This window comes from Lactuca virosa, chromosome 6 (genome assembly GCF_052849685.1).
Source record: "Lactuca virosa cultivar CGN04683 chromosome 6, Lactuca_virosa_CGN04683_v6, whole genome shotgun sequence".
Lineage (NCBI taxonomy): Eukaryota > Viridiplantae > Streptophyta > Magnoliopsida > Asterales > Asteraceae > Lactuca > Lactuca virosa.
This window is the reverse complement of record NC_136431.1, coordinates 184899893-185044071: the sequence shown is the minus strand read 5'-3', so window position 1 is coordinate 185044071 and position 144179 is coordinate 184899893. Positions and strand designations below refer to the sequence as shown.

Here is a 144179-nt window from a genome sequence, read left to right as displayed (position 1 = left end):
AGTAATTGTGACTGCTCAACCAGTGACCTCAACAATCGTAACAACATTACCAATTACAAGAACAATTTCGAAAGGAATTGTAATTGGTAAACCTTTGGAATCTGATGGAAGTGGTTCGAAGCTAAAAGACGTAACTGAAAAATCTGCTTCGAAAGACAAAGGAAAGTCAATTATGGTTGAAAAATCTAAAGAAGAAAAGAAGGCTGAAGCTGAAGCTGAACTCGAGAAAATAAGGCTTATTCAAAGCATCATGACTCAGAGGGCTGATGATCCGAAGGGCATGAATAAAGGTGATCCAGCAAAACATTATAACTATGAAACAATCGAAGCCTTGGTTGCCTTTAATCACATGTACTCATTTGATAAGAAGCCAAAACAGAGTTATGTGGTTACAAACACTGATGCATGCCAGTTGGATTTCCCTATAAATGAGATGATGTTCATCATGCATCAGTTCAAAGCTGAAGGGAATTTCAAAGAAAAAGATGAAGGGACTCATATGAAAATTCGTTTTCATGCAGTTCTTGGCAAAGCCCCTGAGGATGTATGGTCACTGATCAAGATCAAGAAGGTAATAAGCATGAAAAAGGATGTGGTCTTTGAAAACATTGTTCAAAATGTTAAATATGTTGTGGTCAGGGCAAATGGAAAAACATGCGAATTCACTATTGCAGATTTTCCTCTGATGAACTTGTATGATCTTATACAAGTGGCATTGCTTCTGAAAGACAAATCCTTTTCTTTTCTGCAAAACACAGATCCAGAAGAATTCAAACTTAGAGTTGCTCACATCAAAATCTTCATTGAGAATTATTATGAGTGCCTAGCACTGACTGATGTGGAGTTGGCTACTGCAAAAGGAATGGAAGTAAAAGTTACAATGGCTCCTTCGTTGACTCAGTCTGAGTTAAAGAAATACGCTGATGGAGAATTATGTTTAAAGCCATTTGGAATAGTTTTTGCTGGAAAGGATAAAGCTGGAAAAGCGAAGCGGTTTTTGTTCCAAGCTAGCGAAGTGGAGAGATATTCTACATCTCAATATACGAACTTGATTGTTCGTATGAACCACTGCAAAAAGAATAATGAAGGAGACAAGAAGGAATTGAAGAAAATTATTTCTTGGTATACTGAGGTTCGAAGAGTTTTGCTGTACTCCATTACTCTACTTACAAACTGAAGACTTCGACTTTGATTACAAAGGGGGAGATTGTAAGGGTCGAAATGTTGTAATAGTCGAAGTTTGTATTTAGGGTCTTCGAATATTTTTATAATGTATTTTACTAGGGCATAATATTCGAAGCTTCATGTTTAGTCCTTAGTATATTTTTTGTACGCTTTTCTCTTCTATAAATAGGAGTGGTTACTAGTGTCTTAGTAACAAAGTCTTTACAGAATATTCATTGTACTCTGTAAAATTTGCAAAAGCGTAATAGAGCCAAACAGATCATATTTACATCGTTGTTCAAATCTTTTGATTTTACTTTGAATTTACTCTCTAATTCATTCAATACTTGATTCATTGTCTCATCATTGGTGCTCCAACAAAACTTTTTGGACCAAAACCATATACTTTTGTTAACCCTAGGGACCATTTTTGCAATTTTGTTATTACACTATAATGTTTAGAAAAACTTGCAAAAATGGTCCCTGTGGTTGTCAAAAATATGTGGTTTTGGTCCAAAAACGTTTGGTGGTGCATCCCTGGTCTAATTTAGGATACTTTGCACAGTTTTGGTCCTTATTCCGTTAACTTTAACAACTTGGTTATTAACTTTTTTCAAATGACAGTTTTACCCTTCATTACCATTTTTGCAGCTGTCTTTTTACAAAACTACAAGGACCATTTCTACATCTCTCCTTTTTGATTTTATTTAATTATTATACATTAATTCATTTAATTAATTCTTGTTTCTTTAATTTTTTTGACTGGATTAATTTTTTATTGGATTATTATAAATTAACAAATATTATTTTACTAGATAACATTTATATAGGGTTGTAAACGAACCTAACAAACACAAACAATGGCTTTGATGTGTTTTATTTGCACTAGCTTTTATTCATAAAGTTCTATCAGATCTAAGCTAGTCTTAAACACAAATAAGCAGTGTACCTAGTCATGAAAGAATATACTTGTAGTAAGAAGGGTGTCGAACTCAGGGAATTGGATGGCTTAGATCAATAATTCAAGAGTTAATTCAATTTATAATAGTAAAGTAAAACAGAAGGTTCTTATTTAAACTACATTAAACTAATTTTAACGCTCAATTAATCACACAGAACTAAAGAACTAAATGAAAACAATAGATAAGAAGTACTCCAACTAGAATACGAATCCCCAAGTTTATATGTTTGATTTATTTAAAGTGCAATGGATTAATGAGTTGATTACCGAATTGTCATATGACTAGTTATCTTGGTCGGATTTCCTAGTACTAATAATTGATGAACAACTAACTCAATAGAAATGCAATTAGTGAACACAATTAATTAAACATATTCGAATTACGAATGATATGATCTAGTGATTTCTTGTCAATGGTCATGACAATCAATCGAAGCATAGAATGGATATCTAATACTCTCTAACACACTCAAAGTCACCGATTAATATTATACGACTATTGTTTAGACTGTGTCAACTAATTTTCAATTTATTTTTCGTTTTACGGTCCGAGAAGGCTTAGACTGTAAATAACGCTGTGAAATTCATAACTTTTTCATACGAGCGTTGTTTTCAATGTTCTTTATATTGTTGACTTCATAATGAAGAGTACTACAAATTTCCTTTAGTCTGTTTCGGCTAACAATCTACCAATTTTGATTTCGATTTCTATGTCGCACACTGATGTATTGTGTCACACTCGAAACTTTGAAAAATTATAACTTCCTCATACGAAGTTAGATTTTGGTGTTCTTTATATTGTCGTGCTCCTATTTATGAGCACTTCAACTTTCATTTAAATCACTTTGGCTAAAAGGCAACCTATCTTTTGTTCACTTTTTATGACACATCTTGCCGTATCGGTTTGAACGCGAAACTTAAATAAATCATAACGTCCTCATACGAAGTTAGATTTGAGCGTTCTTTATATCCATGGGATCATGATCATGACTACTACAACTTTCGTTAAGATTATTTATCTTAATTTTTATATTAAGATTTTTTGAAAAAATATTTGTCCACTAAATGTGTATACGATAATTTTTTATTATCTTGAAACACATGAAGAATGGTTACTCTAATCAACGATTTTTAATTGTTTGATAAAATGTATAATTATTATGATTATACTGTAAACGTCTAGCCTAAATTCCGGGCATTACAACATTGGCTAATGAAAATCAAACACAGTCTTGGATACTACATGTTGTATTTTATAGGCATAATCAAGATGAGTTTACAAGAATCAATGATACTTACATGGAAATGTTAGTTTTGAAGAAAATGATGTCATACTCTTGATTCCTTATCTTCTCGTAATAGTTCCTTGTTGATTTTATAATGGAGATGATGTTAATTATATACATGATCATGATGTTTATAAGGAGTTAGAGCACAACTAAAGAGCTCTTTAATTTCTTGTTCATATACCTAAGCATTACGTTAATCAATTCCACCTTATGAAAAAAAAATAAGAACCACACAAATATAGTTTTGCAAGTTATAGATAATTGTTATATCCATCATATTATAAATATTTGAGTCTAGGGGATTTGATATGTCATAGAAAAGAAACATAATATATACATGTAATGGGCATTACAAAATAAAACAAGTGCTAAAAACACTAATGATATAAATCATAAAATACACAATAAAAAATCATCACAATCAATAAACCACTAAAGCGATGACCATATAAATGAAAATGATAAAAAGTAAAGACTCAAATGCCTTGATCATTGAGGTGCTTTCTTGTTCAATGTTGAATAGGTAATGATCGAGCAAGAAATGTCACAAAAAACTGGAATAATATTCATTAAAAACGATTATTGTTCCTTGTTTTAGCTTGCTTGCGAGTGATTGTTTTATTTAATATATTTTCCGTTTAAAAAAACGATTATTGTTTATTAGCATAAAATCTACGAGAAAAATAATCATATCTCAACAACTGAGAGAGTTCGACTACCATATTTTGAAACATGAAGCATGGGGATGGTGAGGAAAATAAGGATATGGTGTTGACAACTTGTAGATTGTGTGATTTTCGATATCCATTGTCATTATGAAGTCTACTCCTCCTTTTTTATGTATGACTTTTCCTCTCACCTGTTTTTTGTTTTCCATCTTTAGACTCTCAGGTATACAGCCCATACAACTCTCGGGTATACACCCCATAGAGTAGAATAAATATAAATATAAGCTTTAATTAACACATTAACTAGTATTATCATTTTAACTAACTTATAAATAGGAAACGAAAAAGAAAAATAAAAACATACCTTTAATCTTTAAATGACTATTCAAGACTTATAAACAAAAAAAAATAATAATAAACTTACCTTCACTCTTTAGCATTTAAATCACAAGCTTCTCATTTTCTAGATGTTTCGTATGTCTATATTTTCCCTTTCATTTCATTACAAGAAATCAAGCTAATACGGACGATATATGTTGCCGCTAATTAAACAGGTTAAATGTTATCTCTATTGACTTTAGAGGCAACATGCCATCGGTAATACATCGCCTCTAATGTCCCGTTGCTAATATTGTTACCGCTATTACATTTATCATTGTCAATATTGTCGCGGCTATTACCACCACCATCGCTATTGATGAGTAGTGACAACAAACACACATTTGGCGGCTTATCTAATTAACTCATTACAATCATCCAATGAAATAATAACAATCCCTTGATACATCATAACATAATATCAAATAACAACCCAAACAAATCATGTCATTGAACATCATAACACAAATAAAAAAAATCAGCATCACATTGACCGACAGTTGGAAAACAAGTATAAATAAAAAAACAATATTTCAAATAATACACGTCAGCTTTGCAATTATACCCCACATCATTGCAAGGCCAACACTCTTTCAAAAGTGTTCCTCAAAGCCTTTGCAAGCCTTTCAAATATTGAAAGAGCTTCACCTATGTGGCATACAATTTGGACAAGGTGGCATTGCAAATAACTTTGAAAGACCTTGATGTGGATGTTCTAAGAAAACGAACATAATGTCAGAAAATCCCTAAAAACCGGTGGTGACGGCCGACATCTGACAGTAAGAGAAAAGAGAAGAGGGTTATTCTGATTCAGAGCATTAGTGGTGACATTTTAAGTCACTTTAGTGTCAACATTGGAAAAACCAACCAATGTCGTTGGAGGATCATTTCTGTCTTAAATCGTTTGAATGAGATTTCGACTTAAGGGACTCGACGGGTCGGTGAGCCGACTCGACGAGTCGGTTAGGGTTTGTCCCGATGAGTCTGAGCATGCTGTAACTCGGCGAGTTGGCGGGTCAACTCGACGAGTTAAGTTGGTTTTCATGAGGCTGCTGAGGAAAAGAGGGGAGTCGACGAGTTGCTTCGATGCACTCGATGAGTTGGGTCAACATGGACTGTTGACTCGAGTTTGACATCTGTTGACTTTTAGGGTTTTGACCACATGTGAGTAATAAAGACCATGGAGGGGTAGAATGGTCTTTTACCCTTCCCAAGAGTTACAGAGGGGCTAGTATGAGTTTATTTAGAGTTGTGATTTTAATTAGAGATAATTATCATATGTGTTAGGCGGAGGCTAGATCGGTGATTTGTGTACGAGGTGTATTTGCTTGCTTGCTTAAAGGTGAGTCTTCTCACGATACTTACCTAGAGTGGTAATTTTTGTGTGACTGTAGGGTCTCATGTGCTTATATTGAGTATTGTGATATACTGCTTTATGTCTTTTTGATTTATGCCGTGTATTATTCTGAGCTTACTGAGTTAGGACCGGAGGGTCCACCCGAGTTGTGGGACCGGAGGGTTCCACTGAGACACATTGACCGGAGGGTCTTATTCGAGTATAGCCATGAGAGGCTAATGAGATGTGTGTGGTATTTTGGGGAACTCACTAAGCTTCGTGTTTACCGTGTTGTGTGATATGTGTTTCAGGTACTTTTGAGGATCGCGGGAAGGTGTCGGCTTGATTGTACACACGAGAGAAAGAGTTATGTTTTAGGGATCCTGGATTTTTAATCAAACATTTATGGAGTTGTGTTTTGATAATTAGGTACTTGGGATTTTTGTGAAATGTGTTATGAGAATTATGTGATCTTAAAATGAAAAATTTATTTGAAAATTTACGGTGTTACACTTTCACATACCCTAACCCCCATATTTCCCCCAATCATTGCTATCATACCCTCCTACTCCGTCGCCTCTGTTTGTTCATCACCACGCCGACCATGCTTTTTCATCAACACCACTGCTGCTTGTTTATCATTATCATCTCCTTCGCATTCTTCAAGTAAACAAATCTTAGATTCATTGTAAATCCTAGAGGATATCAATTTAAACAAATGAAGATAAAAAGAACATACACCCAAATTCAAGAAACCAAATCCTAATTAATTTACAGGCTAAGCCATCCAAAGCTTTAATGGCCAAAATTTAAACAGAGGCAATTAGTTCTATGAAAACAAAGGAGGTGATGGGTTTTCTGAAAACCACTTTGAAAACCCCACTTGCCATGACAACCTTACTTCCACCATCACTTTCAAATCCAATATAAACCTAGCCTCACCTTCAATGTAAACCCACCTTCACGTTTGGCATGAAGGCTCCTAGCTTAAGGCTTCGATATAAGTTGTGAAGACGAAGCCACCTTTGGAGGAAGAGAAGTCTAATCATATGCAATCCCTAATTTTAAAAATTGGAGTTCATGAGGACTTGGAATATGATAACAATGTACCGCCTGATGTATGTGAGCATAACCCCAAAACATAAGTTCAATCAAACACCATCGAACACCAGAAATTAACTTGAGATGGAGGAGGAAACGTAGCCGCCCATGGCAGAAGAGAAGATCATACACAAGCCCTAGTTTTCAAAAAAACGAGCCCATGCAGACTTTAGAAGAAGCTACGATGCTGGATGACGTTGATGGTGGCTGTAAGTAGGGGGATTTTGGAGAAGCTTCACCATTTTCGGGCATCGGAAGCCATGTTTCGAGTAATGGTGATAAGATGTTAATGGAGAAGATCAAGCAGTTGAGGACGAAGGTGGAGGTGATGATGAAAGTATAGAACCAACAAGTAGGTGGGAGTGGATTGACCATTCTTTATTTTATGTTAAAAAATATAAATTAAATTAGTTTATGTATTTCAGCTATTAAAGAAAATAGAAAATATAAATCATAAGGGCATAATTGTCCTTTTAAGTGTATAGGGACCAAAACCAATAAAAAGATCCAATTTTGGACCATTGGTGCTCCAACAAAACTTTTTGGACCAAAACCATATACTTTTGTCAACCCTAGGGACCATTTTTGCAATTTTGTCATTACACTATAATGCTTAGAAAAACTTGCAAAAATGGTCCCTGTGGTTGTCAAAAATATGTGGTTGTCAAAAATATGTGGTTTTGGTCCAAAAACGTTTGGTGGTGCATCCATGGTCTAATTTAGGATACTTTGCACAGTTTTGGTCCTTATTCCGTTAACTTTAACAACTTGGTTATTAACTTTTTTCAAATGACAGTTTTACCCTTCATTACCATTTTTGCAGCTGTCTTTTTACAAAACTACAAGGACCATTTCTACATCTCTCCTTTTTGATTTTATTTAATTATTATACATTAATTCATTTAATTAATTCTTGTTTCTTTAATTTTTTTGATTGGATTAATTTTTTATTGGATTATTATAAATTAACAAATATTATTTTACTATATAACATCTATATAGGGTTGTAAACGAACCTAACAAACACGAACAATGGCTTTGATGTGTTTTATTTGCACTAGCTTTTGATTTATAAAGTTCTATCAGATCTAAGCTAGTCTTAAACACAAATAAGCAGTGTACCTAGTCATGAAAGAATATACTTGTAGTAAGAAGGGTGTCAAACTCAGGGAATTGGATGGCTTAGATCAAATAATTCAAGAGTTAATTCAATTTATAATAGTAAAGTAAAACAGAAGGTTCTTATTTAAACTACATTAAACTAGTTTTAACGCTCAATTAATCACATAGAACTAAAGAACTAAATGAAAACAATAGATAAGAAGTACTCCAACTAGAATACGAATCCCCAAGTTTATATGTTTGATTTATTTGAAGTGCAATGGATTTAATGAGTTGATTACCGAATTGTAATATGACTAGTTATCTTGGTCGGATTTCCTAGTACAAATAATTGATGAACAACTAACTCAATAGAAATGCAATTAGTGAACACAATTAATTAAACATATTCGAATTACGAATGATATGATCTAGTGATTTCTTGTCAATGGTCATGACAATCAATCGAAGCATAGAATGGATATCTAATACTCTCTAACACACTCAAAGTCACCGATTAATATTATACGACTATTGTTTAGACTGTGTCAACTAATTTTCAATTTATTTTTCGTTTTACGGTCCGAGAAGGCTTAGACTGTAAATAACGCTGTGAAATTCATAACTTTTTCATACGAGCGTTGTTTTCAATGTTCTTTATATTGTTGACTTCATAATGAAGAGTACTACAAATTTCCTTTAGTCTGTTTCGGCTAACAATCTACCAATTTTGATTTCGATTTCTATGTCGCACACTGATGTATTGTGTCACACTCGAAACTTTGAAAAATTATAACTTCCTCATACGAAGTCAGATTTTGGTGTTCTTTATATTGTCGTGTTCCTATTGATGAGCACTTCGACTTTCATTTAAATCACTTTGGCTAAAAGGCAACCTATCTTTTGTTCACTTTTTATGACACATCTTGCCGTATCGGTTTGAACGCGAAACTTAAATAAATCATAACGTCCTCATACGAAGTTAGATTTGAGCGTTCTTTATATCCATGGGATCATGATCATGACTACTACAACTTTCGTTAAGATTATTTATCTTAATTTTTATATTAAGATTTTTTGAAAAAATATTTGTCCACTAAATGTGTATACGATAATTTTTTATTATCTTGAAACACATGAAGAATGGTTACTCTAATCAACGATTTTTAATTGTTTGATAAAATGTATAATTATTATGATTATACTGTAAATGTCTAGCCTAAATTACGGGCATTACAACATTGGCTAATGAAAATCAAACACATTCTTGGATACTACATGTTATATTTTATAGGCATAATCAAGATGAGTTTACAAGAATCAATGATACTTACATGGAAATGTTAGTTTTGAAGAAAATGATGTCATGCTCTTGATTCCTTATCTTCTCGTAATAGTTCCTTGTTGATTTTATAATGGAGATGATGTTAATTATATACATGATCATGATGTTTATAAGGAGTTAGAGCACAACTAAAGAGCTCTTTAATTTCTTGTTCATATACCTAAGCATTACGTTAATCAATTCCACCTTATGAAAAAAAAAATAAGAACCACACAAATATAGTTTTGCAAGTTATAGATAATTGTTATATCCATCATATTATAAATATTTGAGTCTAGGGGATTTGATATGTCATAGAAAAGAAACATAATATATACATGTAATGGGCATTACAAAATAAAACAAGTGCTAAAAACACTAATGATATAAATCATAAAATACACAATAAAAAATCATCACAATCAATAAACCACTAAAGCGATGACCATATAAATGAAAATGATAAAAAGTAAAGACTCAAATGCCTTGATCATTGAGGTGCTTTCTTGTTCAATGTTGAATAGGTAATGATCGAGCAATAAATGTCACTAAAAACTGGAATAATATTCATTAAAAACGATTATTGTTCCTTGTTTTAGCTTGCTTGCGAGTGATTGTTTTATTTAATATATTTTCCGTTTAAAAAAACGATTATTGTTCATTAGCATAAAATCTACGAGAAACATAATCATATCTCAACAAGTGAGAGAGTTCGACTACCATATTGTGAAACATGAAGCATGGGGATGGTGAGGAAAATAAGGATATGGTGTTGACAACTTGTAGATAGTGTGATTTTCGATATCCATTGTCATTATGAAGTCTACTCCTCCTTTTTTATGTATGACTTTTCCTCTCACCTGTTTTTTGTTTTCCATCTTTAGACTCTCAGGTATACAGCCCATACAACTCTCGGGTATACACCCCATAGAGTAGAATAAATATAAATATAAGCTTTAATTAACACATTAACTAGTATTATCATTTTAACTAACTTATAAATACGAAACGAAAAAGAAAAATAAAAACATACCTTTAATCTTTAAATGACTGTTCAAGACTTATAAACAAAAAAAAATAAATAAATAAACTTACCTTCACTCTTTAGCATTTAAATCACAAGCTTCTCATTTTCTAGATGTTTCGTATGTCTATATTTTCCCTTTCATTTCATTACAAGAAATCAAGGTAATACGGACGATATAAGTTGCCGCTAATTAAACAGGTTAAATGTTATCTCTATTGACTTTAGAGGCAACATGCCATCGGTAATACATCGCCTCTAATGTCCCGTTGCTAATATTGTTACCGCTATTACATTTATCATTGTCAATATTGTCGCGGCTATTACCACCACCATCACTATTGATGAGTAGTGACAACAAACACACATTTGGCGGCTTATCTAATTAACTCATTACAATCATCCAATGAAATAATAACAATCCCTTGATACATCATAACATAATATTAAATAACAACCCAAACAAATCATGTCATTGAATATCATAACACAAATAAAAAAAATCAGCATCACATTGACCGACAGTTGGAAAACAAGTATAAATAAAAAAACAATATTTCAAATAATACACGTCAGCTTTGCAATTATACCCCACATCATTGCAAGGCCAACACTCTTTCAAAAGTGTTCCTCAAAGCCTTTGCAAGCCTTTCAAATATTGAAAGAGCTTCACCTATGTGGCATACAATTTGGACAAGGTGGCATTGCAAATAACTTTGAAAGACCTTGATGTGGATGTTCTAAGAAAACGAACATAATGTCAGAAAATCCCTAAAAACCGGTGGTGGCGGCCGACATCTGACAGTAAGAGAAAAGAGAAGAGGGTTATTCTGATTCAGAGCATTAGTGGTGACATTTTAAGTCACTTTAGTGTCAACATTGGAAAAACCAACCAATGTCGTTGGAGGATCATTTATGTCTTAAATCGTTTGAATGAGATTTCGACTTAAGGGACTCGACGGGTCGGTGAGCCGACTCGACGAGTCGGTTAGGGTTTGTCCCGATGAGTCTGAGCATGCTGTAACTCGGCGAGTTGGCAGGTCAACTCGACGAGTTAAGTTGGTTTTCATGAGGCTTCTGAGGAAAAGAGGGGAGTCGACGAGTTGCTTCGATGCACTCGATGAGTTGGGTCAACATGGACTGTTGACTCGAGTTTGACATCTGTTGACTTTTAGGGTTTTGACCACATGTGAGTAATAAAGACCATGGAGGGGTAGAATGGTCTTTTACCCTTCCCAAGAGTTACAGAGGGGCTAGTATGAGTTTATTTAGAGTTGTGATTTTCATTAGAGATAATTATCATATGTGTTAGGCGGAGGCTAGATCGGTGATTTGTGTACGAGGTGTATTTGCTTGCTTGCTTAAAGGTGAGTCTTCTCACGATACTTACCTAGAGTGGTAATTTTTGTGTGACCGTACGGTCTCATGTGCTTATATTGAGTATTGTGATATACTGGATTATGTCTTTTTGATTTATGCCGTGTATTATTCTGAGCTTACTGAGTTAGGACCGGAGGGTCCACCCGAGTTGTGGGACCGGAGGGTTCCACTGAGACACATTAACCGGAGGGTCTTATTCGAGTATAGCCATGAGAGGCTAATGAGATGTGTGTGGTATTTTGGGGAACTCACTAAGCTTCGTGCTTACCGTGTTGTGTGATATGTGTTTCAGGTACTTTTGAGGATCGCGGGAAGGTGTCGGCTTGATTGTACACACGAGAGAAAGAGTTATGTTTTAGAGATCCTGGATTTTTAATCAAACATTTATGGAGTTGTGTTTTGATAATTAGGTACTTGGGATTTTTGTGAAATATGTTATGAGAATTATGTGATCTTAAAATGAAAAATTTATTTGAAAATTTACGGTGTTACACTTTCACATACCCTAACCCCCATATTTCCCCCAATCATTGCTATCATACCCTCCTACTCCGTCGCCTCTGTTTGTTCATCACCATGCCGACCATGCTTTTTCATCAACACCACTGCTGCTTGTTTATCATTATCATCTCCTTCGCATTCTTCAAGTAAACAAATCTTAGATTCATTGTAAATCCTAGAGGATATCAATTTAAACAAATGAAGATAAAAAGAACATACACCCAAATTCAAGAAACCAAATCCTAATTATTTTACAGGCTAAGCCATCCAAAGCTTTAATGGCCAAAATTTAAACAGAGGCAATTAGTTCTATGAAAACAAAGGAGGTGATGAGTTTTCTGAAAACCATTTTGAAAACCCCACTTGCCATGACAACCTTACTTCCACCATCACTTTCAAATCCAATATAAACCTAGCCTCACCTTCAATGTAAACCCACCTTCACGTTTGGCATGAAGGCTCCTAGCTTAAGGCTCCGATATAAGTTGTGAAGACGAAGCCACCTTTGGAGGAAGAGAAGTCTAATCATAAGGAATCCCTAATTTTAAAAATTGGAGTTCATGAGGACTTGGAATATGATAACAATGTACCGCCTGATGTATGTGAGCATAACCCCAAAACATAAGTTCAATCAAACACCATCGAACACCAGAAATTAACTTGAGATGGAGGAGGAAACGTAGCCGCCCATGGCAGAAGAGAAGTTCGATCATACACAAGCCCTAGTTTTCAAAAAAACGAGCCCATGCAGACTTTAGAAGAAGCTACGATGCTGGATGATGTTGATGGTGGCTGTAAGTAGGGGGATTTTGGAGAAGCTTCACCATTTTCGGCCATCAGAAGCCATGTTTCGAGTAATGGTGATAAGATGTTAATGGAGGAGATCAAGCAGTTGAGGACGAAGGTGGAGGTGATGATGAAAGTATAGAACCAACAAGTAGGTGGGAGTGGATTGACCATTCTTTATTTTATGTTAAAAAATATAAATTAAATTAGTTTATGTATTTCAGCTATTAAAGAAAATGGAAAATATAAATCATAAGGGCATAATTGTCCTTTTAAGTGTATAGGGACCAAAACCAATAAAAAGATCCAATTTTGGACCATTGGTGCTCCAACAAAACTTTTTGGACCAAAACCATATACTTTTGTCAACCCTAGGGACCATTTTTGCAATTTTTTCATTACACTATAATGCTTAGAAAAACTTGCAAAAATGGTCCCTGTGGTTGTCAAAATATGTGGTTTTGGTCCAAAAACGTTTGGTGGTGCATCCATGGTCTAATTTAGGATACTTTGCACAGTTTTGGTCCTTATTCCGTTAACTTTAACAACTTGGTTATTAACTTTTTTCAAATGACAGTTTTACCCTTCATTACCATTTTTGCAGCTGTCTTTTTACAAAACTACAAGGACCATTTCTACATCTCTCCTTTTTGATTTTATTTAATTATTATACATTAATTCATTTAATTAATTCTTGTTTCTTTAATTTTTTTGATTGGATTAATTTTTTATTGGATTATTATAAATTAACAAATATTATTTTACTATATAACATCTATATAGGGTTGTAAACGAACCTAACAAACACGAACAATGGCTTTGATGTGTTTTATTTGCACTAGCTTTTGATTTATAAAGTTCTATCAGATCTAAGCTAGTCTTAAACACAAATAAGCAGTGTACCTAGTCATGAAAGAATATACTTGTAGTAAGAAGGGTGTCAAACTCAGGGAATTGGATGGCTTAGATCAAATAATTCAAGAGTTAATTCAATTTATAATAGTAAAGTAAAACAGAAGGTTCTTATTTAAACTACATTAAACTAGTTTTAACGCTCAATTAATCACACAGAACTAAAGAACTAAATGAAAACAATAGATAAGAAGTACTCCAACTAGAATACGAATCCCCAAGTTTATATGTTTGATTTATTTGAAGTGCAATGGATGTAATGAGTTGATTACCGAATTGTAATATGACTAGTTATCTTGGTCGGATTTCCTAGTACTAATAATTGATGAACAACTAACTCAATAGAAATGCAATTAGTGAACACAATTAATTAAACATATTCGAATTACGAATGATATGATCTAGTGATTTCTTGTCAATGGTCATGACAATCAATCGAAGCATAGAATGGATATCTAATACTCTCTAACACACTCAAAGTCACCGATTAATATTATACGACTATTGTTTAGACTGTGTCAACTAATTTTCAATTTATTTTTCGTTTTACGGTCCGAGAAGGCTTAGACTGTAAATAACGCTGTGAAATTCATAACTTTTTCATACGAGCGTTGTTTTCAATGTTCTTTATATTGTTGACTTCATAATGAAGAGTACTACAAATTTCCTTTAGTCTGTTTCGGCTAACAATCTACCAATTTTGATTTCGATTTCTATGTCGCACACTGATGTATTGTGTCACACTCGAAACTTTGAAAAATTATAACTTCCTCATACGAAGTCAGATTTTGGTGTTCTTTATATTGTCGTGTTCCTATTGATGAGCACTTCGACTTTCATTTAAATCACTTTGGCTAAAAGGCAACCTATCTTTTGTTCACTTTTTATGACACATCCTGCCGTATCGGTTTGAACGCGAAACTTAAATAAATCATAACGTCCTCATACGAAGTTAGATTTGAGCGTTCTTTATATCCATGGGATCATGATCATGACTACTACAACTTTCGTTAAGATTATTTATCTTAATTTTTATATTAAGATTTTTTGAAAAAATATTTGTCCACTAAATGTGTATACGATAATTTTTTATTATCTTGAAACACATGAAGAATGGTTACTCTAATCAACGATTTTTAATTGTTTGATAAAATATATAATTATTATGATTATACTGTAAACGTCAGCCTAAATTACGGACATTACAACATTGGCTAATGAAAATCAAACACAGTCTTGGATACTACATGTTATATTTTATAGGCATAATCAAGATGAGTTTACAAGAATCAATGATACTTACATGGAAATGTTAGTTTTGAAGAAAATGATGTCATGCTCTTGATTCCTTATCTTCTCGTAATAGTTCCTTGTTGATTTTATAATGGAGATGATGTTAATTATATACATGATCATGATGTTTATAAGGAGTTAGAGCACAAGTAAAGAGCTCTTTAATTTCTTGTTCATATACCTAAGCATTACGTTAATCAATTCCACCTTATGGAAAAAAAATAAGAACCACACAAATATAGTTTTGCAAGTTATAGATAATTGTTATATCCATCATATTATAAATATTTGAGTCTAGGGGATTTGATATGTCATAGAAAAGAAACATAATATATACATGTAATGGGCATTACAAAATAAAACAAGTGCTAAAAACACTAATGATATAAATCATAAAATACACAATAAAAAATCATCACAATCAATAAACCACTAAAGCGATGACCATATAAATGAAAATGATAATAAGTAAAGACTCAAATGCCTTGATCATTGAGGTGCTTTCTTGTTCAATGTTGAATAGGTAATGATCGAGCAAGAAATGTCATAAAAAACTGGAATAATATTCATTAAAAACGATTATTGTTCCTTGTTTTAGCTTGCTTGCGAGTGATTGTTTTATTTAATATATTTTCCGTTTAAAAAAACGATTATTGTTGATTAGCATAAAATCTACGAGAAACATAATCATATCTCAACAACTGAGAGAGTTCGACTACCATATTGTGAAACATGAAGCATGGGGATGGTGAGGAAAATAAGGATATGGTGTTGACAACTTGTAGATTGTGTGATTTTCGATATCCATTGTCATTATGAAGTCTACTCCTCCTTTTTTATGTATGACTTTTCCTCTCACCTGTTTTTTGTTTTCCATCTTTAGACTCTCAGGTATACAGCCCATACAACTCTCGGGTATACACCCCATAGAGTAGAATAAATATAAATATAAGCTTTAATTAACACATTAATTAGTATTATCATTTTAACTAACTTATAAATAGGAAACGAAAAAGAAAAATAAAAACATACCTTTAATCTTTAAATGACTATTCAAGACTTATAAACAAAAAATAAATAAATAAATAAATAAACTTACCTTCACTCTTTAGCATTTAAATCACAAGCTTCTCATTTTCTAGATGTTTCGTATGTCTATATTTTCCCTTTCATTTCATTACAAGAAATCAAGGTAATACGGACGATATATGTTGCCGCTAATTAAACAGGTTAAATGTTATCTCTATTGACTTTAGAGGCAACATGCCATCGGTAATACATCGCCTCTAATGTACCGTTGCTAATATTGTTACCGCTATTACATTTATCATTGTCAATATTGTCGCGGCTATTACCACCACCATCGCTATTGATGAGTAGTGACAACAAACACACATTTGGCGGCTTATCTAATTAACTCATTACAATCATCCAATGAAATAATAACAATCCCTTGATACATCATAACATAATATCAAATAACAACCCAAACAAATCATGTCCTTGAACATCATAACACAAATAAAAAAAATCAGCATCACATTGACCGACAGTTGGAAAACAAGTATAAATAAAAAAACAATATTTCAAATAATACACGTCAGCTTTGCAATTATACCCCACATCATTGCAAGGCCAACACTCTTTCAAAAGTGTTCCTCAAAGCCTTTGCAAGCCTTTCAAATATTGAAAGAGCTTCACCTATGTGGCATACAATTTGGACAAGGTGGCATTGCAAATAACTTTGAAAGACCTTGATGTGGATGTTCTAAGAAAACGAACATAATGTCAGAAAATCCCTAAAAACCGGTGGTGGCGGCCGACATCTGACAGTAAGAGAAAAGAGAAGAGGGTTATTCTGATTCAGAGCATTAGTGGTGACATTTTAAGTCACTTTAGTGTCAACATTGGAAAAACCAACCAATGTCGTTGGAGGATCATTTATGTCTTAAATCGTTTGAATGAGATTTCGACTTAAGGGACTCGACGGGTCGGTGAGCCGACTCGACGAGTCGGTTAGGGTTTGTCCCGATGAGTCTGAGCATGCTGTAACTCGGCGAGTTGGCGGGTCAACTCGACGAGTTAAGTTGGTTTTCATGAGGCTTCTGAGGAAAAGAGGGGAGTCGACGAGTTGCTTCGATGCACTCGATGAGTTGGGTCAACATGGACTGTTGACTCGAGTTTGACATCCGTTGACTTTTAGGGTTTTGACCACATGTGAGTAATAAAGACCATGGAGGGGTAGAATGGTCTTTTACACTTCCCAAGAGTTACAGAGGGGCTAGTATGAGTTTATTTAGAGTTGTGATTTTAATTAGAGATAATTATCATATGTGTTAGGCGGAGGCTAGATCGGTGATTTGTGTACGAGGTGTATTTGCTTGCTTGCTTAAAGGTGAGTCTTCTCACGATACTTACCTAGAGTGGTAATTTTTGTGTGACCGTAGGGTCTCATGTGCTTATATTGAGTATTGTGATATACTGCATTATGTCTTTTTGATTTATGCCGTGTATTATTCTGAGCTTACTGAGTTAGGACCGGAGGGTCCACCCGAGTTGTGGGACCGGAGGGTTCTACTGAGACACATTGACCGGAGGGTCTTATTCGAGTATAGCCATGAGAGGCTAATGAGATGTGTGTGGTATTTTAGGGAACTCACTAAGCTTCGTGCTTACCGTGTTGTGTGATATGTGTTTCAGGTACTTTTGAGGATCGCGGGAAGGTGTCGGCTTGATTGTACACACGAGAGAAAGAGTTATGTTTTAGGGATCCTGGATTTTTAATCAAACATTTATGGAGTTGTGTTTTGATAATTAGGTACTTGGGATTTTTGTGAAATATGTTATGAGAATTATGTGATCTTAAAATGAAAAATTTATTTGAAAATTTACGGTGTTACACTTTCACATACCCTAACCCCCATATTTCCCCCAATCATTGCTATCATACCCTCCTACTCCGTCGCCTCTGTTTGTTCATCACCACGCCGACCATGCTTTTTCATCAACACCACTGCTGCTTGTTTATCATTATCATCTCCTTCGCATTCTTCAAGTAAACAAATCTTAGATTCATTGTAAATCCTAGAGGATATCAATTTAAACAAATGAAGATAAAAAGAACATACACCCGAATTCAAGAAACCAAATCCTAATTAATTTACAGGCTAAGCCATCCAAAGCTTTAATGGCCAAAATTTAAACAGAGGCAATTAGTTCTATGAAAACAAAGGAGGTGATGGGTTTTCTGAAAACCACTTTGAAAACCCCACTTACCATGACAACCTTACTTCCACCATCACTTTCAAATCCAATATAAACCTAGCCTCACCTTCAATGTAAACCCACCTTCACGTTTGGCATGAAGGCTCCTAGCTTAAGGCTCCGATATAAGTTGTGAAGACGAAGCCACCTTTGGAGGAAGAGAAGTCTAATCATATGCAATCCCTAATTTTAAAAATTGGAGTTCATGAGGACTTGGAATATGATAACAATGTACCGCCTGATGTATGTGAGCATAACCCCAAAACATAAGTTCAATCAAACACCATCGAACACCATAAATTAACTTGAGATGGAGGAGGAAACGTAGCCGCCCATGGCAGAAGAGAAGTTCGATCATACACAAGCCCTAGTTTTCAAAAAAACGAGCCCATGCAGACTTTAGAAGAAGCTACAATGCTGGATGATGTTGATGGTGGCTGTAAGTAGGGGGATTTTGGAGATGCTTCACCATTTTCGGCCATCGGAAGCCATGTTTCGAGTAATGGTGATAAGATGTTAATGGAGAAGATCAAGCAGTTGAGGACGAAGGTGGAGGTGATGATGAAAGTATAGTTACAACAAGTAGGTGGGAGTGGATTGACCATTCTTTATTTTATGTTAAAAAATATAAATTAAATTAGTTTATGTATTTCAGCTATTAAAGAAAATGGAAAATATAAATCATAAGGGCATAATTGTCCTTTTAAGTGTATAGGGACCAAAACCAATAAAAAGATCAAATTTTGGACCATTGGTGCTCCAACAAAACTTTTTGGACCAAAACCATATACTTTTGTCAACCCTAGGGACCATTTTTGCAATTTTGTCATTACACTATAATGCTTAGAAAAACTTGCAAAAATGGTCCCTATGGTTGTCAAAAATATGTGGTTTTGGTCCAAAAACGTTTGGTGGTGCATCCATGGTCTAATTTAGGATACTTTGCACAGTTTTGGTCCTTATTCCGTTAACTTTAACAACTTGGTTATTAACTTTTTTCAAATGACAGTTTTACCCTTCATTACCATTTTTGCAGCTGTCTTTTTACAAAACTAAAAGGACCATTTCTACATCTCTCCTTTTTGATTTTATTTAATTATTATACATTAATTCATTTAATTAATTCTTGTTTCTTTAATTTTTTTGATTGGATTAATTTTTTATTGGATTATTATAAATTAACAAATATTATTTTACTATATAACATTTATATAGGGTTGTAAACGAACCTAACAAACACGGACAATGGCTTTGATGTGTTTTATTTGCACTAGCTTTTGATTTATAAAGTTCTATCAGATCTAAGCTAGTCTTAAACACAAATAAGCAGTGTACCTAGTCATGAAAGAATATACTTGTAGTAAGAAAGGTGTCGAACTCAGGGAATTGGATGGCTTAGATCAAATAATTCAAGAGTTAATTCAATTTATAATAGTAAAGTAAAACAGAAGGTTCTTATTTAAACTACATTAAACTAGTTTTAACGCTCAATTAATCACACAGAACTAAAGAACTAAATGAAAACAATAGATAAGAAGTACTCCAACTAGAATACGAATCCCCAAGTTTATATGTTTGATTTATTTGAAGTGCAATGGATTTAATGAGTTGATTACCGAATTGTAATATGACTAGTTATCTTGGTCGGATTTCCTAGTACTAATAATTGATGAACAACTAACTCAATAGAAATGCAATTAGTGAACACAATTAATTAAGCATATTCGAATTACGAATGATATGATCTAGTGATTTCTTGTCAATGGTCATGACAATCAATCGAAGCATAGAATGGATATCTAATACTCTCTAACACACTCAAAGTCATCGATTAATATTATACGACTATTGTTTAGACTGTGTCAACTAATTTTCAATTTATTTTTCGTTTTACGGTCCGAGAAGGCTTAGACTGTAAATAACGCTGTGAAATTCATAACTTTTTCATACGAGCGTTGTTTTCAATGTTCTTTATATTGTTGACTTCATAATGAAGAGTACTACAAATTTCCTTTAGTCTGTTTCGGCTAACAATCTACCAATTTTGATTTCGATTTCTATGTCGCACACTGATGTATTGTGTCACACTCGAAACTTTGAAAAATTATAACTTCCTCATACGAAGTCAGATTTTGGTGTTCTTTATATTGTCGTGTTCCTATTGATGAGCACTTCGACTTTCATTTAAATCACTTTGGCTAAAAGGCAACCTATCTTTTGTTCACTTTTTATGACACATCCTGCCGTATCGGTTTGAACGCGAAACTTAAATAAATCATAACGTCCTCATACGAAGTTAGATTTGAGCGTTCTTTATATCCATGGGATCATGATCATGACTACTACAACTTTCGTTAAGATTATTTATCTTAATTTTTATATTAAGATTTTTTGAAAAAATATTTGTCCACTAAATGTGTATACGATAATTTTTTATTATCTTGAAACACATGAAGAATGGTTACTCTAATCAACGATTTTTAATTGTTTGATAAAATATATAATTATTATGATTATACTGTAAACGTCAGCCTAAATTACGGACATTACAACATTGGCTAATGAAAATCAAACACAGTCTTGGATACTACATGTTATATTTTATAGGCATAATCAAGATGAGTTTACAAGAATCAATGATACTTACATGGAAATGTTAGTTTTGAAGAAAATGATGTCATGCTCTTGATTCCTTATCTTCTCGTAATAGTTCCTTGTTGATTTTATAATGGAGATGATGTTAATTATATACATGATCATGATGTTTATAAGGAGTTAGAGCACAACTAAAGAGCTCTTTAATTTCTTGTTCATATACCTAAGCATTACGTTAATCAATTCCACCTTATGAAAAAAAAAATAAGAACCACACAAATATAGTTTTGCAAGTTATAGATAATTGTTATATCCATCATATTATAAATATTTAAGTCTAGGGGATTTGATATGTCATAGAAAAGAAACATAATATATACATGTAATGGGCATTACAAAATAAAACAAGTGCTAAAAACACTAATGATATAAATCATAAAATACACAATAAAAAATCATCACAATCAATAAACCACTAAAGCGATGACCATATAAATGAAAATGATAAAAAGTAAAGACTCAAATGCCTTGATCATTGAGGTGCTTTCTTGTTCAATGTTGAATAGGTAATGATCGAGCAAGAAATGTCACAAAAAACTGGAATAATATTCATTAAAAACGATTATTGTTCCTTGTTTTAGCTTGCTTGCGAGTGATTGTTTTATTTAATATATTTTCCGTTTAAAAAAACGATTATTGTTTATTAGCATAAAATCTACGAGAAAAATAATCATATCTCAACAACTGAGAGAGTTCAACTACCATATTGTGAAACATGAAGCATGGGGATGGTGAGGAAAATAAGGATATGGTGTTGACAACTTGTAGATAGTGTGATTTTCGATATCCATTGTCATTATGAAGTCTACTCCTCCTTTTTTATGTATGACTTTTCCTCTCACCTGTTTTTTGTTTTCCATCTTTAGACTCTCAGGTATACAGCCCATACAACTCTCGGGTATACACCCCATAGAGTAGAATAAATATAAATATAAGCTTTAATTAACACATTAACTAGTATTATCATTTTAACTAATTATAAATAGGAAACGAAAAAGAAAAATAAAAACATACCTTTAATCTTTAAATGACTATTCAAGACTTATAAACAAAAAATAAATAAATAAATAAATAAACTTACCTTCACTCTTTAGCATTTAAATCACAAGCTTCTCATTTTTTAGATGTTTCGTATGTCTATATTTTCCCTTTCATTTCATTACAAGAAATCAAGGTAATACGGACGATATATGTTCCCCCTAATTAAACAGGTTAAATGTTATCTCTATTGACTTTAGAGGCAACATGCCATCGGTAATACATCGCCTCTAATGTCCCGTTGCTAATATTGTTACCGCTATTACATTTATCATTGTCAATATTGTCGCGGCTATTACCACCACCATCGCTATTGATGAGTAGTGACAACAAACACACATTTGGCGGCTTATCTAATTAACTCATTACAATCATCTAATGATATAATAACAATCCCTTGATACATCATAACATAATATCAAATAACAACCCAAACAAATCATGTCCTTGAACATCATAACACAAATAAAAAAAATCAGCATCACATTGACCGACAGTTGGAAAACAAGTATAAATAACAAAACAATATTTCAAATAATACACGTCAGCTTTGCAATTATACCCCACATCATTGCAAGGCCAACACTCTTTCAAAAGTGTTCCTCAAAGCCTTTGCAAGCCTTTCAAATATTGAAAGAGCTTCACCTATGTGGCATACAATTTGGACAAGGTGGCATTGCAAATAACTTTGAAAGACCTTGATGTGGATGTTCTAAGAAAACGAACATAATTTCAGAAAATCCCTAAAAACCAGTGGTGGCGGCCGACATCTGACAGTAAGAGAAAAGAGAAGAGGGTTATTTTGATTCAGAGCATTAGTGGTGACATTTTAAGTCACTTTAGTGTCAACATTGGAAAAACCAACCAATGTCGTTGGAGGATCATTTCTGTCTTAAATCGTTTGAATGAGATTTCGACTTAAGGGACTCGACGGGTCGGTGAGCCGACTCGACGAGTCGGTTAGGGTTTGTCCCGATGAGTCTGAGCATGCTGTAACTTGGCGAGTTGGCGGGTCAACTCGACGAGTTAAGTTGGTTTTCATGAGGCTTCTGAGGAAAAGAGGGGAGTCGACGAGTTGCTTCGATGCACTCGATGAGTTGGGTCAACATGGACTGTTGACTCGAGTTTGACATCTGTTGACTTTTAGGGTTTTGACCACATGTGAGTAATAAAGACCATGGAGGGGTAGAATGGTCTTTCACCCTTCCCAAGAGTTATAGAAGGGCTAGTATGAGTTTATTTAGAGTTGTGATTTTAGTTAGAGATAATTATCATATGTGTTAGGCGGAGGCTAGATCGGTGATTTGTGTACGAGGTGTATTTGCTTGCTTGTTTAAAGGTGAGTCTTCTCACGATACTTACCTAGAGTGGTAGTTTTTGTGTGACCGTAGAGTCTCATGTGCTTATATTGAGTATTGTGATATACTGCATTATGTCTTTTTGATTTATGCCGTGTATTATTCTGAGCTTACTGAGTTAGGACCGGAGGGTCCACCCGAGTTGTGGGACCGGAGGGTTCCACTGAGACACATTGACCGGAGGGTCTTATTCGAGTATAGCCATGAGAGGCTAATGAGATGTGTATGGTATTTTGGGGAACTCACTAAGCTTTGTGCTTACCGTGTTGTATGATATGTGTTTCAGGTACTTTTCAGGATCGCGGGAAGGTGTCGGCTTGATTGTACACACGAGAGAAAGAGTTATGTTTTAGGGATCCTGGATTTTTAATCAAACATTTATGGAGTTGTGTTTTGATAATTAGGTACTTGGGATTTTTGTGAAATGTGTTATGAGAATTATGTGATCTTAAAATGAAAATTTTATTTGAAAATTTACGGTGTTACACTTTCACATACCCTAACCCCCATATTTCCCCCAATCATTGCTATCATACCCTCCTACTCCGTCGCCTCTGTTTGTTCATCACCACGCCGACCATGCTTTTTCATCAACACCACTGCTGCTTGTTTATCATTATCATCTCCTTCGCATTCTTCAAGTAAACAAATCTTAGATTCATTGTAAATCCTAGAGGATATCAATTTAAACAAATGAAGATAAAAAGAACATACACCCGAATTCAAGAAACCAAATCCTAATTAATTTACAGGCTAAGCCATCCAAAGCTTTAATGGCCAAAATTTCAACAGAGGCAATTAGTTCTATGAAAACAAAGGAGGTGATGGGTTTTCTGAAAACCACTTTGAAAACCCCACTTACCATGACAACCTTACTTCCACCATCACTTTCAAATCCAATATAAACCTAGCCTCACCTTCAATGTAAACCCACCTTCACGTTTGGCATGAAGGCTCCTAGCTTAAGGCTCCGATATAAGTTGTGAAGACGAAGCCACCTTTGGAGGAAGAGAAGTCTAATCATATGCAATCCCTAATTTTAAAAATTGGAGTTCATGAGGACTTGGAATATGATAACAATGTACCGCCTGATGTATGTGAGCATAACCCCAAAACATAAGTTCAATCAAACACCATCGAACACCATAAATTAACTTGAGATGGAGGAGGAAACGTAGCCGCCCATGGCAGAAGAGAAGTTCGATCATACACAAGCCCTAGTTTTCAAAAAAACGAGCCCATGCAGACTTTAGAAGAAGCTACGATGTTGGATGATGTTGATGGTGGCTGTAAGTAGGGGGATTTTGGAGAAGCTTCACCATTTTCGGCCATCGGAAGCCATGTTTCGAGTAATGGTGATAAGATGTTAATGGAGGAGATCAAGCAGTTGAGGACGAAGGTGGAGGTGATGATGAAAGTATAGAACCAACAAGTAGGTGGGAGTGGATTGACCATTCTTTATTTTATGTTAAAAAATATAAATTAAATTAGTTTATGTATTTCAGCTATTAAAGAAAATGGAAAATATAAATCATAAGGGCATAATTGTCCTTTTAAGTGTATAGGGACCAAAACCAATAAAAAGATCCAATTTTGGACCATTGGTGCTCCAACAAAACTTTTTGGACCAAAACCATATACTTTTGTCTACCGTAGGGACCATTTTTGCAATTTTGTCATTACACTATAATGCTTAGAAAAACTTGCAAAAATGGTCCCTGTGGTTGTCAAAAATATGTGGTTTTGGTCCAAAAACGTTTGGTGGTGCATCCCTGGTCTAATTTAGGATACTTTGCATAGTTTTGGTCCTTATTCCGTTAACTTTAACAACTTGGTTATTAACTTTTTTCAAATGACAGTTTTACCCTTCATTACCATTTTTGCAGCTGTCTTTTTACAAAACTACAAGGACCATTTCTACATCTCTCCTTTTTGATTTTATTTAATTATTATACATTAATTCATTTAATTAATTCTTGTTTCTTTAATTTTTTTGATTGGATTAATTTTTTATTGGATTATTATAAATTAACAAATATTATTTTACTATATAACATTTATATAGGGTTGTAAACGAACCTAACAAACACGAACAATGGCTTTGATGTGTTTTATTTGCACTAGCTTTTGATTTATAAAGTTCTATCAGATCTAAGCTAGTCTTAAACACAAATAAGCAGTGTACCTAGTCATGAAAGAATATACTTGTAGTAAGAAGGGTGTCGAACTCAGGGAATTGGATGGCTTAGATCAAATAATTCAAGAGTTAATTCAATTTATAATAGTAAAGTAAAACAGAAGGTTCTTATTTAAACTACATTAAACTAGTTTTAACGCTCAATTAATCACACAGAACTAAAGAACTAAATGAAAACAATAGATAAGAAGTACTCCAACTAGAATACGAATCCCCAAGTTTATATGTTTGATTTATTTGAAGTGCAATGGATTAATGAGTTGATTACCGAATTGTAATATGACTAGTTATCTTGGTCGGATTTCCTAGTACTAATAATTGATGAACAACTAACTCAATAGAAATGCAATTAGTGAACACAATTAATTAAACATATTCGAATTACGAATGATATGATCTAGTGATTTCTTGTCAATGGTCATGACAATCAATCGAAGCATAGAATGGATATCTAATACTCTCTAACACACTGAAAGTCACCGATTAATATTATACGCCTATTGTTTAGACTCTGTCAACTAATTTTCAATTTATTTTTCGTTCTACGGTCCGAGAAGGCTTAGACTGTAAATAACGCTGTGAAATTCATAACTTTTTCATACGAGCGTTGTTTTCAATGTTCTTTATATTGTTGACTTCATAATGAAGAGTACTACAAATTTCCTTTAGTCTGTTTCGGCTAACAATCTACCAATTTTGATTTCGATTTCTATGTCGCACACTGATGTATTGTGTCACACTCGAAACTTTGAAAAATTATAACTTCCTCATACGAAGTCAGATTTTGGTGTTCTTTATATTGTCGTGTTCCTATTGATGAGCACTTCGACTTTCATTTAAATCACTTTGGCTAAAAGGCAACCTATCTTTTGTTCACTTTTTATGACACATCTTGCCGTATCGTTTTGAACGCGAAACTTAAATAAATCATAACGTCCTCATACGAAGTTAGATTTGAGCGTTCTTTATATCCATGGGATCATGATCATGACTACTACAACTTTCGTTAAGATTATTTATCTTAATTTTTATATTAAGATTTTTTGAAAAAATATTTGTCCACTAAATGTGTATACGATAATTTTTTATTATCTTGAAACACATGAAGAATGGTTACTCTAATCAACGATTTTTAATTGTATGATAAAATGTATAATTATTATGATTATACTGTAAACGTCTAGCCTAAATTACGGGCATTACAACATTGGCTAATGAAAATCAAACACAGTCTTGGATACTACATGTTATATTTTATAGGCATAATCAAGACGGGTTTACAAGAATCAATGCTACTTACATGGAAATGTTAGTTTTGAAGAAAATGATGTCATGCTCTTGATTCCTTATCTTCTCGTAATAGTTCCTTGTTGATTTTATAATGGAGATGATGTTAATTATATACATGATCATGATGTTTATAAGGAGTTAGAGCACAACTAAAGAGCTCTTTAATTTCTTGTTCATATACCTAAGCATTACGTTAATCAATTCCACCTTATGGAAAAAAAATAAGAACCACACAAATATAGTTTTGCAAGTTATAGATAATTGTTATATCCATCATATTATAAATATTTGAGTCTAGGGGATTTGATATGTCATAGAAAAGAAACATAATATATACATGTAATGGGCATTACAAAATAAAACAAGTGCTAAAAACACTAATGATATAAATCATAAAATACACAATAAAAAATCATCACAATCAATAAATCACTAAAGCGATGACCATATAAATGAAAATGATAAAAAGTAAAGACTCAAATGCCTTGATCATTGAGGTGCTTTCTTGTTCAATGTTGAATAGGTAATGATCGAGCAAGAAATGTCACAAAAAACTGGAATAATATTCATTAAAAACGATTATTGTTCCTTGTTTTAGCTTGCTTGCGAGTGATTGTTTTATTTAATATATTTTCCGTTTAAAAAAACGATTATTGATGATTAGCATAAAATCTACGAGAAACATAATCATATCTCAACAACTGAGAGAGTTCGACTACCATATTGTGAAACATGAAGCATGGGGATGGTGAGGAAAATAAGGATATGGTGTTGACAACTTGTAGATAGTGTGATTTTCGATATCCATTGTCATTATGAAGTCTACTCCTCCTTTTTTATGTATGACTTTTCCTCTCACCTGTTTTTTGTTTTCCATCTTTAGACTCTCAGGTATACAACCCATACAACTCTCGGGTATACACCCCATAGAGTAGAATAAATATAAATATAAGCTTTAATTAACACATTAACTAGTATTATCATTTTAACTAACTTATAAATAGGAAACGAAAAAGAAAAATAAAAACATACCTTTAATCTTTAAATGACTATTCAAGACTTATAAACAAAAAAAAAATAAAAAAAAAATAATAAACTTACCTTCACTCTTTAGCATTTAAATCACAAGCTTCTCATTTTCTAGACGTTTCGTATGTCTATATTTTCCCTTTCATTTCATTACAAGAAATCAAGTTAATACGGACGATATATGTTGCCGCTAATTAAACAGGTTAAATGTTATCTCTATTGACTTTAGAGGCAACATGCCATCGGTAATACATCGCCTCTAATGTCCCGTTGCTAATATTGTTACCGCTATTACATTTATCATTGTCAATATTGTCACGGCTATTACCACCACCATCGCTATTGATGAGTAGTGACAACAAACACACATTTGGCGGCTTATCTAATTAACTCATTACAATCATCCAATGAAATAATAACAATCCCTTGATACATCATAACATAATATCAAATAACAACCCAAACAAATCATGTCATTGAACATCATAACACAAATAAAAAAAATCAGCATCACATTGACCAACAGTTGGAAAACAAGTATAAATAAAAAAGCAATATTTCAAATAATACACGTCAGCTTTGCAATTATACCCCACATCATTGCAAGGCCAACACTCTTTCAAAAGTGTTCCTCAAAGCCTTTGCAAGCCTTTCAAATATTGAAAGAGCTTCACCTATGTGGCATACAATTTGGACAAGGTGGCATTGCAAATAACTTTGAAAGACCTTGATGTGGATGTTCTAAGAAAACGAACATAATGTCAGAAAATCCCTAAAAACCGGTGGTGGCGGCCGACATCTGACAGTAAGAGAAAAGAGAAGAGGGTTATTCTGATTCAGAGCATTAGTGGTGACATTTTAAGTCACTTTAGTGTCAACATTGGAAAAACCAACCAATGTCGTTGGAGGATCATTTATGTCTTAAATCGTTTGAATGAGATTTCGACTTAAGGGACTCGACGGGTCGGTGAGCCGACTCGACGCGTCGGTTAGGGTTTGTCCCGATGAGTCTGAGCATGCTGTAACTCGGCGAGTTGGCGGGTCAACTCGACGAGTTAAGTTGGTTTTCATGAGGCTTCTGAGGAAAAGAGGGGAGTCGACGAGTTGCTTCGATGCACTCGATGAGTTGGGTCAACATGGACTGTTGACTCGAGTTTGACATCCGTTGACTTTTAGGGTTTTGACCACATGTGAGTAATAAAGACCATGGAGGGGTAGAATGGTCTTTTACCCTTCCCAAGAGTTACAGAGGGGCTAGTATGAGTTTATTTAGAGTTGTGATTTTAATTAGAGATAATTATCATATGTGTTAGGCGGAGGCTAGATCGGTGATTTGTGTACGAGGTGTATTTGCTTGCTTGCTTAAAGGTGAGTCTTCTCACGATACTTACCTAGAGTGGTAATTTTTGTGTGACCGTAGGGTCTCATGTGCTTATATTGAGTATTGTGATATACTACATTATGTCTTTTTGATTTATGCTGTGTATTATTCTGAGCTTACTGAGTTAGGACCGGAGGGTCCACCCGAGTTGTGGGACCGGAGGGTTCTACTGAGACACATTGACCGGAGGGTCTTATTCGAGTATAGCCATGAGAGGCTAATGAGATGTGTGTGGTATTTTGGGGAACTCACTAAGCTTCGTGCTTACCGTGTTGTGTGATATGTGTTTCAGGTACTTTTGAGGATCGCGGGAAGGTGTCGGCTTGATTGTACACACGAGAGAAAGAGTTATGTTTTAGGGATCCTGGATTTTTAATCAAACATTTATGGAGTTGTGTTTTGATAATTAGGTACTTGGGATTTTTGTGAAATATGTTATGAGAATTATGTGATCTTAAAATGAAAAATTTATTTGAAAATTTACGGTGTTACACTTTCACATACCCTAACCCCCATATTTCCCCCAATCATTGCTATCATACCCTCCTACTCCGTCGCCTCTGTTTGTTCATCACCACGCCGACCATGCTTTTTCATCAACACCACTGCTGCTTGTTTATCATTATCATCTCCTTCGCATTCTTCAAGTAAACAAATCTTAGATTCATTGTAAATCCTAGAGGATATCAATTTAAACAAATGAAGATAAAAAGAACATACACCCGAATTCAAGAAACCAAATCCTAATTAATTTACAGGCTAAGCCATCCAAAGCTTTAATGGCCAAAATTTAAAGAGAGGCAATTAGTTCTATGAAAACAAAGGAGGTGATGGGTTTTCTGAAAACCACTTTGAAAACCCCACTTACCATGACAACCTTACTTCCACCATCACTTTCAAATCCAATATAAACCTAGCCTCACCTTCAATGTAAACCCACCTTCACGTTTGGCATGAAGGCTCCTAGCTTAAGGCTCCGATATAAGTTGTGAAGACGAAGCCACCTTTGGAGGAAGAGAAGTCTAATCATATGCAATCCCTAATTTTAAAAATTGGAGTTCATGAGGACTTGGAATATGATAACAATGTACCGCCTGATGTATGTGAGCATAACCCCAAAACATAAGTTCAATCAAACACCATCGAACACCATAAATTAACTTGAGATGGAGGAGGAAACGTAGCCGCCCATGGCAGAAGAGAAGTTCGATCATACACAAGCCCTAGTTTTCAAAAAAACGAGCCCATGCAGACTTTAGAAGAAGCTACAATGCTGGATGATGTTGATGGTGGCTGTAAGTAGGGGGATTTTGGAGATGCTTCACCATTTTCGGCCATCGGAAGCCATGTTTCGAGTAATGGTGATAAGATGTTAATGGAGAAGATCAAGCAGTTGAGGACGAAGGTGGAGGTGATGATGAAAGTATAGTTACAACAAGTAGGTGGGAGTGGATTGACCATTCTTTATTTTATGTTAAAAAATATAAATTAAATTAGTTTATGTATTTCAGCTATTAAAGAAAATGGAAAATATAAATCATAAGGGCATAATTGTCCTTTTAAGTGTATAGGGACCAAAACCAATAAAAAGATCCAATTTTGGACCATTGGTGCTCCAACAAAACTTTTTGGACCAAAACCATATACTTTTGTCAACCCTAGGGACCATTTTTGCAATTTTGTCATTACACTATAATGCTTAGAAAAACTTGCAAAAATGGTCCCTGTGGTTGTCAAAAATATGTGGTTTTGGTCCAAAAACGTTTGGTGGTGCATCCATGGTCTAATTTAGGATACTTTGCACAGTTTTGGTCCTTATTCCGTTAACTTTAACAACTTGGTTATTAACTTTTTTCAAATGACAGTTTTACCCTTCATTACCATTTTTGCAGCTGTCTTTTTACAAAACTAAAAGGACCATTTCTACATCTCTCCTTTTTGATTTTATTTAATTATTATACATTAATTCATTTAATTAATTCTTGTTTCTTTAATTTTTTTGATTGGATTAATTTTTTATTGGATTATTATAAATTAACAAATATTATTTTACTATATAACATTTATATAGGGTTGTAAACGAACCTAACAAACACGGACAATGGCTTTGATGTGTTTTATTTGCACTAGCTTTTGATTTATAAAGTTCTATCAGATCTAAGCTAGTCTTAAACACAAATAAGCAGTGTACCTAGTCATGAAAGAATATACTTGTAGTAAGAAGGGTGTCGAACTCAGGGAATTGGATGGCTTAGATCAAATAATTCAAGAGTTAATTCAATTTATAATAGTAAAGTAAAACAGAAGGTTCTTATTTAAACTACATTAAACTAGTTTTAACGCTCAATTAATCACACAGAACTAAAGAACTAAATGAAAACAATAGATAAGAAGTACTCCAACTAGAATACGAATCCCCAAGTTTATATGTTTGATTTATTTGAAGTGCAATGGATTTAATGAGTTGATTACCGAATTGTAATATGACTAGTTATCTTGGTCGGATTTCCTAGTACTAATAATTGATGAACAACTAACTCAATAGAAATGCAATTAGTGAACACAATTAATTAAGCATATTCGAATTACGAATGATATGATCTAGTGATTTCTTGTCAATGGTCATGACAATCAATCGAAGCATAGAATGGATATCTAATACTCTCTAACACACTCAAAGTCACCGATTAATATTATACGACTATTGTTTAGACTGTGTCAACTAATTTTCAATTTATTTTTCGTTTTACGGTCCGAGAAGGCTTAGACTGTAAATAACGCTGTGAAATTCATAACTTTTTCTTACGAGCGTTGTTTTCAATGTTCTTTATATTGTTGACTTCATAATGAAGAGTACTACAAATTTCCTTTAGTCTGTTTCGGCTAACAATCTACCAATTTTGATTTCGATTTCTATGTCGCACACTGATGTATTGTGTCACACTCGAAACTTTGAAAAATTATAACTTCCTCATACGAAGTCAGATTTTGGTGTTCTTTATATTGTCGTGTTCCTATTGATGAGCACTTCGACTTTCATTTAAATCACTTTGGCTAAAAGGCAACCTATCTTTTGTTCACTTTTTATGACACATCTTGCCGTATCGGTTTGAACGCGAAACTTAAATAAATCATAACGTCCTCATACGAAGTTAGATTTGAGCGTTCTTTATATCCATGGGATCATGATCATGACTACTACAACTTTCGTTAAGATTATTTATCTTAATTTTTATATTAAGATTTTTTGAAAAAATATTTGTCCACTAAATGTGTATACGATAATTTTTTATTATCTTGAAACACATGAAGAATGGTTACTCTAATCAACGATTTTTAATTGTTTGATAAAATGTATAATTATTATGATTATACTGTAAACGTCTAGCCTAAATTACGGGCATTACAACATTGGCTAATGAAAATCAAACACAGTCTTGGATACTACATGTTATATTTTATAGGCATAATCAAGATGAGTTTACAAGAATCAATGATACTTACATGGAAATGTTAGTTTTGAAGAAAATGATGTCATGCTCTTGATTCCTTATCTTCTCGTAATAGTTCCTTGTTGATTTTATAATGGAGATGATGTTAATTATATACATGATCATGATGTTTATAAGGAGTTAGAGCACAACTAAAGAGCTCTTTAATTTCTTGTTCATATACCTAAGCATTACGTTAATCAATTCCACCTTATGGAAAAAAAATAAGAACCACACAAATATAGTTTTGCAAGTTATAGATAATTGTTATATCCATCATATTATAAATATTTGAGTCTAGGGGATTTGATATGTCATAGAAAAGAAACATAATATATACATGTAATGGGCATTACAAAATAAAACAAGTGCTAAAAACACTAATGATATAAATCATAAAATACACAATAAAAAATCATCACAATCAATAAACCACTAAAGCGATGACCATATAAATGAAAATGATAAAAAAGTAAAGACTCAAATGCCTTGATCATTGAGGTGCTTTCTTGTTCAATGTTGAATAGGTAATGATCGAGCAAGAAATGTCATAAAAAACTGGAATAATATTCATTAAAAACGATTATTGTTCCTTGTTTTAGCTTGCTTGCGAGTGATTGTTTTATTTAATATATTTTCCGTTTAAAAAAACGATTATTGTTGATTAGCATAAAATCTACGAGAAACATAATCATATCTCAACAACTGAGAGAGTTCGACTACCATATTGTGAAACATGAAGCATGGGGATGGTGAGGAAAATAAGGATATGGTGTTGACAACTTGTAGATTGTGTGATTTTCGATATCCATTGTCATTATGAAGTCTACTCCTCCTTTTTTATGTATGACTTTTCCTCTCACCTGTTTTTTGTTTTCCATCTTTAGACTCTCAGGTATACAGCCCATACAACTCTCGGGTATACACCCCATAGAGTAGAATAAATATAAATATAAGCTTTAATTAACACATTAACTAGTATTATCATTTTAACTAACTTATAAATAGGAAACGAAAAAGAAAAATAAAAACATACCTTTAATCTTTAAATGACTATTCAAGACTTATAAACAAAAAATAAATAAATAAATAAATAAACTTACCTTCACTCTTTAGCATTTAAATCACAAGCTTCTCATTTTCTAGATGTTTCGTATGTCTATATTTTCCCTTTCATTTCATTACAAGAAATCAAGGTAATACGGACGATATATGTTGCCGCTAATTAAACAGGTTAAATGTTATCTCTATTGACTTTAGAGGCAACATGCCATCGGTAATACATCGCCTCTAATGTCCCGTTGCTAATATTGTTACCGCTATTACATTTATCATTGTCAATATTGTCGCGGCTATTACCACCACCATCGCTATTGATGAGTAGTGACAACAAACACACATTTGGCGGCTTATCTAATTAACTCATTACAATCATCCAATGAAATAATAACAATCCCTTGATACATCATAACATAATATCAAATAACAACCCAAACAAATCATGTCCTTGAACATCATAACACAAATAAAAAAAATCAGCATCACATTGACCGACAGTTGGAAAACAAGTATAAATAAAAAAACAATATTTCAAATAATACACGTCAGCTTTGCAATTATACCCCACATCATTGCAAGGCCAACATTCTTTCAAAAGTGTTCCTCAAAGCCTTTGCAAGCCTTTCAAATATTGAAAGAGCTTCACCTATGTGGCATACAATTTGGACAAGGTGGCATTGCAAATAACTTTGAAAGACCTTGATGTGGATGTTCTAAGAAAACGAACATAATGTCAGAAAATCCCTAAAAACCGGTGGTGGCGGCCGACATCTGACAGTAAGAGAAAAGAGAAGAGGGTTATTCTGATTCAGAGCATTAGTGGTGACATTTTAAGTCACTTTAGTGTCAACATTGGAAAAACCAACCAATGTCGTTGGAGGATCATTTCTGTCTTAAATCGGTTGAATGAGATTTCGACTTAAGGGACTCGACGGGTCGGTGAGCCGACTCGACGAGTCAGTTAGGGTTTGTCCCGATGAGTCTGAGCATGCTGTAACTCGGCGAGTTGGCGGGTCAACTCGACGAGTTAAGTTGGTTTTCATGAGGCTTCTGAGGAAAAGAGGGGAGTCGACGAGTTGCTTCGATGCACTCGATGAGTTGGGTCAACATGGACTGTTGACTCGAGTTTGACATCTGTTGACTTTTAGGGTTTTGACCACATGTGAGTAATAAAGACCATGGAGGGGTAGAATGGTCTTTTACCCTTCCCAAGAGTTACAGAGGGGCTAGTATGAGTTTATTTAGAGTTGTGATTTTAATTAGAGATAATTATCATATGTGTTAGGCGGAGGCTAGATCGGTGATTTGTGTACGAGGTGTATTTGCTTGCTTGCTTAAAGGTGAGTCTTCTCACGATACTTACCTAGAGTGGTAATTTTTGTGTGACCGTAGGGTCTCATGTGCTTATATTGAGTATTGTGATATACTGCATTATGTCTTTTTGATTTATGCCGTGTATTATTCTGAGCTTCCTGAGTTAGGACCGGAGGGTCCACCCGAGTTGTGGGACCGGAGGGTTCCACTGAGACACATTGACCGGAGGGTCTTATTCGAGTATAGCCATGAGAGGCTAATGAGATGTGTGTGGTATTTTGGGGAACTCACTAAGCTTTGTGCTTACCGTGTTGTATGATATGTGTTTCTGGTACTTTTCAAGATCGCGGGAAGGTGTCGGCTTGATTGTACACACGAGAGAAAGAGTTATGTTTTTGGGATCCTGGATTTTTAATCAAACATTTATGGAGTTGTGTTTTGATAATTAGGTACTTGGGATTTTTGTGAAATGTGTTATGAGAATTATGTGATCTTAAAATGAAAAATTTATTTGAAAATTTACGGTGTTACACTTTCACATACCCTAACCCCCATATTTCCCCCAATCATTGCTATCATACCCTCCTACTCCGTCGCCTCTGTTTGTTCATCACCACGCCGACCATGCTTTTTCATCAACACCACTGCTGCTTGTTTATCATTATCATCTCCTTCGCATTCTTCAAGTAAACAAATCTTAGATTCATTGTAAATCCTAGAGGATATCAATTTAAACAAATGAAGATAAAAAGAACATACACCCGAATTCAAGAAACCAAATCCTAATTAATTTACAGGCTAAGCCATCCAAAGCTTTAATGGCCAAAATTTAAACAGAGACAATTAGTTCTATGAAAACAAAGGAGGTGATGGGTTTTCTGAAAACCACTTTGAAAACCCCACTTACCATGACAACCTTACTTCCACCATCACTTTCAAATCCAATATAAACCTAGCCTCACCTTCAATGTAAACCCACCTTCACGTTTGACATGAAGGCTCCTAGCTTAAGGCTCCGATATAAGTTGTGAAGACGAAGCCACCTTTGGAGGAAGAGAAGTCTAATCATATGCAATCCCTAATTTTAAAAATTGGAGTTCATGAGGACTTGGAATATGATAACAATGTACCGCCTGATGTATGTGAGCATAACACCAAAACATAAGTTCAATCAAACACCATCGAACACCAGAAATTAACTTGAGATGGAGGAGGAAACGGAGCCGCCCATGGCAGAAGAGAAGTTCGATCATACACAAGCCCTAGTTTTCAAAAAAACGAGCCCATGCAGACTTTAGAAGAAGCTACGATGCTGGATGATGTTGATGGTGGCTGTAAGTAGGGGGATTTTGGAGAAGCTTCACCATTTTCGGCCATCGGAAGCCATGTTTCGAGTAATGGTGATAAGATGTTAATGGAGGAGATCAAGCAGTTGAGGACGAAGGTGGAGGTGATGATGAAAGTATAGAACCAACAAGTGGGTGGGAGTGGATTGACCATTCTTTATTTTATGTTAAAAAATATAAATTAAATCAGTTTATGTATTTCAGCTATTAAAGAAAATGGAAAATATAAATCATAAGGGCATAATTGTCCTTTTAAGTGTATAGGGACCAAAACCAATAAAAAGATCCAATTTTGGACCATTGGTGCTCCAACAAAACTTTTTGGACCAAAACCATATACTTTTGTCAACCCTAGGGACCATTTTTGCAATTTTGTCATTACACTGCTTAGAAAAACTTGCAAAAATGGTCCCTGTGGTTGTCAAAAATATGTGGTTTTGGTCCAAAAACGTTTGGTGGTGCATCCCTGGTCTAATTTAGGATACTTTGCACAGTTTTGGTCCTTATTCCGTTAACTTTAACAACTTTGTTATTAACTTTTTTCAAATGACAGTTTTACCCTTCATTACCATTTTTGCAGCTGTCTTTTTATAAAACTACAAGGACCATTTCTACATCTCTCCTTTTTGATTTTATTTAATTATTATACATTAATTCATTTAATTAATTCTTGTTTCTTTAATTTTTTTGATTGGATTAATTTTTGATTGGATTATTATAAATTAACAAATATTATTTTACTATATAACATTTATATAGGGTTGTAAACGAACCTAACAAACACGAACAATGGCTTTGATGTGTTTTATTTGCACTAGCTTTTATTTATAAAGTTCTATCAGATCTAAGCTAGTCTTAAACACAAATAAGCAGTGTACCTAGTCATGAAAGAATATATTTGTAGTAAGAAGGGTGTCGAACTCAGGGAATTGGATGGCTTATATCAAATAATTCAAGAGTTAATTCAATTTATAATAGTAAATTAAAACAGAAGGTTCTTATTTAAAATACATTAAACTAGTTTTAACGCTCAATTAATCACACAGAACTAAATAACTAAATGAAAACAATAGATAAGAAGTACTCCAACTAGAATACGAATCCCCAAGTTTATATGTTTGATTTATTTGAAGTGCAATGGATTAATGAGTTGATTACCGAATTGTAATATGACTAGTTATCTTGGTCGGATTTCCTAGTACTAATAATTGATGAACAACTAACTCAATAGTCATGCAATTAGTGAACACAATTAATTAAACATATTCGAATTACGAATGATATGATCTAGTGATTTCTTGTCAATGGTCATGACAATCAATCGAAGCATAGAATGGATATCTAATACTCTCTAACACACTCAAAGTCACCGATTAATATTATACGCCTATTGTTTAGACTCTGTCAACTAATTTTCAATTTATTTTTCGTTTTACGGTCCGAGAAGGCTTAGACTGTAAATAACGCTGTGAAATTCATAACTTTTTCATACGAGCGTTGTTTTCAATGTTCTTTATATTGTTGACTTCATAATGAAGAGTACTACTGTGACAACCGTCAAATTTCGGTCAAGTCAAAGTCAAACAAAGTCAACAAGTCAAACCGGTCAACTCCAATAACCCTTGTATGTTAGGGTTTACGTTATGTAATCACTATACAATTCGCTATTTTAATGAGAAATCATCATTTGGAAAGTTCATGTGTTTGATTTTCCTTAGCCTTAACAGTGCTAAACAACGAACCAAAGCGATAAAACACTATTGCACAATCATCGGGATTGTGTAGGACACTAAATCATGGCTTAAAGGGGGTTTATGGACCTTGCGTTGCGAAGCCGGACACTCAAAAAGATCACAAACGAAACCTCTCTCAATCTCTTTCACTCAATCTCTCTCTATTAAAATCTCTCCCAAATCTCTCCCGAATCTCTCTCAAAAGTTACTTTAACTTTTTGTAATCATTTGGGTCATCTCGACCCTTAACCGGGTCAAAAACCACTTGAAACGGGGTAAAAACGGGTAAAATAACCTTAAGGAACCAAAACCCTCCTATTAGAAGCGAAAACTCTAATGAGAAGCCTCTCAGGACCGAAGCCTCTCATTAGAAGCCTCTCAGGACAGAAGCCTCGCATGAGAAGCCTCTCAGACAGCCCATACGAGAGGTCTCGCAGACGGCCCCTTTTTACCGGTTTTTCGACTACGACTTCGTTTTAACTCCGTTTTTCATTATTTTAACGTGGGATTTTCACCCAAAACTTTATTTTATAAACTAAGGCCCCAAAATATATAAATCTCCAGGGTTTTTATAAAAATATATTAAAAGAATTAGTGGTTGAACTAATTATTGAGGGAATATTTGCTTTTCCTTAATTTATGGCAAAAGCAAACCACCACCACCTCACTCTATGATCAGCCACTCTTTCCCACTACTCCTTGTCACCTTAGTGGACCTTTACACCCAATCTCCAGCTCTTCCCACGTTCTAAGAGCTGGAGGATTGATCCTCTCTCCTCATTCTCCATAAAGTTCTTTCATTCTACACTTAGCAACCAAAGGACACTCTCCAAAATTCTCTCATCTTTTCTCTCAACTTCAAGAACTTCAAGGCTTTCTTCAGGGATTTCTTTCTTCAATTAGTAAGTATCTTCATCATTCATATAATTATTACACTCCATTCTACTCAAATCATTGATATCTTACACAAATTTCATCTTATTCGATGTTAGATTCTCGAATCATCAAGACATCTTCTTAGTGTTCTTGGGTTGAATACTTCCTCTCTCTCACTTTCATCTACTGAAACCACATAAGGTGAGTTCATACCCCTACATTTACATGTTTTTCTTAAGTTTTAAGGGGGAATACAAGTAAAATCATCAAGAACACAATTAAACTTTTTCTATCAGATTACATCAGAAAAGATGAACTTCGATCACGGACTGTTTTGGTCAACTTAAATATTTTAGTTTTCAAAACTGTTCCAGGTGCAAGTAGTTCAAACTCTTAGCTTTAAAATGGCTACTTGCACATCTCCATATGATTTTTCTACAATTTATGGTGATTTTTACAAAACTGCCTATCATTTCAAAGGCAAACCCGGACCAGTCTGTGATTATGAACATTTTCACCTCTGTTAGAGATCACTAAAAATCATGAGAAAATTTACAAACAAACTAGACTCATATTCCAAACTCTCAGAATTTGCAGATTTGGATTTAGAGCTTTGATGATTTTTCTATAAATTTTCTAAGAACAGTAACAGAAACTGTATACAACAAAAAGTTGCTGTCAATTTCATTTCACCTTGTAACATGTTGAGCAAGGTGTATATCTTTATGTGGATATATGTTATTGCAATATATGACATTTTATCTTAATATTTAGACACACATCAGTTTACAAATGGATTTGGACATATAAAATATAAAGAATAACAAGTGATTATAATCAAAGTACAATCGATACATTCAAACATTTAATAAACTATTTTGAATATAGTTTGCATACATTACTATGTACTACCCTTGGTTGATAAACTATAATAGGTATAGTTTATGATACATTACATAACACATACATTTAAAAAGGGTATATTTATACAAATGATATTTTCATTAAGCAAGGTACGGCCATACGGTACCAAGTTTTCATAACACGTAATTCCGTTAATGACTTTATGAAACATTACATAACACATACATTTAAAAAGGGTACATTTATACAAAGGATATTTTCTTTAAGCAAGGTACGGCCATACGGTACCAAATTTTCATAACACGTAATTCCGTTAATAACTTTGTGAGACATTTACTTCAAATTACCATTAAGTCATGTATTGTAACCAGAGTCTCCTTGAGGGAGAGCGTGATAGTTGTGTATAGATCTATATTGGGTTTGACAAACCCACACCTAAACTGCATGCAACAGTTAGACCGATAGGTCTGGGGTGACAAATATCATAACATTTCCGACGCTTGAAGAACGTCGTTTCAGGCCAACTAGGTCATAGCATGGTTATAATAACTCACATGTGGTATTAACAAACATAGAATTTACGGGGATTTCACTAAAATCAAACGAGTTTATGTCGATTTAAACTTGCATTGTTTTACTATAAGGAACGAACACTACTTGTACATTCCGGTCTTTGGGTTTTAAGACTACATTTACACATTAAGGAAAATATTGGATTTTCTGGAACGAACACTACTTTTACAAGAAAAGGCTTTAATAAACTCACATAAAGTATTAATGAATATTGGAATTTACGAGAACTTCATTAAAATTAAACGAGTTTATGTCGATTTAAACTTACATTATTTATTATAAGTAAGAAAAGTTACTTATACACTTCGATCTTTGGATTTAAGACTATATATACATTTTAAGGAAAATATTGGATTTTTCTAACACAAATACTACTTTTACAAACGAAAGGCTTTTAATAATACCAAACAAAAGCTTATGAACTCACCAACCTTTGTGTTGACACTTTTTCAAACAACTTGTATTCTCAGGAAATCATTAAACAGGAAACCAAGTGCTTTTGAGGATGGGACGCTAAGGCGTCTACTATTTCATATTTTGTCAACATATTGTAATTGATTCGTAAACATGTAATTCATACAATGATGTAACTTTTTCAATTATATATATGTTCGTTGTGTTTGCTTGAATTACTATTACAATTGTTGTTATGATACTATACATGAAGTCCTCCACCCCCGAACATTTCCGCCATCCTTGGTTTGGGGGTGTGAGAACTACAAATTTCCTTTAGTCTGTTTCGGCTAACAATCTACCAATTTTGATTTCGATTTCTATGTCGCACACTGATGTATTATGTCACACTCGAAACTTTGAAAAATTATAACTTCCTCATACGAAGTCAGATTTTGGTGTTCTTTATATTGTCGTGTTCCTATTGATGAGCACTTCGACTTTCATTTAAATCACTTTGGCTAAAAGGCAACCTATCTTTTGTTCACTTTTTATGACACATCTTGCCGTATCGGTTTGAACGCGAAACTTAAATAAATCATAACGTGCTCATACGAAGTTAGATTTGAGCGTTCTTTATATCCATGGGATCATGATCATGACTACTACAACTTTCGTTAAGATTATTTATCTTAATTTTTATATTAAGATTTTTTGAAAAAATATTTGTCCACTAAATGTGTATACGATAATTTTTTATTATCTTGAAACACATGAAGAATGGTTACTCTAATCAACGATTTTTAATTGTTTGATAAAATGTATAATTATTATGATTATACTATAAACGTCTAGCCTAAATTACGGGCATTACAACATTGGCTAATGAAAATCAAACACAGTCTTGGATACTACATGTTATATTTTATAGGCATAATCAAGATGAGTTTACAAGAATCAATGATACTTACATGGAAATGTTAGTTTTGAAGAAAATGATGTCATGCTCTTGATTCCTTATCTTCTCGTAATAGTTCCTTGTTGATTTTATAATGGAGATGATGTTAATTATATACATGATCATGATGTTTATAAGGAGTTAGAGCACAACTAAAGAGCTCTTTAATTTCTTGTTCATATACCTAAGCATTACGTTAATCAATTCCACCTTATGGAAAAAAAATAAGAAGCACACAAATATAGTTTTGCAAGTTATAGATAATTGTTATATCCATCATATTATAAATATTTGAGTCTAGGGGATTTGATATGTCATAGAAAAGAAACATAATATATACATGTAATGGGCATTACAAAATAAAACAAGTGCTAAAAACACTAATGATATAAATCATAAAATACACAATAAAAATCATCACAATCAATAAACCACTAAAGCGATGACCATATAAATGAAAATGATAAAAAGTAAAGACTCAAATGCCTTGATCATTGAGGTGCTTTCTTGTTCAATGTTGAATAGGTAATGATCGAGCAAGAAATGTCACAAAAAACTGGAATAATATTCATTAAAAACGATTATTGTTCCTTGTTTTAGCTTGCTTGCGAGTGATTGTTTTATTTAATATATTTTCCGTTTAAAAAAACGATTATTGTTGATTAGCATAAAATCTACGAGAAACATAATCATATCTCAACAACTGAGAGAGTTCGACTACCATATTGTGAAACATGAAGCATGGGGATGGTGAGGAAAATAAGGATATGGTGTTGACAACTTGTAGATAGTGTGATTTTCGATATCCATTGTCATTATGAAGTCTACTCCTCCTTTTTTATGTATGACTTTTCCTCTCACCTGTTTTTTGTTTTCCATCTTTAGACTCTCAGGTATACAGCCCATACAACTCTCGGGTATACACCCCATAGAGTAGAATAAATATAAATATAAGCTTTAATTAACACATTAACTAGTATTATCATTTTAACTAACTTATAAATAGGAAACGAAAAAGAAAAATAAAAACATACCTTTAATCTTTAAATGACTATTCAAGACCTATAAACAAAAAAAAAAATAATAAACTTACCTTCACTCTTTAGCATTTAAATCACAAGCTTCTCATTTTCTAGATGTTTCGTATGTCTATATTTTCCCTTTCATTTCATTACAAGAAATCAAGGTAATACGGACGATATATGTTGCCGCTAATTAAACAGGTTAAATGTTATCTCTATTGACTTTAGAGGCAACATGCCATCGGTAATACATCGCCTCTAATGTCCCGTTGCTAATATTGTTACCGCTATTACATTTATCATTGTCAATATTGTCGCGACTATTACCACCACCATCACTATTGATGAGTAGTGACAACAAACACACATTTGGCGGCTTATCTAATTAACTCATTACAATAATCCAATGAAATAATAACAATCCCTTGATACATCATAACATAATATCAAATAACAACCCAAACAAATCATGTCATTGAACATCATAACACAAATAAAAAAAATCAGCATCACATTGACCGACAGTTGGAAAACAAGTATAAATAAAAAAACAATATTTCAAATAATACACGTCAGCTTTGCAATTATACCCCACATCATTGCAAGGCCAACACTCTTTCAAAAGTGTTCCTCAAAGCCTTTGTAAGCCTTTCAAATATTGAAAGAGCTTCACCTATGTGGCATACAATTTGGACAAGGTGACATTGCAAATAACTTTGAAAGACCTTGATGTGGATGTTCTAAGAAAACGAACATAATGTCAAAAAATCCCTAAAAACCGGTGGTGGCGGCCGACATCTGACAGTAAGAGAAAAGAGAAGAGGGTTATTCTGATTCAGAGCATTAGTGGTGACATTTTAAGTCACTTTAGTGTCAACATTGGAAAAACCAACCAATGTCGTTGGAGGATCATTTCTGTCTTAAATCGTTTGAATGAGATTTCGACTTAAGGGACTCGACGGGTCGGTGAGCCGACTCGACGAGTCGGTTAGGGTTTGTCCCGATGAGTCTGAGCATGCTGTAACTCGGCGAGTTGGCGGGTCAACTCAACGAGTTAAGTTGGTTTTCATGAGGCTTCTGAGGAAAAGCGGGGAGTCGACGAGTTGCTTCGATGCACTCGATGAGTTGGGTCAACATGGACTGTTGACTCGAGTTTGACATCTGTTGACTTTTAGGGTTTTGACCACATGTGAGTAATAAAGACCATGGAGGGGTAGAATGGTCTTTTACCCTTCCCAAGAGTTACAGAGGGGCTAGTATGAGTTTATTTAGAGTTGTGATTTTAATTAGAGATAATTATCATATGTGTTAGGCGGAGGCTAGATCGGGGATTTGTGTACGAGGTGTATTTGCTTGCTTGCTTAAAGGTGAGTCTTCTCACGATACTTACCTAGAGTAGTAATTTTTGTGTGACCGTAGGGTCTCATGTGCTTATATTGAGTATTGTGATATACTGCATTATGTCTTTTTGATTTATGCCGTGTATTATTCTGAGCTTACTGAGTTAGGACCGGAGGGTCCACCCGAGTTGTGGGACCGGAGGGTTCCACTGGGACACATTGACCGGAGGGTCTTATTCGAGTATAGCCATGAGAGGCTAATGAGATGTGTGTGGTATTTTGGGGAACTCACTAAGCTTTGTGCTTACCGTGTTGTGTGATATGTGTTTCAGGTACTTTTCAAGATCGCGGGAAGGTGTCGGCTTGATTGTACACACGAGAGAAAGAGTTATGTTTTAGGGATCCTGGATTTTTAATCAAACATTTATGGAGTTGTGTTTTGATAATTAGGTACTTGGGATTTTTGTGAAATGTGTTATGAGAATTATGTGATCTTAAAATGAAAAATTTATTTGAAAATTTACGGTGTTACACTTTCACATACCCTAACCCCCATATTTCCCCCAATCATTGCTATCATACCCTCCTACTCCGTCGCCTCTGTTTGTTCATCACCACGCCGGCCATGCTTTTTCATCAACACCACTGCTGCTTGTTTATCATTATCATCTCCTTCGCATTCTTCAAGTAAACAAATCTTAGATTCATTGTAAATCCTAGAGGATATCAATTTAAACAAATGAAGATAAAAAGAACATACACCCGAATTCAAGAAACCAAATCCTAATTAATTTACAGGCTAAGCCATCCAAAGCTTTAATGGCCAAAATTTAAACAGAGACAATTAGTTCTATGAAAACAAAGGAGGTGATGGGTTTTCTGAAAACCACTTTGAAAACCCCACTTGCCATGACAACCTTACTTCCACCATCACTTTCAAATCCAATATAAACCTAGCCTCACCTTCAATGTAAACCCACCTTCACGTTTGGCATGAAGGCTCCTAGCTTAAGGCTCCGATATAAGTTGTGAAGACGAAGCCACCTTTGGAGGAAGAGAAGTCTAATCATATGCAATCCCTAATTTTAAAAATTGGAGTTCATGAGGACTTGGAATATGATAACAATGTACCGCCTGATGTATGTGAGCATAACACCAAAACATAAGTTCAATCAAACACCATCGAACACCAGAAATTAACTTGAGATGAAGGAGGAAACGGAGCCGCCCATGGCAGAAGAGAAGTTCGATCATACACAAGCCCTAGTTTTCAAAAAAACGAGCCCATGCAGACTTTAGAAGAAGCTACGATGCTGGATGATGTTGATGGTGGCTGTAAGTAGGGGGATTTTGGAGAAGTTTCACCATTTTCGGCCATCGGAAGCCATGTTTCGAGTAATGGTGATAAGATGTTAATGGAGGAGATCAAGCAGTTGAGGACGAAGGTGGAGGTGATGATGAAAGTATAGAACCAACAAGTGGGTGGGAGTGGATTGACCATTCTTTATTTTATGTTAAAAAATATAAATTAAATTAGTTTATGTATTTCAGCTATTAAAGAAAATGGAAAATATAAATCATAAGGGCATAATTGTCCTTTTAAGTGTATACGGACCAAAACCAATAAAAAGATCCAATTTTGGACCATTGGTGCTCCAACAAAACTTTTTGGACCAAAACCATATACTTTTGTCAACCCTAGGGACCATTTTTGCAATTTTTTCATTACACTATAATGCTTAGAAAAACTTGCAAAAATGGTCCCTATGGTTGTCAAAAATATGTGGTTTTGGTCCAAAAACGTTTGGTGGTGCATCCCTGGTCTAATTAAGGATACTTTGCACAGTTTTGGTCCTAATTCCGTTAACTTTAACAACTTTGTTATTAACTTTTTTCAAATGACAGTTTTACCCTTCATTACCATTTTTGCAGCTGTCTTTTTACAAAACTACAAGGACCATTTCTACATCTCTCCTTTTTGATTTTATTTAATTATTATACATTAATTCATTTAATTAATTCTTGTTTCTTTAATTTTTTTGATTGGATTAATTTTTGATTGGATTATTATAAATTAACAAATATTATTTTACTATATAACATTTATATAGGGTTGTAAACGAACCTAACAAACACGAACAATGGCTTTGATGTGTTTTATTTGCACTAGCTTTTATTTATAAAGTTCTATCAGATCTAAGCTAGTCTTAAACACAAATAAGCAGTGTACCTAGTCATGAAAGAATATACTTGTAGTAAGAAGGGTGTCGAACTCAGGGAATTGGATGGCTTAGATCAAATAATTCAAGAGTTAATTCAATTTATAATAGTAAAGTAAAACAAAAGGTTCTTATTTAAACTACATTAAACTAGTTTTAACGCTCAATTAATCACACAGAACTAAAGAACTAAATGAAAACAATAGATAAGAAGTACTCCAACTAGAATACGAATCCCCAAGTTTATATGTTTGATTTATTTGAAGTGCAATGGATTAATGAGTTGATTACCGAATTGTAATATGACTAGTTATCTTGGTCGGATTTCCTAGTACTAATAATTGATGAACAACTAACTCAATTGTCATGCAATTAGTGAACACAATTAATTAAACATATTCGAATTACGAATGATATGATCTAGTGATTTCTTGTCAATGGTCATGACAATCAATCGAAGCATAGAATGGATATCTAATACTCTCTAACACACTCAAAGTCACCGATTAATATTATACGCCTATTGTTTAGACTCTGTCAACTAATTTTCAATTTATTTTTCGTTTTACGGTCCGAGAAGGCTTAGACTGTAAATAACGCTGTGAAATTCATAACTTTTTCATACGAGCGTTGTTTTCAATGTTCTTTATATTGTTGACTTCATAATGAAGAGTACTACAAATTTCCTTTAGTCTGTTTCGGCTAACAATCTACCAATTTTGATTTCGATTTCTATGTCGCACACTGATGTATTGTGTCACACTCGAAACTTTGAAAAATTATAACTTCCTCATACGAAGTCAGATTTTGGTGTTCTTTATATTGCTGTGTTCCTATTGATGAGCACTTCGACTTTCATTTAAATCACTTTGGCTAAAAGGCAACCTATCTTTTGTTCACTTTTTATGACACATCTTGTCGTATCGGTTTGAACGCGAAACTTAAATAAATCATAACGTCCTCATACTAAGTTAGATTTGAGCGTTCTTTATATCCATGGGATCATGATCATGACTACTACAACTTTCGTTAAGATTATTTATCTTAATTTTTATATTAAGATTTTTTGAAAAATTATTTGTCCACTAAATGTGTATACGATAATTTTTTATTATCTTGAAACACATGAAGAATGGTTACTCTAATCAACGATTTTTAATTGTTTGATAAAATGTATAATTATTATGATTATACTGTAAACGTCTAGCCTAAATTACGGGCATTACAACATTGGCTAATGAAAATCAAACACAGTCTTGGATACTACATGTTATATTTTATAGGCATAATCAAGATGAGTTTACAAGAATCAATGATACTTACATGGAAATGTTAGTTTTGAAGAAAATGATGTCATGCTCTTGATTCTTTATCTTCTCGTAATAGTTCCTTGTTGATTTTATAATGGAGATGATGTTAATTATATACATGATCATGATGTTTATAAGGAGTTAGAGCACAACTAAAGAGCTCTTTAATTTCTTGTTCATATACCTAAGCATTACGTTAATCAATTCCACCTTATGGAAAAAAAAAATAAGAACCACACAAATAGAGTTTTGCAAGTTATAGATAATTGTTATATCCATCATATTATAAATATTTTAGTCTAGGGGATTTGATATGTCATAGAAAAAAACATAATATATACATGTAATGGGCATTACAAAATAAAACAAGTGCTAAAAACACTAATGATATAAATCATAAAATACACAATAAAAAATCATCACAATCAATAAACCACTAAAGCGATGACCATATAAATGAAAATGATAAAAAGTAAAGACTCAAATGCCTTGATCATTGAGGTGCTTTCTTGTTCAATGTTGAATAGGTAATGATCGAGCAAGAAATGTCACAAAAAACTAGAATAATATTCATTAAAAACGATTATTGTTCCTTGTTTTAGCTTGCTTGCGAGTGATTGTTTTATTTAATATATTTTCCGTTTAAAAAAACGATTATTGTTGATTAGCATAAAATCTACGAGAAACATAATCATATCTCAACAACTGAGAGAGTTCGACTACCATATTGTGAAACATGAAGCATGGGGATGGTGAGGAAAATAAGGATATGGTGTTGACAACTTGTAGATAGTGTGATTTTCGATATCCATTGTCATTATGAAGTCTACTCCTCCTTTTTTATGTATGACTTTTCCTCTCACCTGTTTTTTGTTTTCCATCTTTAGACTCTCAGGTATACAGCCCATACAACTCTCGGGTATACACCCCATAGAGTAGAATAAATATAAATATAAGCTTTAATTAACACATTAACTAGTATTATCATTTTAACTAACTTATAAATAGGAAACCAAAAAGAAAAATAAAAACATACCTTTAATCTTTAAATGACTATTCAAGATTTATAAACAAAAAAATAAATAAATAAATAAACTTACCTTCACTCTTTAGCATTTAAATCACAAGCTTCTCATTTTCTAGATGTTTCGTATGTCTATATGTTCCCTTTCATTTCATTACAAGAAATCAAGGTAATACGGACGATATATGTTGCCGCTAATTAAACAGGTTAAATGTTATCTCTATTGACTTTAGAGGCAACATGCCATCGGTAATACATCGCCTCTAATGTCCCGTTGCTAATATTGTTACCGCTATTACATTTATCATTGTCAATATTGTCGCGACTATTACCACCACCATCACTATTGATGAGTAGTGACAACAAACACACATTTGGCGGCTTATCTAATTAACTCATTACAATCATCCAATGAAATAATAACATTCCCTTGATACATCATAACATAATATCAAATAACAACCCAAACAAATCATGTCATTGAACATCATAACACAAATAAAAAAAATCAGCATCACATTGACCGACAGTTGGAAAACAAGTATAAATAAAAAAACAATATTTCAAATAATACACGTCAGCTTTGCAATTATACCCCACATCATTGCAAGGCCAACACTCTTTCAAAAGTGTTCCTCAAAGCCTTTGCAAACCTTTCAAATATTGAAAGAGCTTCACCTATGTGGCATACAATTTGGACAAGGTGGCATTGCAAATAACTTTGAAAGACCTTGATGTGGATGTTCTAAGAAAACGAACATAATGTCAGAAAATCCCTAAAAACCGGTGGTGGCGGCCGACATCTGACAGTAAGAGAAAAGAGAAGAGGGTTATTCTGATTCAGAGCATTAGTGGTGACATTTTAAGTCACTTTAGTGTCAACATTGGAAAAACCAACCAATGTCGTTGGAGGATCATTTCTGTCTTAAATCGTTTGAATGAGATTTCGACTTAAGGGACTCGACGGGTCGGTGAGCCGACTCGACGAGTCGGTTAGGGTTTGTCCCGATGAGTCTGAGCATGCTGTAACTCGGCGAGTTGGCGGGTCAACTCGACGAGTTAAGTTGGTTTTCATGAGGCTTCTGAGGAAAAGAGGGGAGTCGACGAGTTGCTTCGATGCACTCGATGAGTTGGGTCAACATGGACTGTTGACTCGAGTTTGACATCTGTTGACTTTTAGGGTTTTGACCACATGTGAGTAATAAAGACCATGGAGGGGTAGAATGGTCTTTTACCCTTCCCAAGAGTTACAGAGGGGCTAGTATGAGTTTATTTAGAGTTGTGATTTTAATTAGAGATAATTATCATATGTGTTAGGCGGAGGCTAGATCGGTGATTTGTGTACGAGGTGTATTTGCTTGCTTGCTTAAAGGTGAGTCTTCTCACGATACTTACCTAGAGTGGTAATTTTTGTGTGATCGTAGGGTCTCATGTGCTTATATTGAGTATTGTGATATACTGCATTATGTCTTTTTGATTTATGTCGTGTATTATTCTGAGCTTACTGAGTTAGGACCGGAGGGTCCACCCGAGTTATGGGACCGGAGGGTTCCACTGAGACACATTGACCGGAGGGTCTTATTCGAGTATAGCCATGAGAGGCTAATGAGATGTGTGAGGTATTTTGGGGAACTCACTAAGCTTCGTGCTTACCGTGTTGTGTGATATGTGTTTCAGGTACTTTTGAGGATCGCGGGAAGGTGTCGGCTTGATTGTATACACGAGAGAAAGAGTTATGTTTTAGGGATCCTGGATTTTTAATCAAACATTTATGGAGTTGTGTTTTGATAATTAGGTACTTGGGATTTTTGTGAAATATGTTATGAGAATTATGTGATCTTAAAATGAAAAATTTATTTGAAAATTTACGGTGTTACACTTTCACATACCCTAACCCCCATATTTCCCCCAATCATTGCTATCATACCCTCCTACTCCGTCGCCTCTGTTTGTTCATCACCACGCCGACCATGCTTTTTCATCAACACCACTGCTGCTTGTTTATCATTATCATCTCCTTCGCATTCTTCAAGTAAACAAATCTTAGATTCATTGTAAATCCTAGAGGATATCAATTTAAACAAATGAAGATAAAAAGAACATACACCCAAATTCAAGAAACCAAATCCTAATTAATTTACAGGCTAAGCCATCCAAAGCTTTAATGGCCAAAATTTAAACAGAGGCAATTAGTTCTATGAAAACAAAGGAGGTGATGGGTTTTCTGAAAACCACTTTGAAAACCCCACTTGCCATGACAACCTTACTTCCACCATCACTTTCAAATCCAATATAAACCTAGCCTCACCTTCAATGTAAACCCACCTTCACGTTTGGCATGAAGGCTCCAAGCTTAAGGCTCCGATATAAGTTGTGAAGATGAAGCCACCTTTGGAGGAAGAGAAGTCTAATCATATGCAATCCCTAATTTTAAAAATTGGAGTTCATGAGGACTTGGAATATGAGAACAATGTACCGCTTGATGTATGTGAGCATAACACCAAAACATAAGTTCAATCAAACATCATCGAACACCAGAAATTAACTTGAGATGGAGGAGGAAACGGAGCCGCCCATGACAGAAGAGAAGTTCGATCATACACAAGCCCTAGTTTTCAAAAAAACGAGCCCATGCAGCCTTTAGAAGAAGCTACGATGTTGGATGATGTTGATGGTGGCTGTAAGTAGGGGGATTTTGGAGAAGCTTCACCATTTTCGGCCATCGGAAGCCATGTTTCGAGTAATGGTGATAAGATGTTAATGGAGGAGATGAAGCAGTTGAGGACGAAGATGGAGGTGATGATGAAAGTATAGAACCAACAAGTGGGTGGGAGTGGATTGACCATTCTTTATTTTATGTTAAAAAATATAAATTAAATTAGTTTATGTATTTCAGCTATTAAAGAAAATGGAAATGTAAATCATAAGGGCATAATTGTCCTTTTAAGTGTATAGGGACCAAAACCAATAAAAAGATCCAATTTTGGACCATTGGTGCTCCAACAAAACTTTTTGGACCAAAACCATATACTTTTGTCTACCCTAGGGACCATTTTTGCAATTTTGTCATTACACTATAATGCTTAGAAAAACTTGCAAAAATAGTCCCTATGGTTGTCAAAAATATGTGGTTTTGGTCCAAAAACGTTTGGTGGTGCATCCCTGGTCTAATTTAGGATACTTTGCACAGTTTTGGTCCTTATTCCGTTAACTTTAACAACTTGGTTATTAACTTTTTTCATATGACAGTTTTACCCTTCATTACCATTTTTGCAGCTGTCTTTTTACAAAACTACAAGGACCATTTCTACATCTCTCCTTTTTTATTTTATTTAATTATTATACATTAATTCATTTAATTAATTCTTGTTTCTTTAATTTTTTTGATTGGATTAATTTTTGATTGGATTATTATAAATTAACAAATATTATTTTACTATATAACATTTATATAGGGTTGTAAACGAACCTAACAAACACGAACAATGGCTTTGATGTGTTTTATTTGCACTAGCTTTTATTTATAAAGTTCTATCAGATCTAAGCTAGTCTTAAACACAAATAAGCAGTGTACCTAGTCATGAAAGAATATACTTGTAGTAAGAGGGGTGTCGAACTTAGGGAATTGGATGGCTTAGATCAAATAATTCAAGAGTTAATTCAATTTATAATAGTAAAGTAAAACAGAAGGTTCTTATTTAAACTACATTAAACTAGTTTTAACGCTCAATTAATCACACAGAACTAAAGAACTAAATGAAAACAATAGATAAGAAGTACTCCAACTAGAATACGAATCCCCAAGTTTATATGTTTGATTTATTTGAAGTGCAATAGATTAATGAGTTGATTACCGAATTGTAATATGACTAGTTATCTTGGTCGGATTTCCTAGTACTAATAATTGATGATCAACTAACTCAATTGTCATGCAGTTAGTGAACACAATTAATTAAACATATTCGAATTACGAATGATATGATCTAGTGATTTCTTGTCAATGGTCATGACAATCAATCGAAGCATAGAATGGATATCTAATACTCTCTAACACACTCAAAGTCACCGATTAATATTATACGCCTATTGTTTAGACTCTGTCAACTAATTTTCAATTTATTTTTCGTTTTACGGTCCGAGAAGGCTTAGACTGTAAATAACGCTGTGAAATTCATAACTTTTTCATACGAGCGTTGTTTTCAATGTTCTTTATATTGTTGACTTCATAATGAAGAGTACTACAAATTTCCTTTAGTCTGTTTCGGCTAACAAGCTACCAATTTTGATTTCGATTTCTATGTCGCACACTGATGTATTGTGTCACACTCGAAACTTTGAAAAATTATAACTTCCTCATACGAAGTCAGATTTTGGTGTTCTTTATATTGTCGTGTTCCTATTGATGAGCACTTCGACTTTCATTTAAATCACTTTGGCTAAAAGGCAACCTATCTTTTGTTCACTTTTTATGACACATCTTGTCGTATCGGTTTGAACGCGAAACTTAAATAAATCATAACGTCCTTATACGAAGTTAGATTTGAGCGTTCTTTATATCCATGGGATCATGATCATGACTACTACAACTTTCGTTAAGATTATTTATCTTAATTTTTATATTAAGATTTTTTGAAAAAATATTTGTCCACTAAATGTGTATACGATAATTTTTTATTATCTTGAAACACATGAAGAATGGTTACTCTAATTAACGATTTTTAATTGTTTGATAAAATGTATAATTATTATGATTATACTGTAAACGTCTAGCCTAAATTACGGGCATTACAACATTGGCTAATGAAAATCAAACACAGTCTTGGATACTACATGTTATATTTTATAGGCATAATCAAGATGAGTTTACAAGAATCAATGATACTTACATGGAAATGTTAGTTTTGAAGAAAATGATGTCATGCTCTTGATTCCTTATCTTCTCGTAATAGTTCCTTGTTGATTTTATAATGGAGATGATGTTAATTATATACATGATCATGATGTTTATAAGGAGTTAGAGCACAACTAAAGAGCTCTTTAATTTCTTGTTCATATACCTAAGCATTACGTTAATCAATTCCACCTTATGGAAAAAAAATAAGAAGCACACAAATATAGTTTTGCAAGTTATAGATAATTGTTATATCCATCATATTATAAATATTTGAGTCTAGGGGATTTGATATGTCATAGAAAAGAAACATAATATATACATGTAATGGGCATTACAAAATAAAACAAGTGCTAAAAACACTAATGATATAAATCATAAAATACACAATAAAAATCATCACAATCAATAAACCACTAAAGCGATGACCATATAAATGAAAATGATAAAAAGTAAAGACTCAAATGCCTTGATCATTGAGGTGCTTTCTTGTTCAATGTTGAATAGGTAATGATCGAGCAAGAAATGTCACAAAAAACTAGAATAATATTCATTAAAAACGATTATTGTTCCTTGTTTTAGCTTGCTTGCGAGTGATTGTTTTATTTAATATATTTTCCGTTTAAAAAAACGATTATTGTTGATTAGCATAAAATCTACGAGAAACATAATCATATCTCAACAACTGAGAGAGTTCGACTACCATATTGTGAAACATGAAGCATGGGGATGGTGAGGAAAATAAGGATATGGTGTTGACAACTTGTAGATAGTGTGATTTTCGATATCCATTGTCATTATGAAGTCTACTCCTCCTTTTTTATGTATGACTTTTCCTCTCACCTGTTTTTTGTTTTCCATCTTTAGACTCTCAGGTATACAGCCCATACAACTCTCGGGTATACACCCCATAGAGTAGAATAAATATAAATATAAACTTTAATTAACACATTAACTAGTATTATCATTTTAACTAACTTATAAATAGGAAACGAAAAAGAAAAATAAAAACATACCTTTAATCTTTAAATGACTATTCAAGACTTATAAACAAAAATAAATAAATAAATAAACTTACCTTCACTCTTTAGCATTTAAATCACAAGCTTCTCATTTTCTAGACGTTTCGTATGTCTATATTTTCCCTTTCATTTCATTACAAGAAATCAAGGTAATACGGACGATATATGTTGCCGCTAATTAAACAGGTTAAATGTTATCTCTATTGACTTTAGAGGCAACATGCCATCGGTAATACATCGCCTCTAATGTCCCGTTGCTAATATTGTTACCGCTATTACATTTATCATTGTCAATATTGTCGCGGCTATTACCACCACCATCGCTATTGATGAGTAGTGACAACAAACACACATTTGGCGGCTTATCTAATTAACTCATTACAATCATCCAATGAAATAATAACAATCCCTTGATACATCATAACATAATATCAAATAACAACCCAAACAAATCATGTCATTGAACATCATAACACAAATAAAAAAAATCAGCATCACATTGACCGACAGTTGGAAAACAAGTATAAATAAAAAAACAATATTTCAAATAATACACATCAGCTTTGCAATTATACCCCACATCATTGCAAGGCCAACACTCTTTCAAAAGTGTTCCTCAAAGCCTTTGCAAGCCTTTCAAATATTGAAAGAGCTTCACCTATGTGGCATACAATTTGGACAAGGTGGCATTGCAAATAACTTTGAAAGACCTTGATGTGGATGTTCTAAGAAAACGAACATAATGTCAGAAAATCCCTAAAACCGGTGGTGGCGGCCTACATCTGACAGTAAGAGAAAAGAGAAGAGGGTTATTCTGATTCAGAGCATTAGTGGTGACATTTTAAGTCACTTTAGTGTCAACATTGGAAAAACCAACCAATGTCGTTGGAGGATCATTTATGTCTTAAATCTTTTGAATGAGATTTCGACTTAAGGGACTCGACGGGTCGGTGAGCCGAATCGACGAGTCGGTTAGGGTTTGTCCCGATGAGTCTGAGCATGCTGTAACTCGGCGAGTTGGCGGGTCAACTCGACGAGTTAAGTTGGTTTTCATGAGGCTTCTGAGGAAAAGAGGGGAGTCGACGAGTTGCTTCGATGCACTCGATGAGTTGGGTCAACATGGACTGTTGACTCGAGTTTGACATCTGTTGACTTTTAGGGTTTTGACCACATGTGAGTAATAAAGACCATGGAGGGGTAGAATGGTCTTTTACCCTTCCCAAGAGTTACAGAGGGGCTAGTATGAGTTTATTTAGAGTTGTGATTTTAATTAGAGATAATTATCATATGTGTTAGGCGGAGGCTAGATCGGTGATTTGTGTACGAGGTGTATTTGCTTGCTTGCTTAAAGGTGAGTCTTCTCACGATACTTACCTAGAGTGGTAATTTTTGTGTGATCGTAGGGTCTCATGTGCTTATATTGAGTATTGTGATATACTGCATTATGTCTTTTTGATTTATGTCGTGTATTATTCTGAGCTTACTGAGTTAGGACCGGAGGGTCCACCCGAGTTGTGGGACCGGAGGGTTCCACTGAGACACATTGACCGGAGGGTCTTATTCGAGTATAGCCATGAGAGGCTAATGAGATGTGTGTGGTATTTTGGGGAACTCACTAAGCTTCGTGCTTACCGTGTTGTGTGATATGTGTTTCAGGTACTTTTCAGGATCGCGGGAAGGTGTCGGCTTGATTGTACACACGAGAGAAAGAGTTATGTTTTAGGGATCCTGGATTTTTAATCAAACATTTATGGAGTTGTGTTTTGATAATTAGGTACTTGGGATTTTTGTGAAATGTGTTATGAGAATTATGTGATCTTAAAATGAAAAATTTATTTGAAAATTTACGGTGTTACACTTTCACATACCCTAACCCCCATATTTCCCCCAATCATTGCTATCATACCCTCCTACTCCGTCGCCTCTGTTTGTTCATCACCACGCCGACCATGCTTTTTCATCAACACCACTGCTGCTTGTTTATCATTATCATCTCCTTCGCATTCTTCAAGTAAACAAATCTTAGATTCATTGTAAATCCTAGAGGATATCAATTTAAACAAATGAAGATAAAAAGAACATACACCCAAATTCAAGAAACCAAATCCTAATTAATTTACAGGCTAAGCCATCCAAAGCTTTAATGGCCAAAATTTAAACAGAGGCAATTAGTTCTATGAAAACAAAGGAGGTGATGGGTTTTCTGAAAACCACTTTGAAAACCCCACTTGCCATGATAACCTTACTTCCACCATCACTTTCAAATCCAATATAAACCTAGCCTCACCTTCAATGTAAACCCACCTTCACGTTTGGCATGAAGGCTCCTAGCTTAAGGCTCCGATATAAGTTGTGAAGACGAAGCCACCTTTGGAGGAAGAGAAGTCTAATCATATGCAATCCCTAATTTTAAAAATTGGAGTTCATGAGGACTTGGAATATGATAACAATGTACCGCCTGATGTATGTGAGCATAACACCAAAACATAAGTTCAATCAAACACCATCGAACACCAGAAATTAACTTGAGATGAAGGAGGAAACGGAGCCGCCCATGGCAGAAGAGAAGTTAGATCATACACAAGCCCTAGTTTTCAAAAAAACGAGCCCATGCAGACTTTAGAAGAAGCTACGATGCTGGATGATGTTGATGGTGGCTGTAAGTAGGGGGATTTTGGAGAAGTTTCACCATTTTCGGCCATCGGAAGCCATGTTTCGAGTAATGGTGATAAGATGTTAATGGAGGAGATCAAGCAGTTGAGGACGAAGGTGGAGGTGATGATGAAAGTATAGAACCAACAAGTGGGTGGGAGTGGATTGACCATTCTTTATTTTATGTTAAAAAATATAAATTAAATTAGTTTATGTATTTCAGCTATTAAAGAAAATGGAAATATAAATCATAAGGGCATAATTGTCCTTTTAAGTGTATAGGGACCAAAACCAATAAAAAGATCCAATTTTGGACCATTGGTGCTCCAACAAAACTTTTTGGACCAAAACCATATACTTTTGTCTACCGTAGGGACCATTTTTGCAATTTTGTCATTACACTATAATGCTTAGAAAAACTTGCAAAAATGGTCCATGTGGTTGTCAAAAATATGTGGTTTTAGTCCAAAAACGTTTGGTGGTGCATCCCTGGTCTAATTTAGGATACTTTGCACAGTTTTGGTCCTTATTCCGTTAACTTTAACAACTTGGTTATTAACTTTTTTCATATGACAGTTTTACCCTTCATTACCATTTTTGCAGCTGTCTTTTTACAAAACTACAAGGACCATTTCTACATCTCTCCTTTTTGATTTTATTTAATTATTATACATTAATTCATTTAATTAATTCTTGTTTCTTTAATTTTTTTGATTGGATTAATTTTTTATTGGATTATTATAAATTAACAAATATTATTTTACTATATAACATTTATATAGGATTGTAAACGAACCTAACAAACACGAACAATGGCTTTGATGTGTTTTATTTGCACTAGCTTTTATTTATAAAGTTCTATCAGATCTAAGCTAGTCTTAAACACAAATAAGCAGTGTACCTAGTCATGAAAGAATATACTTGTAGTAAGAAGGGTGTCGAACTCAGGGAATTGGATGGCTTAGATCAAATAATTCAAGAGTTAATTCAATTTATAATAGTAAAGTAAAACAGAAGGTTCTTATTTAAACTACATTATACTAGTTTTAACGCTCAATTAATCACACAGAACTAAAGAACTAAATGAAAACAATAGATAAGAAGTACTCCAACTAGAATACGAATCCCCAAGTTTATATGTTTGATTTATTTGAAGTGCAATGGATTAATGAGTTGATTACCGAATTGTAATATGACTAGTTATCTTGGTCGGATTTCCTAGTACTAATAATTGATGAACAACTAACTCAATAGTCATGCAGTTAGTGAACACAATTAATTAAACATATTCGAATTACGAATGATATGATCTAGTGATTTCTTGTCAATGGTCATGACAATCAATCGAAGCATAGAATGGATATCTAATACTCTCTAACACACTCAAAGTCACCGATTAATATTATACGCCTATTGTTTAGACTCTGTCAACTAATTTTCAATTTATTTTTCGTTTTACGGTCCGAGAAGGCTTATACTGTAAATAACGCTGTGAAATTCATAACTTTTTCATACGAGCGTTGTTTTCAATGTTCTTTATATTGTTGACTTCATAATGAAGAGTACTACAAATTTCCTTTAGTCTGTTTCGGCTAACAATCTACCAATTTTGATTTCGATTTCTCTGTCGCACACTGATGTATTGTGTCACACTCGAAACTTTGAAAAATTATAACTTCCTCATACGAAGTCAGATTTTGGTGTTCTTTATATTGTCGTGTTCCTATTGATGAGCACTTCGACTTTCATTTAAATCACTTTGGCTAAAAGGCAACCTATCTTTTGTTCACTTTTTATGACACATCTTGCCGTATCGTTTTGAACGCGAAACTTAAATAAATCATAACGTCCTCATACGAAGTTAGATTTGAGCGTTCTTTATATCCATGGGATCATGATCATGACTACTACAACTTTCGTTAAGATTATTTATCTTAATTTTTATATTAAGATTTTTTGAAAAAATATTTTTCCACTAAATGTGTATACGATAATTTTTTATTATCTTGAAACACATGAAGAATGGTTACTCTAATCAACGATTTTTAATTGTTTGATAAAATGTATAATTATTATGATTATACTATAAACGTCTAGCCTAAATTACGGGCATTACAACATTGGCTAATGAAAATCAAACACAGTCTTGGATACTACATGTTATATTTTATAGGCATAATCAAGATGAGTTTACAAGAATCAATGCTACTTACATGGAAATGTTAGTTTTGAAGAAAATGATGTCATGCTCTTGATTCCTTATCTTCTCGTAATAGTTCCTTGTTGATTTTATAATGGAGATGATGTTAATTATATACATGATCATGATGTTTATAAGGAGTTAGAGCACAACTAAAGAGCTCTTTAATTTCTTGTTCATATACCTAAGCATTACGTTAATCAATTCCACCTTATGGAAAAAAAAATAAGAACCACACAAATATAGTTTTGCAAGTTATAGATAATTGTTATATCCATCATATTATAAATATTTGAGTCTAGGGGATTTGATATGTCATAGAAAAGAAACATAATATATACATGTAATGGGCATTACAAAATAAAACAAGTGCTAAAAACACTAATGATATAAATCATAAAATACACAATAAAAAATCATCACAATCAATAAATCACTAAAGCGATGACCATATAAATGAAAATGATAAAAAGTAAAGACTCAAATGCCTTGATCATTGAGGTGCTTTCTTGTTCAATGTTGAATAGGTAATGATCGAGCAAGAAATGTCACAAAAAACTGGAATAATATTCATTAAAAACGATTATTGTTCCTTGTTTTAGCTTGCTTGCGAGTGATTGTTTTATTTAATATATTTTCCGTTTAAAAAAACGATTATTGATGATTAGCATAAAATCTACGAGAAACATAATCATATCTCAACAACTGAGAGAGTTCGACTACCATATTGTGAAACATGAAGCATGGGGATGGTGAGGAAAATAAGGATATGGTGTTGACAACTTGTAGATAGTGTGATTTTCGATATCCATTGTCATTATGAAGTCTACTCCTCCTTTTTTATGTATGACTTTTCCTCTCACCTATTTTTTGTTTTCCATCTTTAGACTCTCAGGTATACAGCCCATACAACTCTCGGGTATACACCCCATAGAGTAGAATAAATATAAATATAAGCTTTAATTAACACATTAACTAGTATTATCATTTTAACTAACTTATAAATAGGAAACGAAAAAGAAAAATAAAAACATACCTTTAATCTTTAAATGACTATTCAAGACTTATAAACAAAAAAAAAATAATAAAAAAATAATAAACTTACCTTCACTCTTTAGCATTTAAATCACAAGCTTCTCATTTTCTAGACGTTTCGTATGTCTATATTTTCCCTTTCATTTCATTACAAGAAATCAAGTTAATACGGACGATATATGTTGCCGCTAATTAAACAGGTTAAATGTTATCTCTATTGACTTTAGAGGCAACATGCCATCGGTAATACATCGCCTCTAATGTCCCGTTGCTAATATTGTTACCGCTATTACATTTATCATTGTCAATATTGTCGCGACTATTACCACCACCATCACTATTGATGAGTAGTGACAACAAACACACATTTGGCGGCTTATCTAATTAACTCATTACAATAATCCAATGAAATAATAACAATCCCTTGATACATCATAACATAATATCAAATAACAACCCAAACAAATCATGTCATTGAACATCATAACACAAATAAAAAAAATCAGCATCACATTGACCGACAGTTGGAAAACAAGTATAAATAAAAAAACAATATTTCAAATAATACACGTCAGCTTTGCAATTATACCCCACATCATTGCAAGGCCAACACTCTTTCAAAAGTGTTCCTCAAAGCCTTTGTAAGCCTTTCAAATATTGAAAGAGCTTCACCTATGTGGCATACAATTTGGACAAGGTGACATTGCAAATAACTTTGAAAGACCTTGATGTGGATGTTCTAAGAAAACGAACATAATGTCAGAAAATCCCTAAAAACCGGTGGTGGCGGCCGACATCTGACAGTAAGAGAAAAGAGAAGAGGGTTATTCTGATTCAGAGCATTAGTGGTGACATTTTAAGTCACTTTAGTGTCAACATTGGAAAAACCAACCAATGTCGTTGGAGGATCATTTCTGTCTTAAATCGTTTGAATGAGATTTCGACTTAAGGGACTCGACGGGTCGGTGAGCCGACTCGACGAGTCGGTTAGGGTTTGTCCCGATGAGTCTGAGCATGCTGTAACTCGGCGAGTTGGCGGGTCAACTCGACGAGTTAAGTTGGTTTTCATGAGGCTTCTGAGGAAAAGAGGGGAGTCGACGAGTTGCTTCGATGCACTCGATGAGTTGGGTCAACATGGACTGTTGACTCGAGTTTGACATCTGTTGACTTTTAGGGTTTTGACCACATGTGAGTAATAAAGACCATGGAGGGGTAGAATGGTCTTTTACCCTTCCTAAGAGTTACAGAGGGGCTAGTATGAGTTTATTTAGAGTTGTGATTTTAATTAGAGATAATTATCATATGTGTTAGGCGGAGGCTAGATCGGTGATTTGTGTACGAGGTGTATTTGCTTGCTTGCTTAAAGGTGAGTCTTCTCACGATACTTACCTAGAGTGGTAATTTTTGTGTGATCGTAGGGTCTCATGTGCTTATATTGAGTATTGTGATATACTGCATTATGTCTTTTTGATTTATGTCGTGTATTATTCTGAGCTTACTGAGTTAGGACCGGAGGGTCCACCCGAGTTGTGGGACCGGAGGGTTCCACTGAGACACATTGACCGGAGGGTCTTATTCGAGTATAGCCATGAGAGGCTAATGAGATGTGTGTGGTATTTTGGGGAACTCACTAAGCTTCGTGCTTACCGTGTTGTGTGATATGTGTTTCAGGTACTTTTCAGGATCGCGGGAAGGTGTCGGCTTGATTGTACACACGAGAGAAAGAGTTATGTTTTAGGGATCCTGGATTTTTAATCAAACATTTATGGAGTTGTGTTTTGATAATTAGGTACTTGGGATTTTTGTGAAATGTGTTATGAGAATTATGTGATCTTAAAATGAAAAATTTATTTGAAAATTTACGGTGCTACACTTTCACATACCCTAACCCCCATATTTCCCCCAATCATTGCTATCATACCCTCCTACTCCGTCGCCTCTGTTTGTTCATCACCACGCCGACCATGCTTTTTCATCAACACCACTGCTGCTTGTTTATCATTATCATCTCCTTCGCATTCTTCAAGTAAACAAATCTTAGATTCATTGTAAATCCTAGAGGATATCAATTTAAACAAATGAAGATAAAAAGAACATACACCCAAATTCAAGAAACCAAATCCTAATTAATTTACAGGCTAAGCCATCCAAAGCTTTAATGGCCAAAATTTAAACAGAGGCAATTAGTTCTATGAAAACAAAGGAGGTGATGGGTTTTCTGAAAACCACTTTGAAAACCCCACTTGCCATGACAACCTTACTTCCACCATCACTTTCAAATCCAATATAAACCTAGCCTCACCTTCAATGTAAACCCACCTTCACGTTTGGCATGAAGGCTCCTAGCTTAAGGCTCCGATATAAGTTGTGAAGACGAAGCCACCTTTGGAGGAAGAGAAGTCTAATCATATGCAATCCCTAATTTTAAAAATTGGAGTTCATGAGGACTTGGAATATGATAACAATGTACCACCTGATGTATGTGAGCATAACACCAAAACATAAGTTCAATCAAACACCATCGAACACCAGAAATTAACTTGAGATGAAGGAGGAAACGGAGCCGCCCATGGCAGAAGAGAAGTTAGATCATACACAAGCCCTAGTTTTCAAAAAAACGAGCCCATGCAGACTTTAGAAGAAGCTACGATGCTGGATGATGTTGATGGTGGCTGTAAGTAGGGGGATTTTGGAGAAGTTTCACCATTTTCGGCCATCGGAAGCCATGTTTCGAGTAATGGTGATAAGATGTTAATGGAGGAGATCAAGCAGTTGAGGACGAAGGTGGAGGTGATGATGAAAGTATAGAACCAACAAGTGGGTGGGAGTGGATTGACCATTCTTTATTTTATGTTAAAAAAATATAAATTAAATTAGTTTATGTATTTCAACTATTAAAGAAAATGGAAATATAAATCATAAGGGCATAATTGTCCTTTTAAGTGTATAGGGACCAAAACCAATAAAAAGATCCAATTTTGGACCATTGGTGCTCCAACAAAACTTTTTGGACCAAAACCATATACTTTTGTCTACCGTAGGGACCATTTTTGCAATTTTGTCATTACACTATAATGCTTAGAAAAACTTGCAAAAATGGTCCATGTGGTTGTCAAAAATATGTGGTTTTAGTCCAAAAACGTTTGGTGGTGCATCCCTGGTCTAATTTAGGATACTTTGCATAGTTTTGGTCCTTATTCCGTTAACTTTAACAACTTGGTTATTAACTTTTTTCATATGACAGTTTTACCCTTCATTACCATTTTTGCAGCTGTCTTTTTACAAAACTACAAGGACCATTTCTACATCTCTCCTTTTTGATTTTATTTAATTATTATACATTAATTCATTTAATTAATTCTTGTTTCTTTAATTTTTTTGATTGGATTAATTTTTTATTGGATTATTATAAATTAACAAATATTATTTTACTATATAACATTTATATAGGATTGTAAACGAACCTAACAAACACGAACAATGGCTTTGATGTGTTTTATTTGCACTAGCTTTTATTTATAAAGTTCTATCAGATCTAAGCTAGTCTTAAACACAAATAAGCAGTGTACCTAGTCATGAAAGAATATACTTGTAGTAAGAAGGGTGTCGAACTCAGGGAATTGGATGGCTTAGATCAAATAATTCAAGAGTTAATTCAATTTATAATAGTAAAGTAAAACAGAAGGTTCTTATTTAAACTACATTAAACTAGTTTTAACGCTCAATTAATCACACAGAACTAAAGAACTAAATGAAAACAATAGATAAGAAGTACTCCAACTAGAATACGAATCCCTAAGTTTATATGTTTGATTTATTTGAAGTGCAATGGATTAATGAGTTGATTACCGAATTGTAATATGACTAGTTATCTTGGTCGGATTTCCTAGTACTAATAATTGATGAACAACTAACTCAATAGTCATGCAGTTAGTGAACACAATTAATTAAACATATTCGAATTACGAATGATATGATCTAGTGATTTCTTGTCAATGGTCATGACAATCAATCGAAGCATAGAATGGATATCTAATACTCTCTAACACACTCAAAGTCACCGATTAATATTATACGCCTATTGTTTAGACTCTGTCAACTAATTTTCAATTTATTTTTCGTTTTACGGTCCGAGAAGGCTTATACTGTAAATAACGCTGTGAAATTCATAACTTTTTCATACGAGCGTTGTTTTCAATGTTCTTTATATTGTTGACTTCATAATGAAGAGTACTACAAATTTCCTTTAGTCTGTTTCGGCTAACAATCTACCAATTTTGATTTCGATTTCTATGTCGCACACTGATGTATTGTGTCACACTCGAAACTTTGAAAAATTATAACTTCCTCATACGAAGTCAGATTTTGGTGTTCTTTATATTGTCGTGTTCCTATTGATGAGCACTTCGACTTTCATTTAAATCACTTTGGCTAAAAGGCAACCTATCTTTTGTTCACTTTTTATGACACATCTTGCCGTATCGTTTTGAACGCGAAACTTAAATAAATCATAACGTCCTCATACGAAGTTAGATTTGAGCGTTCTTTATATCCATGGGATCATGATCATGACTACTACAACTTTCGTTAAGATTATTTATCTTAATTTTTATATTAAGATTTTTTGAAAAAATATTTGTCCACTAAATGTGTATACGATAATTTTTTATTATCTTGAAACACATGAAGAATGGTTACTCTAATCAACGATTTTTAATTGTTTGATAAAATGTATAATTATTATGATTATACTGTAAACGTCTAGCCTAAATTACGGGCATTACAACATTGGCTAATGAAAATCAAACACAGTCTTGGATACTACATGTTATATTTTATAGGCATAATCAAGACGGGTTTACAAGAATCAATGCTACTTACATGGAAATGTTAGTTTTGAAGAAAATGATGTCATGCTCTTGATTCCTTATCTTCTCGTAATAGTTCCTTGTTGATTTTATAATGGAGATGATGTTAATTATATACATGATCATGATGTTTATAAGGAGTTAGAGCACAACTAAAGAGCTCTTTAATTTCTTGTTCATATACCTAAGCATTACGTTAATCAATTCCACCTTATGGAAAAAAAAATAAGAACCACACAAATATAGTTTTGCAAGTTATAGATAATTGTTATATCCATCATATTATAAATATTTGAGTCTAGGGGATTTGATATGTCATAGAAAAGAAACATAATATATACATGTAATGGGCATTACAAAATAAAACAAGTGCTAAAAACACTAATGATATAAATCATAAAATACACAATAAAAAATCATCACAATCAATAAATCACTAAAGCGATGACCATATAAATGAAAATGATAAAAAGTAAAGACTCAAATGCCTTGATCATTGAGGTGCTTTCTTGTTCAATGTTGAATAGGTAATGATCGAGCAAGAAATGTCACAAAAAACTGGAATAATATTCATTAAAAACGATTATTGTTCCTTGTTTTAGCTTGCTTGCGAGTGATTGTTTTATTTAATATATTTTCCGTTTAAAAAAACGATTATTGATGATTAGCATAAAATCTACGAGAAACATAATCATATCTCAACAACTGAGAGAGTTCGACTACCATATTGTGAAACATGAAGCATGGGGATGGTGAGGAAAATAAGGATATGGTGTTGACAACTTGTAGATAGTGTGATTTTCGATATCCATTGTCATTATGAAGTCTACTCCTCCTTTTTTATGTATGACTTTTCCTCTCACCTATTTTTTGTTTTCCATCTTTAGACTCTCAGGTATACAGCCCATACAACTCTCGGGTATACACCCCATAGAGTAGAATAAATATAAATATAAGCTTTAATTAACACATTAACTAGTATTATCATTTTAACTAACTTATAAATAGGAAACGAAAAAGAAAAATAAAAACATACCTTTAATCTTTAAATGACTATTCAAGACTTATAAACAAAAAAAAAATAAAAAAAAAATAATAAACTTACCTTCACTCTTTAGCATTTAAATCACAAGCTTCTCATTTTCTAGACGTTTCGTATGTCTATATTTTCCCTTTCATTTCATTACAAGAAATCAAGTTAATACGGACGATATATGTTGCCGCTAATTAAACAGGTTAAATGTTATCTCTATTGACTTTAGAGGCAACATGCCATCGGTAATACATCGCCTCTAATGTCCCGTTGCTAATATTGTTACCGCTATTACATTTATCATTGTCAATATTGTCGCGACTATTACCACCACCATCAGTATTGATGAGTAGTGACAACAAACACACATTTGGCGGCTTATCTAATTAACTCATTACAATCATCCAATGAAATAATAACAATCCCTTGATACATCATAACATAATATCAAATAACAACCCAAACAAATCATGTCATTGAACATCATAACACAAATAAAAAAAATCAGCATCACATTGACCAACAGTTGGAAAACAAGTATAAATAAAAAAGCAATATTTCAAATAATACACGTCAGCTTTGCAATTATACCCCACATCATTGCAAGGCCAACACTCTTTCAAAAGTGTTCCTCAAAGCCTTTGCAAGCCTTTCAAATATTGAAAGAGCTTCACCTATGTGGCATACAATTTGGACAAGGTGGCATTGCAAATAACTTTGAAAGACCTTAATGTGGATGTTCTAAGAAAACGAACATAATGTCAGAAAATCCCTAAAAACCGGTGGTGGCGGCCGACATCTGACAGTAAGAGAAAATGGAAGAGGGTTATTCTGATTCAGAGCATTAGTGGTGACATTTTAAGTCACTTTAGTGTCAACATTGGAAAAACCAACCAATGTCGTTGGAGGATCGATCTAAAAGATCGATGGGTTGGATTAATTTGAACCGAATGTAATATTGGCGACGTCGTCTTTAATGGTGACAAATGCAATGGTGGTGTGACCACTTGCCCCTATTGCACATATTTTTGTAGTGTTATTATAGAAAATCGTCTTCATTAATTCTACCTGTTCTAGTTCTCTATATTTTCATATATATAACAAGTAAAACATGTTTTTGATTTTAAGTTAATAATGTTGGTGGAACAATGTATACCGCCGTCAACCTAAAAAGTAAAATTTATAATCTAGTGTCATAGAATTCTGTTCTTCAATTCTAACAACTTAGTATAAAAGCAGGTACAACCTATAGCACTTTTCACCATATTTTCGACTTTTGCATTTACTTGAAGTTTAGTAAGGAAAAAAATATGTGGAGATTGAAGATAGCTGAAGGGGGCAATGATCCGTACCTCTACTCCACAAACAACTTTGTCGGAAGGCAAATATGGGAGTTCGATTCAAATCATGGAAACCCAGAAGAGCTAGCCGAGGTTGAACAAGCTCGGACCCATTACTGGAACAACCGGCACCAAGTTAAGCCCAGCAGTGATCTCCTTTGGCGCATGCAGGTCTATGAATTACCAAAATTCAGATCGTCAATAGTAATATTGATGGTATTAAACTATTAATTTACTAAATATGCTTATAATTAATATGCAGTTTCTAAAAGAGAAGCAATTCAAACAAACGATACCCCAAGTCAAAATTCAGGATTCTGAAGAAATCTCATATGAAAAGGCTACAACTGCCTTGCGGAGGTCTGTCAATTTCTTTGCAGCCTTGCAGGCCAGTGATGGTCATTGGCCTGCTGAAAACGCTGGGCCCATGTATTTCATGCAACCCTTGGTCATGTGTTTGTATATCACTGGCCACCTTGACACTGTTTTCCCAGCAGAATACAGAAAAGAAATTCTACGCTATTTATATTGTCATCAGGTAACGAATTTAATAAACTTTTGTGATTCAATCGGGCTTCCTTCGCGACAGAAAAATCTAAAAACTTATCTGGAACTTACAGAATGAAGATGGTGGGTGGGGATTTCACATAGAGGGACATAGCACGATGTTTGGGACTGCTTTAAGTTACATTTGCATGCGGCTTTTGGGTGAAGGTCCGGATGGTGGTCTGAATGGTGCATGCACCAAAGCCCGCAAATGGATCCTGGATCATGGCAGTGTCACCACCATCCCATCATGGGGCAAAATATGGCTTTCTGTAAGACATCAACTGTTTGTCTTTTCTTTTCTTTTTTTTTTTTTTCTTTCTTTTTTTCTTTTTTGTGTGTGTATATAATATATATCATATATTCTTTACTTTCTATATATGAATAAACTTATAGTAAAATATTATTTATTTTAGATACTTGGTGTATGCGAGTGGACAGGAACCAACCCCATGCCTCCAGAATTCTGGATCCTCCCTTCTTTCCTTCCTATGTATCCAGGTTAATCTACTCGTATTCATAAATCCTAAGCAGGATTTGTGTATTTACATAAATGTAGAAAAGTTGCCTCCAAAATTAACAAGTGGCAAATAGTTCAGGGGTTATTTCAGTAACTTATCATTTACTATTCATAGTTTGACTATGAATAGTAATATATATGTTAATTGAAATGAAATTCGACGTCTATCTTTCACTATTCATAGCTTGACTATGAATAGTAGTATATATATGTGAATTTGATTTGGACGGTGAATTTTTGGTAGGCGCCTACAATTGGAATTCGGACGACACATTTTTTCTACAATTCATATTATATTGTTTTTGGCTATAAATAGCCTAAGCCATGAACCAGAGAAAAGAACACAACCAAAAAACCATCCAAGTATATATAAAAAAGCATTACATATATATACTGATACACCACCGTGTATTTTAGCTCTCCCACTCTATTTTGTAATCTCTTTCATAATCCCTGTAAACACTGCAAATTATAGTGAATTGTTTCTCGGCTTCCTCCGCCCGTGGTTTTTTTTCCCGATTTGGGTTTCCACGTAAATTCCTGTGTCTCTATTCTATTTATTTTATTCGTATTACGTTGTGATTATTACGCTTTGATAATTTTTGATCCCATTCCGCATTGAGCTAATATTATTTAAGTCAATTTGGATCCGTCGTATTTTACAACAATTGGTATCAGAGCATCCGGGTTGTGATATTAGCTCGTTGGGATCATTTTATCAAGTAATTAATCATGTCTTCGGTAAAATACGATATTCCACTACTGGATCGTAACACCCGATTTCCGTTGTGGCAAGTAAAGATGAGAGACATTCTCATTCAGATGGATTTACACAAGGCGCTCTTGGGTTTCAATAAGATGCCTGATACATGGACCGAAGAAGAAAAGGAGATGAAAGATCTGAAGGCTTTATCCCAAATTCGTTTGCACTTGTCAAACGATGTTTTGCAAGATGTTCTAAAAGAAACGTCAGATGCTTCTTTATGGCTAAAGTTGGAACAACTGTTGATGACCAAGAGCTTACCAAACAAGTTGCATTTGAAGCAACGGTTGTTCAATCTCAAGATGATTGAAGGAGGCTCTTTAACTGAACATATATCCACATTTAAAGAGTTAGTAAATAACTTAGAGAATATGGATGTTCAATATGAAGATGAAGACTTGGCTCTATTCTTACTATCGTCGTTGCCAGAATCCTATAGCCATTTTCGTGATACTATTATCTATAGCCGTGACACTCTAGTTTTAGATGAAGTCTATACAGCTTTGGATTCAAAAGAGAAGATGAAGCATATTAATGGTGGTGGTTCAAGTGATGCTAAAGCCGAAGGTTTGAATGCCAGAGGAAGAACAACAGAGAGAAGTAGAACTTCTCAATCTTCCAACAGAACCAGATCCAAGTCAAAAGGCAAACGAAAGTTTTGCAACTATTGTCACAAGAAGGGACATGTGCTTGAAGAATGCTTCAAGTTGAAGAACAAAGAAAAAGAGAAGACGGCAGCAAATGGTAAACAAGCTAGCACTTCGGGTGAAGCCGATCTAGCTGAGGTCGAAGGTATTGGAGAACTTTTGACAGTTTATTCAGATAAACTGGATTCCACTGGTGATTGGATACTCGACTCTGGTTGTACTTTTCATATGTGTCACAACAAAAGTTGGTTTTACACATTTGAAAAGGTTAACCAGGGCTATGTGTTGATGGGTAACAATACTACATGTCCAGTTCTTGGACATGGTTCAGTCAGGATCCATATGTTTGACGGAGTTATTCGAACCATGTGGGATGTTAGATATGTTCCTGACCTCAGAAGAAACTTGTTATCTCTCAGTTCCTTTGACAAAAAGGGATACGAGTTTGCTGGTAAAGGTGGAGTTCTCAGGGTATTCAAAGACGGTTCCGACAAACTGAGAGCCGAACGAAAAACCTCAGATCTTTACTTTCTTGACGGGCAAACAATTTCGAGTGATGCTGCTGTTGTGTCAAAGTTTTTTTCTGATCCAGATCAGTCCCGTCTTTGGCACCTTCGACTCGGCCATATGAGTTTTCAAGGCATGTCAGAATTGAGTCGAAGAGGTTTACTTGGTCAACAAAAGATTGTTGATTTGGATTTCTGTGAAGACTGTGTATATGGCAAGGCAAAACGAGTGAGGTTTGCAAGTGGTATCCATACAACGAAAGGACCACTTGATTATGTTCACTCGGATTTGTGGGGACCGGCTCGAGTTGCTTCAAAAGGTGGAGCTATTTATATGCTCACTATTATTGATGATTTCTCCAGGAAGGTGTGGTCTTTCTTCTTAAAAAATAAAGGAGACGTTTTCTCTACCTTCAGAAATTGGAAAGTTCAGGTTGAAAAGCAATCAGGTCTGGTGGTAAAGTATCTTCGTACGGATAATGGACTTGAGTTTTGCTCAGAAGAGTTTAATGTCTATTGTCAAAAGGAAGGCATTACTCGACATCGCACAGTAGTCCATTCACCTCAACAAAATGGTGTAGCTGAAAGAATGAATCGCACCATTATGGAGAAGTTCCGGTGTATGCTTTCTAATTCCAAATTGCCAAAGTCTTTTTGGGCGGAGGCTGCTTCGACTGCTTGCTATGTTATCAACCGATCACCGTCACGAGCAATCGAGAAGAAAACTCCGTTTGAATTATGGTCCGGTAAACCTGCAAATTATTCAGATTTAAAACCATTCGGATGTCCAGCATATGCACGGGTTGACAATGGGAAGCTAGAACCAAGAGCAATCAAATGCGTTTTTCTTGGGTACAATCAAGGTGTAAAGGGTTACAAGTTATGGAGCTTTGATTTGAAGAAAATTATCATCTCAAGAGATGTTACTTTTGATGAGTCTGCTATATTTCAACCAGTTGCTGACTCTTCTAAAAGAACAGATGCATCAGATGTATCATCCGAAGCAAATAAAGAGAATGCTCAAATGGAGGTGGAGCTTCCTACTTCACCTACCACTAATCAGAGTACAAATCAGCATCAAGATTCTTCTTCGTCGGATGAGCATGTTGTTGGTGAAGATTCAACACCTTCACAACCACAAGCTACTACTCCAAGCATTGCAAGAGATAGACCGAGAAGACAGATTATTCCTCCGAAGAGGTATGCTGAATCTGATTTGGTTACCTATGCTTTTATTGTTGCTGATAATATTGAGTCTGCAACGGAGCCTGCAAATTATGACGAGGCTATCAAATCTGAAGACTCAAATGATTGGATGCTCGCTATGCAAAATGAGATGGAATCCTTGCAGCGAAACAGTACTTGGAATTTAGTTCCTATTCCGAAAGGGAAGAGACCAGTTAAATGCAAGTGGGTCTACAAGCTCAAGGAACCTGTCAACCCAAATGATAAACCAAGATACAAAGCTCGGTTAGTAGCTAAAGGCTACAGTCAGATTCCTGGTATTGATTACACTGACATTTATTCCCCAGTTGTCAAACATACTTCCATTCGTGTGTTGTTGGGGTTGGTTGCTTCTAACGATTTTGAGTTAGAACAACTTGATGTCATTACAGCTTTCCTAAATGGTGAGCTTGAGGAAGAGATTTTTATGCAACAACTTGAAGGTTTTGTAGTTCCTGGAAAGGAGAACTACGTATGCAAGTTGAACAAATCTCTTTATGGCCTCAAGCAGTCTCCTAGACAATGGTACAAGAGGTTCGATTCTTTCATGACCAGTCACAAATTCAGCAGGTGCACCTATGATAGCTGCGTTTATTTTAAGAAAGGTGACAATGGTTCAAAGATCTACTTACTCTTGTACGTGGATGACATGTTGATTGCAGCGAAAGATATGAAGGAGATTCAGAAGTTAAAAGACCAGTTGAAAGCTGAATTTGAAATGAAGGACTTAGGAGCTGCCAAAAAGATTTTAGGTATGGAAATTATTCGTGACAGGAAGTCTAGGATCTTGCATCTTTCTCAGAAAAGTTATATTGAGAAAGTCCTAAGACGCTTCAGTATGCACGAAGCAAAGTCTGTCAACACACCTTTTGCAGCTCATTTCAAGCTATCATCCGCTTTGAGTCCTACTAATGAGACTGATATGGCTTACATGGCACGTGTTCCATACTCTAGTGCTGTTGGATCTTTGATGTATGCTATGATCTGCACGCGCCCTGATTTGGCTTATGCTGTTAGCATGGTTAGTAGATACATGGCGAACCCGGGGAAAGAACACTGGAAAGCAGTACAGTGGATTTTTCGTTATTTACGCGGTACGTCTTCTATGTGTTTAAGTTTTGGTAAATCTAACACTGGGGTGTTCGGATATGTTGATTCAGATTATGGCAAAGATTTGGATAAACGAAGATCAATTACAGGGTATGTGTTTACTCTAAATGGTTGTGTTGTTAGTTGGAAAGCCCAGTTACAGTCTATAGTTGCCCTGTCTTCTACCGAGGCAGAGTACATGGTGATTACAGAAGCAGTTAAGGAAGATATCTGGTTGAAGGGGTTATTTGGAGAGCTCGATGATAGAATAAAGGTGACCACAGTTTTCTGTGACAACCAGAGTGCTATCTTCTTGAGTAAAGATCAAATGTTTCATGACCGAACAAAGCATATTGATATTCGTTATCATTTTGTGCGGGATATCATTGAAAAAGGTGATTGTGTTGTGGACAAGATTCATACAGATTATAATCCCGCTGATATGTTCACCAAAAGTCTTCCTATAGCCAAGTTCAAATTATGTTTGGACATGGTGGGTGTTTCTGATCGTAGTTGAGCCTGAAGGCTCATGGTGGAGGAAGTATTATTTATTTTTCGGAAACAATTTTTTCTCTATATAAAATTTGCAGGTTCTTATAGAAGTTTTAGAGTTTGGTGAGCTATAGGTTTTGACTAATCGTAAAGCATGACTTGCTTAATTTTGATGTCAAGGTGGAGATTGTGGAAAAGTTGCCTCCAAAATTAGCAAGTGGCAAATAGTTCAGGGGTTATTTCAGTAACTTATCATTTACTATTCATAGTTTGACTATGAATAGTAATATATATGTTAATTGAAATGAAATTCGACGTCTATCTTTCACTATTCATAGCTTGACTATGAATAGTAGTATATATATGTGAATTTGATTTGGACGGTGAATTTTTGGTAGGCGCCTACAATTGGAATTCGGACGGCACATTTTTTCTACAATTCATATTATATTGCTTTTGGCTATAAATAGCCTAAGCCATGAACCAGAGAAAAGAACACAACCAAAAAAATCATCCAAGTATATATAAAAAAGCATTACATATATATACTGATACACCACCGTGTATTTTAGCTCTCCCACTCTATTTTGTAATCTCTTTCATAATCCCTGTAAACACTGCAAATTATAGTGAATTGTTTCTCGGCTTCCTCCGCCCGTGGTTTTTTTCCCGATTTGGGTTTCCACGTAAATTCCTGTGTCTCTATTCTATTTATTTTATTCGTATTACGTTGTGATTATTACGCTTTGATAATTTTTGATCCCATTCCGCATTGAGCTAATATTATTTAAGTCAATTTGGATCCGTCGTATTTTACAACAATAAATCTGAAATATCTCTCTTTTATTAAATTCAGCAAAAATGTGGTGCTACTGTCGGCTGATATACATGCCAATGTCGTACCTATATGGAAAAAGATTTGTGGGTCCTATTACTCCTCTAATTCTACAACTAAGAGATGAACTTTATACGCAACCTTACAATGAGATCAACTGGAAAAGCATACGGCATTTGTGTGCAAAGGTGAAGTTTTATTAGGGCTAAATGCAAGAAATTGCAGTATACTTTCATTCATTTATGTATTATAACATTCTATTTTCATTTTTTTTTTCTATTACAACATTTTCTTTGAAAAATCAACCAAATTATAGCATTGTGTACTTTCAAAAAAATCTTATTGTAACGATGCAAATTGCTTTTGCTATATATGGGCAGGTTTTTCTAAGTACAATGTTTTAATAGGAAGAAATGAAAGTAGGAAACTATAAACAAATCAATGAAAGTGCATTACTATTTCTTGTGTTTGACCTTTTTCACTTGTTATAACATTCTGTTTTGCATAATGCTTACCCGGATTTCTAATTATATGCCAATCCAACTTATATAATTTCAGGAAGATATATATGTTCATCATCCATTGCTACAAGATATAATGTGGGATAGTTTATATATTTGTACGGAGTCTCTGCAAAATCGTTGGCCATTTAATAAATTAAGAAAGAAAGCATTGGAGACAACAATGAAACATATCCATTATGAAGATGAGAATAGTCGATATATCACAATTGGTGCTGTGGAAAAGGTATACAACATACATACACAATAAGGATAATAAGTACATGGGTTAAGTGAAAGAAATAGCAATTGTTTATTTATATATATCACAACATACTTGCATTTAGGGGTGTCGAACGGGTAAAATTTTCGGGTTTCGGATAGAACGGGTCGGGTAGAACGGGTATTTCCTTAAGAAAATAATACCCAATACCCGACCTATATTGTAATTCGGGTTTTTGGGTTTCGGGTATTCGGGTTTGAGGTCGGGTCGGGTAATTATCGGGTATACCCGGAAATTTCTTAAATGACACTTATTGATATTTTTTTTTTACATGTTGGTTGGTTTAATAAAGAATTGGGTAGGAAAATACTCCATACAATTAACAAGTACAAATCATTATAATATGTTATGTACTTTTGTAATTCCATTACGTGCGATAGAGAGAAACTGAGAATTGTGATGACGGTTCAGGACTTCAGCTTCAGCGTCGTATTCCCTTTGCAAGTTTGCGTCGACTGTCGAGCCGTCGTTCATAAGAAGGAAACGAAAGGTTTTGTTTTATTTGAAGTGTGCGTACGTGACTGTATTGTATATTTGATATTATTTAAAAAACGAATTCGGGTATTCGGGTATACCCGAAAATAAATATTCATACCTAAAACCCGACCTATATTATTATCGGGTTAACCTATTACCCGAATGTTCATACCCGTTACCCGTTCTACCCGACCCATTCTACCCGAATTCGAAACGGGTCGGGTGGGTAGAACGGGTTTCGGGTTTTTTCGACAGACCTACTTGCATTTGCTCCCATTACAACAATGTAATTTAAAAATCTACCCATATATAGCCATGTCATATAAAGATAAAGAAATGCTATGATATTTGGGTAGATTTTTCAGAATAAAATATTTTAATCAAATAAAAAACTAAAAGTACAATCCTATTACTACATAGATTTTTCAAACTACAATGTTTCAAGGGGCATTTGGGATTGTTTATTTTAAGTAATTATTGACTTATTATGGTTTAAACCGGTAATAAACTATTTTAAGTGTTCGAATGCATTTAAAAAGCACATAATGAACTAAATAAAGTTTTTTCAATAAGTTAACTCATCCTCACTTATAGGAAATTGCTTATAACATGTGGAAATCTAATTACTTTTCACTACTATCTTAACCTAAACAACATAAACCAGATTTCTCCATGAGCAAACAAAAGGTATTAAAAGGCTTTTTATTTTAGTTTTTTAATAGGCCTTCTTAATCACACTAAAATCGTAGAGAAACCCATGTGTAGTGTATGTATGGGGATGTTGTATCTGCTATTAACTTAGGATTTCTTATTCATAGTACATTACTTGGGATTGCTTATTGCATTTATTAAAAAGGAAAAAAGTAAATGTAATTTAAAGCATAGCATAATAACTTTAACTGCAATTCGACAAATTTAATAACATGTATGTGTTAATGTTGTCACACAAATAACTAAAAAATATCTAATCAGCTTATTACATTTTGGTACCTATTAAGCTAAGATTAAACACGTTTTTGTTTTAATTCTCAGTCTGTATAAACTATTTTAAATAAGCAATCCTAAATACCCCTAGATACAAATTGCAAGTATAAGGTTGAAATACAAATAAACGAAAGTAAGATATTATAATATATAAATAAATGAATGTAAATTGCTATTTCTTGCACTAGCCTTAAGTACAAATCAAGAATGATAAAGATAAGTATTGCAATATTTTACCTTTGTACAGTCACTGTGCATGCTAGCATGCTGGGTTGAAGATCCAAATGGCATTTATTTCAAAAAGCATCTTTCTCGAATCCCAGATTTTATCTGGGTTGCTGAAGATGGAATGAAAATGCAGGTGAGACAAAAAAAAACATAATTTTCATGCTATTTCCAAATATTCTACGACCTAGTATTTTAAATGTTCTACTAACAAGAGTTAATGGTTATGCTTTGAAAATAGAGTTTTGGAAGCCAAGAGTGGGATGCTGCTCTTTCCATCCAAGCTTTGCTAGCTACTGATCTTACAGAAGAAATTGGGCATACCTTGATGAAAGGACATGGATTTATAAAAGCTTCACAGGTTTAAAAGCTCTTGTGTATTTCTTGAGTCATCATCAATTCATTAATCCTTATTTTATTCTTTAACTCATATTTAGGTTAAAGGAAATCCTCTTGGTGACTTTAAAAGCATGCACAGACATATCTCTAAAGGTTCATGGACCTTTTCAGATCAAGACCATGGATGGCAAGTTTCAGATTGTACTGCTGATGGGCTAAAGGTATGACTGGTTAAATGTGGTTTCCTTATATATGTAATCCTTATGGTCTAATTACTGTTTTGTCCCCAGTGTTGTCTAATACTCTCAACAATGCCATCAGAAATTGTTGGTGAAATGATGAAACCTGAGCAACTGTATGATGCTGTCAACATAATACTTTCACTACAGGTTGGTGTATACTTGCTTCAGCTTCCATTTCTTGGAAACACTTGTAATGTTCAAGACACAATCCATTTTATAATAAATTTAAAGAAATTATTAATATGCATTATGCATAGTTTAATTTGATTGTGAAAATAATATAGAGCAAGAATGGTGGGGTAGCGGCATGGGAACCAGCAGGATCATCCGAGTGGTTGGAGGTATCTAAGTCATAGGGAAATTTTTATTAACATGTGAATCTTTTACGATAGTACTCCATCATATATTTATTTTGTTTCATTGTAGATTTTCAATCCTACAGAGATGTTTGCTGACATCGTTATTGAGCATGAGTAGGAGTCCTACATAAGTTACACTTTCCATATCTCCTTCCAATTGTATATATAACTATATTTAGGTTCTCTTTCATTTCCATTATATAGGAATCGTTTGGATAAATATACATGAGATATATGATACTTTAGAATATTGAATATTTAATATTGTATTCTCTTTTGACCCAAAAAGACAAGATGGTATGTATGTTTGTATATATACAAGGATTCTTCTATTAATGGATAGCTATCTATCCTATAAAAGAGGAGAATCAATGCTACCAACAAGGATTACATATACAAAAACTAATCTTTCAAACTTCAAAGAATAAAGACTATTTTATTTTATGAAATGTAGTAATTAAGCAAAGTAAAAGTGCTTAATATACTTATTTGTAAAAGTGTTTCTTAACTTATCTGGTGTCAAAATAGAGTTTAAAAAAAATTTGGATTAACTTTATCCGGCATTAAAACAGATTAAGTCGATAAATTGTTCTTTAGTGTTTAGCAAATTTTTCTTATTCACGTAAAATGACCAAACATCCATCTTAGATGTATGTATATAAAAATGTAGGGTTATCAGAAGCTTAGTAGATAATTTGGTTTAAATAAGTTGAAAGTTGTTTAATTTAGATAAGTTAGAAGGTATTGACTTATGAAATACTCCTTATTTAAGTAAATAAAGACTTTTATTTTTGCTCTATCGAAACACCTAAAATTTGCTTATTGGCAGTGTCAAACCACAATAAGCTAATAAATAGCTTAATAAAGCAATCCAAACACCCCCTTACAATATGTTGACTAGGTATATTGAGTGCACATCATCAACGATTCAAGCACTTGTTTTGTTTAAGAAGTTACACCCTCAACATAGAAGAAAAGAGATAGAAAGTTTCCTTACACTTGCAAGTGAATACTTGGAGAAAATGCAAATGCAAGATGGGTCATGGTTTGTTTTAGTTTATGTTTCTGCTTTTTATACTAAAAGAAGACTTCAAAACAATCAAGAACTAATTTTCTTGTCATTTTGTTAACGTAATGGGTATTAGGTATGGAAACTGGGGTGTATGTTTTACATATGGTACTTGGTTTGCACTTGGAGGACTGATAGCTGTCGGTAAGACATTTGCAAATTGTTACGCAATTCGAAAAGCTGTTAGCTTTCTTCTAGAAAAGCAATTGGATGATGGTGGTTGGGGAGAAAGCTACAAATCCTGCACAGAAAAGGTAACACTATGACATAATCACATAACAAGTTGTTTTAAGAATAATAATGAGAAAATAAGTAATATGTTTTACTCTATGAACAGAAATACATACCATTGGAAGGAGGCAGATCGAACTTGGTACACACCGCATGGGCTATGATGGGACTGATTAAGTCTCGACAGGTGAAAATAAAATTCTAATTCTGACTGTAATTATAAAGTTCAGTCTCTTTTGAAATCTATAATTTTTAATTCAATTTTTTTTCCAAACATTTAGATGGAGAGAGACCCGAAACCCTTACAAAGAGCAGCTAAGTTGTTGATCAATTCTCAGCTAGAAAATGGTGATTTTCCTCAACAGGTAATATTTGTATATAACAAAACAAAAGAAGTTCCATTAAACAAAATAAAATGAAAGAAACATAAATACAAGTAAAAGACATTATCCCTTAGCTACCCTAGTTCATATAATATTGTTAAAATAATGAAACATTCAGATGGAGAGAGACTCGAAACCCTTACAAAGAGCAACTGAGAGAGACTCGAAACCCTTACAAAGAGCAACTAAGTTACTGATCAATTCTCAGCTGGAAAATGGTGATTTTCTGAATATAACAAAACAAAAGAAGTTCTATTAAACAATATAAAATGAAAGAAACATAAATACAAGTAAAAGACATTAGCCCCTAGCTACCCTAGTTCATATAATATTGTTAAAATAACGAAATATACATAAGGCAAATGACCACGTATCAGGTTAATATAATATTGTTAAAATAATGATATATATATATATATATATATATATATATATATATATATATATATATATATATATATATAACAAGTAACGAATAGGATGAAAGTACTATAAGTTTTATTAAAATAAAAACAGTATAACATATATATTATAAGAATTGTATTCAAGAAACATATTAGACACTCATAAAATCACACAAATAGAATACACAGAAATCAACGTAACCTAAAAATATAAGTGGTACATTGAGAAAAATAATAAAATTCTCACTTTTTTCTACAACAAAATCTATTTTTTCACCTATTCATTTTTGCTCAATGCTCCATATTTGAATCACAAACCACATTAAACGTACAAATGTTTTTGTATTTTTATGATAGTTATTCATTTATTATTTTATTTATTGTTTATTTTTTATTATATCCCCTTACCAAATATATGGCAACACACTATACTTTCCACAATGTGTAAAGATTGGTAAAAAGAGTTGAGAATATAGGTATGGAAAATGTTCTAAGCTTTTTATGAATCTTTGATTTTTCAATGGACCGGGATCCTTGGAAAACCCAAATATTCGTGAGAACCCGAAATCATTTTTTGTTGTAGATTAAAAAAACATTTATACGCCTCTAAAACATGCATATATAAGAACTTTCATTTAAAGAAATTTCAAAAAAAAGTGTATATACAAAATGTGCATGATCCATATTTGCGTCGTATATATATGAATTACATGATTTGCATATATGCACATTTCATATATACATGTTTTTTTTTTTTTTTTTGAAATTTGCTTAGACAAAAGTACTTATATATACATGTTTTAGATATGCATAATTTTCGTTTTTTATTAAATTTATAACAAAAAAGGTTCTCGGGTTCTTAGGAGTGTATGAGTTTTCAAAAGATCATATATATATATATATATATATATATATATATATATATATATATATATATATATATATATATATATATATATATATATATATATATATATATCAGTGTCGTAAAAGTCCCTACTAGGTCCCGATTAATATTTGATCAGTCACTAGCCGCTACCCAAATGACTAGAAGGCGCCTAATGGTTAATCTCTTTTTACAAAAATGAGCAAAGAAGTAGCAAATGAGTAAAATTTTAACTCTTTGAAGAAGTTTAATTTCAATAAAACTATTTGGGGAACGATTACTGTTGTATCAATCATTAGTGGTATTTACGAACTTTGTTATGATATTAGTCATATTTAATTTTTTTAAAAATTCAATGAATTAGCAATTTAGGGTCCTAGTTTAATCCTCCGATTAATCCCCCTATCCGAGTAATCCTTCAACCTCAGTCCACCAATTACCTAACGTCAAACATTTTTTACAACCTTGATATATATATATATATATATATATATATATATATATATATATATATATATATATATATATATATATATATACACACACACACACATTAAAGAGGGTTATCGGTTGCTTGGGAAAGAGAAGAGAACGATGGCAACCATTGGTCCGTGGTTACAAATGAAGCGAGAAAATAAGGAAGAAGAGGGGTTGGTATTCGTCAGGTTTGATACGAGAGAAAGGAGTGCCATAAAGTCATAGGTTTGCTAGTGGTGGGGTTATACAACCTAAATACTTATTTATAAACTTCTTTAACATAATAATAATAATAATAATAATAATAATAATAATAGTAATCTGGTTTTAAAAGTAGGTTAAGGTAAATTAGTCATTTTATATTAATTAAGGACCAAAACTGATATAGAACCAACCATAGGGGCTATCCGAGTGAAAAATAAAGGAGTTATGGACTAAACACACATACTATCCCAAACCATAGGGACTTCATACAATTTACTCTAACAAACATGTTAGAATAAACCAGTAAATGATTTCTATAGTTGTTGGATTTCAATAAAGAAGGAAAATATAGTTGCTCCTTCACCTAATTTTTTAATTATTCATCCACTTTTATTTGTCAGGAAATAAGTGGAGTCTTCAATAAGAACTGCATGTTGCACTATGCACTATATAGGAGTGTATTCCCACTATGGGCGCTAGCTGATTATCGGAAGCAGCTCGAAGGCATGTTGTACTACTAGCTTTACACATAAACCATCCAAGCTATATGATGAAAAGACCACAAGTTTTGCTATTGTTTTAAATCTCTCGTTGTCAAACATGATGAAAGAATTTGTACTTTTCAATCTAATTTTCATGTTGAATATGAAAAGCACATATGTGATATGACAACATCATTCTGCTAAAATAATTGGGGAATAATATGATAATACTGAGATTTCCAAATTTACTTCACATATTGAAATTATTATTGCCAAAGTAGCGTCTATTTTTTTTAGGAAACAACTGTTAATTGCTGACCTATAATCAAGGTTCTTAATAATGTGAGACTTGGCATGGCGGTAATGTCAAGCCTCAAGTTTTATGAGTTGGAGCTAGCAAGCCACAACATTTGTTAAGTCGTGACTTATGGCAATAATTTTGTATATAATTAATAATTACATATATATTTTCTACTATTATTCATTTGATATATATATATATATATATATATATATATATATATATATATATATATATATATATATTGTTGGATTAGGTGTCTAAGCCCATAACTATAATTGGTATAAAGTTGAATTGATAGTAATACAGTCTTTTTGGGTTGCCCTCAAACCTAGCAATTGGACATGGTTATTTTGTAGAGAGATGATGTTTTATTATTTGATTAATAACTTGTAATAAATAATTTTTTAATATATTATGGAAATAATATATTAATTAGAAATAGTAATATTTAATTAATATTTAATCAGAAATTAATTGGAATTAATTTGGTGATTAACAAAATCAATTGAAAGTGTAGGGACTGAAGTGCAATTGTTCAATAGTTGAGCAAGAGGCACTCTCGAACCCTCCATGAGGCTATGGACGATTTTAAGAAGCCTTAAGGTTTCTAGAATTATCATTGGTGGATAATTAGGAAGCTGAATAATTACCTTGTTCAAGATAATATTATTATATTGAGTTTGAGCTTATCTAGGGTTTCCTGATTTCACAATAAAAAGGCCCCTAGGGCTATGAATTTTAGGACTCCTAACCCTAGAAGAGATCTGGCCGAAAATCACCTCCTCCCTCTCCATAATCCTTAGTTGCTAGTCTTGGGTGTGAACCATCAGAGGCATGCCGCTTGTGGTGCTAGCTGCCAAAAGATTTGAAAAAAGATTCAAGATTGTTTGCAATAACAATCTTCAAGGTAACTTTCTTATTCTATTGAATTCGATTTTATATAAGAAAGTTTTGTAGGATGATAGTTCATAGTATATTGCCTATATGTGAAAGGCATAGATCCTTATTAGGTTGCATGTGCCTTGATCATTTAAATTGTTTAAATGTTTTTCCACTTAGTGCATAGAAATTTTGTAACCTACGTTTCCCATCAGTGGTATCAGAGCCTTATGGCTATCTTTCATGTATTTGCACATTGGTGAATTGATCAAACAAAAGGAAACTAAATTTTTTGAAAAATCGCTGCTCATTACGTGAGCTCAATTAGATCCGAATTTTCGATGCTTATCTGCCTAATCTGCTTACATGTGATAATTATCTGCTATATTTACTTGCCAAATCCGATTTTATTGAATATATCATGATAAAATAAAATCCTAGAAGTTAGGAGATAAGTATTTGACTTGATTAATTATTTGTTGATTAATATGATTGATTTCTTAAGTGTATAAATAATTAATTTGGATATTAATTGAACTTAATAATTAATGTCAAATATTATTTGGTTTAATTTTAAATTTAAATTAATTGTTTAATTTTCAAAAAATTTAAAATATACACTAGTATTTTTGAAAAGTTTTAAAAATACACCTTATACTATATATAGAATTAAATGTTTAATTATTACTATACTTATAAGACTAAGTCAGTTGAGCCATTAGTACGCCTCATTCATGAAGCCGATCTATTGGAGGGAGGTATAAGGAAACTGCCTATAAAATGGTAGTTGAATGGGTGTCCAATCTCACTCACCGCTTCCTTAATTGGTGGAGGGTCATTATCCGAACAGGTTTGATAGGACATATTAATTCTCATTAATAAATATAATGAATTAAAAAATCTTTTATTAAAATTCACAGTCTTAGTTACTTTAGGAAACATGTGAATTTGTATGCTAACCCATGAAATTGCACATTGCACTTTATACGTCGTTAATGGAGCGTGTGTGATTAACTGCCACACTATTATGGACTATTAAAGAATGGCAATAGGTGTCTCGAAAATTATCATTGATTAATGGAGCGCATGTGGTTAATTGGCATATTAAAATAAGATGATAAACGACATCGAGAGCACAAAGCTAATTTTCATGGTTATTCACATCTGGTTTGTGATCTTCGATATCCCAGTCACAGATGGAAGAGCATAATCGAGATTAAACATGCCATTGAAGAGTTTCAATGAATCTTAAAAGATCTTGGAATTTCATTAAAAACGTAATTCATTCAAATTTTGTTTTCTTGTGGTGAAATTGGTAAATCGTCATTTACATACCCTTATATAATTTACAATTAGATTACGACATCCATTTTCTAAGTTGTGAATTATTTAGTTGGATCCTAGCCATTTTGCTGAGCTTTGGCTCTTTCAAAAAAAAATAGTTGGATCCTAGCCTTGATATTTCATTGTGGGTGTTATATTTAGGATTATTCTTATCTAACTAAAAACTATCTTTCTTTTATGGATGTCTACTCCAACCAATGCTTCTGGTTCCTCCTCATCCTCCTCCTCCTCAATAACTTCTCCTTGTTGAACATCTTATCCAAGGTGCAATTGGATGGAACAAACTATAATGATTGGATGCGCAACATAAAAATGGCCCTTCATTTCGAGGACAAGGAGTATGTCCTTGAGAGACCATTGGATGAGATCCACGAAGAAAAGGCTACTCCTGAAGAAATGGTAACCTACAAAAAGCATTACAATGATGCAACAAAAGTTGCTTGCATCATGGTGGCCACAATGACTCCTGAATTGCAGAGATACTATGAGGATTACTAGCTGTACGAGATGAACAAGGACCTTATATAGAAGCACCATAAGCGAGCTAGTCAGGAAAAGTATGAGGTGGTAAAATCCCTTATAGCTAGCAAGATGAAAGAGGGAGAATATGTTAGCAACCACGTTCAGAGAATGCAAAGATATGTGGACAGGATTTTCAAGATGAATGTGATTTTTGATGAAGAGTTGGCAATCGACATAGTGTTGAACTCTTTGCCAAGTTGTTATGATCAGTTCATATTGACTTATCATTTGAACAACAATGAAACTACTTTGTTTCAATTGCACAACCTCCTACGAATAGATGAAGCAGGGATGAAGAGAAAAGTATTGCCTCCACTCATGCTAGTGCTCCCGTTCAGGACATTGGTCAAGAGAAAGGGAAAAAGAGGAAATGTCCTTCCAAGCAACACTGGAAGGGAAAGTCCCAAGTTGAGTCGTCAAGCAATCGGCCCGAAGGAAAATCTAGTTCTGATGTTCCACCTGTCTCTGATCCCAAAGAGGCCGCTTGTTTCTACTGCAACGATAAAAGGCATTGGAAACGAAGCTGCCCAAAGTATCTGCAGGACATCAAAGACGACAAGGTGAAGCCGAATTCTGCAGGTATATACACTATCTTATCTAAAAACTCATCATATTCTCGTTCTTGGTTCCTTGATACAAGATGTGGATTTCACATTTGTTCTGGATACAGGGGCTAAGAAGAAGTGAGGATGTGGAGGATGGAAGAATAAACTTGATCATGGGGAATAGACGATCTTCACCTGTCACCAAAATTGGAGTTTATAGTCTTGTGCTTAGTGATGGAGTTAGTTTAGATTTATTGAATTGTTGCTACTCATCAGGAATGACTCGAAACATTATTTCCTTTCATGCATTGTTTAAACAAGGTCTTAGATATTCTTTTAATGATGATAATGGTTCTATTTCTACTTATAAAAATGATGTTTTTTTATTTTGAAGCTTTACCTTGTGATGGTGTGTATGAAATTGTGATGCATGTAGACAATTTAGGTAATAGTGTATTTCATATTGATTCGTATAATGGTATAGACAAAGCGTGCTTGTGACATTGTTGTCTTGGACACATTAACAAGAAACACATCACCCAACTTTAAAAGGATGTAGTGTTGGAATTGTTTGACTTAAGGTTAGATGATGAATGCAAATCTTGTCTTTTAGGTAAGATGACAAAATCACCTTTCACTGGGTCTTGTGAAAGAGGTGAAGGATTGTTGGATATCATACACACAGATGTGTGTGGGTCCTTCAGATATACCACAAGGGATGCTAATCGATTCTATGTGACTTTTACTGATGATTATAATAGATATGGCTATATCTACTTAATCAAACATAAGTCAAAAACCTTTGAAAAGTTCAAAGAGCTTAAACATGAAGTCGAGAATCAATTGGGCAGGAAGATAAAGATGCTTAGATCCGATAGAGGCGAAGAGTATCTTAGTATTGAGTTCCACGACTACCTCAAGGAATATGTAACAGTTTCACAACTGACACCTCCTAGGACACCATAACTTAATGGTGTGGATGTGAGGCGCAATCGAACCTTGTTGGGCATGGTTCGTTCCATGATAAGTCTAGCTTCTCTTCCAAACTCAATCTGGGGGTATGCCTTAAAGACTACTGCCTACGTTCTTAATCTTGTCCCAACTAAGAAGGTTGCCAAAACACCTCACGAGATGTGGACATGGAAGGTTCCCTCGTTAGCACATATCAAGGTTTGGGGTTGTGAAGCTTTCGTTAGACTAGAGACTCACGACAAACTTGAACCTTGAAGTGAAAGATGTATTTTCATCGGCTATCACCAGAAGTCCTTTGGATATTTGTTCTACAAACCTAGTGAGAACGTGGTCTTTGTAACACGAAGGGGAGTCTTTCGCGCGCGCGCACGCGAGAGAGAGAGAGAGAGAGAGAGAGAGAGAGAGAGAGAGAGAGAGAGAGAGATCATATGAAAAGAGGACAGTGGGAGTACAATTGATATTGAATATATTTAAGAATGAAATGATGAAGGAACCTATAAAGTCGCTAGGGCTCAACCCAAGGAAGAAATTCTCGTTGAACCGATTGATGAATACGTGTTATATGGTATGCCAGTTGTCTATGTGATACTTTCATGGAAGACCCCCCGGGGGGAGCCCGTGGCAGTTGCATGTCAGACCATGGAGGAAGCCCATGGAATTCCAGGTAAAGACCATGGGGAGCCCATGACATACTAGATAAAGACCATATGGGGAGCCCATGGCTACTCTATGTATGTGCATGATAATCTGTGGTTGTATGTTGTATGATGTTTTGGGGAACTCACTAAGCTTTGTGCTTACGGTTTTCAGTTTACGTTTCAGGTACTTCGATTTTCAATTGGAAGGGCTCGAGATGATTATAGAGCACACACCGCATGTTTCCGCCTTCTGTGAATTACACTGATTTGTTGATGTTTTGCTAAAAATTAGTTACTCTGGCTTTATGTGAAAGATGTGTATTAACGATTTATTAATCTAAAAACAAAAAATTTTATGTCCTGATTTTAGGTGTTATAGTTCATACACCGTTTCTTCCATAACACCATTGAGGAATGCACACTTTACATCCATCTGGTAGACGTCAAAATCCTTGTGAGCTGCATAGGCTAGAAAAATTTGTACTTCCTCGAGTCTTGCGACAGGGGCAAAGGTTTCCTCATAATCAATACACTCTTTTTAAGAATAATCCTTTATGACTATCCTATCTTTGTCTCTAACAATATTTCCTTCTTTGTCATTTTTATTCTTAAAAACCCATTTTATACCTACTAGCGAAACGACATCAGGTTTAGGAACTAATCTCCAAACCATATTTCGTTCAAATTTAGCCAGCTCAGATTGCATTGCAACAACCCAATCAGGATGTTCTAATGCATTCTTGACTATTATTGGTTCTATTTTTGAAATGAAAACATTGAACATACAAAATTCTTGATGAACATTCAACACCTTATTTTAGGCTCGAATATGGGCTCGTGTCAAGACACCAAAATTTAGATCACCAAGAATCTGTTCCTTTGGATGGTCTCGTGTCCATTTGTCCATTGGTGGATATGTAGGATCAAATTCTAAATGTGCATCTTCACATATTTCTTCAGCATTCGATACTTCTCCTACAATTGAGATATTATCAGTAACATCATGAAAATCATTATCTCTATCATTACCCTCATCATGATTTGATCTACTTGGCTCCCCCTCAACAAAGGATTTGTGGTGTGATGCTCCCCCTCGACATTAGCTTGGTTAGGCATATGCTCCTCTTCAACATGTGAATCATGTCTTTCGTTTTGAGACGAAGAAACCAAGTGCTCCCCCTCCACTTTATTATCAGTTGAAACTTGCATTCTTTCGACATTGACTCTTGAGGTTAATGAAGAACGTGCTTCATTTTCTTAATTTTTGATTTTTGAATCTTCAGAATGTTTCGATGCTTCTGGAAAATCTTCAACATTGACCTCAATGTTGATTGCCCTGTCAGGAATACCAAAAGTCAAATGAAGATCAACGTCAAAGGTAAGCATTTGATCAGATTCAACATTTGATTAAGCAATAATTGGTTTCTGGATAAATGTTTGTTCAACTCTCCTGACATAATGATCGTCAAATGTGAGATTAAATTTTATTCGAGCTTCCTTGTTCGCTTGTTCAACACCCTATAGGCAACAAAATTGTGAAAATAACCAAAGAAAATTCCCTCATCAACTTTCATCCGAAATTTGGAGAGATTATCCTTGAGATTCATTATGAAACATATGCACCCAAAAACATGGAAACATTTAACATTAGGTTTCCTTTTGTTTATTATCTCATAAGGTGTAATATTGAAATGACGATGAATGAAAGAACGATTTTGCGTAAAGCAAGCTGTCGAAACCGCTTCTGCCTATAAATATTGTGGCAAGTTCGCATATGTGAGCATTGTTCTCGCCGCTTCACACAAGGAACGATTTCTCCTTTCGATAACACCACTTTGTTGCGGTGTGTATGGAGACAAAAAGTTGTGTGATATTTATAGTTCAGTAAAAAATGAATCTAAAACTCGATTTTTGAACTCTGTTCCATTATCACTCTTTTTCTTTCAAACTTTTCTTTTCAATCATAATTCAATATTCTTGAGAAAATCAATCATCACTTGAGTAGTTTCAGACTTCTATCAAAGAAAGAAAACCCAAGTAAACCGTGACAAATCATCAACAATAACTAGTATGTACTTCTTCTCATGGAGTGACTCAACAGTCCAAAAGTCCATACAAGTCAGTGTGAACAGTTCTAAAGTATCAATGATTTTTGAATCAATTACAGTCGGATGAACCTAATGATGTTGTTTTCCTTGTTCACAAGCTGCACATAATGATCATTGTCAAATTTCAAAACAAGTAAACCACAAACAAGATCATTAAGAACAAGTTTATTTAAGTTTTTGAAGTTGAGATGAGAAAGACGTCTATGTCATAACTAACTAAGATCCGAAGATGTTTTCAATAGCAAACACACAGAGGGAATGCCCACAATTGGTTTCATGTCGAGAGTGAACATGTCTCCCTTTTGTTTTGACTTTAGCAGAACCTCTTTCATTTCCTTGTTGGAGATTGTACTACCTTCCTTATCAAAAAGAACCTGATTTCCTTTTCCAGCAACTAGTTGCGAAACACTACTCAGATTATGCTTCAATCCTTCAACGTAAGCAACGCGATTCATCGTGAATTTCCTATTCATCACTTTTCCATATCTTTTGACTTTAAATTTTTTGTTATTTCCAAACTTGACCACACCTGCTTTTTCCAACTTTTGTTAGTCTCTCATATTTTCTTTCCTCCTAGTCATGTGACATGATCATCCACTATCGATATACCAATTTTTGTCATATTGATCGTCACATAGTACCTGTAATTAGTTAGAACAATATAGGTCCCCAAGACCTTTTGGGTCCTTGGACATTAGTTTGAAACATATTGTGCAATGAGGAACCTAAACCCCAATTACGAACTTTCGATTTTAGATTGTCAGTTGAGTCAACTTCATCAGCTTTAGGCATCGAAATATAATCATGCCATGACGAAGGCTCAACTTTGATTTTCTCTTTTTCAACCTTTTTCTAAGAAACATCAATTTTCTTCTTTTGAACTTCTTTCCACTTTCGCACTGTTGGTGTAGACTCCCTTGATGAAGTACTTCCACTCATTGACTCATTTAAGTACTTCTCGTAAGCATTTTGAATTTGCTCTTGAGACTACTTTCATGATTGGTATTGTTTTCCCTTTCCTTCAACCCAGTGATTGATATTCTTGATATCATTTCTGCCTTTGGTGAATGAAGCTTTCATCTTTTGTTTCGAATCAGGATTTGCAAAATTTGGATTTTCAGGTTTAAAAGGTACACTCTTCCTTCCTTCAATTTCTAATTTCTCAAAATGTCTTTTGGGAGATGACTTTTGTAAATAATATTGAAAACGGTTTTGATACCCAACACGTGAATTTTGTTGATTTTTTTTGGTTTTGATTAAAACTCCTTTGTCCATGATTTTGGAAACTTCCTTGAAAACCATTTTGTTATTGAAAATTTTTGTGACCTTGCCGAAAGTTATTTTGGACATGGTTTTGACCTTGTCGAAAATCATTTTGCTTTTTAAAAGATTTATTTTGAAAATTCTTTGCATTTTGTGAAAACTTCTTTTCAGTTTCAGGAGATTTTTGTTTGAAAACCTTTTGTTTGTGAAAAGATTTTTCATTTTTTCAATATGCTTTATTCTGTGCTTTTGAATTCGAAATTCCCTTTTCAGAAGCCAATTTTTCTACTTCTTTTTTGAAAATTTGTGTTTTTGCCTTTTGATGTTTTGGATCATTAGGCAAAGAATCAACACATTTTTCTTTGTTTTTATTTTCAACAACAGATTTTTCTCTTTCCACTGCCCAAACATGTTTTGTTTTATTTTGACGTTGTAAAACTTTCGAATGTTCGTTCAAATCATTTTCGATTGTGTTTTGATTTAAATAAAAATCCTTCATTCGTCACACTCGCATTGTCTTAGTTCACCAACTTATTCATTTCAGGAGCAACATTATCACCATTCCCTGTGGTAACAAAGACTTTATTTGGATACACATGAAAGGTATCAACTAATCACAATCCACCATGCAACATCTTCTAGAACATTCTTCCATGTCATAAAATCCATGAGTATTAGCAACGCACATGATGGACCACCTTGACCATAGTGGAGCATCATGATGCACAGGTGGCGCATCATGAACACTAATGGCCCAACATTCATCATGGTGGCACAACATGGTGTATTTCTTGAGCATGATCATCTTCTAGGAAAACGTGGATCAACATTGCACAACAAAGGAATCGATATGGCACATCATGTACCAAGATAGTCCATGATGGCGCAACATCTTCTCCATGGTGCAACATCTCCTCAAGATGGCGCAACTTCCTTCCTTTGGCGCAACTTCATACCTTCATGGCGCAACATCTCCTTCTTTTCTTCCTTGTGACGCAACATCTCTTTTGTGTGGCTTAACATCCATTCCTTTGGCGCAACTTCTTCCCCTTTGGCCCAACATCTTCATAGATGGCGCAAGATGCTTCCATTTGGTGCAACATCCCAAGGGATGGCGCAACATCAGTCATCATGGCACAACATGTTGCTCCAAGTTGGTCCAAGTGCTCCAAGTTGTGCCAAGTTTCTCCAAACCACTCTAAGTTGCTCCAAGCCACTGCAAGTTTCTCCAAGTTGCTCCAAATCATCTTTTGTAAGATTTGTTCCTTTTTTACTTGATCCATTCCTTTCTTGGAGGATCTGTTCCTTTGTTACATGCTCCATGAACTCAAAGTGCTCCATTGCGATCTAAGTGCTCCAAATGCTCCATGAGCATAATCCAAATGATCGAGTCACATTTAACTATCTGTATGAACATTCTCAATGCGTATATTTTCTAATTCTAATTCTTGATGAATGAAAATGAATTTCCATTGAATGTATCTAGTATTGTTGGAACAACTTTTAGATCACCAATGAATTTCTTCATCCAATCAACTTCTTGAGATGCCTCAGACGTAGCTATATACTCAGATTTTGTTGCAGAAAGTGCAACCACTTCTTGCTTTGAACTTTTCCAGGAAATGGCTCCTCCATTAAGTGTGACCACGTATCCCAACTGCGATTATGAGTTATATCGATCAATTTTGAAGCTAGCATCCATGTAACATCTTAAAGTAAGCTCTTCCTTAACTCTTCTTTATAGCCATACAATGTTTTTCGCTTGGATTAGGATACGTATCAGTTACACTAATAACATAAGCTACTTCTAGCCATGTATAAGTCATAACATACATAATTGATCCTATTGATGAAGCCTACATTATACGACTCATTCTTTTGATCTCATCTTCAGTACTAGGGTCGTCAGCCTTAGAAATGGTGTCAGGCAGTATGGTACAATTCCTCGTTTTGAGTTATCCATTGAAAAGCATTTTAAGACTTTGTCAATGTATGTGCTATGACTCAATTTGATAACTCTTTGGGAAATATCTCTATAGGTCATAATACCAAGTATTTATGCAACATCCCCTAGATCTTTCATTTGAAAGGAATTACTAAGGTAAGCCTTAGTCTCTTTCAATGTTGGGATATCTTTCCCGATCAGTAATATGTCATCAACATATAGAATTAGAAAAATCATTTGGCTCCAACTTGCCTTGATGTATACACATGGTTCATCGGGAATTTCTGAAAAAACCAAACTTTTTGATATTCTCACCAAAACGATGATACCAGGCCCTAGATGCTTGTTTCAATCCATAAATGGACTTCTTCAATTTGCACACCTTCTTTATGTTATCTGGGTTGACAAAACCTTCAGTTTTTTCTATATAGACATCTTCCTCAAGATATCTATTAAGAAAAGAAGTTTTGACATCCATTTTTCACATCTCATGGTCGTAATATGCAACTATAGCCATGATAATCCTAATAGATTTAATCTTAACGACTATTGAGAAAGTATCTTCATAGTCAACACCTTGAATTTGAGTATACCCTTTGGCGACAAGTTATAATTTGAATTTCTGTATATTTCTGTCCATGTAGATCTTATTCTTGAAGATCCACTTGCTTCTAATAGCTATGCTATTAGGAGGTAAATCAACCACGTCCCATACTTGATTGTCATTCATGGACTAATTTTCAACTCTCATGGCGTCAAGCCATTTTTCAGATTTTGGATCTTTAGTATCTACCTTGAAATTGATGGGCTCACATTGATCCATCAAGAAGACTTCCTCTTCAGGATTCACAAATCCAAATCTTTCAGGTTCCTAACGAGGTCTACTGGAGTGACGTACAGTTGGTTGGTTACCGACATCTGAAAGATAATCTCAAGTTCAACAATGCTTTATTGATTATCATTCTCAACTAAAGGTTGTGTTTCTCGAATTTCTTCAAGATCAATGGGGCTCCCACTTGCTTTATACAAGATAGAGTCATTTTCAGGAAACACTACTTTTAGGGTTATGAACACTTTGTTTTCTTATTTGTTAAATAAGTTTTATTTATGTCCGACTTTGTTTTCTTATTTGTTAAGTTGTACATTGAAGTGTCATTTTTGTATGAACCATTTAAATCGATTTCGTATATTCCATTATTAGGACAAGTTTCAAAATAGAACACATTATCTCTAAACAAAGAGATGTTTCTAGAATAAAAGTCAAACTTATAACGAAAACCTTATTCATACAAACGATAAGCAGAGATAATATTCCTCGCATGAACATGATATGTAGCCTACGTATCCATAATCCAATCCTTATTTCCATGATCATTTAAACGTAGAGTGTTGAACAAATGAGGCAATAAGGTAGGTCGATCGACGATATTGGGTTGTAAACTGTTTAGGCTAGCTAAAGGTGTAGTTGTCTCATAATCCAACATAAATGTAGGCATAAGGATATTGAGGCGGCGGGCCAAGGAAACCAACATTGGGCATGACCCACTGTTGAGTCGAATGTTGCTTGAAATTGGAAACAGAAGAAAGGTGGACCCATGGGGCTCTTTGGGTGGGTTGTGTTGGCCGGTGGTGGGATAAACACATGCACATATTGTGGTTGCAATTGGTTTTGCTATCAGCGGCCAACTACAAGATTATATACACATGCATTATACAATGGGTTGTGGGCCAAATACAAGACTATACCAAGGGCTAAACCACAATACAATAAATATACATATATACTTTAACGCATTAACTTGTATTATCTTTTTAAGACTTATATAAATAGGAAGGAAAAAAAAGACCTTTAATCTTTTAATGACTATTCAAGATTTATAAATAAGAAAAGAAAAAGAAAAAAAAACATACCTTTAATCTTTAGCATTTAAATCACAAGTTTCTCATTTGCTAGATGTTTCCTATTCCTGTATTTTCCCCTCGGTCTCACTACAAGAAATCAAGGTAATTTCGTTAATTAAACAGGTTAAATGTCGTCGCTATTGCCTTTAGCCGTGTCATAAAAGCTTTTGCATTCAACCATTCTACTTTCAATTTCAATTTAATTCTATTACTTACACATCACCCTAAAAATAACAATATACATCCATTTATTTACCACCCTTGTTTCATTTATGAAATTGTACTTTCAATTATTTTTCTTATAAGGAAGATATGAAAATAGGATGATTTTATAAACAAATTAATGAAAGTATTTTGCTATTTCATGCATTTAACCCTGTCAGAATAATACTCCCTCCGTCCCAAAATTATAGTCCATCTTTCCTTTTTGGTTTGTCCCAAAATAATAATCCACTTCTAAAGATAAATAACATTTTTACCAAAATACCCCCTTATTATTACTTAACCAACTAAGCATTTAATGGAACATTAAATGCAAAGTAAGGACAAAACTGTCATTTTATTAAATAAAGTTAGTAGTAATTAATGATTTTCTTTATATGTGTTTTTTGTCGGTGGACAATAATATTGGAACGGAGGGAGTATATAAATTAGAATGTGCAGGTAAAAACTTAAAATTTTTCAAACTCCTGAAAAGTATATTAAATGAAAGTACCTGTCAATTTGCTCTTTTATTTCAGGATCTATCCCATCTCCTATATCACAGTCATCAAACTCATCATCAAGTCCAAATCTATCATTCTCTGAATCTTGCAACTTCAAAAGCTCGTTGATATTGGGTAGACAACGGCTGTTCACCCTATTATCATTATGGCCCACAGAACCAATACCATTTGATTCCTGTAGACATAAAAAAAAACGAAGAACTTGTTCAATCACTTTATAAAGAATAAATTACGGTTAGAAACCTTGGGGCATTGTCTGTAGATGAAGTATTTGAGATAGCGCATACAGGAACATTATTCTTATGTTGCTCCTTTCTTCTTCGCGTTTTTCTTTTTGCTCTTTGCTGTTTTTACTTCCTTTGACTCTGAAGTAATAATGAAAATATCAAAATATAAATGCAATTCAAGATCAGATAATAAAATTGTCATTTTAACAATTAAATCACCTCTAATGCAATATTGGCGACGTCACAAATGCAATGGCGGTGTCACCGCTATTGCCAATCTCGCCGTGCCCCTATTGCACATATTTTTTGTAGTGTTATAGAAAATCGTCTTCATTAATTCTACGTGTTTTAGTTCTCTATATTTCATATATAAAACAAGTAAAACATGTTTGTGATTTTAAGTTGAATAATGTTGGTGAAACAATGTGTACCGCAGTCAACTGAAAAAGTAAAAGTGATAATCGAGTATCATCGAGTTCTTTTCTTCAATTCTAATCACTTAATATAAAAGCAGGTGCACCCTATAACACTTTTCACCATATTTTCTACTTTTGCATTTACTTGAAGTTTAATAAGGAAAAAAAAATATGTGGAGATTGAAGATAGCTGAAGGAGGAAATGATCCGTACCTTTACACCACAAACAACTTTGTCGGAAGGCAAATATGGGAGTTCGATTCAAATCATGGAAACCCAGAAGAGCTAGCCGAGGTTGAACAAGCTCGGACCCATTACTGGAACCACCGGCACCAAGTTAAGCCCAGCAGTGATCTCCTTTGGCGCATGCAGGTCTATGAATTACCAAAATTCAGATCGTCAATAGTAATATTGATAGTATTAAACTGTTAATTTACTAAATATGCTTATAATTAATATGCAGTTTCTAAAAGAGAAACAATTCAAACAGACGATACCCCAAGTCAAAATTGAGGATTCTGAAGAAATCTCATATGAAAAGGCTACAACCGCCTTGCGGAGGTCTGTCAATTTCTTTGCAGCCTTGCAGGCCAGTGATGGTCATTGGCCTGCTGAAAACGCTGGGCCCATGTATTTCATGCAACCCTTGGTCATGTGTTTGTATATCACTGGCCACCTTGACACTGTTTTCCCAGCAGAATACAGAAAAGAAATTCTACGCTATTTATATTGTCATCAGGTATGTAACGAATCTAATCGTAATTTTGTAATTCAAATGGGCTTTCTTTACGATTGAAAATTCTAAAAACTTATCTGGAATTGACAGAATGAAGATGGTGGATGGGGGTTTCACATAGAGGGACATAGCACGATGTTTGGGACAACTTTAAGTTACATTTGCATGCGGCTTTTGGGTGAAGGTCTGGATGGTGGTCTGAATGGTGCATGCACCAAAGCCCGCAAATGGATCTTGGATCATGGCACTGTCACCACTATCCCATCATGGGGCAAAACATGGCTTTCTGTAATACATCAACTTTTTCTTTTATCTTTTTCCTTTGTGTGAGTATATTATATATAATATATTCTTTACTTTATATTTGGGAAAAACTTATAAAATTTTATTTGTTTTTAGATACTTGGTGTGTGCGAGTGGGCAGGAACCAATCCAATGCCCCCGGAGTTCTGGCTCCTTCCTTCTTTACTTCCTATGTATCCAGGTTAATCTACTCGTATTCATGTCTCAAAGTGTGTATTCCAATATCAGGTATCATGATTTGTGTATTTACAAAAATTTGAAATATCTCTCATTTATTAAATTCAGCAAAAATGTGGTGTTATTGTCGGCTGGTATACATGCCAATGTCGTACCTATACGGAAAAAGATTTGTGGGTCCTATTACTCCTTTGATTTTACAACTTAGAGATGAACTTTATGCACAACCTTACAATGAGATCAACTGGAAGAGCATACGGCATTTGTGTGCAAAGGTAAAGTTTCTACTACGGCTAAATGCAAGAAATAGTAATGTACTTTCATTTATTTATGTATTATTGTATCCTACTTTCATTTCTTTCTATTACAACATTTTCTTTAGAAAATCTACCCAATTATAGCATTCTACTTTCAAAAAAAAAATTATGAGTGTAATGGTGCAAATTGTTTTTGTTGTATGTGGGTAGATTTTTCTAAGTACAATGTTGTAATAGGAACAAATAAAATTAGGAAGCTATAATAAACAAATCAATGATAATACATTGCTATTTCTTGCGTTTAACCTTTTTCACTCATTATAACATTTTGCTTGCATAACGCTTACCCAAATTTCTAATTATATGCCTATCCTACTTATAATTTCAGGAAGATTTATACTATCCTCATCCATTACTACAAGATTTAATGTGGGATAGTTTATATATTTGCACTGAGCCTCTACTAAATCGTTGGCCATTTAATAAATTGCGCCAGAAAGCACTTGATACAACAATGAAGCATATCCATTATGAAGATGAGAACAGTCGATATATCACAATTGGTTCGGTGGAAAAGGTATACCTCATACATACACAATAAGGATATAAGTACAAGGGTTAAGCGCATGAAAAGGAAACGTATTTTTATTGATTTGTGTATATCACATCATACTTCCATTGCCCGTTACAACATTGTACCTTAAAAAATCTACCCATATATAGCCATGTCATAGAAAGATAAAGCAACACTATGATATTTTGGTAGATTTTTCAAAGTATAATATCTTAATAAGAAAAGGATACTAAAAGTACAATGCTATAACTACATAGATTTTATTGAACTACAATGCTTTAGGGGGCAATTAGGATTGCTTATTTGAAGTGTTTCATGACTTATTACAGTTTATCACCGCTAATAAACTACTTACCTCATCTTTACTTATTTAAAAGCATATATATATATATATATATATATATATATATATAATGTTATTAATATTATTTTTTGTCAAACGTATTATTATATAGTTAGATTTAGCATGTTGCAGCTAGCTGATAAGTTTGTCTATTTTTCGAGCCTTTTTATGTCGTCATGTTTTGTAAGCCAAAAAATAGCTTATAGGCTATCTTTTTGAAAAGCTACTTAGACTATTTTTTAGGATTTTTTTTTTAATTTCCAAATATACCTTAATTAATTATAAGAAACATATTTTTCTAAATGTCACTTTATGTCACTTTGTATATTACAACTATCTTATCAGCTACTTTTCACAAAATGCTAGTTTTTTAACTATCAACTAGTTTTTCAGCTAGTAGTTAACTTTTCAGCTAGTACTCCAAACATAGTCTAAGTGATAAAAAAATAATTATTTGTTGAAAAATCAATAATATGTAAAATGTCATTTTACATGTATAAGCAAAATTTGCTAAAAACTAAAATATAACTTAACTTATTATGTTTTTGTACCAGAGAAACTAATTCAAACACTCTTTAAAGCTGTGTTTTTTACACCGGATAAAGCTAATAAACATTGTTACAAAAAAAACCATAGGTTGTACAGTGTTAGTATACAAAGAAATGAAAGTAGAATGTTATAATACATAAATAAATAAGAGTACATTAATCTTACATTAGCCTTAAGTACAAAGCAGGAATGAGAAAACCAAGTATTGAAATATTTCACTTTTGTACAAGGCACTGTGTATGCTGGCATGTTGGGTTGAAGATCCAAATGGAATTTGTTTCAAAAAGCATCTTGCTCGAATCCCTGATTATATTTGGGTTGCTGAAGATGGAATGAAAATGCAGGTCATACAAAAATCCAACATAAAAAAGCATAATTTTTGTAATTCTAAACGCTCAATGTTTATACTTATTAATTGCAAGAGTTGATGTTTATAATTTTGAAACAGAGTTTTGGTAGCCAAGAGTGGGATGCTGGTCTTGCCATCCAAGCTTTGTTAGCTGCTGATCTTACAGAAGAAATTGGGCCTACCTTGATGAAAGGACACGAATTTATAAAAGCTTCACAGGTCTAAAAACTCTTGTGTATTTCTTGAGTCATAATCAATTCATTAATCATGATTACTTATTCCTTAACTCCTGTTTAGGTTAAAGACAATCCTTCTGGTGACTTTGAAAGCATGCATAGACATATTTCCAAAGGGTCATGGACTTTTTCAGATCAAGACCATGGATGGCAAGTTTCAGACTGTACTGCTGATGGGTTAAAGGTACGCATGGCTGGTTTTATATGGTTTCCTTATATGTAGTAGTTATGGTCTAATTACTGTTTTGTCCCCAGTGTTGTCTAATATTCTCAACAATGCCACCAGAAATTGTTGGTGAAACAATGAAACCTGAGCAACTATATGATGCTGTCAACATAATACTTTCACTACAGGTCGGTGTATATTTGCTTTAGTTTCCAATTCCTTGGAAACACTTGTAATGTTCAAGATACCATCTATTTTCTAATAGATTTAGAGAAATTATTGATGTGCATTATAAATAGTTTAATTTGATTGTGATCATAATATAGAGCAAAAATGGTGGGCTAGCGGCATGGGAACCAGCAGGATCATCAGAATGGTTGGAGGTATCTAATTCGTAGGGAAAATTTTATTAACATGTCAATCTTTTACTATAGTAGTCCAACATATATTCATTTTGTTTCATTCTAGATTCTCAACCCTACAGAGTTCTTTGCTGACATCGTCATTGAGCACGAGTAAGACTCTTAAAATAAGTTACAATTTATATATCTTCTTTCAATTGCATATATAATTTAGGGTCTCTTTCTTTTCCATTATAGAAGTGTTTTTTCGATGAATAAACAGGAAATAAGTGACACTATAGAATATAAAATATTATTCTCTTTTGACCCAAAAGACAAGATGGTATATCTGTATATATACAAGGATATGAATGAATAGTTATATATCCCATAAAAAAGGAGAATCAAAGTAACCAATAAGAACTACATATATACACGCATAATATATTTACAATGTTTTATGAATAAAGACTATTTTGAAACCTAGTAATTAACTAAAGTAAATGATCAATTTAACCTTGAAGAGACTTACAATATATGTTGACTAGGTATGTTGAGTGCACATCAGCAGCTATCCAAGCACTCGTTTTGTTTAAGAAGTTATACCCTCAACATAGAAGAAAAGAGATAGAAAGTTTCCTTACAAGTGCATGTGGATACTTGGAGAAAATACAGATGCAAGATGGCTCATGGTTTGTTTAATTTTTGTTTTTGTTTCTACTTTTTACATTAAAAAGAAGACTTCTAAAACAATCAAGAACCAATTCTCTTGTCATTTTGTTAACATATGGAACTTTGGGTATTAGGTATGGAAACTGGGGCGTGTGTTTTACATATGGTACTTGGTTTGCTCTTGGAGGACTGACAGCTGTCGGTAAAACTTTTGAAAATTGTTCAGCGATTCGAAAAGCTGTCAAATTTCTTCTGGAAAAGCAGATGGACGATGGTGGTTGGGGAGAAAGCTACAAATCCTGCCCAGAAAAGGTAACACGATGACATAATCACATAACATCAAGCAAGTTGTTTCAAGAATAATAATGATAAAATAAGTCATCTGTGTTACTTACTCTATAAACAGAAATACATACCACTGGAAGGAGGCAGGTCGAACTTGGTACACACTGCATGGGCTATGATGGGACTGATTAAGTCTCGGCAGGTGAAAATCATATTTTAATTCTGAATGTGACTATAGAGTTCTTTCTTTTTTGAAATATGTAACATTTAATTCAATTTTTTTCCAAACATACAGATGGAGAGAGACCCGAAACCCTTGCAAAGAGCAGCTAAGTTGTTGATCAATTCCCAACTGGAAAATGGTGATTTTCCTCAACAGGTAATATTTGTTAATTACAAAAAAAGAAGTCCCATTAAGCAAAATAGAATGAAAGAAACGCAAATACAAGTAATTAATGGTAGCATACTAACGTTTGCGCTTGGTCCCTAAATATATATATTTTTTAATTCGGACTATTTATGTAGTCGTTTATTTTTTCCAGTTTGATCCAGATTAACTTAAAATAACTATATCATCTTCTAAAATATTATTTTGTATTTTTTTTGTGATTATTTTTTTGTTATTTTATTTTATATTTATTTATTTATTTGTTTTTATTTTTTTTATTCCCCTTACCAAAGATATGATGACACCTATCCCCTTCACCATGTGCAACTGCCACCATTTGCCTCTGGAAGCCACCACCCTTTTCTCGGCAAGCACCACTGTTCATCTTCAAATCAAATGAATCTGAACCAAAATCAAAATAAAAAACAAACACAATATTATCAAAATCAAATTAAATCAAAACTTGTAATAAACACCAAACAAAACCAGAAAGGAAAACAAAACATGTGACATGTAACCAAAATTTAAACCAAACCTAAAAATGGTTCCAAAACCACATAAATCATGACAAAACCAATTTATGGTGGTGGTTGAGTTCATTGGAGCCCAAAGCATATCAAGCCCTATTGTTGCAAAAAAGGACTCGTCAATCGATCTTAGAACTTTTATCATCCTTGGAAGAACGATTGATGCAATATGACTTAGATCATAACTTAAAGATTAGTGAAAACACGAGAACTTTTTGTGTGATCTTTTTTTTTCAGAAATTTTTTTTTGGGAGCCTTAGTTGCTAGTTATAAAGAACTTCTGAAAAAAAAAATCATCTATTTCAAAAATATGCATATATGCAAATGTTGACGTGCATATGTGCACATCATAAATTTGCATATATGCATAGTTTTGAAAAACACGTTTTAAAAAAATAAAATAAAATAAGCGAATTAAGCTCTTAACGGTTGGTAAAAAAATTGAAAAAAAAATCAAGAATATGAATTTTGAAAAGTTTTCATAAATAATTATGCAAAGCTGTCCGTTCCTTTTTCCTCCACCACCGATGTTGCCTCCGCCACCAACCAACCCCACCACTACACCTCCGTCATCGGCCGCCACCACCTCCTCCACCACCAAACATCATAATCATATATGATTAATCATTTTGTGAACATACATATATGTATACTCATTTATAATTAGGCATATATGTATAAGCATGTATGGTTATACTTCTCTACCGTATAATCATTTATGATTAGGTCTATGATTATACCTCCCCCACCGCACCGGTACTTTGGAACGATTGAGCGGCATATGAGAAATGTGTTGCTGAGGTTGAATCTCAATGTCTTTATTTAGAATCTCAAAGGAGCTGTTCTCTCTCTCTCTCTCTCTCTCTCTCTATATATATATATATATATATATATATATATATATATATATATATATATATATATATATATATATATATATATATACGAACAAGAGGGCTATCAGTTTCTCGGGAAAGAGAAGAGAACGATGGCGGCTAGTCGTCCAAGGTTACCAATGAAGTGAGAGAAAGAGGAACGAGAGGGGTAGGTATTCGTCGGGGTCAACACGAGAGAAAGGAGTACCATGAAGTGGTAGGGGGTTGGGGGGTTATGCGACCTATACACTTATTAATATGGTTAAAAAAAGTCGGTTAAGGTAAATTAGTCATTTATGTCGATTAAGGGCCCAAACTGAAATAAAACCAACCATAGAGACCATCCGAGTGAAAACAAGAGTTATGGACTAAGCACAAATTATACCCTCAAAGCAGAAGGACCATCCATATAATTTACTCTAAAAAAACTTGTTAAAAGAAACTAGTAAATGATCACTATAATTATTAGATTTCACTAAAGAAAGGGCAAATACCAGTTTCTCCATCAACTTTTTTTTTCAATTATTCATCCACCTTTTTTGTCAGGAAATAACTGGAGTCTTCAATAGGAACTGCATGCTGCACTATGCACTATACAGGAATGTATTCCCAATATGGGCGCTAGCTGATTATCGGAAGCAGCTTGAAGGCTTGTACTGCTGCTAGCTTTGCAAATAAACCATCCAAAAACAGGCTCTATGATGAAAAGCCCATACGTGTTTCCATTGTTTTAAATCTCCCGTTGTCAAACTTGATGAAGGAATTTGTAGTTTTCAATCTAATATTCATCAATTTTTATAATTCATTTGGCTATCTTCTTCCTACATTTGAATGTTGAACATGATGGTATTGAATTCTTTATGGTTATTTGAGATTTATCCGTGCTCAATGTACAAAGCACATATGTGATATGACAACATCCTTCTGCTAAAATAATTGTGGAATATTATGCTAATAGTGAGATTTCTAAATTTACTTCTCACAATGAAATGCCAAAGTAGCATCTATGTTTTTAGGAACCAACTGTTACTTGCCGTTTATTTATAATCAAGGTTCTAAATAACGTGAGGTTTGGCTTGGTGGTAAAGTCAAGTTTCAAGATTTATGAGTCATAGCGAGCCACATCGTTTAGTAAGGTGTGACTTATGATGGCAGTTTTGTATATACTTAATAATTCTATATATATACTTTCTAATATTATTCATATATATATATATATATATATATATATATATATATATATATATAACTTAAGGTTGTGTTTCTTAAGGCTTAGCGTGCGGTACAAGCATTGGAACCATTAGAACTTTTTACAACCATGTCTATAATTAAGAATCTTTTATTAATAAACAATATATAGGGGAAATTAAGTAAACTAACAATTATAAATGAGAAATTTAATAAAAATAACCAGTTTTTTTTTTCAAACTTAGAAACATGACCGCTTCTTTGGAATTAGGTCGTTCCATAGTAGTTATACTCATTCCGGAGTTGGCAGGGGATTGGTGAAGTTTGGATTTCGAAATGTGTAGTTGTACATTCCAGACTGACGCAGTCAATTCTGGACGACCATAGTCAAAACCGTACATGTTGAACTGACATTTCGAACTGTGTATCTATATTACTACTATCACAGATTCCGAACACATATTCATGTGTAACACCCGCAAAGTCGGGCTAGACGCTTAAGATATTATAAGCGGTAAAAATGACTATTTATAGAAGGTTATTTAGATAAATGACATTAACCTAAGTTATAGTATATGTGACAAAGATTCCGGATATAGAGAGAACGCTCAAATATATCTTTATAAGAAGAAGTTATGATTTTTCTAATATTTCAGTGTAGCAGTATACGACTCAAAAACCGGAATTGAAATCGGTCGGTTGTTAGGAAAACAATCTAAACGAGAGTTGAAGATCTCGTCAACACATATATGTCAATATAAAGACAGTCGAGAACGGATATCATATGATAAAGTTATGAAGTTTTAACGGACTTTAATAGTCTAAGTCTGTTAAAAATATAACTTTAAAAATAAATTCAAAATTAACCAACGGAGTCTAAATGAGAGTTATAGACCTCATCGATAGCTACGTGTGGATATAAACTCGTCGAAAACAGAGCTCGTATGCAAAATATATGAATTTTCTAAGAAATTAGAAATTTCAACGCGCACAAATAGTATGTGCGATGTGCACTGACACTCCACCAGATTCTCGACACGTGGCACCACCCATCGATTGACATGTCACCCTGGCCGGCCAGATGCGCGGCGCGCAGGGGACATGATGCACGGCGCACACCACATTTCAGCCTATATAAACCCTCGCGTTCCAGCCAATTTCTTATCCCGACTCCACTCGGTCCTTTGGAGCTCTTTCCACCCCTTAGTCCCAATACTCTCGAGTTCCCGACCCCTTTAGTGAAACCCTGCAATGTTAGATAGCCGGTGAATAGAAGCTCTTGGATCAAAATTCTACCTGCATAATTCCCGGTTTTCATTAGAAAGCTCTGTAAGTTAAGCTACAGTTATTTTATTCAAGTGTAACTTTTAATTAGAGTTATAATCGTTATTATGAACTTATAATTAAGATTTATCAGTTGATTCCAAATCATTATACCGGTTGATCTACTTACAGGGATGATATCTAAGCTGGATTTAGTGAGGTGTTTAAAGTGAGATTTCCAAACAATATATCATGTACACCAAACGGACCCTACCTTCAATACGATCCTACCTGCTTGTTCCTTACTTGATAGATCTTGATGTAGACATTGAGATTAGTGAGGAATCTAGACTATCATTAGTCATCAGTAATATTAGACTAAGACTATGTATTAATCATAGAAAGGTCACGTCAAAGGAAAAGTCAAAGTGTCAAGCGGAGCGCTGCCGAATTCTTCGGTCACTCACCTAAGTCAGGTGAGTGCATAGTTAATTTCAACTTACACATGGATACAAGTATTTTAAATGCTTATATTCTATTTGCGTTATTTTTGTTGTGTTTAATATATTTGTACTATATGATATGATTGTTACTTTATCTAATCGTATATTATACTTAATAATACGATTGGGTAGTAATGGGGTGTGTAAAATAATAAATTGGAGGATGTGATATGGTTGTGTAAGATAATGGTTGTGATAGGTTAGTGAGAGTTGTGCGAAATAATAAGTCGTGACTTGATATGTTTATTCAAAAGTACTATTGTATTGTCGTGCCTGTCCAGAGTACCATTGTACTACGTGCTCACCAAAAAGTACTAATTGTACTGTCGTGCTATGTCTAAAGTGTTGTCACACTGTCGTGCCTAATCGATTAGAGAAATATAAATGACTGCTTTCAAAGATCCTTTAGAAAACATCCCTGGAAATCGTCATTCTAGGATTAGCAATCAATTCATAAAGAAAACATCTCGGTTTGGTCCTTGAACTATGGAATTTTTGTCATGAACTACCTGAATTTGTTAAGGTGTGGCATTCATCTTTCGTATTCAAAATTGGAGGACAAAAGGTCCAACGTTAGCAATCAATTCATAAAGAAGAAACAATTTTGGCCAAACTTTATGATGGTTAAATAATATTGTTTATGTTATGATTCGATATCTTGGATTTACTTATAACTGATTTTGGTTAAGTTTAACATTCGATTAGAAATTCGATACGAATTATTTTACAATTTTTTAATTTTTTTTACAACATAATATCTTTTAATTTAGGTTTTTCTTTAAGTTCTTTTGACGACTTCTTTTAAAAATAAACAATTCCGATTAAATATTTTTAACTAATATTATCTTTTACGAATTCATCTAAATAATATTTACATATTTTACACAATTTTTATATAACTTTGTTATTTAAATTTATTTATTTTTTAATTGGATAACTTCTTTCTTTTTTTTTTCTTTTTTTTTCTTTTTTTTTTTGGAATTTCACATCTTACTTTTTGCATTGTTCTCTTAACTTGTTTTTTGTTTTTACAAACCCACACTCCACTTTTCACCAAAACGTTTTCATGAAATTTTTTTAGCAAAAAGCCGGACGTGTCACAGTATTTATTAATTATCTTCTCCCTAATGCGCGCGCATATATATATATATATATATATATATATATATATATATATATATATATATATATATATATAGGGTGAGGTTCAATAGAGAATCATAATTAACCAAGGAACCAATGAACCAATCGTGAGCGTCGGAAATCATAACGATCAACGGCCAAGGAAATAGATATACACTTTTACATTGAACGCACACACACCGGATTATACCAAAAAATTCACCCTTTACAAAAAAAACCCACCACTTTTTTTCGTTTAAAATTTCTTTTAGGCCATGTTTTTTATCAAAAAAAACTGAATATACCGTTGTTCACGATTTTTCGTCCTCATTCCATAGAGATCCATAATGATATATAAAATACGAACTTTTTTTTTCGAAAAAAACTCACTTCATTTTCTTTAATGAAAAAAGTTAAGGTCTATTTTTTATAGAAAAAAATTAATAAATATATCAAAATTCATATTTTTTGTACTTTTTAAACATAGATTCATATTTATGTTAAAAAAAATAAAAAAAATAATAAAACCGATATTTCAGTTCAGATTCACGTTGTGAACCTGTTCAGATTCATATTGTAAACCTGTTCAGATTCATATTGTAAACATGTTCAGATTCACAGTGTGCATAATAATAAGTCAGACTCACAGTGTGAATCTGAACTGATCGGAGCTTTTTCACATCGTGAATGTTAAAATTTGAAATATTTACAGTTTAGATTCACGGCGTGAATCTACACTGATCGAGGTTTTTTTTTGTTTTTTTTATTTTTTTAACCTTCTCAGATTCACAGAGTGCATAATAGTAATTCAGATTCACAATGTGAATCTGAACTGTTCGAGATTTTTCATATTGTGAATGTTAAAAATTGAAATATATTTACAGTTTATATTCACAGTGTGAATTTACACTGTTCGAGGTTTTTTTTTTTAATCGGTGTTGATGTTTTTTAATAGAGTACAAAAAATTAATATTTTTGGTATAATTAGTTTTTTTTTTTGATAAAAATAAACTTAAATATAGAAAAAAACTAAGAAAATTAAGTAGGTTTTTTTCGAAAAAAAAAAGTTTGTTTTTTATATATCATCATGGATCTCTATGGAAAGAAGACGAAAAATCGTGAACAACGGTATATTCGGTTTTTTTTATTTTCGATAAAAAACTTGGCTTAAAAAAAATTTAATGAAAAAAAGAAGTGAGTTTTGTTATAATCCGGTACATATGCGTCCATTATAAAACTTTACAACCATTCATTTTGCCGTTGATCGCTTTAAATTCTGACGCTTTGGATTGGTATCTTGGTTCCTTAATTAATAATAGTTATCTATTGAACTTTTCCATATATATATATATATATATATATATATATATATATATATATATATATATATATATATATATATATATATATATATATATATGAGCGTGTTCGGCACAGAGCGTTTAAGAACTTCTAGTTTCTAACGTTTGACAAAACGCTCCGTTTTAAACAGAAAACATTGTTTGACACTATAAGCTTCTAGCGTTTAGTTTAAACAAAACGCTCCAAATCCAGATGTTACTTCATGTAGCGTTTAACAAAACGCTACAAGCTACCCGCTAACAGCTAATTTTGCTGAACACGCCCTATAAACTTTTCGCTGCATTGTAGGGTCAACCATCTAGTTTTTTGCAAATTTAAAATACCTGAAATACATTTGTTAAAAAAAAGGATGTAAATTATGCTTTTGTCTATAGTCTTTATGTTGGCCATCTAACTATTTGTAATATCAATATTTGGTCATTCTTAATGTTTTTAAGTGGCGAATCTAGAACAAAAAATCACATGGTTCTCAAATTAAGTGAAGCCGTTAAAAAAATCAACAACATTTGTGGGGGTCGGGTCGGGTTGGGTCATGTACGATTTAATGAAATATAACTGAAAAAACCGATCAGGCACCACCAATTAAAATTTTTAAAAAACCAACTGAAATATAACTGAAAAAACCGAACGATTTATTGAAAAACTAGTTGATTATTAGTGCATTGATACCTTATTGTTTGATAAAAATTATATATTATATTTAACCCTATATATTTAACAGCACAAATATCTCATGTAAGTTATTTTTTCTCTTTTTAAAATTGTTTTTTAAGACATTTATTTAAGGGAAAATGACATAAATGCCCTACAAACTTTTTAGGGTTTACCCATTTAGTCCCTAAAGTTTTTGTCGGGCTTTATGGGTCCCTAAACTAGGATATGACATACTCTTTTAGTCTCTGTCAACCTGTAATAGCCGGTTCAGTGACCTTTTAGACAAAAAAAAAACTCACATCGTGCCCTTATAAAGCCAAAAAAATAAGTTTGGAGATCAATTTGTACAAAAAAAAACTCTCCTTCCTTTCTCCTAAATAATTAACTAGTAATAATATATTTTTCATAAACACTCAATCATACCATATTGAGAAGATGAGAGTCGACTATGTTTCATATATTGCATGTTATATTTATCTAACTAGGCGAATATCCGTGCGTTGGGCGGAATAAAATTATATAGTTAATCTTTTATTAATCACATTTCATTGAAAATATTTTTGTCTTTTATATTAACTAAAAAATAATTATTATTACATTTAGACATTTAGTTAATGTAACATTATAACTGATTTGAATAATAGATAATATAACACTTACTAAAATCAAATCATTTGATGGTATTTACTCACGTTTTACGTATGTATAAAATTAGTTATATTTCTTATCTATTTTAATTAACTAATGTAATGATTTATTAACTTAAAAAAAATTGACAACATTTTAATTTCATCATGATGATTACTTACATTATCAATCATTGTTTATGATGTAATATAATTTAATTTATAACTTTATGTTATTTTAACTATTATTATTATAAATTAATTTAAAAAAAACTTAAAAGAATTTCAGTTATTATAAAAAATAGTTTTTGGAGATCTTTTAGTTAATTTTACTTTTAGATTTATGTATTTTTACGTTTATTATATTTAATATTTTCCTTTTAACTCGTGTAAAAAATATACATTTGAGTTTTTTTAAAACTTTATTTGATATTTTACTTTAGGTGTTAAATTTTACACTATATTTTTAAGTTTGTTTGATATATTAATTTAGGGTATGCATTTAACACTATAGTGAAGTTATTGATAATTCAAGAAGTCTTCCATTTATGATAATATTTATAATTAATAACATATATAAGTTAGAAAGTATATTATAGGAAAATATGAAAAGTTAGGAGTTTCAAATTGATGCGGTGAAAAGAAAAATGTTTCCTTTATAAGTATAGTATGATGATATAATCATTTATATAGAGTTATCTTTGACTATTTTTATGGTAAGTTATATTAAGCTACTTATTTGAAAACTTTTAATGATTATAAAAATATCTTTAGGAAATATTTTAGTTAAATTGAGATTACAATTTAGTTTTTGCAATTAGCACTACAATTTATCACTTTTAACTATTCACAAAATATTCTTTGGGTTTTTTAAGTGGAACTGAATTTATATTTAAGTTGACCATGTAATTTTATATTTAAATTAACAATTTAAGTATTTTATCTAAATTGTTCAAAAGTTGTAGCTTTAACTGATAATGGTTAAATACAACAACATATTAAATCAAATATATTAAGTATAATATGTTAAAAGTTAAAAACATAACTTTATAAGCAGAAGTAAATATATTATTTTAATATTGATACTTAGTTTATTTATGATTACACTTTTGGTTTGATATTTATTTAACCTTATTAACCAACTTATAATCATTAATATAAAGAAATTGAAAAGTCATGGGAGTATCAAATGAATGTGGTGAAAGGAAAAATAGTTGGGAGTTTCAAATTGATGTGGTTAAAGGAAAAATGCTTCCTTGTTGACCATGTAATTTTATAATTAAATTAACAATTTAAGTATTTTATCCAAATTGTTCAAAAGTTGTAGCTTTAACTGATAATGGTTAAATACAACAATATATTAAATCTAATATATTAAGTATAATATGTTAAAAGTTAAATACATAATTTTATAAGTAGAAGTAAAGATATTCTTTTAATATTGAAATTTAGTTTATTTATGATTACACTTTAGGTTTGATATTTATTTAACCTTATTAACCAACTTATAATCATTATTAGAAAGAAATTGAAAAGTCATGGGAGTTTCAAATGAATGTGGTGAAAAGAAAAATAGTTGGGAGTTTCAAATTGATGTGGTTAAAGGAAAAATGTTTTCTTTATAGTATAGTATGATAATACGTACATTCTTTTACTAAGAAAATGCATCAAATCAAGTCAAGATTCTTTATCATCTAATGTTTAATTATCAACCGAAAAAGAAAACTAAAACACATGCCAACTTGTTAATATAGTATGGATGATTTTTATTTAATTATGCTAAAAGGAAATTAAGAATAAACTATTTTATAGAAGAACAAATGTTGAAATTACTTTCTATTGGTTACACATGTTCTCAAACTCATGAACCTTTTCAATAAATAAATTAATACTCCACCATGATAGAATTTATCATCTATAAAAAGCAGAAGCTAAATCTAGTTATAAAGACAAATAAATAGAAAATGAAAAGTACTCACCGATATTCTTTGTTGTGTGGCAACGTTTCTTGCTATCAGCTCCTTTGTTGATTACAACATCATCCACATTGAAAAATAAGGAAGGATATGAAGGAAGCTCCATATGTCTCTTCTTCCATGCCCCCAATAATATCAAAGCTATTTGTGTTAACGGACTACCCACAAGCTTCTTGAAACGATACCTTTTTGTACCCAACAAGAAGATCACCAATCCCGTAACAATCACCAAAGCCACGATCCCATACCCCCACCGACGACCAAGATTGTCCTGGATATAAACAAGAATAGTAACTGCCCCAAGTGACCTGATACTTATGAAGAAGAAGAACTAGCTGAAGAAAGCAACCATTTGGGTCTTTTCCCCTTTATCGGACTCATCAAATTGGTCTGACCCAAAAGGGTGTCTAAGTGTGAATCGGCTTTAGAAGAAAAGAAGAAGAGTTTTTTTGTACGAATTGATCCCCGGACTTATTTTTTTGGCTTTATAGAGGCACAATGTGAGTTTTTTGGTCTAAAAGGTCACTGAACCGGCTATTACAGGTTGACAGGGACTAAAAGAGCAGGTCATATCCTAGTTTAGAGACCCATAAAGCCCAACAAAAACTTTAGGGACTAAATGGGTAAACCCTAAAACGTTTGTAGGGCATTTATGTCATTTTCCCTTTATTTAAAAAACAAACTCAAGGTAGGTCCTCTACTTTTTCTAAGGTAGTTCCTAATTTTTGTGGTATATATATTTTAAATGAAATTCAAATTTTAAGTAGGTCCTAGGACCTACCTTCTTCTTTATTAGATACGCATATGATGTTTTTATACTATTCAGTCATTGAACTGTTAAAAATTGCATCAAATACACCATTATGACATAATATAACAAATATCCAAGGGATCTCAATTTTTCTCCCCTTCTATTAAATTTCTCTTTGTTATTTCCACCTTTTTTCTATAGGAAATAGTATTATATATTTTTACTTCTTCAAATTAGATCATGTGAGATTGGATTGCAACCATCGTCCCAGTTCTTCCACTCCTATGGCCTAGTGGTATAAGAGTTGTTGGTAAGGTGTCCATCCATCAATAGAACGAGGAAAATCTTGGTTGGGGTGAAGGTTTTGGTTTCTAAATAGATTTAGCTAGTTTGTAAATTAGCCGTTTAAGAAAATATTATATATATATATATATATATATATATATATATATATATATATATATATATATATATATATATATATATCATTTCTTAATAAAAACCTCTCCTACATGCCACATGTCCTTCTTTTAGACCATCTTCTTCCACGTTGCATTCTCTCCGGCACTTCTCTCTATTTTCTCCCGCCCAATTCATCAATCGATATCAAATTTGTAATCAATTCTGAATCCCTAAACTTCAGTTGCCGAATTTTGTGCAATCAACTATCAAAATATCTTCAACTGATTGTTCAAGGTAATCACAATAAATCAGGGAGTCTTCGTCAAATTTGAATCGAATAGGCTATTAAATCGCCACTGCTTGAACATCATCAGACACCACCGCACCACCATCTCATAATGCCCTCGAGAAACCCTATGTTTCACCACAACATCCATCGCACAACACCACTCACCGCCACCCTTGCTTCTTTCTAGGTAAAAAACGGTACATTTTTTCTTTATTTTGAATGTTTCTATACGATTTAAGGTTTGAATCAGTTGTTGCTTACTGGGTTTTCCAAATTAGGTTTAGTTGTTATTCCAGTATCATAGTAAGAAACATTCCCTGACTGGGACTATTATGACTTAAAGGAGCTCCTTCACCTCTCATATCACCTTCTTTTTAATACAACCGGATTTTACATTTACATTGACCATGTTTAATCCCACCGGCTCTACAAATCACATCACCGACCCCCACCCCTCATCGGGACTCGTCATTACACTATCTAAACATGAGTCTTGATGATTGTAGGTATCTAAATTATAATCAATTTATAGGTTTAAGTAAACATTCAAATTGTATAATCGAGAAATCACAAGTTATATGGAGATTGTTATTCCACTTATGGAGATTTGACTGTAAGAGGTAAAAGAGAGGGAATCCCACAAATATGTGCCATTATTTCAGTAAAGGTCATTGTAAACATGGCAATAAATGTATATTTTTACACACCCAATCTATACCTGACTTTAACAGGTTGATGATCAAGCTGCATGACTGAATTTATGTGCCTTGCACCAGGTTCACAAGGAAATGAGGTGTTGTGAAATAGTAAAGGTGATAACAAATGACAACTTGGTCCTCCTACTCTTCATGAGAAATAGTTGTCAGATTGTAACTTTATTTGAAGTTATTGAATCATTCTTTAGAGCTCACTTAGCTCAATGAATTTTACAGGTAGGTCTGCACACATGAGCTTGAAGAGAAGTGAAGCTTTTTAAGAGTCTTTTTGATCCTTACATTGATTCAAGTGCAGTTTCATTGAGATTCTTGAAATGGTTGTACCCGTGGCAAGCAAGTATGAAATTTGCAACTATGAAATTTCAAATTGCAATTTTTTCTATTATCCTCTTGTAGATGAATATCTAATTCTTTCAAGCATGTCATAAGAATGTGCACAAAATAGGTGTTACGGGGACAAGTCTATTCTTTCAAGACCTAAAGTTGATGATTCAATCAATCAATCCATCCACTTTCCCTTCAATTTTGCTTCTTTTTCTCATGAATATAAATTTTCACTTCATTATTCTCTTCTTTCTTTTTAATTTTTCTACTTTTCAGTTGCCTGTAACTACCGTATTAATTATTATCTTTCTGTTTAAATTGATTTATATCTTTTACTAATAATAATTCCATTTTTAATCTAGAAAGGATTTCTATCGATACAAATCCCATGATTGTTTCATTTGGATGGTTTGTTTTGTTAGAACAGATATTAGACTAATTATGTAACCCAAATAATCAGATGGTCGCTGAACATTCCTGTCAATTATAGCAATACACTCTCAAATTAATTATGTAACCCAAAATTGCAAAAAGGTCCAAAAACTGACGTACAAGATGTATACTAATAAAAATATCATTTATGTGTCATGTCAATTCCTCAGCTACCTCCCAACATCCCCCCCCCCCCCCCCCCCCCCCCAAGAATTGCAAAGTGAAATACTAAAAATGGTCTTTTGGTCATTTAAACTCACATTATAGTAAAGCAGGAACATAATATGCAAAAAACATTCAAACTCAATTACAATCTCATTAAATCAGGAACATAATTCGTCCATTGCACATATGTTCTTTTTCCCATATGTTCCTTCATTTTCGTCATTCCATTTAATTTATATAAAAATTCTTTCGGTTAATATCCTTATAATTGAGCAAATGAAATCGATAATATTACAATCCCTACTAATCAGCCAATTAAATCTTTTTATTTGTATAACTATGCAAGATAAACATAGTAAGTCAATAATGTATAATTAAATAACTTATTAACTAATTGCTATTCTTTAGGAAATCTTTAATCAATAAACATAAACGATGACAAGTTAGCCATTTGAATTGGTTTATTTAAATTTATAATTACCTCTTCAATAAATGTGAAAACTGAAAACCAAAAAAAATGTTTAATTTATTTAAATGACTATTTTACCCCTAAAATAAACCTAAAAATTTGAAAAAAAAAATATTGAAGTTGGTCTTAAACTTTATGTAAACTGATTTAAATTGATATAACTTATTTAAAATTTATTAAATCGTTAAACTTTTTTTCTTAATAAACTCATTAAGGTATTCTTCAATAAAGTGAAATTACAATTTTAACAAACTTTATAAAAAGTGACCATTTTACCATACCGTGTTATTATATGTTACATGATTCAATGTACTCTTATTAAAAAAAATCATTGATGGGGACCATTCAAGTAACTATTCTTAAACGCCAGGTACCTTTTTTTAAAAATAATTCTAAAAAAAAAGTCCAAAAATTAATAAAAAAATCTATTTTATTTCATGATTTAAAATTTAAAAAAAAAAAACCTTTTAATTACACTGACACATTGTTATAAATTGTAACATTTAATAAAAACAACATAATGATTTCCCCCATGTAAGCAGGTTTTGTTGTCTTTGTTTAATTTTTTTACCCACGCTATAATTTATAACACTTTATAAAATATAACTAAATAATGGTAAAATATAACTAAATAATGGTTAATAAATGTTGAAATTTCAAAAATGTTACAATGTAATTCTCTTTTGGTGAAAATATTTTTTTATACGTTATACTTTACGCATTTATTTACTATTGTGTTTGAAAGTGCAATGCTATAATACATATTACAATGTCGTTTTACGAAAAAAAACAAATAAACTACAATGCTTGTGATGAACATAACATCAAGAAAAGAATTTTTTGCAAATCAATTATTGATACTATTTTATAATTTATATGTTATTTTATTTTGAGCACCGTGATTTCCACGGGTTATAACATCTATATATATATATATATATATATATATATATATATATATATATATATATATATATATATGACAATAATTAAGCGATGTTGTAATCCAAAAAATAAAGAATTGAAGAAAATTCAGGAAGTAATTACAATACCATTTGATTGGATTGAGTATATTGCATAGGGTGTTCATAGATGGTTAAACCGAAATTGGGAATACATTGCTCCAATTAACTAATTTCTAATCAATAAAGTTAGGAGGAAAACAACAAAATATGTTTATTTTATAAACAATTAACAAAAGTAAATAATTATGTCAAAAAAAACTTTAACCTTCAATAATCGTACAATAATAAGAAAAAAAATCCTTAAAAAATAAAATAATAATCAAAATTAATATTTTCTTAATTAAGCATTTATCACTAAAATTATATACCATATATTAGTTATTTTAAGTTTACTCCTACTTAAATATCCTTATACTCATATTCCTCCCTGTTCACATGTCCTATTTTAACCAAAGTTATAAAAAAGATTCATCATTTCAACATCTACTTAATTACGTTTGACCTCGTGATCTCAAAAAGACAACGACTCAACCTGTGGACCATAATCTCACAACAAAAATCAAAATCTAGCATCATAAACCTTCAATCCTCATCATATAAAAACATCTACACCCATCACACTTTTTCACCATATTATCTTCTTTTTCATTCACTTCATACTTTCATAACATAAAAAGATGTGGAGATTAAAAACAGCAGAAGGAGGCAATGATCCGTATCTCTTTTCCACAAACAATTTTATCGGGAGACAAACATGGGAGTTTGACCCGAACCATGGAACCCCAGAAGACCAAGCCACAGTCGAACAGGCCCGAACTGATTTCTGGAACCATCGACACCGGGTCAAGCCCAGTAGTGATGTCCTTTGGCGCATGCAGGTTGAAAGAAAATTTTAAAATCATTAATACTTGTTTTGGTATTGTTTACTAAATATGTGGATAATATTTATATAATGTGTGTAGTTTTTGAAAGAGAAAGAATTCAAACAGACAATAGCCCAGGTGAAAATAGAAGATTCTGAAGAGATATCGTATGAAAAAGCTACAACCACACTGAGGAGGTGTGTCAGTTTTTTCTCAGCTTTGCAGGCCAGTGATGGTCACTGGCCTGCTGAAAATGCGGGCCCACTGTATTTCATGCAGCCGTTGGTTATTTGTTTGTATATTACCGGTCATCTTAACGTTGTTTTCCCGGAAGAATATCGAAAAGAAATTCTACGGTATTTATATTGTCATCAGGTACGGTATTTATAGAATCCTAGCTTCATTTCTTTTTGCGTCAAAGCAGTTTCTTTTCATTATTTTCTTCTTAAAACATTATACTATAAAAAATCACCCTAGGTATAGCAGTGGAAACTGTTTTCCATTTGGATGATGATCATGATATTGCTACAATTAGGCAAATATATAAAACTACAATGTTTCTATTTCTTTCATTTACGTCTTTTCAATTCTAAAAAGTATATCTGGAATTGACAGAATGAAGATGGTGGATGGGGGTTTCACATAGAGGGACATAGCACGATGTTTGGGACAACTTTAAGTTACATTTGCATGCGGCTTTTGGGTGAAGGTCTGGATGGTGGTCTGAATGGTGCATGCACCAAAGCCCGAAAATGGATCTTGGATCATGGCACTGTCACCACTATCCCATCATGGGGTAAAACATGGCTTTCTGTAAGACATTTAAGTTTTTCTTTTTTCATTTTGTATATATATTTTTATATATTCTTTAGTTTCTATATATTTGAAACAAACTTATAAAATATCATTTGCTTTAGATACTTGGTGTGTGCGAGTGGGCAGGAACCAACCCTATGCCACCGGAGTTCTGGCTCCTTCCCTCTTTTCTTCCAATGTATCCAGGTTAGTGTCTGACTTCTTTTGACTTAATAGGCTTAATGGATACATCATATATGACCTGATTCATTCAGATATAAGGTAGATTCGCAAACTTGTTTCTTGTATATTTAGTTATTTATATAAAACTAATACTATATATATTTTTAACTTTTTATATAAATGCAGCGAAGATGTGGTGCTATTGTCGGCTGGTATACATGCCGATGTCGTATCTCTATGGAAAAAGATTTGTGGGTCCCATTACTCCTTTGATTCTACAACTTAGAGATGAACTTTACTCACAACCCTACAATGAAATCAATTGGAAGAGTATAAGGCATTTGTGTGCAAAGGTAAAAAATTTACAACTATATGCAAGAAATAGCAAATGTACTTTTATTTATTTGTGTATTATATCACCCCTACTTTCATTTCTTTCTATTACATTTTGTTTTCAAAATGCTTGCCCGATTTTTCTAATTATATGCCTAAAGTAATCTAACTTATGATTTCAGGAAGATTTATACTATCCTCATCCATTACTACAAGATTTAATGTGGGATAGTCTCAACATTTGCACAGAGCCTTTACTAAATCGTTGGCCATTAAATAAATTGAGACAGAAAGCGCTTGATACAACAATGAATCATATCCATTATGAAGATGAAAATAGCCGATATATCACAATTGGTTCAGTGGAAAAGGTTAGTAGTTAGTTAATCTAATAACTTAATCAACCATAAACTACCACATACATACACAAAAAAGAATAATTAACCATACACAATAAGAATAATTGGGTAGGATATTACAGTTGCATATATATATTTCAAACAAAAATGCTTTCTTTATAAGGAAAAAAATTGCAATACTAAGAATGAAAGTAGGATACTATGATACACCTAAGTAGAAAGAAGGATTGAGAAAGACAAAGTGCTAAATATTTCACCTTTGTGTAGGCGTTGTGTATGCTTGCATGTTGGGTTGAAGATCCAAATGGTGTTTGTTTCAAAAAGCATCTTGCAAGAATCCCGGATTATCTCTGGGTTGCTGAAGATGGAATGAAAATGCAGGTTATATAAAAATCCAACATTAAAAGAAAACATAATTTTTATAATTCTAAAAGTCGATTGTTATAATTTTTTGAAATAGAGTTTTGGTAGCCAAGAATGGGATGCTGGTTTTGCTATCCAAGCTCTACTGGCTGCTGATCTTACAGAAGAAATCGGTTCTACTTTAATGAAAGGACATGAATTCATTAAAGCTTCACAGGTCTCTAAAACTCATAACACATTTTTGTTACTTTTTTACTGGATTACTTATTCTTTAATTCTTGTTTTAGGTTAAAGATAATCCTTCTGGAGACTTTAAAAGCATGCATAGACATATCTCTAAAGGGTCATGGACTTTTTCAGATCAAGATCATGGATGGCAAGTTTCTGATTGTACTGCTGAAGGATTAAAGGTATAATACAAATCTTTCTAGATGTCGAAAATTGAAAATTTTCAAAAGGGTTGTTGATCTAATGGTCGAATTACTATCTTGTCCTCAGTGTTGTCTACTATTCTCAACAATGCCACCAGAAATTGTTGGTGAAAAAATGAAACCTGAGCAACTGAATGATGCTGTCAATGTAATACTTTCCTTACAGGTTAGTGTATATACATTTTCTCTCATTTCCATTTCATGGAAACACTTAAAGGAAAATCATTTAATAATTAATAAATTAATTTGATCTTGATGATGATATAGAGCAAAAACGGTGGGCTAGCTGCATGGGAACCAGCAGGATCATCAGAATGGTTGGAGATTCTCAATCCTACAGAGTTCTTTGCTGACATTGTCATTGAGCATGAGTAAGATTGTTTCTTTTCTAAACTGAATGAAAGTAAATGACAATTTTACCCTTCAAGAGTCTTACGAAAATGTCTTGAGTACTAGGTATGTTGAGTGCACATCATCAGCAATCCAAGCACTCGTTTTGTTTAAGAAGTTATACCCTGGACATAGAAGGAAAGAGATAGAGACTTTCCTTACAGGTGCAAGTGGATACTTGGAGAAAATACAGATGCAAGATGGATCATGGTTTGTTTTTGTTTTTTGTGCTTTTTTGCATTAAAATAAGACTTATTTTCTTTGGTTTAAACTTGAGAAACTTATGGGTTTTAATTAGGTATGGAAACTGGGGAGTGTGTTTTACATATGGTACTTGGTTTGCTCTTGGAGGATTGACAGCTGTCAATAAGACATTTGAAAATTGTCACGCAATTAGAAAAGGTGTCAAATTTTTACTTGAAACACAGCTGGAAGATGGTGGTTGGGGAGAAAGCTATAAATCATGTCCTGAAAAGGTAACACTATTATATAATCACATAACATAAAGTTGTTTCAAGAATAATAATAATGATGATATAATACGATAAATTAAATAATCGTTTGTTGATGTATAAGTAGAAATACGTACCCCTTGAAGGAGGTCGATCAAATTTGGTACATACTGCATGGGCTATGATGGGATTGATTCATTCTAGACAGGTTAGTTTTTTTGTGTTTTTAATTCTATATATAATTATAATGTTTGTTTTTTTATGTATGTAGTTTGTAATATTTGAATGGATTTGTTCAAAATATATAGATGGAGAGAGATGTGACACCTTTACACAAAGCAGCCAAGTTATTGATCAATTCCCAGTTGGAAAATGGTGATTTTCCACAACAGGTAACAAAAAATGAAGTTAAATTAAATTTAAAAAATGGAAAATAGCAGTAAATGATGAAAACAAGTGTTACATTAATTTTTGTCAGGAAATAGCTGGAGTGTTTATGAAGAACTGCATGCTGCACTATGCACTATACAGGAATATATACCCGATGTGGGCTCTTGCTGACTATCGCAAGCTCGTTCTCAAAGGCATCTAAGTGGGCAAATCAGTCATTTCAATGTGTATATATATAAAGAATATGTTACATTAATAAAGAAAACAAATTATCATTAATTCTCTTCATTATTTATCGGTATATATATATATATATATATATATATATATATATATATATATATATATATATATATAAGCAAAGGCTCATGTGTTCAAGAAAGAGGAAGGATGCTAAAGAGGGAATATAAGGTGGTCAAGAGAGAAATGTAAAGACTAAAGAGCCTTTTTCTTTTTTTTGTATAATTCTGTTTATTATGTTTTGTTCCTCGATTCAAATTATGTAATGGTCCTAGCCTATATAAATATATGAGTTATCATGAAATAATATGTGTGTTTTGTACTTCATGAATAAAGTTTCCAAAGAACATTACTCTCATAGATGACATCATTTCATATGCAAAAAGACCACACGATACTCTAAGTATGAATTTTGCAGATGACATATGTGAAATTGATGGTTATTTTGATGAATGAGCTAATTTTTTATTATTTAAAAAAAACGGTTGATTGGATCAGAAATTTTTGACTTTTTCTCTTCAAAATAATGATAATTTTTAATATCAACCTTTTAAATATAGTATAAAACTATTATATTTCACTTATTTCTAACATACATTTCTTTATATTTAACTTTATAAGATAGAAATGTCATAAATTACCAAAATGATAGCTAATGCGTCATTTCCTAGAACCAGAGGGGTTCATCTTTACATTAAATAAATCTAAAGGGTCTGCTACTCTGCTTTTGCTATCATCGTAAAATAAGAACTCCATCACTCATCAGTCCATCTCCTTTCTACATTTTGATCTTCCTCACACGCCAATATACAAACGGAAGGTCGGTTGATTTTGTTCTTGACTTTTGTTTTCCATCGGTTGTAAGGAGTAAAATGAATAAAAACATGTTTCTTATTTCAGGTTTGAAGAAGATTCATACTCGTACCCGAAATCAAAGAAACTAGTTTGCACTTGCAGGTAAATCTGAGCACTCTCCCGTTGCAGAATTAATTTCTCGTTGTTATTTTAAAAAGAAAAATCGATTGATTTGATGGGTTTTTGAATAACGCATTCAAGGTGTTCGATGAATTGCCTGTTCACTACTCATTATTGAATTCAACAAATTGGATGCCTTTCGAGAAAACATCAACACTCAGCAATTTTTCTTCAAATTAGATTTATCTCTCCATCTTATAGTATCTTTGTTTCCAGTTGTTTCATGGAATATCATCTGAAATTGGGAATCGTATTGTCTCTGCTTGTTGGTATTATCGATTCCACACATTCCTCTTCATATTCTTCTGAGGTGAGAATTCTATTTCCTTCCATTTTCATATATAATTCGTCTTTAATTGTTCCTCTTTATCGTTTTCAGTTGGGAAGCCATAGATACATCACAGAAGCATACTTTCATAAACACAACACCATAATCGATCAAGTTTTCCAAGATTTCATAACCAATAACCTCCCTCATGGATCCTGTGAAATGCTGCAAACTAAACACAATTTCATCCCAAAACTATCACTTTTAGGGCGAAATTTAATTGGTGAAGGTTCTCACAGGCGTCTAACATCTTCCATTAAAATCAAAATCCATCAAGAAATTTCATCTAATCTCCAATCACTCTCATGTAAAGCCATAGTTATTGAACGACTCCCCTCTGGAGTATTCACCGACCCATTCGAGCTTCAACATCTTACTCAACGTGGTGGTAAATTACACTCATACCCTTCAAGTAATTCTTGTACTCAAAAAGATTAAGGACACTATCTTCTTTTTCTTTTCTTTTTTGCAGTGTTTACTGATGCTTCTGTATTCGGGGACACTGATTTAGAATCACCTACCATAAGGGCAAATCGGTCAATTATTGAAATTCACATGGATTTGAACCCTAAAAACAAGAACAATTGGGAACTCAAGATTGAGCTTCCATTACATGCACGTTATGCGGTATGTGAATCTAAAGCTCTAAACACATTTGTGTTTTTTTACATCAATTGATTGAATTACATTTATTTTTTTCAGCCTTTGGGAGAATATGGTTATACAAGAATTGAATTTGGGTCTCCTGATTTGTTTCTACACTGCACTATTGAAGGGGACCCACATAACAAAAGCTGTTTAATTTCAACCAATGACAATGATGTTAGTCTTACGTCATCAAATGTTGCTTCTATTTTATGGGAAGTACCTTCTGGAATTGTGGAACATACAAAAATTGTCTCTATGATTACTTTTATTTCAGCTGTTGTATCTGCTTTCTCAATTTTCATTGCATGTCTTTATTATCCAAACACTGAAAGTGAAAGCTACATTAATTTTAAACAATCTTAATATGTTACAAGTTTCATTACATCAAAACTGTTTCCTTTTTATTTCTTTATATCTTTAGCAACACCTTCTTGCGATAATCAGCTAGGGCCCACATTGGGTATATATTCCTATACAATGCATAGTGCAACATGCAGTTCTTCATAAAGACTCCAGTTATTTCCTGTATTATGTAAACAAAAACGATAAATGTAACACCTTTTTTCATTTTTCATTTAATTTTACTTGATTCAACTTATTTTTTGTTACCTGTTGTGGAAAATCACCATTTTCTAACTGGGAATTGATCAATAACTTAGCTGCTCTGTGTAGGGGTGTCGAATCTCTTTCCATCTATATATGTTTTGAACAAATTAATTAATATATTACAAACTACAAAAGAAAATGAATATTATAATTCAATTTAGAATTTAGAATTTAGAATTTAAATAAAAAAGTGACCTGTTGAGAATGAATCAATCCCATCATAGCCCATGCAGTATGCACCAAGTTAGATCTGCCTCCTTCAAGGGGTATGTATTTCTGTTTATAAACCAACAAAAAGATTATTCATTTTATTATTATTATTATTTTTCTAAAACAAGTTTTTATCTCATATTCTCATTGAATTATTACCTTTTCTGGACATGATTTGTAGCTTTCTCCCCAACCACCATCTTCCAGCTGTGTTTCAAGTAAAAATTTGACACCTTTTCGAATTGCGTGACAATTTTCAAATGTCTTATTGACAGCTGTCAATCCTCCAAGAGCAAACCAAGTACCATATGTAAAACACACTCCCCAGTTTCCATACCTAATATACACAAATTCTCTCATTTGTTAAAAACTACAAAAAAAGTTGATTTTAATGAAAAAAAAAAAAACAAACAAACAAACAAACCATGATCCATCTTGCATTTGTATTTTCTCCATGTATCCACTTGCACATGTGAGGAAACTTTCTATTTCTTTTCTTCTATGTTGAGGGTATAACTTTTTAAACATAACTAGTGCTTGCATTGCTGATGATGTGCACTCAACATACCTAGTCAAGACATTTCATAAGTCTCTTGAAGGGTAAAATGGTCATTTTGTGGTTTCAAAGAAGATATTGAAATGGTAACTTATGTAGGAATCTTACTCGTGTTCAATGACAATGTCAGCAAAGAACTCTGTAGGATTGAAAATCTATGATGAAGGAGTATAAAATATAAATATCAAATCTTTTTAATTTAACAAACTTTTTTTTTTTTTTAATTTACTAAAATACCTCCAACCATTCTGATGATCCTGATGGTTCCCATGATGCCACCCCACCATTTTTGCTCTATAATATTATCATCACAATCAAGTTAAAATGTTTAGAATTCCCATTGAAGAATCCAAATATTTGTGTCTATTTTTATTTTAGGAATGAAATTAGACCTGTAGAGAAAGTATTATGTTGACAGCATCTTGCAGTTTCTCTGGTTTCATTTTTTCACCAACAATTTCTGGTGGCATTGTTGAGAGTAGGAGACAACACTGGGGGCAAAACAGTAATTTGACCATAAGAACAAACGCGATTTGGAAAATTACGATTATGGGCATCTCACATCATACCTTCAATTCTTCAGCAGTTGTGTCTGAACCTTGCCATCCATGATCTTGATCTGAAAAAGTCCATGACCCTTTTGAAATATGTCTGTGCATTTTCTTAAAGTCTCCAGAAGGATTATCTTTAACCTAAAACAATAATTAATGATTAAACAATTTAGTAAAAAAACATAAAAAATTGTTTTTAAGAGTTTTAAAAACCTGTGAAGCTTTAATAAATTCATGTCCTTTCATCAAAGTAGTCCCAATTTCTTCTGTAAGATCAGTAGCCAATAGAGCTTGGATAGCTAAACTAGCATCCCACCCTTGACTTCCAAAACTCTGTTTCAAATTTATAACAATCAACTTCTAGAATTATAAAATTTATTATATTTTTTTATGTTTAGATTCTTATATAACCTGCATTTTCATTCCATCTTCAGCAACCCAAATATAATCAGGGATTCTTGCAAGATGCTTTTTGAAACAAACACCATTTGGATCTTCAACCCAACATGCAAGCATACACAACGCCTACACAAAGGATTGTACTTTGAAATAATTTAGTAGATTTTTCAAATATAATAGGAGGAAACAATATAATTAAGCTATTAGATATTTAGATTATGAGATTATCTAACCTTTACAACTGAACCAATGGTAATATATCGACTATTCTCATCTTCATAATGGATATGTTTCATTGTTGTCTCCAATGCTTTCTTTCTTAATTTATTAAATGGCCAATGATTTAATAAAGGCTCAGTGCAAATATATAAACTATCCCACATTAAATCTTGTAGCAACGGATGAGGATAGTATAAATCTTCCTGAAATAATAAGTTTCTGCACAAGGGTAAGTAAGTATTATTATGCAAACTAAACTTTTTATAAATAGTAAAAAATTTCACCTTTGCACACAAATGCCTTATACTCTTCCAATTGATTTCATTGTAGGGTTGTGAGTAAAGTTCATCTCTAAGTTGTAGAATCAAAGGAGTAATAGGACCCACAAATCTTTTTCCATAAAGATACGACATTGGCATGTATACAAGCCGACAATAGCACCATAGTTTAGCTACATTTGTCCATTAAGCCAAGCCCATTAAGACCAATAAGTCAAAAAGAAACAGACAGTATTCACTATTAATTCACTAACCTGGATACATAGGAAGAAAAGAAGGGAGGATCCAGATCTCTGGAGGCATAGGATTGGTTCCTGCCCACTCGCACACACCAAGTATCTAAAACAAATAATATTTTATAAGTTTGTTACATATATATAGAAACTAAAGAATATATATATATATATATATATATATATATATATATATATATATATATATATATATATATATATATATATATATATAATGAAAAAAGAAAAACTTAAATGTCTTACAGAAAGCCATGTTTTACCCCATGATGGGATAGTGGTGACAGTGCCATGATCCAAGATCCATTTTCGGGCTTTGGTGCATGCACCATTCAGACCACCATCCAGACCTTCACCCAAAAGCCGCATGCAAATGTAACTTAAAGTTGTCCCAAACATCGTGCTATGTCCCTCTATGTGAAACCCCCATCCACCATCTTCATTCTGTAAGCAATAGTAATGTACTTTTGTTGATTTGTTTGTTATATCATCATAGTTTCATTTCTTCTTAAGATGTCTTAATAAGAAAAAAGTTGGAAATATAATATGCTAATGGAAGTACATTGTTATTTCTTGCATACGTTCCGATTTAAAAATAGTTGTACCTGATGACAATATAAATACCGTAGAATTTCTTTACGGTATTCTTCTGGGAAAACAACGTCAAGATGACTGGTAATATACAGACAGATAACCAACGGTTGTATGAAATACAGTGGACCCGCATTTTCAGCAGGCCAGTGACCATCACTGGCCTGCAAGGTTGCGAAAAAGCTGACACACCTCTTCAGTGTGGTTGTAGCTTTTTCACATGATATCTCTTCAGAATCCTCTATTTTCACCTGAGCTATTGTTTGTTTGAATTCCTTCTCTTTCAAAAACTACACATTATATAAATAAATATTATCCGCATATTTTATAAACAATTAAACAAATATCAATGAGTTTAAATTTTTGTTCAACCTGCATGCGCCAAAGGACATCACTACTCGGCTTGACCCGGTGTCGATGGTTCCAGAACTCGGTTCGAGCCTGTTCGACCGCGGCTCGGTCTTCTGGGGTTCCATGGTTCGGGTCAAACTCCCATATTTGTCTCCCCATAAACTTGTTTGTGGAATAGAGATTTGGATCATTGCCTCCTTCTGCTATCTTTAATCTCCACATTTTGTTTTGTCATGAAAGTATTAAGTGAATGAAATTGAGAAGGAAATATGGGAAAAGTGTGGTAGGGTGTAGTGTTTTTATATTGAGAAATGTGAATTTATGAACATAATTTATGATACTAACTTATGGGATTACTTCTTAAAGTGACACACGATTTTATATCAGTAAATAGTATATTAGGTATGGTGGAATCATTACTTTATTCTAATGTGAATTATTTGATTTTTTTGGTCACGCAATCCATACATGCAGTTTAATTTGAATTATTCAACTATTGCAATCACTATACACAATAGGCAGGTAAAATATTTTTTTATAAAATCTTGCTGTTTAATTTTTATCCACAAAGATACTTACTTCCATTAATCACCAATCAATGACTTTTTGAGTTATTTGATTTTTTGGTCACCCAATCCATACATGCAATCCAATTTGAATTACTCAACTATTACAATCACCATACACAATCAATGAGTGCACTCAAATTCTCATGTCTCGTAGTCAACATTATGGAGTCCATTCACCACTAACAAGTTAAACCTAAGAGGGTTGGGAATGGTCATGTTTCCATCTTTCCATCACATCACATGAGTCAGTTTTTCTCTTTCTTCCCACTCTATCTTTCAACCATCCTTGAGCTATGGAAATGATCATCTTTCTATCCCTCTCAATTTCACATTTTTTAATAAAATGATTAAAAAAAGGGTAAATTATATCATCTCAGTGGCCTATGTCAACCCATCTCAAGATCAACTTGATAAGTCAATTTCTGAACACTAGCAGTATTTTGTGTGGAATCACTCAACCATTAGGCTCTCATTGTGGGGGCTTTAAAAATGATTAAAAATATATAAAACGGTAAATGGTACAAAGACACTACATTTTCATAATTTTTGATTTTGACATTGCATTATTTTTTGTTCCATCACATCTCCCAATTTTTTCAATGTTGACAACATGCTCGGTTTCCTTCAAGTTATCCGGTTTCATTGTATGTGATGTGCCAATAAGTGTAGTCCTAATTCGCATTTAAATGATTGTATCGAACTCCCTCCTCTCAATTTCAGGCAAAAAGATGGGGATCCATACTCCATTTTCTTCTATTCTGCTATGATTTGAACTCCACAAAGTAATTGTTTCTCAAGGTCGATCAAGTGGTTCAACATCACAAACTAGAGTTCGAAGAGTGAGAAAGCAGCCTTTAGGAGGTGCTATTGTGGACTAGTTGCGTGATTTTCAGTGTCTTGGAGTGACAAAACCCTTGGAAGAAAATACTTTGGTTGCATGTATTTCCCAAGTGAGAAACAAGATTATGGATTCTTTGAATTGTATGATGAATAACTTCCCAGCTCATGACACAAAGGAAAGTTTAACGAAATGAAGCTCATACTGTTTCATAAGCATTAAGTGAAAATAGGTCCTATAATGTTATTTATCATTAGGGTTATGATATCCTTATTTGTGTTTTTGATAATCCTTGTTGGGGTGTTTTGTTGTACAAGGGTTAAGTACGTAGGTCATTGGTTTATATATGTGGGCTAGCTAAGATCTAATGTTGACCATTTTGGTTTGTAAGGCCCAATGTTGATCATTTATGTTTGATATAAAAAGTGGACCAATGTTATAGTGTTAATTCGTTTACCTATTAGAAATGTGTTATGGTGTTCATCACCCAAATTGGATGGTCAATGCGCAAATCAAATGTATAAGGTCCAAAAGTGCAAAATACCCGATGTGCAAAGTAAAAACAGTTTTGCGCATACGTTCATTAACCAAATTGGAGAATGTGATTACGTGAGTGTCCAAAAGCAAAATTCATTACCCAAAATAAGGCAATGTATAGATTAAATGTGCAAAGTTCAAATTTGTAAACGTGAATTCAAATGTATTCAAATTTCAAGATTCATAAAACTAAGGCAAACCATCCACATGTTTGAATTTTTTTGGTGTTTAAACACATTAGAGTTGCTACCCAATCCAATTTACAAAAAAGCTAATCTAGTTTGGTGTTTGTATAATACAAACTATATAAATAAGGGATCAAGTTGACCAAAAAAGGCTTTCACAATAACCACCCATCTTGCCCTAAAACTCTAACATTATACTAATACAAAGTTAGAGGATTTCCATTTTCCACTGCACAATCATGCTCTATCCTTTGACTTCTTGCTCAACTTAGCTTTCAAAATCCTTTGTCTTCTTATTCATTTTCATCTCTTGCTTGGGTGGTTGTCTTTCATAACCTACCAAAGTTGATTACCACAATATCCATAAACTGTGTACAAACTGTATAAATGCATACAAAGTATATAAATGTGTTGTGTTCTAGCCCTTTTTGTGAAGCCATTAAAAACGAAATTACATTTTGACAAATGACTTATTAGGTAAATAAATTAAAAATAAGCATACTCTAACTAAAAATAGTAAACAATGTGAATGGTTACTTTGGTAGGGGTGTGTTCTTGGGAATAAGAATATCCATGTAATTATATTGACCATTATAAATGATTGTTATTCCCAGTGGGAGGGAAGTGAGCTCCATTAACATAAAGTTGTTATCGACTTCTTTGTCATCATCATTTCGAGTAAACTTAGAGGCCAATATTGCAGCCCTATACGCGACAGTCTCGTCCCCATTCAGGTTTTTGTAAAGTTGTTTACCATTAAAAAAAATCCTCCATCATTTTCTGTAGCTTTGGGGTCCTGTTGGAACCGCCGACAGAAACCACATCATCAACTTCATGTTTCTCCATGTTGGTTTCCTTTAGACATTTTCCATCCAAGTCTAAAAGTATTTAGAGTTTATTTGATCAAATTTAGTCTTGTTAATTGTAGCTGTAAAATCATTACCATCAACGTCTACTATAGTTGAAGTGGAAGAGGACAACACACTTTGCTCTCTCACAGACAGTTTTGAGCCTCATCATGGCTTTGGCATTAACTACCAGGTTCTTATTGTGTTTCTTTTTCAAGTCCTTAACAAAATTATCTATAAGTCCATTGTCGAAATCTTCTCCACCCAAGTTGGTGTCCCCTCCAAGAGTTTTGAGTTTAATCTTATTTTTCTCACAGACATCAACTTCCAAAGCAGCTACATGGGTGGTGGTACTTTTGATGTAGATGTCTTTGAAGTTAATGTCGGTGAAGAAAATAAGATTAAGATCAAAGCTTTTAGAGGGGACGCCAACCTGGGCGGAGAGCTTTTCAAGAATAGAATAATAGACAGTTTTGCTAAAGACTTGAAAAAGAAACAAAATAAGAACCTGATAGTTAATGTGAAAGCCATGATGAGGCTCAAAACTGTCTGTGAGAGAGCAAAATTTGTTGTCATCTACCACTTCAACTATAGTCATTGATGGTTTGCTTGATGATAATGGTTTTACAGCTACAATTAACAATGCTAAATTTGATCAAATAAACTCTAAATACTTTGAGAAATGCATTAAGTTGGATAGAAAATGTCTAAAGGAAACCAACATGGAGAAGCATGAAGTTGATGATATCATGATATAGTTCTTATTGGGGTTCGAGTAGGATCCCAAAGCTACAGAAAAATGTCGGAGGATTTTTTAATGGTAAACAATTTTCCAAAAGTTTGAATGGGGATGAGGCTATCACGTGTGGGATGCAATATTAGCCTCTAAGCTTACTCGAAGTGATAATGACAAAGTAGTCCATAACAATTTTGTGTTAGTGGCGCTTACTTCCCTCCTACTCAGAATAAAAATGACACCTAATGCTGGACCTAATTACATGAATGTCATTGTGCCCAAGAACTATAAGATCAGTCCAATCACCACCTTGAAAGGCAACTATGCTATAATCTTCTACACTTTAGGCTCGTTGTACCTCCTCCCAATGAGCCTATTTATATCTTAAAGTTTAGAGGATTCCCATTAGCAAGACGAATCAAAATATAAAAATCAATCGATAATTAAGATACAGGTAACAACAAAATGGTGCCCCTATTCTTTCAACTTTTAGATTCCAAAGAAAAATATAAAATGGGAAATGAAGACAAAAATAACTTACCAAGGACAATGTTACTAGGGTTCCAAGCCATCTAGTACTTTGCAGCATTGCCTACCATCATTTTCTCATCATCAAACGCTATGAGCCTATGACAGATGTCCACCTGATTTTTTGCTTCACACCAAACGCCAACACAAGAGGACGTAGTTCCAAGGCTGCTCCTTTTCCGCTTGTAGACATTCTTGAAACCGAAAACATTCTGCACGGGATAATCTCAAATCATTAATCTCAACTTCAAATACAAAATCCATTCAATCATTGTCAACTTATCGACACATCCGGTTTATAATACTAAACTTGAGGCACACATATTTTGAAAAGCAAAGATGAATTAAAAAAAAAAAAAAAACGAAAAAAGAGTACTAGACAAAAGAGCTATAAAGAATGGAATCTTGAGACTGATTTCATGAAGCACGAATCATGGGTCATAGCAATCCAAAAATTACCAAAACATTGCAATGAAACTAAACATTGAGTCACTGATGGCTTGTATCTTCACTACCAAGGTTATGATTTAAAAGAACCACCGGCACAGGAATAAAAGAAGCCATCTTACTCAGCTACAACAACAGGATACAGCAACTAGACAAATACAGTTATGAGAAATGAAGAAACAACAAACCATTCAACAAACCCTAATCAATTACATACTTGAAAAAACACTTAACAAATACACCTTAGTTAACAAGTAAGAACCCTTGGATAGGTTAAGGGGGTGTTTGGCAAAAAAAAAAAAACTGCTTATATATGTAAAATTACCAAAAAGGGCTTCCTTTTATATTATGACTTATTTTGATGTATCACTATCAACAAGATTATCATTGTTGGTGTCCATAACCTAAACTACATTCAAGTATCATATAAGCATCTTAAGAATATCATTCAAACCAATATGTATGTTCCTGTTATGAACACAATGTGTATGGTCCTATTATAAACAGGAGCAACTGAACAGTTATGAACAGTAGCAATACACCATTGCAGTGACACTGTACAGACTAATTGAATATAGAGATAAACTAGGATATTAGAAAATACTACAAAAAATAATTGGCTAATGGTGTTTCTGTTGCAGCCATAACACGATTTTGATTTCACACATAAATCTAAAATTTGCAGAAATCACGTAGATTTGGATTTCAACAAACTCATATGATTTCGATTTCAACTAAAATAAGGGGAAAAAGGAAAATCGAGAGCAGGCAAAATGCAGTTGAACGAAAGCAGGATGAAGAAAATCGCACCTGAATCGAATCTGTCGGGTGCGACGGTATCCGGCGGTGAGCAATCGGGAATCGAGCCGATGAGAGAAGAATGGAGGCGTGCTGTGTGTTTTTCTTGTCTGGTGTCGCAGCATATCAACAAAGAAAAACTTTTTATTAGTTTTAGTGTAGACAACTTATCAAAATTGACTTATTAGAGGTATCATCTGCTATAACCTATTTTTAAAAAATTGTCATTCAAATATAGGGATGAACATAGATGGTACCCGTCTCATTTCGCCGGAACCGAAACCGATAGTTTCTATGAAGTTAGAACCGAAACCGATTTAGGAGGTTCTTAAATTTTTGGATCTAATTCCGGAACTGACGGTTTCAGTCCAGAACGGGTAACCCGGTTACATCATTTTTTTAATTTCTTTAGTGCAAAATAATTCTTTGTCATTGAAACAAAAAATAAATATTATAACCAGTTTATTACGATATAAGTTACAACGGCAAAAAAATAATCGTTTTAAAATATAATTCAATATCCAATTAGATAGTCTCAACATATATCCAATTAGATAGTCTCCACATATGTCTTAGTCATCAAATGTTGTTACGATCAATTCTTTTAAGTATTAAGTATTTTTAAATTTTAATATTTCAGAACCGTTGTTCCAGCGGTTACCCGGCGGGTAATGGTTCCTAAAAAATAAAAACCGAAGCCGGTCATAGGCGGTTCCCACTTTTAGGAATCGGAACCGGAACTATCGAACCTCGGTTTCAGTTCCAGAACCAACGGTTCCGAGGTGGTTCCAGTTCCAAAAGCGGATACCCATTATATGTACGCATCCTTATCCAAACACTCTTTTTTTGTTTATATCGATGTGGAACCGATAATAAGTCAAAAAACTCCTTAAATAAACTTAGTCAAATACTCCCTAACTTGCAAAAAAAACATAGAATAGATTCTTCAACGATAACCCAGGAAACAATTAACATGGAACAAACTCTATTCAATCACTTACTTGGGAAATAACGAATCGCATCGCGGGTAAACATACTTTTCAAAATCAAATGAAAGAATCTAATCGAAGACATCGCCACTCTGTTCACTAGCTAGCTGAGTCATCTTTCTCATTTGCCCCTTTGTGCCCTTCGACGCTTTCTTCCTCTCGATCACCTTGCTCCACCACTTCCTCGTTACAAAGACATCACCTCTCTTTTCACCGGTTGCATCCGACCACCACTTTCACCCCTACACCGACAATCGTCGTCGCCCTCCCCATCGACCACCGCCGCCATTGTTACCTACCATATTGACCACCGCTACCGCCCCTTTCCTTTATTCTCGATCTCCACATGACAATTAGGTTTTTTTCCATTATGAATTATAGAGATTATAGAGGACTAAAAGGGAGATATCTTTTTTACTTTGTATACGTTTAATCCTTATTGCATCTTTTTAAATAAGCCATTAAACTTGTTATTGTACACATTTACATTTAGTCTTTATGACCTATGGATGAGATTTAAATCCGGAAAACTACACCAAAACCGGAACCGTTGAACTAGAATATGCCAAACCGGTCCGGGTTTTGGGTAATAGCCTTAACCGGGTTTCGGGTATTAATCCAGGTTTATGCTAAGAAATACTCGGAATGTAAAGAGTTTTTGATGTGTACGTCGACCTAGAGAGGGCATCACATACACAATTATGAACGCACGCTTATGCTTGAACGATTTTGTGATCAGTGCAAGAAAGAACAATACTTTGCTCTTCAAGATATATAATATAGGTATTGAAATATATGTATATATGTTTTTTAATTTAGTATATAATTATTGTGATTTTAAGTCATTGATCGGTTAAAGGTATTGAAATATTCACAAAATCATGTTTCGTGTTGAATGCAGACCCGCTACAAATTGTAATAATAATCTTAATTATATACTATAGCTAAAACACCAGAAACTTGTGTTTAAAAAATAAAAACAGCCATGACACTTATATAGCTAAACATTTCTTATCTTATTAATCAAGATAAAAGAAAGTTTACATCTTTGAACCCTTGATCACATTTCATAAAATAGAATCCATCTTTTCCAGGATTCTTTCTACCAGGATTATTATTAACATAAAGGAGTAAGTAAGCTCTATCTTAAACTTTTTACCGTTTTACCCTTGTATATCTGTTTGTGCCTCTCTAACATCTGAAGCACCAACCATTGAATCCCAACAAAACCCCAGGTGCAAATGGAGGGTAAATTCGTAATTTTGTACAGAGTTGAATACCCGAGAGGGGTTGATTTGAAACTTTATAATCAAATTATTATGATTCTTTCTTTTTGGTTATAAGTGTAGGGGTAACAGATGCAATCCCAATGAGAAACAATGTTACTATTGAATGGATGTCATATAGGTCTCCAATTGACCGTAATTCTCCAAGAGTTATTCCTGCCTGTAAAATTCTAAATAATTAATACAAAAAAAAAAAAAGAGCATTGTAATCTCAAATTTGCAAAGAAAATTTATAAATAATACCTTAACTGTGACATAAGCAGCTGGAATTAGCCCAATAGAAGTCGCCATTAAAAATGTATGATAAGGCACATTGACTATTGGTGAAGCAACATTTATGAACATATTAGGCAAAGTTGGAGTCAACCTTAAGAATAACATGTAGTTCAATAACCCATCTTGCCTTTTAGCCACCTAATTATTTTTAAAAAAAAAAATCATCAATCACGACTTAATATGGTAAGCTATATATACAGTAAGCTAACCTGATCTTGAAAGAAAACCAATTTATCGGGCCATAAAGACAAGATAAGGGGTCGCCCAATCAATTTAGATAGAAAGTAGCAAGAAGAAGCACCAGCTGTAGCAGCAAAGACAACAAGCGCTACACCTCTTAAAACCCCAAAAAGGGATCCAGCGAGAAGCGACATGAAAACAGTTCCTGGGATCATAAGCGTTTGCATGAAGATGTATACAGTGCAATACCCCACTAAGACTTGAACTGTGTAGTCGCTTGTATATCTCTCGAGATGATCTCTGACAAAAATCAAGAAAGGATATTGATAATGAGATGATCGGTTGTGTAAAGCTACGAAATTGTTTTAGAATTCAAAGACAAGATTCAAAATTTCAAATCAATATGATGATATCTTATGTTTGTTGATTGCAAAAGACGTTGACGATTAATGGACGCTTACGTGTTTGCTAATCGAAAATAAAACAGGGGATATGAAGAAGAAGAATTATGAATCGTTCAAAATTGATTAAAAGGATCTAATCTTACATGAAGAATGAACCCAAAATCGTAATGGATTCGATTTATTACCTGAGGATATGAAGATCTTCAAGTGTTTTTGGAAGCTTGAGAAAGCTGTAATCAGAATCCGGCAAGGTGAGGTAAACTCCGAGGAGACCAACGGCGAAAGCGAAAACAACACCGGCTGCACCCGCCATCTCCCAGGCCGTTAATGGAAATTTTGATGACATTTCTAATGATTTCACCTTACTTTCATCATTTTTATCATCGTTCACTATTGAAGGTGAGAATGAAGACGAAGAGCTTGTTTCAATCTGTTCTTGTTCCATCTAATCCAATTTTTCTTGCTTTTCTTGCCCGTAATGGAGACTTTTGGGTTGGATAAATAAATGGGATTTTAGGGAAACTTTAGCACTGCATTTAAGGCACGAAATTGGGAGATGAGGAACCCAAATACGTTTCTTCTTGGATTAGCTTGTGAGGCAATTCTGTTGATCATTATATGACGATGACGAATTGAGGAATTTCCCATTTTGTGGTTTCTCTCTCCTTTTGGTGAGATTATCATTGAGATTTGGAAATATTCGATGCAATTGATTAGGGTTTGACATTGGGCGATTTCTGCGTTGAGAATATCCTTTTGGTTCCATATATTTACATTACAAAAATTCCAATTGAGTGGAATGTTTTTCGATTTTTTTGACTAAAATGGTGTTTTTGAAAAAGATATTTATCAAATAGGTGTAGTTTTAAAAATATTTATCAAATAGATGTATTTTTAAATTTTTTTATTTTTTCTTAAAATTTCAGTTTTTTTAATCATTTTGCTGTTTTTTAGAATATTTTTTTTTATTTTCTTTTTTACTTTTTGCAATAAAAAATGTGTTTCTTTTGTTTATATACATCAAATAAGAGAAAAAACAAAAAAAAATGGTTTGTACATTGCTCCAAGGATTAGAACACAAAAAAAAGTGAATGGTTTTTTTTTTCTTATTTTTTGTTACGACATGTATATATTTAAAAATAATATATACCAAATCAATTGTTTAATTTTAGAATTGTTTTCCCATGTTCCCGTTTATTAGCATATTAATTATTCAGATGGTTTTTACTTAAAATGATATTTATCGGTTCATATTGAAAAAAAAAATTGTTTGTTAGTTTTTATAAAAAGTCTTTGTTGGTTTAGATTAAAAAAGTGTTGGTATAATGTTTACAAAACCAACAATTGCTTCTTACAAAATAAATAACTTCGAAATAGCTTATTTCGATAAACACTATCTGAAAATAAAAAAATGGTCGAATGAACCAAACAAAAAAATATTGAATATGTTTTCGTATATTTTGTTTGGTTTATTCGACTTTATGTCTTATTCTTTTAATTTTTTTTTCAAATAATGGTTATCGAACCAAGCTATTTCAGATATTTTTTTATTTTGTTTTGTATTTGTTAAAATTTTTGTTGGTTTGGTACTTAAAACATTGTACCAATAATTTTTTTAATTTAAACCAACAAGACCAGCAAACAATTTTTTTTCAATTGATTTGGTATATATTAGCAAAAAATACACAATTCTTTTCTTTTTGTATATCTAGAGTTTAGATGCAACAAGAAAAAAAAACTCAACGAATAATACAAAACAATAAAAAAATTGATTTTTATTTCTTATGTAGATACTATAATAATAATAAATTAGAAAAAAAAACATTCTCATTTTTTTGTTTTCTAAACCGTTGAGCAGTGTACAAACCATTTTTTTCTCTTGTTTGATGTATATAAACAAAAGAAACACCTTTTTTATAGCAAAAAGTAAAAAATAAAATAAAAAATGTATAATAAAAAATCAGCAAAATGATTAAAAAAACTGAAATTTTAAGAAAAATAAAAAAATTTAAAAATACACCTATTTGGTAAATATTTTTAAAACCACACCTATTTGGTAAATATTTTTTTCAAAAACACCATCTTGGTCAAAAACTCAATGTTTTTCACATTCTCAAATAAACCTTTGTAAAAAGCTTAATAACAAAAGTAACCAAAATTTTATAAGATTTGTATCATGGATAAATGTCTTAGGCTAGACGGTATGGGTTCGGCACAGTACTCGGCATGCCAAGCTCGGCTCCGCAAGTGGGTGACCAAATGCCGATGAGAAAGAAAAGAGTTTTCAATTGGAAATTTACATTAGAGGTCCCTATGAATTCTCTTTTCTTTCGCTTTCTATCCTAAATTCAACTTGAAAATACTATATTAACACTTCAACTTTATAAAAATTGTCATTTTGACATATTCTCTTTCATATTTAATAATCTTTATTAAAGTAAACTAATTCTATATAAGCTAATTGTTGTTAGTATTCTTTGTATCCTCATTTTAAATTATATTGATGTTTTACTTGTTGTAATTTTATTTTTCTAAGTTTTTTTTTGTATTTTTTTCTGGATGTGTTTTGTATTTTTCGTTGAATTTTAATGAAGTTGTAGTTTTACATTAAGTTGGTTAAATTGATTAATTTTAATATAAATTAATTTTAAAAAAAATGACAAGTGTGGAAACCCACGCCATGAAAATGACAAGTGTGGCAATGGGAGCAGATTTTGATGGATTTCATCACCAAGTTGTTGAAGACGATGAAGGGTTTAGATGCTATTTGGCTCATCGTGGATCGATTGACCAAGAGTGTCCATTTTCTGGAAATCCGGGAGAGCTCGTCGGCCGAGAAGTTGGCTGATGTGTATATTCGCGAGATCGTTGCTCGCCATGGGGTTTCGGTCTCTATTGTTTCAAACCGTGATGTTCGGTTCACCTCCCGTTTCTAGCAGAAGTTCCACGAGGAACTGGGCAAGAGGCTGCATTTCAGCACAGCTTATCATCCGCAGACCGACGGCCAGAGCGAGCGGACCATTCAGACTCTCGAGGATATGTTACGAGCGTGCGTTATTGATTTTGGTGGGAGCTGGGACTCCTACCTACCTCTTGCAGAGTTCTCCTACAACAACAGTTTTCACTCCAGTATTGGTGCTCCGCCTTTTGAGCTATTGTATGGGCGAAGGTGTCGTACCCCAGTCTGTTGGGGCGAGGTTAGTCACAGGGTCATGGGTCGGACCGAGATGGTTCTGCAGACTACAGAGATGATCCAGCAAATTAGGCAAAGATTGCAGACTGCTCAGAGCCGGCAGAAGTGCTATGCCGACCGACGTCGATCTGAGTTGGAGTTTCAGGTCGACGACATGGTGTTGTTGAAGGTCTCACCTTGGAAGGGTGTGATTCGCTTCAAGAAGAGAGGGAAGTTGGGCCCTCGATATATCGGACCAATCCGGATTGTTTCCAGGGTTGGCAAGGTTGCATATAGATTGGATCTTCCGGAGGAGCTCAGTCAGATTCATAGCACTTTCCACGTTTTGTAGTTGCGAAAGTGCGTTCTGGATGAGGATGAAGTGGTATCATTGGATGACATTCAGGTTGATGAGCGCCTGAACTATGTTGAGAGGCCGGTGGCTGTTTTGGAAAGGAAGGTAAATGTTCTACGTAGCAAGGAAGTAGCTTTGGTAAAGGTACAGGTGCAGCATCGGAAAGGATCTGAGTGGACCTGGGAGCCGGAGGCTGAGATGCGGGAGCATTATCCGGATTTTTTCACCGCAGCAGGCTTCGAGGACGAACCCTAGTTCAAGTGGGGGAGAGTTGTAACATCCCGATTCCAAGTATGAGAATTTTCATTAAAAATACAATTTGTCCTTGGAACTCGTCGAGTTGATGGCCTCAACTCGACGTGGTGAAAGTCTTTGGGTTGCACATATTTTTGGACCAACTCGACGAGTTGGAGAGGAAAACTCGACGAGTTGGTGGCTGATTAAGAAACCCTAATTTTTAGGGTGTTGCACCATATTTAAAGGCCTTAAGTCCCATTGTTGGCCACCCTAATCGCCTCTTCTATCCAAAAACCCTAGTCTCGTGCTTTCTCTCCCATATTTGAGTGTGTGTGAGCTTGAAGAGTGTTTTCTTGGTGTTCTTTTGAAGAGCTTGAAGTTGGTGGTGCTTAGCTTGAAGGGGGGGGGGAGCTTTAGATCCAGAATCTCCTTGAGTTTAGCTACTCTTTTGAGGTAAAAAGTCGAAAACTTGCTCAACTATTGCTTAGATCTCTTCCTTGGTAGTTTATTGTCATTTTTTGGCCCATTTTGGGATCATTCTTTGGGTTTGGGCATTTCATGAAGTTATTACTTCAGATCTGGACGTTTTGTGGCCTCTTTGGGCTTAAAGTTTCAAGCTTTATCAAGTTAAGCCCCCCTTCATGTTTTAGGCCCCTTATTAAGCCTTCTTTGAGCTTTGAAGCATCTTGGTGACATGCATGGACGTAAAGTTAGCAACTTTACGTGGTTTTCCAGCTCTTGGGTATCAGATCTACATTCTTAAGTGTTAGAATGGCTAAAAAATGACTAAATGTGTCAAGCTGGGAAAACTCGACAAGTTGCCCTAGCAACTCGGCGAGTTGGATCGGGTTTTCCCGCTTCCCTGGATACTGTAGGAACTCAACGAGTTGTTATGTACACTCGACGATTTGGGTCAACATGGACTGTTCACCTTGACTATTGACTTTGACTTTGACCATGGTTGATCAAGTTTGACTTTGAGGGCATTTTGGGTATTTCGGGGTTTTGATAGAAATGGTCACATGGTGGTTGTGATCTTTTGAGTCCGGAGCTGAGTTTTGGAGTTGGATTTTACCAGTTCAGCACTACTTGTGAGGTAAGTGTTCCTCACTATACTTGTTTGGTCGAAGGCACCAAGGCCGGCCCTTTCGGATTGTTATCCTGATTATTGCATTATTGAGTTTTGTAGTGATCTGTTAGATCTGTATCCTGATAATAGGATGATGTTATGCTTAGTGATCTGTAAGATCTATCTGTTTGTCTGATTGACTGGTTGTATGTTTAACTGTTATGCATATGTCGACATGTTATGTGTGATTGGGTTGAGGCGGACATGCTTTGTGCTGAAGGCCAACAGACCCAGGGCGTCCCGGATAGACTGAAGGCAAGTTGGGGCGTACCAGTCAGGCCGAAGGCCCGGAGAACGTTTCAAATAGGCTGAAGGCCTGAGGTGGCGTACCAGTCATGTTTTAGGTTATGTGAGCGTACCAGATAGACTGTAGGCCGGTAGGGCGTTCCATTCAGACTGAAGGCTCTGAATGCATGTTGTTTGTGATATTATTCTGGTTTTGGTATTGTAATTGGTATTTTGGGGGAAACTCACTAAGCTTCGGACTTACCGTTTTTTAGTATGTTTCAGGTACCTTAGATGATCGCGGAAAGGCGAAGGCTTGATCGTGCACCACCTCGTATTTTGTGTTATGGCTTCTGGGAAAACTCTGATGTGAAACTTATTTTGAAACAATATGTAATAAATGATGGTTTTTTGGATTTATTTAAAAGTTTTAAAATTTTCAAAGTTTTATGGTTGTTACAAGTTGGTATCAGAGCCTTGGTTTGAGTGAATTGAAGGAACACTCGTATGAATCCAGTCTTAAACTAAGGAAAAGATTTTCAAAATGATTTTCAAATGGTTTTCAAAATACTAAAGGAGGATGCAATGTGTACGATCAGTCGGAGCCAATAAGTAGACCCCAAAATACCATACTATTATTTGATATTGTGATACGTTAGAACAACATGCTAGTCATAGGCTAGGTATCTTTAGGAATTACATGAGTGGACCGTTCTCAGAGCCTTCAGCATGACTGGACCGCCTCACCGGGCCTTCATCCTATCTGGACTGCTCTCCGGGCCTTCATTTTGATTGGACCGCCTTGCAGGCCTTCAGTGTATCCGGACCGCCCTGGGTATCTTGGTTTTCAGCATTAGCTGGTTCGCCTCAACCCAACAAACCATAACATGTCTACATATACAATAGCAATCACTAATCAACAAACACAGGTAGTCCTACCAATCTACCAGTCTAACAACTATCCAACAATACATGTAATCATACAGATCTACCAATCCAATCACATAACCAGTGAACACATACTCACAGCATAACATCACACCGCAAACCAGGATATCTAATCCAATGGGCCGAAATTGGTGCCTTTGAACAACAAGTACAGTGAGGAAAAATCACCTCTCAGTCCGGAAAAATACCTGAACATGAAACTGCTCTGAATATCAGCTCTACAAGTCACCTATACATCAAACAGTGATTAATCTCAACTACAACTCAAAATACCTAAAATACCCTTAGGTCAAACTTGGTCAAATCCTGGTCAAAGTCAAAAGTCAAAGAAGTCAATCGAGTCAACTCAGGTGAGTACGCCCAGCGTATGCATCTTGTACGCACGACATACTAGCGTCTTGACCAAAATACGGGTTGCTGAACACGTACGCGCAGCGTATCATAACGTATGCCCAACGTACGTGCCAACCAACTTTTCCTTCTATTAAGAGCTTAATCCTTTAAGCCCCTTTGTACAAAATCCAAATCTAGTCCTCAAATGACATCCTTAACCATAAACTTTCCAACTTTATGATCTTGCATGGCTATTAAGTGCCCGATACCAAAACCCTAACTTAATACATGGACTAAACCACTAAAGAGCATGTATGGAGGGAAACTAAGGATCAAGATTACATTTTTATGACTCTAAACTCTTTAAAACGTCTTAAAGGAAAACTCATATGATTTAGAGTAAACCATACTCATAAACACCAAGCTTATGGGACCAAAATGAACACAAATCCATGGCTAACAAGATCTATGCAAAACTTCATCAAGACCAGAGCTTTTTACCCCAAAGTAGTGCAAAATGATGACGTGCTTCTGGATCCAAAGTGCTTCACTATTCTAATATGGTCCATTCTCTTTATCTTTCCTTCAAGAATACCAGAAAGCACGCTTTCGAGCTCAAAAGGCACAAACATGGAATTAAGGTTTGTTTGGGACGAAGATGGGGATGGAAGCTGATGAATGAAAGGATATCAAAGAGTTAAGGATGTTTAAATAGGGTCCAAAGTCCAAACCCTAAAAATTAGGGTTTTCCCCTGACCACATACGCCCAACGTACTCATGCAGCCCCCACTTTTTATTTAAATGCCAATTGTGACCAATTTGCAAACAATTCTCATACCAAGGGTCAAAATTGTAAAATACCTGGAAATCGAGATGTTACAATTCTCCCCCACTTGAATAAGACTACGTCATCGAAGTCCGCTGTCGCAAATAACTCAGGGTAGTGTTCTCAAATCTCCGCCTCGGTCTATTCAGACAATCCTCCCCGAAGCCCGATCTGAACTAAAAAGTTTACTCATACAGGCGACTGCCTTCCCATACTATAATCAACCCAATCTCAGTGAAACTCACGTATCCCGGCTAATAATGAATCCTTGACCCACTAACTTTTACCAGTGAAGGATAACCATCACAATTCTGCCCAAAATACGGAAATCTAATACCTTGTCTGACTCCCAAGCAGGCAAAACTATCTCGTAAAATAGTCAATACGACTTCACTTTACAATATGAACCATACAGAACCCTTCTGAACATGAATTACCTTGCTGATACCACTAGGAAACAGAACCCCTAACTATTAATTATTGTTGAACCCTCCATTCGAAAATAAGGCGACTCGCAACACGAGTCTCAGTTAAATAACTGTTCTAGAGACACACGTACAACACCAATATTTTCCACAACTCCCTTTACCCACTTCGAATCAAGGCGTCTTATGAAGAAAACTCGAGAGACCACTCGAAATCCCACAACTACCAACAAACAACTCCATAACTTGAGAATACTCAATCACAAGGACTATCTTCTCTCCCTAACTATAAGACCTTACTTCTAGTGACAACTACACAGTCGGGGACTCTTAAAACTACAACCACCAAAACAACTTCATCCATATGCTCCCTGGGACCGGGAACCCATCAATTCTAAACTTCATAAACCATACTCTAGGATTGATATTCATCCATTCGTTGAACCTATCCCTTGTCCCTGACTGAGAACACCACCAAAACATGCGGAAATAATACTCAAAACACACCGATCGTGAATTTCAACCGATCCCAAATCCAGAAGTTGTACCAAATACCTTAACTACACCCTTAAATCCTTGACAAGTTATCTCCAACCCACTGGTCCTACGAGCAAAAGATGGTCAATCCAAGAATTTTCACGTTGCATCCAAATCCCTTATCAGCTCAAGTGTACCCCCACTTGACAAATAACTTGAGACATTCACAATAATTCATGACTTAAGGTTCCAGAACCAAGAACCATCATTGGTAACCAAACTCCTAATAAAAAACACACAAACAAATGGGATTCAAATGCAAACACTCCGCAATAGACTTCTGATGCATAACCGTTACACCCAACAACTTTTAACTACCCACATGTTCCAAACCAGTTGGACATTGAGTCTCCCGACTCCCACTATGCACTAACACCCCAAACATGCCAAGAAAACTAATGATCCGAGACCTAAGAGCCTCAAACAATTGACTACTAGGTCTTTCCCATATGAATCATTCTGCCATTCTTTCACGATACATTGTGACACCGTCCAACCATCGAGATGAGAAGCTCATGGTTCTTCATTGCATTTCCACAACTGCCACAGGCCCTGTCCATGTTTTTGTCAACCATCCACAATAATAACTAATCGAAGATTAATATGAGTCGGATCCCTAACCGAGATAACCCAAATCCCTAATCTCTAATTCCCTACTTATGATTAAAAACCAT

At 33.6% G+C, this 144179-nt stretch overlaps 6 protein-coding genes and 3 long non-coding RNA genes across 10 annotated transcripts; 5 read left to right on the top strand and 4 right to left on the bottom strand.

The window, feature by feature from the left end:
* Nucleotides 1–67887: 67887 nt before the first annotated feature.
* LOC145119643 (beta-amyrin synthase 1-like) lies at nt 67888–82369 on the top strand. Its single transcript, XM_079055345.1, has 17 exons — nt 67888–68164; nt 68256–68531; nt 68614–68811; nt 68956–69040; nt 74637–74803; nt 75174–75362; nt 77107–77220; nt 77326–77445; nt 77522–77644; nt 77714–77812; nt 77950–78006; nt 78092–78138; nt 78926–79069; nt 79170–79347; nt 79431–79511; nt 79606–79689; nt 82080–82369. The coding sequence occupies exons 1-17, from the start codon at nt 67964–67966 to the stop codon at nt 82197–82199; spliced, it is 2283 nt and encodes a 760-aa protein (XP_078911471.1). The 5' UTR covers nt 67888–67963; the 3' UTR covers nt 82200–82369.
* Nucleotides 82370–94591: 12222 nt separating this feature from the next.
* Nucleotides 94592–95674, bottom strand: LOC145119279 (uncharacterized). Its single transcript, XR_013713767.1, has 3 exons — nt 95595–95674; nt 95298–95482; nt 94592–94669 (listed from the first exon to the last, which is right to left on the bottom strand). It is a non-coding gene; the product is annotated as an uncharacterized LOC145119279 (long non-coding RNA).
* Nucleotides 95675–96088: 414 nt separating this feature from the next.
* LOC145119642 (beta-amyrin synthase 1-like) lies at nt 96089–103541 on the top strand. Its single transcript, XM_079055343.1, has 17 exons — nt 96089–96322; nt 96414–96689; nt 96777–96974; nt 97086–97170; nt 97275–97441; nt 97812–98000; nt 99120–99233; nt 99338–99457; nt 99536–99658; nt 99730–99828; nt 99967–100023; nt 100109–100155; nt 100530–100673; nt 100788–100965; nt 101060–101140; nt 101234–101317; nt 103275–103541. The coding sequence occupies exons 1-17, from the start codon at nt 96122–96124 to the stop codon at nt 103392–103394; spliced, it is 2283 nt and encodes a 760-aa protein (XP_078911469.1). The 5' UTR covers nt 96089–96121; the 3' UTR covers nt 103395–103541.
* A 9283-nt stretch (nt 103542–112824) lies between these two features.
* Nucleotides 112825–114030, top strand: LOC145118686 (uncharacterized). Its single transcript, XR_013713408.1, has 3 exons — nt 112825–113051; nt 113596–113676; nt 113797–114030. It is a non-coding gene; the product is annotated as an uncharacterized LOC145118686 (long non-coding RNA).
* A 2529-nt stretch (nt 114031–116559) lies between these two features.
* LOC145120204 (beta-amyrin synthase 2-like) lies at nt 116560–120730 on the top strand. Its single transcript, XM_079056016.1, has 16 exons — nt 116560–116813; nt 116898–117173; nt 117414–117611; nt 117716–117800; nt 117963–118129; nt 118292–118480; nt 118736–118849; nt 118929–119048; nt 119119–119241; nt 119330–119428; nt 119530–119633; nt 119719–119862; nt 119951–120128; nt 120232–120312; nt 120413–120496; nt 120583–120730. The coding sequence occupies exons 1-16, from the start codon at nt 116613–116615 to the stop codon at nt 120694–120696; spliced, it is 2277 nt and encodes a 758-aa protein (XP_078912142.1). The 5' UTR covers nt 116560–116612; the 3' UTR covers nt 120697–120730.
* Nucleotides 120731–121477: 747 nt separating this feature from the next.
* On the top strand, nt 121478–123105 carry LOC145120205 (phosphatidylinositol-glycan biosynthesis class X-like protein). Its single transcript, XM_079056017.1, has 6 exons — nt 121478–121554; nt 121635–121691; nt 121926–122019; nt 122089–122425; nt 122510–122664; nt 122740–123105. Exons 3-6 carry the CDS (start codon nt 121933–121935, stop codon nt 123046–123048), a joined length of 888 nt encoding a protein of 295 aa, XP_078912143.1. The 5' UTR covers nt 121478–121554; nt 121635–121691; nt 121926–121932; the 3' UTR covers nt 123049–123105.
* LOC145120203 (beta-amyrin synthase 2-like) lies at nt 122996–126975 on the bottom strand. The gene is made up of 17 exons (XM_079056015.1): nt 126719–126975; nt 126361–126636; nt 126002–126199; nt 125759–125843; nt 125511–125677; nt 125241–125429; nt 125020–125133; nt 124822–124941; nt 124627–124749; nt 124450–124548; nt 124295–124351; nt 124166–124212; nt 123926–124069; nt 123661–123838; nt 123487–123567; nt 123295–123378; nt 122996–123208 (listed from the first exon to the last, which is right to left on the bottom strand). The coding sequence occupies exons 1-17, from the start codon at nt 126917–126919 to the stop codon at nt 123095–123097; spliced, it is 2277 nt and encodes a 758-aa protein (XP_078912141.1). The 5' UTR covers nt 126920–126975; the 3' UTR covers nt 122996–123094.
* Nucleotides 126976–128805: 1830 nt separating this feature from the next.
* LOC145119096 (uncharacterized) lies at nt 128806–133225 on the bottom strand. 2 transcript variants are annotated; one of them, XR_013713673.1, is made up of 4 exons: nt 133185–133225; nt 132196–132293; nt 130952–131150; nt 128806–129162 (listed from the first exon to the last, which is right to left on the bottom strand). It is a non-coding gene; the product is annotated as an uncharacterized LOC145119096 (long non-coding RNA). The 2 variants fall into 2 exon arrangements; XR_013713672.1 differs by lacking the exon at nt 133185–133225 and having other exon boundaries at nt 132196–132352.
* A 939-nt stretch (nt 133226–134164) lies between these two features.
* On the bottom strand, nt 134165–136071 carry LOC145122749 (putative membrane protein At4g09580). The gene is made up of 4 exons (XM_079058319.1): nt 135504–136071; nt 134944–135214; nt 134702–134872; nt 134165–134618 (listed from the first exon to the last, which is right to left on the bottom strand). Exons 1-4 carry the CDS (start codon nt 135761–135763, stop codon nt 134490–134492), a joined length of 831 nt encoding a protein of 276 aa, XP_078914445.1. The 5' UTR covers nt 135764–136071; the 3' UTR covers nt 134165–134489.
* Nucleotides 136072–144179: the final 8108 nt, after the last annotated feature.

Coding starts and splice junctions, on each gene's coding strand:
- LOC145120205 (XM_079056017.1), top strand. CDS start 121,933: ATGGAATATCATCTGAAATTGGGAATCGTATTGTCTCTGCTTGTTGGT. Junction 122,426..122,509: donor ACATCTTACTCAACGTGGTG/GTAAATTACACT, acceptor TCTTTTTTGCAG/TGTTTACTGATGCTTCTGTA. Junction 122,665..122,739: donor CATTACATGCACGTTATGCG/GTATGTGAATCT, acceptor TATTTTTTTCAG/CCTTTGGGAGAATATGGTTA.
- LOC145120204 (XM_079056016.1), top strand. CDS start 116,613: ATGTGGAGATTAAAAACAGCAGAAGGAGGCAATGATCCGTATCTCTTT. Junction 117,174..117,413: donor GGTATTTATATTGTCATCAG/GTACGGTATTTA, acceptor TGGAATTGACAG/AATGAAGATGGTGGATGGGG. Junction 119,242..119,329: donor GTACTGCTGAAGGATTAAAG/GTATAATACAAA, acceptor TCTTGTCCTCAG/TGTTGTCTACTATTCTCAAC.
- LOC145119643 (XM_079055345.1), top strand. CDS start 67,964: ATGTGGAGATTGAAGATAGCTGAAGGGGGCAATGATCCGTACCTCTAC. Junction 68,165..68,255: donor ATCTCCTTTGGCGCATGCAG/GTCTATGAATTA, acceptor ATTAATATGCAG/TTTCTAAAAGAGAAGCAATT. Junction 77,446..77,521: donor GATTTATAAAAGCTTCACAG/GTTTAAAAGCTC, acceptor ACTCATATTTAG/GTTAAAGGAAATCCTCTTGG.
- LOC145120203 (XM_079056015.1), bottom strand. CDS start 126,919: ATGTGGAGATTAAAGATAGCAGAAGGAGGCAATGATCCAAATCTCTAT. Junction 125,678..125,758: donor TTTTCTTCCTATGTATCCAG/GTTAGTGAATTA, acceptor GGACAAATGTAG/CTAAACTATGGTGCTATTGT. Junction 123,568..123,660: donor ACAAATCATGTCCAGAAAAG/GTAATAATTCAA, acceptor GTTTATAAACAG/AAATACATACCCCTTGAAGG.
- LOC145122749 (XM_079058319.1), bottom strand. CDS start 135,763: ATGGAACAAGAACAGATTGAAACAAGCTCTTCGTCTTCATTCTCACCT. Junction 135,215..135,503: donor GAAGATCTTCATATCCTCAG/GTAATAAATCGA, acceptor GATTTTTGTCAG/AGATCATCTCGAGAGATATA. Junction 134,619..134,701: donor CTGCTTATGTCACAGTTAAG/GTATTATTTATA, acceptor AGAATTTTACAG/GCAGGAATAACTCTTGGAGA.
- LOC145119642 (XM_079055343.1), top strand. CDS start 96,122: ATGTGGAGATTGAAGATAGCTGAAGGAGGAAATGATCCGTACCTTTAC. Junction 99,458..99,535: donor AATTTATAAAAGCTTCACAG/GTCTAAAAACTC, acceptor ACTCCTGTTTAG/GTTAAAGACAATCCTTCTGG. Junction 100,024..100,108: donor GATCATCAGAATGGTTGGAG/GTATCTAATTCG, acceptor GTTTCATTCTAG/ATTCTCAACCCTACAGAGTT.